The sequence below is a fragment of the Neofelis nebulosa genome, chromosome 7 (assembly GCF_028018385.1).
Source record: "Neofelis nebulosa isolate mNeoNeb1 chromosome 7, mNeoNeb1.pri, whole genome shotgun sequence".
Taxonomy (NCBI): domain Eukaryota; kingdom Metazoa; phylum Chordata; class Mammalia; order Carnivora; family Felidae; genus Neofelis; species Neofelis nebulosa.
In genome coordinates this window covers 31,583,006-31,722,140 of record NC_080788.1, presented here as the reverse complement: position 1 = coordinate 31,722,140, position 139,135 = coordinate 31,583,006, and the positions used below count along the sequence as shown (strand labels likewise).

The following is a 139,135-nucleotide window of genomic DNA, read 5'->3' as shown; positions in this document are numbered from 1 at the left end:
TGGGTGGCCTATGTCCTATCCCACTGTGTCCCTTGCCCCTGGAGAGGAGTCTGGCTCCAGTCCTGGCCTGGACATCGGATACCTTTGGGTTGGAGGCCACATCTGGCAGGTTCCAGTACAGCCTGCCATGGCCAGGGCAGGTACCATGTCTGAAGCCCCAGGCTTGCCTGCCAGGGCTCCCATGCTCTTCTCCACTTCCGTGCACATCATCTATGCACCACTCCTGATGAATCCAGGCTTTGTCTGTGTTCACCAGCTCAGCTGGGAAGTTGCATTGACAGTAAGGAGAATAGTACCATCTGAGTTGTTGACCAAGAAGGGAGAAGCCTGGTTTGGAGATGGGTGGAAGAGGGGCTGTGGCACAATGTCTGTGAGCTCCTCTCTGCTTAGCTTCCTTTTTCCTTGGCCCTCAAAGAAAGCAGTTTTCTCCATGTCTCCTACCCTGCCCCAAGCACACAACACTGCCCCTGGTCTTTCTTTCCCTAGAATGTCTCCTCCACCTCCCTGTGGGACTGACAGCTTTGTTTTGCCCTGGGATCCTTGTGAGATGGGGTTATCCCTGCTTTCCTCAACAAAGAGGGCCAACTGAGGCAGAGAGGTGGAAGCGCCCCCCCCCCCCCAACCATGGCCCCAGCCCTTCTCTGGGTGGTCATGCCTAGTGGGTGCTAAGCTTAGAGGCCTCCCTCTTACCAGCCTTCTCGTAGCTCAGGCACATGCTGTCCTCACACCCAGCTTCCTAAAAGAGTCTGTTTCTAGTAAGTCTTCTTGGCTCCATGAGGCTGGATGAGGCTCTAAGCCTGGGGTTAGGGCCCTGCCCTGTCTGCCTCTCAAGCTCCAGGCTAGGGAGAGACCTGGGCCTCCATTGCTACTGATACCCACTAGCTGTGCCCTCTTCATGTCCACTCCCTGCAGCGGGAGGTCAGTCTGGGTGCAGAGTCGGGTGGAGGCCTAGGGGTACTTTGTGCCCACTAGCTCATGTCCGTGCCCTGTGGTAGCCAACACGTGCCAGCTCATGGGCCTGGCCTCACTCAGCCCCAGTGGTGAATGGAAGGATGTTCACTATCTTCTAGAACATGCCCACCACACCTTTGTGCCTCCTGGGTTCCTTGGCAGACCTGTTACCTATCCCTCTGACTGCCCTGAGGCCCAGCTCAAACCTTCCCTGCCCACAAAAACTTTTACCTGAAAGGACATCCCCACCCCTACACCCCCTCACTTCAGAGCTTTTGGTAGGAGTTCATGTTAGGGGTTGGATATTAGGGGGTAACATTTAAGAGTGGAGAGTAGGACCCAGATAGCTGTAATTCCCACAGGGTCAGGCTCTCATCTGCCGTGGCCTCTCCTTCCAGGACAGCTCAATGCCCTGCTTCCTTTGGTCTGGGGCTGGCTGGGAGCTTTTGGTTACCCTTGCTCAATTTGACTTCCAAGGCAGTACTGACATCCCTGTGAGACAGAGGGGAAGGCTGGCCTAGCAGGGGTTGTCAGGGGCACCACAGCCAAACAGGCCTTGGGTCTTGGCACAAGGTGGCCTAACACCCTTCTAGTTTTGTGCCCTGTAGGGTGTACCTGGAGCACCTGGAGCCCAAGAAGCTGCCCATCACCTTGGTGGTCCTGACATCAACGCTCTGCCCATGATGAAGGCTGAACCTGCTGAGCAACCCAAAAGCAGGTGCTGTCCCTGCACCTTCCACAGCCCTGGTGTTGGGAGGGTGTTGTTCCTAGAGGCTTAGGGGATGGGAGCAGATCACAGATTGAGAGGACAGGGTATCTCCATAAGCTGTCATCTGGGCTCCTGGGTGGGACCTCTGAACCTGACCCTTCCCCTGTGAATCACATGGCTCCAAAAAAAAAAAAAAAAAAAAAAAAAAAAAAAAAAAAAAAAAAAAAAAAAAAAAGAGGAATTGTCCAAGGTTTACCCCGCAGTGAGGGGCAGAGTGGGACCCTGGCTCTTCCTTACTCAGATACAGCTTTCTCACCCCTCTGCAGCCAACAGAGAAGATGGGTGGGCATGTCCAGCGAAGACTTCACCTTCATTTATATCTGGAAAGGGTAGGAGGGAATAGGGGGCTTGGGCTCTGCCTTCACTGCCACCTCTTCTTCCATTTGAGCACAGATGGCATCTGGGCAGTAGCTTGAGTGGCTTAGACCAGACAAGGCATCCCCCAGGTCCACAACCTGGCCTTGGGCAGAGTGCTTTTTTCTGTGTCTTGATCCAGGAGCCCAGGACTTTGAGTCTGTCTCACTAAAGGTCCTCAGGCCCCCAGACCCTGGGCATTCTCCTCTCCCAGCCCTGGAGGATCCCGGGGCATTGCCACCCCCATGGCTGCCACACCAAGACAGGCTTTGGCCACTGAAGTTTCCCCCTGGAGCCTCAAGCATTGCCCTGCCATTTTCCAGCCCCTGGAGGGACACTCAGCCTGTAGCTCCTAGGCCCTGGACCAGACCTGCGGCTACTTCTGTCTTGTATGACTCATCTTGGCAGATTCAACACAGCATTGCCAGATGTGCTAGGCTGGGCTTGGCCCCTTCCCCACTGCAGTGGCATCTATTTGTAGAGGTTCAAGCAGGCTGTATTCTGAGGGTGGGGGTAGGGTCTGACTTAAATGGACAAGATGTCCCAGGACATCTGCTTAAGTTCTTGGCCCCTGTGGCCTCTTTTGGGCATGACGCCTTGTCATGCGTGGGTTCCTGCATATGGCCACAGGAGCCTCCCCTACCACCCTCCCTACCTCAGGCCAGTGTCAGGGCCCCTGTGGTTCCAGGCAGAAGTCCAAGTGCAGAGCCAGGCCTGGTGAATGGTCCCCAGGTGCTGACGGTGCTGACCAACCAGCCATGGGCCTGAGCTCTCTCACTGTGGGTGGTGAGTGACACCCCCTCTTTCCCCACCCTGCTGTTCCTCCAAGGCCAGGTGTGGGCCCACCTGGCCTTTGTCTGCTTCTGGCCTCTCCTTTGCCTACCAGGCTCTCAGCTGAATGCAACAGTCTTGCCTATTCCCTTGACTGTCCTCAATAGGAAACTTATAGAGCTACTCGGACATTATGTCTGTTGTCTGCCAGGCCCTTACAAGAGACATGGCCACCCTGGTAGGCCTAGGGCCAGCTTGAGGTGCCCAGAGGTCATGCTCTCCTTCTGGGACCTAGCTCCAGTGGCTCCCAGAGACCCTTCCCCATCTGAGCAATGGCCTAGTGGGCAGCTACCACTTCTCCCATGCAGGGCACCTTGCAGGAGCAGGAGACAGGAGAGGAAGGTCAGGCAAGAGCTCTGTCCCTGCTTCCACCACTTAAGGTTCATTGGAGGTGAGGTGTCCATTCCCGCCTGCCTCCCGGCTCCCTGAGCTACAGGTTTCATCTTGAGGTTCCCAGTGAATGTCAGGGGTGGGAGGGAGGTGAGCCTCAGCACTCCTCCCTGATCTTCAGGGCCTGGGCAACCACTGGCCCAAGAGAGCCTTGGTCAGCTGGTTTCCCTACGGCCATCTCCCAATACCTGGGGCTGCATGCTCTGTCCTCTGGGTGGGCAGAAGGAAGAAGCAGTGTTCCTACCTTCCACATTCAGGTCCTAGTAAAGCCCCTGTCATGGGGATGTGGTGGTCAAGAATGCAGGCTCTGGAGTCATTCGCACACCTGGGGTTTGAGCCCGGCCCTGTTACTTTGTGACTTTAATTTTTTTTTTTTAACGTTTCTTCATTTTTTGATAGAGACAGAGCGTGAGTGGAGGAGGGACAGAGAGAGAGGGAGACACAGAATCTGAAGCAGGCTCCAGGCTCTGAGCTCTGAGCTGTCAGCACAGAGCCCGACGCGGGGCTCGAACTCATGGACCGTGAGATCATGACCTGAGCTGAAGTTGGACGCCTTAACCGACTGAGCCACCCAGGCACCCCACACTTTGTGACTTTAGACAAGTCACTTAACTCGTAAGCCTCCCTTTCTTCAGATGTTATATGGGGACAATAATGCCTGTTTCACAGGTACTTGATGAGCACCCAGTTGTTGGCAGGAATGGAGTCCAGAGGTGGTGACAGGCGGAGTGATTGAGACCAGATTGCATGTCCGTCTCTCTGAGCCTCTTATTCATCTGGAGTAAGATGCGCGGCGCTAGGGTTGCTGCGAGAATGGTCTGTGTGCTGCTGGTCACAGGCCCCGGGAAGTGATCCTGAAGCCCCATCCTGCCCACAGGAAAGACCTGCTTAGGAAAGACTCACTCATCTGCATGGGGGAGCGGGTATTCCCGGCCCAGGCCAGACCCCTCCACCCTCCTGCTGACCCTGGTGGTGACTGTCCAGCCTGACGGCCATCTGGCTGACTCACCTCCCCGGGTAGACCCTTTCTCCTTCCATGTTGCAGGTTTATCTATCACCTCCAAAGAGGTCATGCCAGGCATGAGGGTTCTCCTCTTGTGCCCCCACCGAGGGTGTGTACTGTCTGAACTATATCTTCACGCAAGGCCTCACATGAGGCTTGACACAGCCTGTTTTGTAGAGGGCCAGAAAACAAAGCCCAAATAGGGGAGGGGCTCAGCTCACCCTCAGGCTCTGTCCCTGTCCATCCCACTGCTTTGCTCCCAGGTCGCCTACAAGGACTCCTATGGTAATGGAAGTGACTCAAGAGAACAGGGCTGCATAATCCTCCCTCCCTAGGACAAACCCTGATGGGGAAGTTTTAGATATCCTAACAGTCGGGGGAGTATCTCCCAGGGAACCCTCTTATACCCTGGCCTGCCCCGGCCCTTTTAGTCAGAAGTTGTGGGTACATGGAGAGTGAAGACTGACTGAGGGTATGTGCATATATCAGGCTGGTCTTTGAGGGGCTGGGGTAGAACCTTGGGGGGCAGGGGCCCCTCAGGGGTATGAATGAAGGACAGAAGAACATGTCACCGACTGTAGTCAACCCGTATATGGTGACCTTCTTGCTGACCCTCTCTGGCATCTTGGTGTTGGCTGCCATCTTTGTCTAGGTCCTGGGCTCTTGGGGCACCTCATGGGGCCTGTTGGCTCTTCTGTAGGTGGGGAGCCTAAAGTAGGACTACATCTGAGTCTCCATTTCCTTCCAGGTCACAAGTTCCAAGACCATCCCCCCTCTGCTGCCAAATCTCTCTCGTGTCCCAGTGGGCCCAGGAGCTGTTGGAGTTTTGTGAATCAAGGCCTTTTCCCACCTGGATGTCACCCAGGAGGTCACCAAACCTGCCTGCAGAGGGCATGATGCTATACATAGGAAACCCTAAAGACTCCATCAAAAAACTATTAGGATAAATGCATTCAGTAAAGTTGTAGGATACAAAATTAATATGCAGACATCTGTTGCATTTCTATACGCCAATAGTGAAGTAGCAGAAAGAGAAATTAAGAAAATAATTTATGATTACACCAAAAAGAATAAAAGACCTGGGAATGAACTTAACCCAGGAGAGGAAAGACCCATACTCTGAAAACCGTAAAACACTGATGAAAGAAATGGAGGATGACACAAGTAGGAAATGGTCCATGCTCAAGTATTGGAAAGCCATTGGTCAAATACAGTTAAAGTGTCCATACTACCCAAAGCAATCTACAGATTCAGTGTAATCCCTAGAAAAATACCAATAGCACTTTTCACAGAGCTAGAACAAATAATTCTAACATTTGTATAGAACCACAAAAGACCTTGAATAGCCAACGCAGTCCTGAGAAAGAACAAAGTCAGAGGTATCACAATTCCAGATTGTAAGATATACTACAAAGCTATAATAATCAAAGTAGTATGGTGTTGGCACAAAAATGGACACAAAGATCAATGAAACAGAATAAAGAGCCCAGAAAGAAACCCACAATTCTATGGCCAGTTAATCTCTTACAAAGATGGTAAGAATATACAACAGAGATGGGGCGCCTGGGTGGCGCAGTCGGTTAAGCGTCCGACTTCAGCCAGGTCACGATCTCGCGGTCCGTGAGTTCGAGCCCCGCGTCGGGCTCTGGGCTGATGGCTCGGAGCCTGGAGCCTGTTTCCGATTCTGTGTCTCCCTCTCTCTCTGCCCCTCCCCCGTTCATGCTCTGTCTCTCTCTGTCCCAAAAATAAATAAAAAACGTTGAAAAAAAAAAGTAAAAAAAAAAAGAATATACAACAGAGAAAGGACAGTTTCTTTAATAAGAGGTGCTGGGAAAACTGGACCGCTTTCTCACACCATACACAAAAATAAAATAAGTACCTAAACGTGAGACCTAAAACCATAAAACTCTCGGAAGAGTGTTGGTCTTAGCAACAAAACATTGGTCTTAGCAACATTTTTCTAGATGTGTTTCCTCAGGCAAGGGAAACAAAAGCAGAAATAAACTATTGGGACTAAAATGAAAACCTTGCACAGTGAAGGAAACCATTAACAAAACAAAAAGGCAAGTTACTGAACGGGAGAAGATATTTGTCAATGATATATCTAAAAAGGAGTTAATGTCTAAAATATATACAAACCTTCTACAACTTAAAACCAAAAAGACACAAACAAAAACAAGCAAAACCAGTTAAATTTTTAAAAACAGGGAGGTGGGGCACCTGGGTGGCTCAGTTGGTTGGGCCACCGACTTCAGCTCAGGTCATGATCTCACAGTTTGTGACTTCGAGCCCCGCATCGGGCTCTGTGCTGACAGCTCGGAGACTGGGGCCTGTTTCAGATTCTGTGTCTCTCCCTCTCTCTACCCCTCTCCTGCTCATGCTCTGTGTCTCTCTGTCTCTCAGTAATAAATAAACGTTAAAAAATTAAAAAAAAAAAAAAACAGGGAGGGGACCTGAATAAACATTTTTCCAAAGAAGACATACAGATAAACAGACCCATGAAAAGATATTCAGGTCTCAGTCAGTTGAGCACCCCACTCTTGATTTCAGCTCAGGTCATGGATCCTGGGGTCTTGGGATTGAGTCCCATGTCAGGATCTGTGCTGAACGTACAGCCTGTTTACAATTCTTTCTCTCCCTCTCTCTCTTGCTGCCCCTCTCCCCCACTTGTGTGCTCTTTTTCTCTAAAATAAAAAAAATTAAAGATATTTAACATCATGAATCATTGGGGAAGTGTAAATCAAAACCACAATGAGATATCACCTCACAACAGAATGGCTAGTATCAAAAAGCAAGAGATAACAAGGGTTGGTGAGGATGTGGAGAAAAAGGAACACTCATGCACCACCATTCTTGGGAATGTAAATTGGTGCAGCCACTGTGGAGTGGAAGTTCCTCAAAGATTTAAAAATAGAGATATCATATGATCCCCTTATTCCACTACTGGTTATTTACCCAAAGAAAATGGAAACACTAATTTGAAAAGATATATGCACCCATGTGTTTATTGCAGCACTATTTACAATAGCCAAGGGGCACCTGGGTGGCTCCGTCGGTTAAGTGTCTGACTTCAGCTCAGGTCATGATCTCATGATCCGTGAGTTCGAGCCCTGCGTCGGGGTCTGTGCTGACAGCTCAGAGCCTGGAGCCTGCTTCGGAGTCTGTGTCTCCCTCTCTCTCTGATCCTGCCCCCATTCATGCTCTGTCTTTCTCTGTCTCAAAAATAAATATTTAAAAAAATTAAAAAATAATAAATAAAACACAATCTTACAATAGCTAAGATATGGAAGCAACGTAAGTGTACATTGATAGATGAATGGATAAATATACATGATTATGTGTGATATAAATGTGATATATATGCATACATACACACAATGGAATATTAGCCATAAGAAGGATGAGATAATCCCATTTGTAACAACATGGATGGACCTAGAAGGCATTATAATAAGCAAAATAAGTCAGAGGAAGACAAAACTATATGACTTCACTTGTGTGTGGAATGTGAAAAACCAAACAAAGAAAGCAGAAACAGGCCCGGAAATACAGAAAACAGCTGGCAGTTGCCAGATGGGATGGGTTGGGGGCATGAGCAAAATGGGCACAGGAGAGTGGGAGATACAAGCTTCTGGTTGGGGAATGTGAAAGTCATGGGGAGGAAAGGTACAGCATAACGAATGCAGTCAATGACACTGTGATCATGTTGTATGGTGACGTGTGGCAGCTACACTTGCCAGGGGGCATAGCATAATATACAGTTGTGGATTTACTACGTTGTACACCTGAATCTAATGTAACATTGTGTGTCAACTGTAATTTTTAAAAAGTTTCTGTGAATGTGGTCTCCCTGTCTCTCAGAATAGCCTGTTGTACTATACTCACCCTTCTTGTGATGATATGAAATGACAAAATGCCTACATAATGACATGAAGTGAGGTGATTGACGTAGGCACTGCGACGTAGCATTAGGCTGCTTGTGACCTTCTGACATATGGCAGGATCATCTGCTTCCAGACTATGACTGACGACAGGTAACTAAAACCACAGGAAGTGAAACCACAGATGGGGGTGGAAAACCGCTGTATACATATATAAACCCACGCACATCCATCTAAATGAGTATTTTTACCTCCTTTTTATGGAAAGTTTCTATCTATATGGAGGTAAAGAAAAAAACAACCCCATCACTCACTTTCAATAATTACCAAATACAGATCATCTTGCTTCCTCTATGCTCTCCATACTCTGCTTACACTGGGTTAGCTGAAGCAAATCCCAAACTTCATATAACATCATCTATAAATTCTTCAGTATGTATATCTTCAAGATAATGATTCTGTACTTTGGGGACACCTGGGTGGCTCAGTCGGTTAAGCGTTCGACTTCAGCTCAGGTCATGATCTTACAGTTCATGAGTTCGAGCCCCATGTCGGGCTCTGTGCTGACAGCTCAGGGCCTGGAGCCTGCTTTGGATGCTGTGTCTCCCTCTCTGCCCCTCCCCTCCTAGCGCTCTGTCTCTGTCTCTGTCTCTCAAAAATAAACAAACATTTAAAAAATGTAAGTAAAATAGTATAGTGGACCTAATGGGAGATAGGGTAGGTAAAAGGGCTCTGTCCTCTGTATACTGGGGATCTGTGCTTTGATTGCTGATGGCTGCTTTTGACTACAGAGGTGCAGAAAGAGAGGAGGGTAGCCTTTGTTGTGGCACCTTCCCCACTGTGGCAAGGCCCTTCCCTTTGACTGAAGTGACTTCCAGGAAATTTAGAGTGCTGGAGCTGTTTGCTTGTTTTTCATTTTTGGCTTTTCCCTTTCCAGAACCAGACATTCAAAAGCAGCTAGAAGATAGGGACGCCTGGGTGGCTCAGTCAGTTAAGCTTCCGACTCTTGATTTCAGTTCAGGTCATGATCTCACAGGCATGAGATCAAGCCCTGATCTCTCGAGCTCTGAGCTGAGCATGGAGCCTGCTTAAGATTCTCTCTCTCTGTGGCACAAAAACAGGCAGATCAAAGGAGATCCCAGAAATGGACCCACAAACGTATGGCCAACTAATCTTTGACAAAGCAGGAAAGAATACCCAGTGGAATTGAGACAGTCTCTTCAGCAAGTGGTGCTGGGAAAACTGGACAGCAACATGCAGAAAAAAATGAACCCGGACCATTTTCTTACACCGTACACAAAAATAAACTCAAAATGGATGAAAGACCTAAATGTAAGACAGGAAGCCATCAAAATCCTCGAGGAGAAAGCAGGCAAAAACCTCTTTGATCTTGTCCGCGGCAACTTCTTACTCAACACGTCTCTGGAGGCAAGGGAAACAAAACCAAAAATGAACTCTTGGGACCTCATCAAAATAAAAAGCTTCTGCACAGCCAAGGAAACAATCAGCAAAACTAAAAGGCAACCGATGGAATGGGAGAAGATATTTGCAAACGACACATCAGATAAAGGGTTAGTATCCAAAATCTATAAAAAACTTATCAAACTCAACACCCAAAAAACAAATAATCCAGTGAAGAAATGGGCAGAAGACATGAACAGACACTTCTCCAAAGAAGACATCCAGATGGCCAACCGACACATGAAGAAAATGCTCCACATCACTCATCATCAGGGAAATACAAATCAAAACCACAATGAGATACCACCTCACCCCTGTCAGAATGGCTAACGTTAACAACTCGGGCAACAACAGATGTTGGCAAGGATGTGGAGAAAGAGGATCTCTTTTGCATTGTTGGTGGGAATGCAAACTGGTGCAGCCACTCTGGAAAACAGTATGGAGGTTCCTCAAAAAATTGAAACAAGAACTACCCTACGACCCAGCAATTGCACTACTAGGTATTTATCCAAGGGATACAGGTGTGCTGTTTCAAAGGGACACATGCACCCCATGTTTATAGCAGCACTATTGACAATAGCCAAGGTATGGAAAGAGCCCAAATGTCCATCGATGGATGAATGGATAAAGAAGACGTGGTATATATATATACACAATGGAGTATCACTCAGCAATCAAAAAGAATGAAATCTTGCCATTTGCAACTACATGGATGGAACTAGAGGGTATTATGCTGAGCAAAATTAGTCAGAGAAAGACAAATATCATGTGACTTCACTCATATGAGGACTTTAAGATACAAAACAGGTGAACATAAGGGAAGGGAAGCAAAAATAATATAAAAACAGGGAGGGGGACAAAAACCTAAGATTCTCTTAAATATGGAGAACAAACTGCGGGTTACTGGAGGGGTTGTGGGGGGGGGAGGGGATAAACGGGTAAGGGGCATTAAGGAATCTACTCCTGAAATCATTTGTTGTGCTATATGCTAACTTGGATGTAAATTTTTAAAAAATACATTAAACAAAAATTTTTTAAAAATTTACAAGGTATACAAAGAGACAGGAACGCATAACCCATTCAAAAGAAAAGATAAATGGAGAACCTGGGTGGCTCACTTGGTTGGGCATCTGACTCTTGACTTTTAGCTTAAGTCATGGTCCCCTAATGCAGGGCTCAAATTCATGACAGGATTAAAGTTGGCACTGGCACCACGAGACTCACAATGCCATCATGGCCCTCCATTGAGAGTGGACCTGTAGAGGGCTGGTAATAAGTGAAGCCCTGGGCGAGGTCAATCTCATAGTGGATCTAAGGGGATCATAGCTCCACCTTGTTGTCACCTCTCTTCTTTCTAAACAATTGAGATAAGTATGCCTAGAACTAAGAGTGCTCTCTTTTATTCTCTGACCTGTGGGTGGGAGCCATTATAGTAGGATGGGCCAAGTTAAAGTCTGGGAAACTGTCCCCTCCCCACTGCCAAGAGCAAGACGGTATTCCAGGTGGGACTGCAGAGATTACTGCCACCCTCAGCAGTAATCCCTACTTTACGAAGCATACTTCCATTTCCCTGCTCCTGTCCTTTATACTATCCTTGCCACTGCTTTACTTCTATGCTTGTTACGTAAATGTAAAACCCACAGCATATCGTTATTACTTTTGCTTTAAACTTTCAATGTTTTTTAGAGATCAAAAATGAGAAAATGTTATCTTTTACATTCTTCCATATATTTGTAATTTCAGTGCCCTTCATTCCTTTGTGTAGATTTCCATCTGGTATCATTGTACTTGTGACTGAAGAACATTCCTTATATGCAGGTCTGCTGGTGATTATCTCTGCTTTTGTGTGAAAAACTTTGTTTTGCTTTCATCGTTATTTTTTATTTATTTTTAAACTATTTTTTAATGATGATTTATTGATTTTTTTTTTGAGAGAGAGAAAGAGATAAAGAATGAGTGGGGGAGGGGTAGAGAGAGAAGGAGAGAGAGAATCCCAAACAGGTGCACACTCAGCATAGAGCCCAATATGACCTGAGCCGATCAAGAGTCAGGTGCTTAACTGACTGAGCCACCCAGGCGCCCCTTGCCTTCATCTTTATGTTTTTTAATTTTTTTTAAAAAGAGAGAGTGTGCTAGTAGGGGAGAGAGGCAGAGGGAGGGGAAAAGAGAAAGAGAACATTCTCTCTGAATGTTAAGCAGGCTCCACACTCAGCGCAGAGCCCGACATAGGGCTCAATCCCACAACCTGAGCTGAAACCAAGAGTCAGACACTTAATCAACTGAGCCACCCAGGCACCCCTTGCCTTCATCTTTAAAACATTTTTTTTTCTGGAGGTGCTTGAGTGGCTCAGCTGGTTAAGCGTCCAGCTTCAGCTCAGGTCACGATCTCTCAGTTTGTGAGTTCAAGCCCCATGTCAGGCTCCATGCTGACAGCTCAGAGCCTGCAGCCTGCTTCAGATTCTGTGTCTTCCCCTCTCTCTGCCTCTCCCCTGCTCGTGCTCCATCTCTCTCTCTCTCTCTCACTCACAAAAAAAAAAAAAAAACACTGAAAAAAATTTTTTAACATTTTTTTCTGACTATAGAATTCTAAGATTTTTTTTTTCAGCACATTAAAGATAACATTAAACTATCTTTTAGCTTACGTAGTTTCTGAGGGGAAGTTTAATGTCATTTTCATTCATCTGTGCATTATAGGCCTTTACTCTCTACCTTGTATAACGAGATTTATTACTTTTTTTCTAAGCAATTTTACCATAATATGCCTTGGTATGTTTCTCTTCTCCTTGGAGTTTATTGAGGATCTTGGATCCGTGTGATTACAGTTTTCATCAATTTGGGGAAATTTTGGCTATTTCTTTAAATACTTTTCTCTGCACTCCCTCTTTCTTTCTTGGATTCCAATTCAATGTATGTTAGTCCACTTGATATTGTCTCACAAACCACTGGTGTTGTCTTCATCATTTTCAGTCTTTTTTTTTTTTCTATCTTTCATTTTGGAAAGCTTCTATTCAAGTTCACTGTCTTCAGGTTCATTGACTTTTTTTTTTCTGCAGTATGAATCCATTAATCCCATGTACTGTTGGGGCACCTGGGTGACTCAGCCGGTTAAGTGTCCAACTTCGGCTCAGGTCATGATCTCGCTGTTCGTGAGTTCGAGCCCCACATCACGCTCTGTGCTGACATCTCAGAGCCTGGAGCCTGCTTTCGACTCTGTGTCTCCCTCTCTCTCTGCCCCTCCCCTACCTTCAGTCTGTTTCTCACTCTTTCTCAAAAATAAATAAACATTAAAACATTTTTTTTTAATCCTGTGCACTGTTGACTTTTTTGTCTCTAGAAAACCCTTTTTTAAAATTTATTTTTATTTTTATTTGAGAGAGAGAAAGTGCAATCAGGGGAGATGGTACAGAGGGAGGGAGGGAGAAAGAGAGAGAGGAGAATCCCAAGCAGACTCCATGCCACAGCCTAATGCAGGGCTCGATCTCACAACCCCTGGGATCATTACCTGAGCTGAAATCAAGAGTTGGACGTCTGCTCACCTGACTGAGCCACTCAGGAGCCCTAGAAATTCCTTTTTAAAATATCTTCCATTTATCTCTTCTCATCATGTGTAGGTTTTTCTCTACCTTCTTGAACACATGGCATATATTTATAACCACTACTAAAATTTTTTTAATGTTTATTTATTTTTAAGAGACAGAGTGCGAGTGAGGGAGGGGCAGAGAGAGGGAGACACAGAATCCAAAGCAGTCTCCAGGCTCTGGGCTGTCAGCACAGAGCCAGACACGGGACTCAAACTCACGACCGTTGAGATCATGACCTGAGCCGAAGTCAGACGCTTAACCGACTGAGCCACCCACGCGCCCCAATATAACCGCTATTTTTGAATGTCCTGTTAATTACATCTCAAACATTTCAGGGCCTATTTCCATGGACAGATTTTTCTCCTGGTTGTAGGTCGTATTTTATTCCTTCTTTGCATTCCTGGTAATTTTTGACTAGATGATAGATGTGATTTTGATGTTGTGGATGCTGAATTTAGTAATTTTCTTTTAAATAGTTTTGGACTTTGTTCCCACATCATTGAAGTTACTTAACATTAGGTCTATTCAAAGCTTACTTTCAAGCTTTGTTAGGACGGTTTCAGAGCAGCCTTTATCCTCTTGTAACCTAAAGTTAATTAAAGTTCTCCTTTATCCTCCAAGCATTCCTGTTAAGATAAAACTTCTGTTCAGTGTCCTATGTATTAGGAGGTGTTTCTATTCTGGTTAGTGAGAATAGGAATTATTTCTAGTCTCTTGTAAGCTCTGGGAATTGCTTGGGCTTCTGCTTTCTAGTTTTTTATCTTACACTTGTTTCCTCTCACATGTGTATATGTCAGTACTGAGCCAAATACTTCAAGAATCTTTGTAATTTTCCAGAATATACTCACTCATGCTCTCTTTCTGAAGCACTGTTCTCTCTGGTATTCTGCCTCACAAATTCTATATTTGTTGACCTTCCTAACCTCTAGTCTCCCATCTCAACTCAGCAAGAGAGTTGGGCATTACTTGGATTCCCTCTCCCTGGGTGGGAGCCTGTTAGTTGCTTTCAGCAATAAACTGAGGAAGCTGTAAGTTTCACCTTCTTTTAGAAATCATGATTCTGATCTATCTATTGTCTAATGTCTAAAAGTTGTTGTTTTATACATTTTTTCCAGTTTTTCTCATTGCTCAAGGAGGGAGGGAGTCCTAGTACCTGTTACACCATTAATGGCCATAAGTAGAAGTTTCTCCATTTAGTTTTTTTTTCAATTTTTTATTTTTTAATTTTATTTTTAAATTTTACATCCAAGTTAGCATATAGCGCAACAATGATTTCAGGAGTAGATTCCTTAATTCCCCTTACCCGTTTTGCCCCCCCCCCCACAACCCCTCCAGTAACCCGCAGTTTGTTCTCCATATTTAAGAGTCTCTTAGGTTTTTGTCCCCCTCCCTGTTTTTATATTATTTTTGCTTCCCTTCCCTTATGTTCACCTGTTTTGTATCTTAAAGTCCTCATATGAGTGAAGTCACATGATATTTGTCTTTCTCTGACTAATTTTGCTCAGCATAATACCCTCTAGTTCCATCCATGTAGTTGCAAATGGCAAGATTTCATTCTTTTTGGTTGCTGAGTGGTACTCCATTGTGTATATATACACTACGTCTTCTTTATCCATTCATCCATCGATGGACATTTGGGCTCTTTCCATACCTTGGCTATTGTCAATAGTGCTGCTATAAACATGGGGTGCATGTGTCCCTTCGAAACAGCACACCTGTATCCCTTGGATAAATGCCTAGTAGTGCAATTGCTGGGTTGTAGGGTAGTTCTTGTTTCAATTTTTTGAGGAACCTCCATACTGTTTTCCAGAGTGGCTGCACCAGTTTGCATTCCCACCAACAATGCAAAAGAGATCCTTTTTCTCCACATCCTTGCCAACATCTGTTGTTGCCCGAGTTGTTAACGTTAGCCATTCTGACAGGCGTGAGGTGGTATCTCATTGTGGTTTTGATTTGTATTTCCCTGATGATGAGTGATGTGGAGCATTTTCTTTTTTTTTTTTTTTTAATTTTTTTTTCAACGTTTTTTATTCATTTTTGGGACAGAGAGAGACAGAGCATGAAGGGGGGAGGGGCAGAGAGAGAGGGAGACACAGAATCGGAAACAGGCTCCAGGCTCCGAGCCATCGGCCCAGAGCCCGACGCGGGGCTCGAACTCACGGACCGTGAGATCGTGACCTGGCTGAAGTCGGACGCTTAACCGACTGCGCCACCCAGGCGCCCCAATGGAGCATTTTCTTCATGTGTCGGTTGGCCATCTGGATGTCTTCTTTGGAGAAGTGTCTGTTCATGTCTTCTGCCCATTTCTTCACTGGATTATTTGTTTTTTGGGTGTTGAGTTTGATAAGTTTTTTATAGATTTTGGATACTAACCCTTTATCTGATGTGTCGTTTGCAAATATCTTCTCCCATTCCATCGGTTGCCTTTTAGTTTTGCTGATTGTTTCCTTGGCTGTGCAGAAGCTTTTTATTTTGATGAGGTCCCAAGAGTTCATTTTTGGTTTTGTTTCCCTTGCCTCCAGAGACGTGTTGAGTAAGAAGTTGCCGCGGACAAGATCAAAGAGGTTTTTGCCTGCTTTCTCCTCGAGGATTTTGATGGCTTCCTGTCTTACATTTAGGTCTTTCATCCATTTTGAGTTTATTTTTGTGTACGGTGTAAGAAAATGGTCCGGGTTCATTTTTTTCTGCATGTTGCTGTCCAGTTTTCCCAGCACCACTTGCTGAAGAGACTGTCCCAATTCCACTGGGTATTCTTACCTGCTTTGTCAAAGATTAGTTGGCCATACGTTTGTGGGTCCACTTCTGGGTTCTCTATTCTGTTCTATTCATCTGAGTGTCTGTTTTTTGTGCCAGTACCATACTGTCTCGATGATTACACCTTTGTAGTATAGCTTGAAGTACAGGATTACGATGCCTCCTGCTTTGGTTTTCTTTTTCAAGATTGCTTTGGCTATTCGGGGTCTTTTCTGGTTCCATACAAATTTTAGGATTATTTTTTTCTAGCTCTGTGAAGAATGCTGGTGTTATTTTGATAGGGATTGCATTGAATATGTAGATTGCTTTGGATAGTATCAACATTTTAACAATATTTGTTCTTCCTATCCAGGAGCGTGGAATCTTTTCCCTTTTTGTGTGTGTGTGTGTGTCTTCTTCAATTTCTTTCATAAGCTGTCTATAGTTTTCAGTGTATAGATTTTTCACTTCTTTGGTTAGATTTATTCCTAGGTATTTTATGGGTTTTGGTGCAATTGTAAACGGGATCGATTCCTTGATTTCTCTTTCTGTTGCTTCATTGTTGGTGTATAGGAATGCAACCAATTTCTGTGTGTTGATTTTATATCCTGCAACTTTGCTGAATTCATGAATCAGTTCTAGAAGTTTTTTGGTGGAATCTTTTGCGTTTCCCATATAGAGTATCATGTCATCTGCGAAGAGTGAAAGTTTGACCTCCTCCTGGCTGATTTGAATGCCTTTTATTTCTTTGTGTTGTCTTATTGCAGAGGCTAAGATTTCCAATACTATGTTGAATAACAGTGGCGAGAGTGGACATCCCTGTCTTGTTCCTGACCTTAGGGGGAAAGCTCTCAGTTTTCCCCATTGAGGATGATATTGGGTCTTTCATATGTGGCTTTTATGATCTTGAGGTATGATCCTTCCATCCCTACTTTCATGAGGATTTTTATCAAGAAAGAATGCTGTATTTTGTCAAATATTTTTCTCTACATCTATTGAGAGGATCATATGGTTCTTGTCCTTTCTTTTATTGAGGTGATGAATCACGTTGATTGTTTTGCGGATACTGAACCAGCCCAGCATCCCAGGTATAAATCCCACTTGGTCGTGGTGAATAATTTTTTTAATGTATTGTTGAATCCAGTTGACTAATATCTTGTTGAGGATTTTTGCATCCATGTTCATCATGGAAACTGGTCTGTAGTTCTCCTTTTTAGTGGGGTCTCTGTCTGGTTTTGGAATCAAGGTAATTCTGGCTTCATAGGAAGGGTTTGGAAGTTTTCCTTCCATTTCTATTTTTTGGAACAGCTTCAAGAGAATAGGTGTTAACTCTTCCTTAAGTGTTTGGTAGAATTCCCCTGGAAAGCCATCTGGCCCTGGACTCTGGTTTTGGGGGAGATTTTTGATTATTAATTCAATTTCTTTACTGGGTCTGTTCAAATTTTCTATTTCTTCCTGTTTTAGTTTTGATAGTGTATATGTTTCTAGGAATTTTTCCATTTCTTCCAGATTGCCCATTTTATTTGCATATAATTGCTCATAATATTCTCTTATTATTGTTTTTATTTCTGCTGTGTTGGTTGTGATCTCTCCTCTTTTATTCTTGATTTTATTTATTTGGGTCCTTTCCTTTTTCTTTTTGATCAAACTGGCTAGTGGTTTATCAATTTTGTTAATTCTTTCAAAGAACCAGCTTCTGGTTTCATCGATCTGTTCTACTGGGTTTTTTGGGGTTTGATAGCATTAATTTCTGCTCTAATCTTTATTATTTCCTGTCTTCTGCTCGTTTTGTTTTGTTTGCTGTTCTTTTTCCAGCTATTAAGGCGTAAGGTTAGGTTGTATATCTGAGATCTTTCTTCCTTCTTTAGGAAGACCTGGATTGCTATATACTTTCCTCTTATGACCACCTTTCCTGCATCCCAGAGGTTTTGGGTTGTGGTATTATCATTATCATTGGCTTCCATGAACTTTTTAACTTCCCCTTTAACTTCTTGGTTAGCCAATTCATTCTTTAGTAGGATGTTCTTTAGCCTCCAAGTATTTGTTACCTTTCCAAAATTTTTCTTGTGGTTGATTTTGAGTTTCATAGCATTATAGTCTGAAAATATGCACGGTATGATCTCTATCTTTTTGTACTTGTTGAGGGCTGATTTGTGTCCCAGTATGTGGTCTATTCTGGAGAACGTTCCATGTGCACTGGAGAAGAATGTATAGTCCACTGCTTTAGGATGAAATGTTCTGAATATATCTGTTAAGTCCACCTGGTCTAGTGTGTCATTCAAAGCCATTGTTTCCTTGTTGACTTTTGACTAGATGATCTGTCCATTACTGTGAGTGGGGTGTTGAAGTCCCCTACTATTATGGTATTACTATCAATGAGTTTCTTTATGTTTGTGATTAATTGATTTATATATTTGAGTGCTTTCACATTTGGTGCATAAATGTTCACAATTGTTAGGTCTTCTTGGTGGATAGACCCCTTAATTATGATATAATGCCCTTCTTTTTAATTTTTTTTTCAACGTTTTTTATTTATTTTTGGGACAGACAGAGACAGAGCATGAATGGGGGAGGGGCAGAGAGAGAGGGAGACACAGAATCGGAAACAGGCTCCAGGCTCCAAGCCACCAGCCCAGAGCCTGCCGCGGGGCTCGAACTCACGGACCGCAAGATCGTGACCTGGCTGAAGTCGGACGCTTAACCGACTGCGCCACCCAGGCGCCCCTATAATGCCCTTCTTCATCTCTTGATACAGTCTTTAAAGTATAGATTGTCTGATATAAGTATGGCTACTCTAACTTCTTTTGTTGACCATTAGCATGATAGATGGTTCTCCCTCCCTTTATTTTCAATCTGTAGGTGTCTTTAGGTCTAAAGTGGGTCTCTTGTAAACAGCATATAGATGGATCTTGTTTTCTTATCCATTCCATTACCCTGTTTTTTTGATTGGAGCATTGAGTCCATTGACGTTTAGAGTAAGTACTGAAAGATATGAATTTATTACCATTATGTTGCTTGTAGAGTTGGAGTTTCTGGTGGTGTTCTCTGGTCCTTTCTAGTCTTTGTTGCTTTTGGTCTTTATTTGTTTGTTTGTTTGTTTGTTTGTTTGTTTTTTCATCTTTTCTCCCCTCAAAGAGTCCCCTTAAAATTTCTGGCAGGGCTGGTTTAGTGGTCACAAACTCCTTTAATTTTTGTTTGTCTGGGAAACTTTTTATCTCTCCTTCTATTTTGAATGACAGCCTTGCTGGATAAAGAATTCTTGGCTGCAGGGGCGCCTGGGTGGCTCAGTCAGTTAAGCATCCGACTTCAGCTCAGGTCATGATCTCGCGGTCCGTGAGTTCAAGCCCCGCGTCGGGCTCTGTGCTGACAGCTCAGAGCCTGGAGCCTGTTTCAGATTCTGTGTCTCCCTCTCTCTCTGCCCCTCCCCCGTTCATGCTCTGTCTCTCTCTGTCTCAAAAATAAATAAACGTTAAAAAAAATTTAAAAAAAAAGAATTATTCGCTGCATATTTTTCTGATTCAGCACATTGAATATATCCTGCCACTCCTTTCTGGCCTGCCAAGTTTCTGTGGATAGGTCTGTTGCAAACCTGATCTGTTTTCCCTCGTAGGTTAAGGACTTTTTTTCCCTTGCTGCTTTCATGATTCTCTCCTTGCCTGACTATTTTGTGAACTTGACTATGATATGCCTTGTTGATGGTCAGTTTTTGTTGAATCTAATGGGACTCCTCTGTGCTTCCTGGATTTTGATGTCTGTGTCTTTCCCCAGGTTAGGACTTTTCTGCTATGATTTGCTCATATAACCCTTCTACCCCTATTTCTCTCTCTTCCTCTTCTGGGACCCCTATGATTCTGATGTTCCTTTTTAATGAGTCACTGATTTCTCTAAGTCTTAAATCGTGCCTTTTTGCCTTAATTGCCCTCTTTTTTTTTTCTGCTTCATTATTCTCCATAAGTTTGTCCTCTATGTCACTGATTCTCTGTTCTGCCTCATCCATTCTTGCTGCCGTGGCATCCATTAGAGATTGCAGCTCAGTTATAGCATTTTTAAATTTCATCCTGACTAGCTTTTACTTCTTTTATCTCCGCAGAAAGGGATTCTAATCTATGTTCGACCCCAGCTGGTATTCTTACTGTTGTGATTCAGTTCAGACATCTTGCTTGTATCTGTGTTGGTTAAGTCCTTGGCTGTCATTTCTTCCAACTCTTTCATTTGGGGTGAATTCCTTTGTTTTATCATTTTGAGGGGAGAAAAGGAATTTTGAGGTAAAAAAATTAAAATTAAAAAAATATTAAAATTAAAAATTAAACACACACACACAAAATAGAATAAATGAGGCTAGATTGTAGGTATGTTTTGGTCTGGGTGTTGAAGGGGGCTTGATAGATTAGAGAAAAAAGGGGAAGAAAAAAAGGAAATCATTTGAAATTTTGAAAAAATGAATACACTGAAGTAGACTAAAATGAAATGATGGAAGTAAAATAAAATTTGAAAAAGTTTACACAAAAGTAAAAAATATAGTAGAAAAAAATTAAAGAAAATATTTTTTAATGTTTTTTATTTATTTTTTTGAGACAGAGAGAGACAGATAATGAGCAGGGGAGAGGCAGAGAGAAAGGGAGGCACAGAAGCAGGCTCCAGGCTCTGAGCTGTCAGCACAGAGCCCAATGTGGGGCTCGAACTCATGGACTGTGAGATCATGACCTGAACCGAAGTCAGATGCTTAACCGACTGAGCCACCCAGGCACCCCTAAAGAAAATATTTTTAATAAAAATTGAAAATGAAAATGAATTTTTTCTCTTTCTGTATTCAAGAAAAAGAAAAGAAACAAAAAAGAAAAAAGAAAGAAAAAAATTGAATAGATCGACTGGTGAACAGACTGAAATACGACTGAAATTACTTCCTTTTCCCCTAGAAGTCTAACTATGAAGCACTTTATAGTCCATAAACTAAGCAGGCAGAGGAACTTGTGTTTTTGAAGAGTGGGGTTGGCCCACTTGGGTGGGGCTTAGTGTAATGGCTCCATTTTCCACTAGATGGTGCTGCTTAGCTTACTGGGGTGGATTGTTGTGACACTTGTAGGTGCATATGCGCATGTGCAGCAGCGGTGAAAATGGCCATCACCCAGCTACCCAGTCTCTAGTATTGGAACTCTGTTCTCCCCGATCAGCAATTGTGCACCCGTCCTTTGTCTTTGGCTTCCTTCTATTCCCTGCTTTTACACAGTCCATGACCAAGCCCCAGGCAGCACCTCCCTACTGAGTTTTATCTCAGATGCAGCTGTTTTTCTGACCCCTTACTTCTGAGGGACTGTGGCTTTGACCCGTTATTCCCCTCTGCAGGCGGGTCTCAGCAAGCAATGGCCAGGTGCCAGCCACACCCAAGAACGTTTGCAGGACTGTGCTGCTGCTGATGCCCAGAGACTGTGGCCGGGTGCCAGCCCACCCCAGGAAAATTTCGTGAGATAGTGTAGCAACAGCATTTCAGGGATTATGGAAAATCAGAACACACATCTGGCACCAGGCTTCACCCTTAATGACCTTGTTTCAGCACCAGTGAATGTGGTTGTTCTCCCAGGTCCACTGGGGCCTTGCCTTTGGGGGGCCCACACAGCCTCTACCAGGTGTCCTCCCAGCAGGGGAGCTGCCTCTCCCTGTGTGGCCTGAAGAACACTGGACTCCACTCTGCTCCTGGGAATTCTCCCTTCCCACCAGAGCACCAGCAGGTATCGAGCTGCAGAGTTGCAGACTCTGTGCTCCCCCTGTTTATAGTCTTTTTTTTTTTAATTTTTTTAATGTTTATTTATTTTTGAGACAGAGAGAGACAGAGCATGAACAGGGGAGGGGCAGAGAGAGAGGGAGACACAGAATCTGAAACAGGCTCCAGGCTCTGAGCTGTCAGCACAGAGCCCGATGCAGGGTCGAACTCACAGACTGTGAGACCATGACCTGGGCCGAAGTCGGACGCTTAACTGACCAAGCCACCCAAGCGTCCCCCCCCCCACCCGTTTATAGTCTTAATGGAATTTAAACCCTCTTCTTTCTCCTTTCTCCTTTCTCACTTTTTAGTTCAGTCCCTGTGGCTGCTTCCACTTTTCCACTTTCTCTCCAGCTGTTTTGGGGGGGGGATGACTTTTCCTGTATTCTCCCCCCACACCCATACCCCTGTTGCTGTCCTCTTTCCACCTGCAAAAGTGGCTCCCTGCCCTCTAAAGCTTCTCTCTCCCCCAGTTCACCCTTCTGCACCGTGTACCTGCTGAATTCTGTGGTTCAGGTTGTGCAGATTGTTGTATTAATCCTCTGATCAGTTTTCTAGGTGTGCAGGATGGTTTAGTGTTGGTCGGGCTGTATTTCATGGATGCAAGACACACAAAAAACTTCCATGATGTTCCGCCATCTTGGTTTCTCCCTCCATTTAGTTTTAATCTGTGTCTTTCTTGTCAGTGAGTTTGAACATTTTTTTTTATGTGTCAGGAGAATTTGCATTTCTTTTTCTTTGAAGTTTTATATGTCTTTCCAGTTTTTCTTAGAATTGTTGGTCTTTCTTTTCCTTTTTTAGCATGGAATGAATAATAGCACTCCTACTGTGACCAAGATGGAATATTGATTATAGCCTCCCATCATAAAACTAAAAAGCTGAACAAAATATATACAGAAATTATCTTCAGGCACTGGGCAACAGACAGTGCAAGTTTACAATCTCTGAGAGAAGGGAATAATATGAAGCGAATTTTACATCTTTCTGCCTGGAAGACATTTGCAAGCCCCAAATGGTGGCACAGGGAAGTGGAGTTCAGGTAGAGAGCATCGGAGCTCAGGGCTGCTAAAATGCGTATGGTAGAGTAGCAGAAAGGAGTTACAGAGAAGGGGCCCCAGAAATCTTACAGAGCTTCTCCTCAGGTCCTTGGTCAAATCCTAAACTCTGAGTGTGTGGACTCAGACTCTGCAAGGGCTAGCAGAAAACAGCTGCCAGGGCACTGAGGGCAAAACATATACTTCCGAGGTCACAGGATACTAGAGACACAATGGAGCTCTGACCCAACCAGAGTGGAGAGGTCTTCATAACCATCCCAGACAGTCACATGAGGGCCTAGAAGGCTATGCTTTTGGGGTAAGGAAACTTCTCTAGGAATCAAGGAAAAATGGGAAAAGATGCACCATAACAAAACCTAAGACCAAGCCTTGACATATATGATCAAGTTAATCCATCAGTAATTTAATTGCCTCCCGGAACAAAATTCAACACTATTTAGAGTGAGATAATATAATCCAAATTTTGGGGCACCTGGGTGGCTCAGTCAGTTAAGCATCCGACTTTGGCTCAGGTCATGATCTCACGGTCTGTGAGTTCAAGCCCCGTGTCGGGCTCTGTGCTGACAGCTCAGAGTCTGGAGCCTGTTTCAGATTCTGTGTCTCCTTTTCTCTCTGATCCTCCCCCATTCATGCTCTGTCTCTCCCTGTCTCAAAAGGGAATAAACGTTAATATAATCCAAATTTCTACAGTGTACATTCACAATGTTCAGCATATCAAAAAATATTTACTAGACATATGAAGAAGAAAGGATATTCAAAAATTAAGAGAAAAACCAGCCAACACATGCAGACCTGTAAATGGCTCAGATATTAGAATTAGCAGACAAGGGCTTAAAAAGACAACTATTTAAGTACATTAAAGAATTTTCAGGGGCGCCTGGGTGGCTCAGTCGGTTAAGCGTCCGACTTCGGCTCAGGTCACGATCTCACTGTCCGTGGGTTCAAGCCCCGCATCAGGCTCTGTGCTGACTGCTCAGAGCCTGGAGCCTGTTTCAGATTCTGTGTCTCCCTCTCTCTCTGACCCTCCCCCGTTCATGCTCTGTCTCTCTCTGTCTCAAAAATAAATAAATGTTAAAAAAAATTTTAAAAAAATTTTTCAGGAATAATATTTTAGTGTAAGTATATCCCATTAATTATTTGGGATATACTTACACTAAAAATTATTCCTTGTTTATCAGAAATTTAAATATCACTGGGCATCCTGTATTTTACTTGGCAACCCTACCCCAAATGCCAAGCGGAAAGAAGAATCCAAAATCCCAGCCTCCTGCAAGTGGTCTGGCCTAGAGCATGGCCTCATGGGGACAATTGTGCATTGGATGGATTAGTGATACTCAGTCATGGGGGCGCCTGGGTGGCTCAGTAGATTGGGCGTCTGACTCTTGGTTTTGGCTCAGGTCATGATCTCATGACTTGTGAGGCTGAGCCCTGCATCCGGCTCTGCAAGCCTGCTTGGAATTTCTCTCTCCCCACTTCTCTCTGCCACTGCCAGACTTGCTCTGTCTCTCTCTCTCTCTCTCTCAGTAAATAAACAAATATAAAAAATTATTTTAAAAAAGAGATGCTCAGTCATTTACTATGTCAAAATTGCCAGACCTTCATACTGCCAAGTACTATTTTTTACTAAATCAATTCTTTTTCATCTTGAAATCACTATAGATTCAGGAGAGGTTTCAAAGATAGTGCAGGGAGGTTTCATGTATTCTTCATTCCATTTCTTCCAATGGTTACATTCGACAGAAATATAGCTCAATATGAAAACAATATCAAATGTATAGTTCTACATCATTTTATCCCATGTTTAGGTTCATGTGACCACCTGTAATCAGGATACAGAACTGTTCCACCACCACAAAGAGTTCCCTCTGCTACTCCTTTGTAATCACACCTCCCTCCTCCCTCCCACCACCCTTTCCCCAGCAACCACTGCTCTGCTTCCCGTGTCTATGATTTTGTCATTCCAACACTGTTATATAAATGGACTTATATCCTATGTGACCTTTTGAGATTGGCCTTTCTCCCCTCACTCTGCATAATACCCTGGAGATCTATCCAAGTTGTTGCATATATCTATAGTTTGTCCCTTTTTATTGCTGAGTAGTATTTCATAGAATGGATGTCAAACAGTTTGCTTGACTGTTCACTATTTGAGGGATATTTGGTTGTTTCCAGTTTGAGATTATTACAAATAAATCTGCCATGAACAACTGCATATAGGTTTTTGTGTAGACATAATTTGTCTTTTTTTCCCTTGGGATAATTGCCCAAGAATGTAATTGCTAGGTCATATAGGAGGTATATATTTATTTTTTTATTTTTTTAATGTTTATTTATTTTTGAGAGTGAGAGAGAGACAGAGTGTGAGAGGGGGAAGGGCAGAGAGATGGGGAGACACAGAATCTGAAGCAGGATCCAGGCTCTGAGCTGTCAGCACAGAGCCTGACACAGGGCTTGAACTCACAGACCAAGAGATCATGACCTGAGCTGAAGACAGATGACCAACTGACAGAGCCACCCAGGCACCCCAAGGAGGTATATATTTACCCTTTTTTTTAAAGTTTATTTATTTATTTTGAGAGACAGCGAGCAAGCACAAGCAGGGTAGGGGCAGAGAGAGAGGGAGAGAGAGAGAAAAACCCAAGCAGGCTCTGCACCATCAGCACAGAGCCCTACTCGAGGTTGGAACCCTTGAAGTGCAAGATCATGACCTGAGCCAGTCAAGAGTCAGTCGCTCAACCAACTGAGCCACCCAGGCGATCCCAGGTACATATTTAAAGAAACTGCCAAACTATTTCCTAGAGTATCTGCACCATTTTACATTTCCAACAGAGATCCATTTTTTAAGTTTATTTATTTATTTATTTTGAGACAGAGAGAGAGAGAGAGAGAGAGAGAGCATGAGCAGGAGAGGGGCATAAAGAGAGAGCGAGAATACAAAGCAGGCTCCCTGTTGCCAGCACAGAGCCCGAGGTGCGGCTTGAACTCAGGAACTGTGAGATCTTGACCTGAGCCAAAATCAAGAGTTGGCTCCTTAACCAACTGAACCACCTGGGTGCCCCCAGAGATCCAGTTTTAATGGCATCTGCACCAGGATTTGGTATTATCACGACTTTTTAGTTCAGCTGTTCTGATAGGTATGTAGTAATATCTTACCATGGTCTTAATTTGTATTTCCCTAAAAGCTAGTGATGTTGGACATCTTTTTGTGTACTTTAAATCAACTCATTTCTAACACCTAAACCAATGTATTTAAAAGGCAACCAAATTTGTGGTTCTCCATGTGTGATCTCTGAGCTGCCAGCATGGCAGTTTGCTTGACTATCATTTACTATATATAGAAGGTATCATTTACTATATATAGAAGGTAACTGTAAATATCAATTATTTATGGTATATCACCTGAAACCATCTTGCGTACCTACAGGTTCACACACCACATTCAGGGCAGGGCACATTCATTGCCCAGTTCTGGGGGTTCCATGCCCACAGATTATGGTGTGAATTCCCCTGCCCCTGGAATTGTGCAGTACACAGCCTATACAGCTTTATGTGACAATTCTGACTCACAGACACTGATCTAGTCCTACTCACACCTCTTCCTGCCCTTAATTTGACACACACACACACACACACACACACACACGGTAAGACTCCTCTTCCAGTGCTCTCACCCCTGCTAGGACTCAGGGCAGGGCTAGCACAATTCCTAGCGTGTTCAAAGCCTGCCCCTAGTCATTGCTGAGTGAAAAATCACGTTCCAAAACAGAATACAGGGTAAGATACCATTATGAAATTTATATTAATAGTTGATAAAACAGACAATACACTGACATCAAAGGTGTTCCTCCCCAGTCAATTCTCCAACGCTGGCTGAATGCCCTACAATTCAATTCAGTTCAATTCTGACAGTGTCTACCTAGAGTTAGCATCAGAGCCCACAGGTTAAGGGCTCAGTCCCACAAGACTGCCCGCACTTCAGACAGCAATTGAAAGTAGTGGGTTCTCTGGTTACCCCCGCTTCTGTCTGGTTTGGCAACAAATCAGGGTTTTCACAACCCTCTCAAGTTAATTTGCAGAAATTAGGGAAACACGCCCACCAGTTTACTGTATAATAAAGGGTACAAATGAACCGTCCGATGAAGAGATACTCGAGGCAAGACCTGAAAGGGTCCCGAGTGCAGGACTTCTGTCTCCATTGAGTTGAGACATGCTACTTCCCAGCACATGGATGTGATCACAACCCGGAAGCTCTCTGCAGTTCAGAGGTTTTTATGGAAGCTTCATCATGTAGACATGATCAGTCATTAACTCAGTCTGTGGCTCTTCTCCAAGCTTCCAATCATGGCTTGGTCTTCCTGGTGACCAGCCCCATCCTGAAGCTATCCAGGAGCCCACCAAGAGTCAAGGGACTCCTATTACCTAGGAAACTCCAAGGGATTTAGGAGCTCTGTGTCAGGAACTGAGGGCAGAGACCAAATATATATTTCTTATTAGGTCACAGTTGTGTACGTATGGAAAAAAGCCAGAAAGGGCTGTTAGAGAAGTTACCTGGGGAGAGAAGGGCTTTGCTAATTTTTTGTTGCTTTAACTTTTCTGTATTTTGTGATTTATTTACATGCCTTTTTGTGTTTATTTCAAAATGAATTACTATTTTAGGTTTTTATGTTAATCACCCAGTGCTCATCATGACAAGTGCACTCTTTAATCCCCATCACCTGTTTTACCCATTGTCCACCCACCCACCTCCCCTCTGGTAACCATAAGTTTGTTCTCTATAGTTAAGAGTCTGTTTCTTGGTTTGTCTTTCTTTTTTTTTCCTTTGCTCATTTGTTTTGTTTCTTAAATTCCACATGAGTGAAATCATATGGTATTTGTCTTCCTCTGACTGACTTATTTCACTTAGCATTATACTCTCTAGCTCCATCCATTGTACATTGCAAATGACAAAATTTCGTTATTGTTTATAGCTGAGTAATATTCCACTGTGTATGTGTGTACACACATTTATACACACAAACACACACACGCATCCCACATCTTCTTTATCTGTTCATCAATCGATGGACACTTGACACTTGGGCTGCTTGCATTTGGATGCTTACAATTTGGCTATTGTAAATAATGCTGCTATAAACATAGGGGTGCATGTATCCCTTCGAATTAGTGTTTTTGTATTCTTTGGGTAAATACCTAGTAACGTGGTAAATTGTAAAGCTAGTTCAAGTAACATTTTGAGGAAAAGTATTTCTAATGTGTGTTGAATTAGAGAGAAACCCTGTCAATGTTTGACAGGGTGATAAAACTGTAATCTTTGGGGTTATTTTTTCTACTAGACAGAAATCTGTAAGTTAACATATAACCTTTCAGGTACATTTTCCTACATTAGTGGTTTTCAAAGTATAGTCCCCAAAGGGGAAGCATCAGTATCACTTGGGAACTTGGTGGGAATTGCACATTTTCGGGTCCCATCCCAGACCTGTTTAATTAGAAACTCCGAGGGTGGGAACCACCTCTGTTTGCCCAAGCCCTGCCAGTGATCCTGATGCACTGTAAAGTTTGAGAACCACTGCTCTAAATAGTCAAATAACCTTTACTTGTGAAAAAAATCCGAGACAGTGCTCCAGTATGACATTAAAAGGACACACCACCCACCTTTTTGCCTTGTTTCCAGATTTAAATAATTTGTCTGTCTGATGCTAAGTTTCATATTTGCTCTTTCGTTTTTCAAATACCCTATCAACTCAAGGCAGTTTCCACCTATTCCCAAATTTTCTTTTAATTTTTTTTTCAACGTTTTTTATTTATTTTTGGGACAGAGAGAGACAGAGCATGAACAGGGGAGGGTCAGAGAGAGAGGGAGACACAGAATCGGAAACAGGCTCCAGGCTCCGAGCCATCAGCCCAGAGCCTGACGCGGGGCTCGAACTCACGGACCGCGAGATCGTGACCTGGCTGAAGTTGGACGCTTAACCGACTGCGCCACCCAGGCGCCCCCCAAATTTTCTTTTAAATCAAAACTGGTTTTGATTAAACAGTCTATCAACTGTTTTCTTCTGTAACCTACTGATATGCTGAAATTGAAATTGAGCCAGTCTTATAATGCTTAAAATGTAAGTTTTCTTTGACATCGTGTAGTATTTTAAAACTGTTGACTTAAACATGCTGACGTTTATGATTTTCAAAAAGCTCTTTATAAATGAGATCCATTTTAGCATGAATTGGGAAAGCTTTCCATCTTTTTGTATTTATGGAGAGTTTAATTGCGATGGGTTGTCCTTTGAAAGCTTGAAAGGCTGCAACAATAAAACCAGCTGGGCCTGGCTTATGGGGGCGGGATATGTCATTGAAGAGAGCTCTCAAATTGTTCAATTTCTCCTTTGGTTATTAGTCTATTCTCTAGGGTATTTTCGGTTCTGTTGCTGTTTTGTTTTTTGCTTTTACCTCTTTAAGTGAATGTTGGAAACTGTTCCTAGTTCACCCCTTGCTCAAACTCACCAGTAAGCGGACTAATGCAACTTCAAACAACTTATTCTCTTCCCATTAGAAAAACTAAGGTATAACATCTAACGTTGGCGAAGCCACAGGGTAAGTTCTGAGCATGTCAATTGTTACAGCCAATTGTAACGAAGGCAACTAAAGGGAATTCATCAAAATGAAATAAAATACGCAGGCACTCAAGGGAGCTGGGCGGGTGCTGGTGACGTGGGCTGTACAGTTTATGAAAATTCATTAAGCTTTATACTTACAGAGTGTACAATTTTCTTTATGTGTATCTTATTTCAGTAAAGTTTTTAAACTGTCTTTTGCCGCAGCCCACAGCTACCTATAACGGCACGGCTTACTGGCGGCCTACACGGAACGACCTGAACGCCCCCCCCCCACCCCTTCTCAAGAGTATCATCGCAAGTGCCAAAAAGGGCTCCCGGACTCCTGCTCTCTTAAGTTGAACACATTCAATGGCTCCCTGTCCCTCTCTTCTAGTTAAACTGGGGGCCGGCGCCGGGCAGTTCCGGGAAGAGGTTCCGGGGAGACACGGAACTCGTCGCCAGCCCCCTGCAGCTCCGGACGCGCAGACGCGCGCCCGTCCCCGCCCCCGCCCCCGCCCGCAGAGGCCCCGCCCCGCGTCACGTGAGCGCCGCGTCAGCTGACCAGAAGCGCCGGGAGGAGAAAGGCCGGGCGGCTTTCTGGCGCGATGGTGAGGGCCGCGGGGTGTCGGGAGGCGGGGCCCCGGGGCGGGCGTGCGGGCAGGCGGGCCCCCGAGTCTCGTGGCTGCGGCCGCGGGCGGACGTCAGGACGGGCAGGTGGAGACGGCCCCGGCCCCTCGGCAGACACCTGGGTGCGGTCGTGAGGGCCGAGCGTCCGGCTGGCAGGGCGGGCTGGCTGGGCGGGCGGGCGGGCGCCCTGCGGACTTGGTGTCCCGGGTGCTTCCTCGGCGGAAAGGAAGGGCCCGCACCCCCCGGACAGGAACTGGGCTTGCCTGCGGCGGGAGGTGCCCGCTTCCCGGCCCTCCTGTGAGACCTGGAGAATAATTTGCTTGGAATTAGGCTGAGTCTTCCGCACTGTTAGGAAGCCCCTTCGCCCTTCCCAGAACCAGACAGGACTAGACGTGGGATTGAGGCTTCTCAACTCCTCCATCCATTCATTCCTTCGACAGACTTCGAGTGCCTACTCTGTACCAGGCAGGGTGCCAGGCGCTGGGACTTCAGCTGCAGGGGGCCTGAATTGGCGGTCATAGGACTTGAGGGGACGGGACCTAACGTGTGTAGTGTTAGGAAGGCTTCCTGAGCCTGACAGCAACCTGAGGAGGCGGGGGCAGGGAAGAAAGCTGGCTGGCTGCAGTGCAGTTTGTGTACCAGAGGTTAGGAAGCTTTGCGGGTGGGGGCTGTATCTTCAGACAGAGAACAGCATGTTTAAAGACTTCAGGGGAGAGAGAGCAGGGCTCCCTAGGTAGACGCACTTCACCTATCTGGAAGGGGACCAACTGGAGGTTAGTGATACATGAAGCTCAACAGGTAAGCAAAGACCATATCTTGCTGGGTCTTGAGAGCTGGGAAAGGAGTTTACTTTAAGAAGAGAGCACTGAGAAGCTAGGAAGATCCTTTCCAGCAGAAATTAGAGATACTTTCCTATTTTCGGCTGACTTGTGGTGGGAGCAGGAGGGGAGCAGAGGGCCCCAGTTAGGGCAGCAGACCCCCCAGGAAATGGTGGTGACCTGAGTTAGGGCGGAGAGAGTGGAGAAATCATCAGGCCTAAGGACCAGAGGCTTGAGGGAAAAGGGAGAGGCAGGTGTCGGCTTGGTTCCCAGGTGGCCGTGCTCAGTGGGATGGGAAACCCAGGAAGGGGAGCAGGCTTCAGTGGGAAGAGCACAAGTTATTTTGCCAGGCGCTGTGGGAGGTGTCTGTGGGCCACCAGGTGCAGCTGGGAGAAGACCATCTAGATTTCAGGGGCTAAAGCTCAGAAGAGAATCTACAGTGCAGTTATAAATTTAGGAGTCATCGGCACCAAGATGATCACGGTAACCCTAAAAACAAGTAACCTGAGTGATGTGAGTTGGGAAGAGAGGACCTAGAGCAGAACCTTGAGAAATGCCAGCATTTTAAGAAACGAACGCAAGAAACACGTTCTTGTAGTAAAAAAATGTAAATAATACAGAGATGGTGGAAGACTTCTGCGGGTAAAAGTCAGGGGCCCATGAACTTAGGAGAAATCTCACATCTTAATTTTCACTAACTTCAAACTGAAATTCAGCATTGCCTTCAATCATGAATGTTGGCAATAAACCCCAATATTAGCACCTCTGACTTTGTCACCAATAGAAATGAGAGATATCTGCCTATCACATTACAGTTGTTGACATTGTTCATGTATGTATTTATGTTAATTTGTAAATTACAGTGGATATCAGACTTGAAACATACACTACATCACCAATTTATTTGAAGATTTTGATAACTTAGTTTCCTTTGCAATCCTATGTATTTTATGCATTTAAAAACATTGTTTTGAGGGGCGCCTGGGTGGCTCAGTCGGTTAAGCCTCCAACTTTGGCTCAGGTCATCATCTCACGGTTCATGGGTTCAGGGGTCCAAGCCCCATGTCAGGCTCTGTGCTGACAGCTCAGAGCCTGGAGCCTGCTTTGGATTCAGTGTCTCCCTCTCTCTCTGCCCCTCCCCGCTCATGCTCTGTCTCTCTCTCTCAAAAATTAACAAACATTTTAAAAATTAAAATAAAAATAAAAACATTGTTTTGAGAAAGGCCTGTAGGTTTTGCCAGATGCCAAATGAGTCTATGGCACCCCTGAAATAGAGACTAGTGCAAGCCTGTCACTGTCCTTAACACCCCATCACCTCACCAACTGGTCCAGGCTCCTGCCCCAGAGTAATGACAGCAGGTGATGTGCAGAGATCACTATTTGGGGGCGGGGGGAGGAGGGTGAGCCAGTGAATGAGACCAAGGCCAGGACCAGGAGAAGTCCAGAAGAGTATGCTGTTTCACCAGGAAGGACGGGTTTGTGTCAGATGTCACTGAGGAGTTGAGGAAGAGGAAGACCAGATTTAGTGACAGTCATTTGTGACCATGGCTATGGGACTTCACTGGAGGCCCATATAGAAGCACCAGTGCAGTAGGGTCAGGTGAAGAGGAGCAAGAGGGTTGGAGGTTGAAGGGTCGTGGAGCAGGTCTGAAGTGCCTGAGAAGGTGACTGGGGGGGCCAAGTAGAGGACATGGTGTTTCCAGGCTGCCTGAGGGTCCAGTGGGATCAGGAGAACATGGGTTTGCGGTGTCCTCAATTTATGCGGTTTTGTTCCCAGCAGCAGGAAGCTGCCCACAGGTAAGAGGCATGGAAGGATGGATGTGGATGTTGCTGTGCACTAGAGTCCTGCCAGGCGGACAGGAGCTGGTCTGGGGAATGGAGGGTATGGGCAAGATGTGGTTGACAGGGTGGGTTTGCATTCTAGCAAGAGACAGACCTCAAATAGATAATAAAACCTGTCTGCTGTGATAAATGCTGTGGAGATCAAGAAAGAAGGATAGAGCAATGCCTTGGGTGGCTCAGTTGGTTAAGCGCCTGACTTGATTTTGGCTCAGGTCATGATCTCACAGTTCCTGAGTTTGAGCCCCACGTCGGGCTCCATGCTGAGAGCGCAAAGCCTGCTTGGGATTCTCTGTCTCCCTGTCTGCACCTCCCCCACTCGTGCCCCCCCTTCACAAAAATAAATAAATATTAAAACAAAATAATAAAAAGGATAGGGGCTAGAGTATGATGGAGAAGAGGTATTTTATTTATTTTTTTTTTGTTTTAGGTTTATTTATTTTGAGAGAGAGAGAGAGCATGAGCAGGAAGGGGCAGAGAGAGAGAGGGAGACAGAATTCCAAGCAGGCTCCACAATGCCACAGAGCCTGAGGTGGGGCTCAAACTCAGAAACCATGAGATCATGACCTGAGCCTAAATCAAGAGTCAGACGCTTAGCTGACTGAGCTACCTGGGAGCCCCAACTATTTTATTAACAGCTTAACTGAAGTAAAGTCAATAATATACATCTGTAAATGTACAGTTCAGTAAGTTTCAACACGTATATGTTCCTGAAAACTTTACCACAATCAAGATCACTGGGGCACTGGCCCCCAGAATTTCCTTGTGTAAGGGGCTGTTTTAGAAAGTATGGTCAGAGAATGCCCATTTGAGCAGAGACCTGAATGAAAGATGAGAGAGCAGGGTGTGCAGAGGGGGTGGCAAGGACACGGGAGAGTGCCCGTTGTAACAGGAGTAGCAGGGAGGCCAGCGTGGCTGGAGCTGGAGAAGGGAAGGAGGAGGAAGTGAGAGGTCATGACGCCCTGACAAGGACTTTGTTCTATGCTGTACCCCCGGCACTTAGAGCAGGATCTGCCACAGAGAAGTTTGCCACAGTCACTGCTGAGCACATAAACACCAGGACAGGGATCAGAACTAGGCTTGGTGGTGGGTGGGGTCAGTGAGAGGGTTCCCTAAATGGCCTGGTAATCGGAGAGAACAAGTGGCCAGACGGCATCCATCTTGGACAGGGAGCAGGGGTCCCTAAAGAACAGAATGTGGGAGACACCTGGCCACACCTCGGCACCCCTCCACCCCCCGCCCCAGCCTGACCACCTGCCTCACTCTTGTGCAGAGGTTCCGGTTCTGCGGTGATCTGGACTGTCCTGACTGGGTCCTGGCGGAGATCAGCACGCTGGCCAAGATTGTTGAGTGCATGGGATCTTTTGAGGGTGGGAGGAGCAGGGATGGGGGATGGGGGCTTTGGGGATGAAGGGTGGTGAGGTCACTCGGAGATTGGGGCCTCGGTGCCCTCAGCTTGTCCTAGCCTGCTATATGACTCTGATCATGTGGCCAGCCCTCTCTGAGCCCGCCCCCACAGCATGGAGGGGTGAGGTGGGACACTTTGACTAATGCAAGGCCTTCCCCTCCAGTCCTCCGTGAAGCTGAGGCTGCTGTGTAGCCAGGTGCTGAAGGAACTCCTGGGACAGGGGATTGACGTGAGTGCCGGGCCCAGCACCCCACTGTCCCATGAGCCTTGACCTCTACTGCCCTGAAAGTGCACCAGACCCAGGGAGGTGGGTGATCAGGACCCTGGCTGGGGTGCAAGAGGCTGGTGAGCTGGGGTCTGGCACTCCCTGAGGGCCTCCTTTCCCCCTAGTATGAGAAGATCCTGAAGCTCACCGCCGATGCCAGGTTTGGTGAGTACCCCACTGTGTCCACAGATGTTTGGGCCACTCTAGGTACTCGGCCTGGGGGTTAGCACAGAGGCCCCTCCTCCCAGCAGTCTGCCCTGATGCACTTGCCTCAGCAGAGGCGCATGGAGGAAAGGTGTTGACATCCCCCCCGCTTGCCAGTGTCCTCTTCCACTTCCTGGTGAAGCAGTAACAGTGCTCATGGGCTCAAGCAGGCCCAGGGGCTCTGAGCTGAAGATAGTAGGGCAACAAGGAGCTGGCCGAGGCCACAGTGACACCCCCTACCCCACCCATGGGTCCTCCCAGAGTCGGGCGATGTCAAGGCCACGGTGGCAGTGCTGAGTTTCATCCTCTCCAGTGCAGCCAAGCACAGCGTAGATGGCGAGTCCTTGTCCAGCGAACTGCAGCAGCTGGGGCTGCCCAAAGGTATGGGTGTGCAGGCGGCGGGCAGGTAACCTGTGTGCCAGGGGCTGCTGGGCAGCAGGCGGGGCCGGGTGGCCCTGAGAGGTGCCCTGTGAGCAGTCTGAGCCCCTACCTGCTACTTCAGGGGACCTCTATTCTGCCCCCAGAGCACGCGGCCAGCCTCTGTCGCTGTTATGAGGAGAAGCAGAGTCCCCTACAAGAGCACCTGCGGGCCTGCAGCCTGCGTGGTGAGTGTGGGGGGGTGGGGTCTGGCTTCCATTCTGGAAGGTGCATGCTGCCCGAGAGGTGCTTGACCTCAGGAAGGAGACTTGACCCTGGTCACATGTGGAGGAGTTACAGAGCCCAGGACTCCTGACTCCAGCCCAGATTTCTTTCCTCTGAGATCTGCTGTGGATAATCTAGCTTCTGATTGTGGCGTGTCTGCCCTGGGTCAGAGGGATGAGAGCTTCTCAGAGATCACGCAGCTTTGAAGGGTTGAGAGATGACCCAGGTGCGGGCTAAGGGCTGTGTGGCTCACCAGCCTGTGATCCTGAGAGCCCCACCCCACCCCGCAGTGAATAGGCTGGTGGGTGTGGGCTGGCGTGTGGACTACACCCTGAGCTCCAGCCTGCTTCAGTCCGTGGAAGAGCCCATGGTGCATCTGAGGCTGGAGGTGGCAGCTGCCTCGGGTGCCCCGGCCCAGCCTGTGGCCATGTCCCTCTCAGCAGACAAGTTCCAGGTCCTCCTGGCAGGTGAGACTCAGCTGTACCCGGAGGGGGAAGGGCCCCTCCCAGATCCCACCCCAGTGCTGCCCACCTACCCCCCCACCTTCCTCCCGCAGAACTGAAGCAGGCTCAGACCCTGATGAGCTCCCTAGGCTGAGGAGAATGGTGTTTGGGGCCCCTGTGGAGCCACCTTGCCCATGTCGAGTTGCTGCCCCCCAAACTCTTGAGGGGTGGCTCCAGCTCCAGGACCCTGGAGGCCTGGCCTCCCAGATCTCTGGCTTGCCAGGTTACCACTTGAGAATTCAGCATAAGGATTCTGAGGATTTTTCCAGCATTGCCCTCCCTCCCCCACGAGAGGCACTTGTCAACAGTTTTCACAAGCAGGAAGAATAAACAGAAGTGTAAAGGAGTGTGTGCACAGGTTTCTTTTTGGGTTCAAATGAAGGGTTTTTGTGAGAGAAGCCAAGCAACATACAGATGTCCCCAGCCCGTCACTCTTTTTCTATCTGCTGGTTGAGGCAGGTCAGGGGTGAGGCAGAACAAGGACCAAAATGAAACAGCTTGTCGGTACACCAGAAAATCAGGGTTCTGGTTCCTAGTCCCATGACACTCGCACTGCCCTCTCAGGCTGGCAGCAAGCACGTGGCCATAGTGCCAGATCCCCCAAAGAGAGAAAGGAGAGAGCCCTGCTCTTCCTGCTGTGTCCATTTAGAAGAGAGGAAGACTGCACCCCCTCAAACCACTCATTGTCAAGAGGAGTGGGGTAGGGACTGAATGTATGTGTCCCCCCCCCCCCCCCCAGATGAAGCCTTAACTGCCCAATTAGATGGTTTTAGGAGATGGGGCCTTTGTAGAGTGATTAGGTTTAGATGAGGTCATGAGAGTGGGACCTTCATGATGGGATTAGGAAAGACAGAGGGACTCTCTCCACAAACATGTACTGAGAAAAGGCCACATGAGAACAGCAAAGCAGGAGAAGGCCCACCAAGAACCAAATCTTCTGGCTCCTTGATCTCAGACTTTCCAGCCTCTGGAACATGAGAAATAAATGTGGTTTGAGCCACCCAGTTTGTATTTTATTACAGCACCTTAAGCCTAAAACATCTTAGGGTGCAGGAAAGCCATCAAAGAATAGTCCTGTCAAAAGGAGCCAGCATGTCCCACTGGCCAAAGATGGTTCCATTTAAGCATCAGAAAGTTTAAGGACCGACTCCACTCCTGACTTCTGCTTCTGGGAAAATGGAACATTTTTTCCTCCCACTAAGTAGAGCTGAAAACCTTGGACATTACTTACGAAACAAACCTAAGACTCTAAAAGGTGAAGAGAAGGCAGACTGGCTAGGATCATCAGGAACTGAAGGATCACAGCAGAGTAGATCTTAGATTTGCTTTGTGTGTCCCGCCTGGAGGCGGGAGACTGGCAGCCTGGGACACACCAGCACACCGAAAACCCTGACAAGCATCCTCTCTTGAGCCAAAGGACCAGGAAAGGGGCCAACCAACAAGACGGGAAACTACAGATACTCACTGCTGGCCTCCAGTGACAGCACAGAGAAACTGCAGTCCCTTTTCCACCCCTGTGCCGCTCCCCCCCCCCCCCCCCCCCCCCGCAGAGGCTGAGTGGGTGCCTAGATTCCCACCCCACATGGCAACAAGGAAGTGGCATTCCCTCCTCCTTTCCTCACTGGTGCTGTGTCTGGGGAGCCCTGCTAAAAAAGAGGATCTAAATAATATCCAGAGTCTCAATACCCCAAATGTCCAGGATTAAAAAAAAAAAAGCCAAGAACCAAGAAACTTTCAGTTTGAATGAGAAAAGACAACAGATGCCAACACCAAGAAAATACAGACTTGTATGCCAAAGATTTTATTTTTTTTTAATGTTTTATTTATTTATTTTGAGAGAGCATGTGAACAGAGGGAGGGCCAGAGAGAGAATCCCAAGCAGGCTCCATGCTGGCAGCACAGAGCCCAACACGGGGCTTGATCCCACAAACCATGAGATCATGACCTGAGCCAAAATCAAGAGTCTGACACCCAACCAACTGAGCCACCCAGGTGCCTCTATGCCAAGAACTTAAATTTTTTATTTTTTTGTTTAAAAAATTTTTAACGTATCCATTTTTTTTTGACAGAGACAAGAGTGTGAGTGGGGGAGGGGCAGAGAGTGAGGGAGACACAAAATACGAAGCAGGCTCCAAGCTCTGAGCTGTCAGCACAGAGCCTGACGTGGGTCTCAAATTCACAAACCTGAACCAAAGTCAGCCCCTTAACCAACTGAGCCACCCAGGTGCACCTCTGCCAAGGATTTTAAAGCAGCCAATGTAAAAATGCCTCAAGTCTTAATAGAAGATACAAGGAACCAGATATAAGTTTTAGAACTGAAATCTGTAGTAATCAAAGTGAGAAATCAATAGATGGACTTAGAAGAAAGAATCCATGGATTTGAAGATAAATCCTAGAAATTATCCAATCTGAACAACAGAAGATAATTTGGAAAATAAGCACACAGAAACCAATAAAACAGAGTCTCGGACCTGCAGGACCATAACATAAGCTCTAATATTCATGCCTTCAGAGTCTCAGAACAGGAGAAAGAGGCTAGGACAGAAAAAAAAAATATGCAAAGAAATAATAGCTGAAAATCTCCCCAACGTGGCAAAAGTTCCCTAAACCTACAGAGTCCAGAAGCTGAATGAATCCCATATGGGTTGGACCCAAAGAAATCCATGTTGAGCTACATCATACAATCAAACTTCTGCAAGCTAAAGAAGAGAAAAAAAATCTTGAAAGCAGCAAGAGAGAAATGACACTTTACCTTATGGGGGGAGAAACTGTTCGAATGATTGTGGACTTTTCACCAGAAACCATAGAGGCCAAGTGGAAGAAGCACATTTTTCAGGCCCTGAAAGAAAATTTCAACCGAGAAGTCTATATTCAGCAAAAATCACCTCGAGAGTAAAGGGGGAAATCAAGATATTCTCCGATGAAGGGTAACTAATATAAGTTGTCACCAGCAGACCTAAAAATAAAAAGGCGAAAGGAGGATCTCTAATCAGAAGGGAAATGATGAAGGAATCTTGGAACATCGGGGAGTAAGAGCAATGGAAGGAGTAAAACTATGGATACGGTTAGACTTGAGCATTTTCGGTTCCATTTGACAGTTGAAGCAAAACGTGGAACACTGATGGATGTGGTTTTCAGAGTATGTAGAGGGAATATTTCAGGTTATTATAAACAGGAGAGGGTAAGGGGAGGTAAGGTTTCTACACGGCACTTAGACAAAGCGTCGATACCAGTGAACCATGACAAATACGTGTATCGTATCTAGAACAACTACTTCAGAGGCTGTGCGATGTAATATACTCAAAAGCAACACCAAGTCAAAGTGGAATTCGAAACATTCAAGTGGCCCAAGGGGAGAGAAAGAAGAAGACAAAAATGGAAAAATCGAATAAACAAAAAGTGGCAAAAAGTCGCAAGGAAGTTCAAAGTCTCCTGAAACGTTTAATATAAGCTTGATTTCCCAGGTAGCATTCCATCCTCAGTGGGGTCACAGAATCCCACAGGTACTTCTCTCATGGCCTTATAACATGGATTGTAATTTTGTGTTTAGTCATTTGCCTCTTTTATCATTCTGAGTTTGTTAAGGATGGGAATTGTATTCCCATGTTTGTATAGCCCCAGTGCCTAATAAAGTACTCCTCCAATAGATGGGGGAAAAGATAAAGACTTGAACGGATTTAAAGATGTTGAATGTAAAAAAATCCTTGAGTCTGTAATAGAAGAGTCTATAAAAGACGCAGTCCGTCCCCCCAAAAGCCAAATCAGTCCTGATTTGTCACCATTGGATGTTATTGGACCAATTTTTTAGCCTGAAAATTGATAGTTAAAGGGAAAGAATTCAGATCTCTCCCGTGTTTTTAGCATTTCAGGATAACCAGATAACCCTAGTCAATGAGGTCCAGCTCTTTACAGGAGATTTCTAGCTGAGGTAGAAGGAATGACAGAAAAACACCATTTTGTGATTCCCAATTAAATACTTGATTGAAGCAAGGATCATCAAGGATAATAAAGCCATAAAGTGAAATGTTTATGTGATGTGAAACTGGATATTTTGTGGTGCTAAAGAATCCCCTCCCATAAACAACCCAACCTCCTCAGTTGGCAAATTGTTGAAAACACTGGCCCAGCTACACAGTGGAATACTACTCAGAAAAGAAAAGAAAAGAACTGATAATCATAATGACACAGATGGATCTCAAATGTACTATGCTAAGGGGCACCTTGCTGGCTCAGTTGGTGGACCTTGTGATTCTTGACCTCAGGGTAGTGAGTTCCAGCCCCATGTTGCACGTAGAGCCTACTTAAAAATGAAGTAAAAATATTTTTAAAATGCATTATGCTAAAAAACCAGACTCAAAAGACTACCTACTGAAGATTCCATTTATATGGTGTTATGGAGAAGGCAAAAACTATAGGGACAGAAAACAGATCAGTGGTTGCCAGCAGATGGGGTGGAAGTGTTGACCAATAAGGTGTATAGGCAAATTTGGGGTGATGGAAATGTGTTATCTTTTCACTGTCGTGATGGTTATGTGAGTGTATGTATTTGTCAAAACTCACACTTTAATAGGGTGAATTTTACTATATATAAATTATACCTTAATTTAAACAAAACAACCAACAAATAAATCACCCGTAGATTTCTTAGTGGGCACAAGGTGTGACACATACCTTTACAAAGCAGAGGTCTGGTGACCACCTCACCTGTGATCAATTTCAGCTGCACTAAAATGGGACAACCAGATGTTGGGTGCCTCCTAATGTGAAGCAATTTTGGAGTACAGAGCAACACCTAAGAGAGATCTATCTAAGAAAACGTTCAGACAAATCCAGAATATGATGGGGCATCTCAACTGGCTTAGACTCCAGGAAGATCAAAAAAGAAAAAGAAAAAAGGGTGAGGTGGGTGGAAGAGGGTGGTTCGGTCAAGATCAAAAATGATTAAAGCTGGCCGCCTGGGTGGCTCAGTCAGTTAAGCGTCCAACTCTTGTTTTCCGCTCAGGTCATGATCTCGAAGATCGTGAGTTTGAGTCCTGCCTTGGGCTTTGTGCTGACAGCACAGAGCCTGCTTGGGATTCTCCTTTCCCCCTCCCCCCACCCCCAGCCCTTCCCCCACTCCTCTCTCTCCTTTTCTCTCTCTCAAAATAAATAAACCTTAAAAAATGATTAAAGAGTCATATAATCCTTGATCGGACTCTGCTTTAAACAGACTAGCTATACAAGTCATTTTGGGGACAATTAGGGAAATCTGAATGTGGACTAGGTATTAGATGGTACTAATTTTATTAGGTATAGTAAATGTATTGTGGCTTTGTAGGATATTGCTTTTTAGAGATGCCTGTTGAGGTATTAGGGATGAAATGTCGTATTTTCCCTAGTTTACTTCAAAAGACTTCCACCCAAATAAATGAGTAGATGGAGGAGGAGGAAGCAGAAGTAATAGGCGGGGCAAATCAGGGCTACGGGTCAGGCACCTGTGCCTGCTCCACTGACGATGGAATGCAGGCTCCTTACAGAGGCCTCTTGAGACCAGACCTGACCTGACCTGACCTTGCTGTGTGTCTGTCCTCCCCTCCCAGCCCTCCCCCCAGCCCCACTCCAGCCACACAAGCCTTCTTTCAATGGGCCAATCCCTTTTCTGCCTGCAGGCCTTTGCAATGGCCTTTCCTTCCGTCTGGCGTATCGGTCTGTCCCCCGCCAGCCAGCTGTCTCCTGAGGACTCAGCCTGAGCGTCACCTCAGAGAGTCCCTCCCCCACAGAACCATCTGAAGTGGGTTCTGCTTCTCTGCCCGCATTTTGTTGCTCGGCTGCACTTGCCACCGGGCAGGTGGTGATGATGTTTCTGTTTATGTGTTCTGTCTGTACGTTGGCATTTAGGGGCCACCACCGGGTCCCCAGGGTCTGCGTTTATCACGCACGGGTGCGCGCCCAGCGCCCAGCTGCAGGCGCCTCGGCCTCGGGGCACTGCTGCTGTTTCCTGCTGGCAGTGTCGACCCCGTCCGGGACTAGCCAGGTGACTCTCTCCGCCCCCGCCGGCCACGGAGACAGCTGCAACCCGAGACATCAGACCTGACCCCGCTGCTCGGCGCCGGCGGGAAGCCAGTTTTCCTCCTCCACCTCCCGGCCAGGTGACTGCCCCCAAACCTTTCCCGCACCCGGGACCCCCAGCCCACCCCGCCCAGCCTCTGCCCTGCCCGAGAAACTACACTTCCCAGCAGGCGCGGGAGCGGAGACCTCAGCTCCCAGCGTGCTCTTAGGCGCGGCCCGGCCCCCGCGTTAACCCCTCAGTGGCCGCAGGCTGGCGGGAGCGGCGCGGGGCGCAGGTGTCCGGGGGCGTGGGGAAAAGCGGAGCTGAGGAGGGGATGAGATTGGAGGCCCCTGGGAAGGAAGGGACCTGGGGTTAGCCGAGGACGGGCAGCGAGGAGGAGGGTGAAGGGGAGGCGAACACTGCGGAAATTAGGAATCTGGACATTCACCTTTTCCCGAAAAACGAAACTTTTCTTTTCGGGTGCCAGCCCCCGACGGCGCTGAGGAGGTAAGGGAGTCTGCCCTAGCTAAACGCCCGCCTCTGTCCCACACACAACTTCGCCTTGATCTCGGCACGTCCAGAAAGAGGAGAGTGGCCATCTACACTCCCTCGGCCCGGCAGGAGGGGGCGAGGGTGGGCGGGTGGAGTTTGCGTCCCGCCGCCCCGGGAGCTGACCTGAGCGTTTTCCTGTGACCCTCCTGATCCATGGCCTGGAGCTCGGGAGCCCTTCTTGTCACCCCTGTCCTCCCTCTGAGTCGTGGGGACCTGGTTCCAGCGCAGATGTGCCTGGAGATTCCTGCCTTCCCTCCTCCTTGTGCTCGCTCTGGTCCTGACCAGTAGGTGGTGGCAGGCTGGCCAAGCCCTGCCGAGTGGAGGAGAGGGAGTCTCTGGGCCTCTTTATCCCAGCCCCGGCCTCCCAGGAGAGGTCAGGTTCACTCCCTCAGTAGTTGTGGACCAGATGCAGGCCAGGTCCTAAGAAGCGGAGTCATGGGCGAGTAGAGCTTGCACTCGGGTGGGAGTGGAGGTAGAGCCAGACAACAAGCAAGATAACTTCATATTCTGGGAGTGCCTTGAAGAAAAGAACACTCTTAAGTGTCCCAGACAGAAGGGCCGGCAGAGGCAAAGACATGGGGATGGGAAGACAGTGTGCTTGGAGCAAGCGAGCGAGGGGGAGTCTGGGAGGAAGTGACATGACCGTGTGGGCCCAGGAAAGATCCGGACTTTATTCTAAAAGCAGTGGCAGCTCACGAGAGCCCCCGGGAGAGTGTTCAATCAGGCAGAGTCGCGCTTCCCCAGCCTGAGCTCCACAGCGCCCCGGGTTTCCCCAGCGCTTTCAGGTGGGGCCGCGGGCTTGCGGCCAGGCCAGCCGACTTTTCTGCCAGTCCTAGCTGGCCGACGCCCACACTGACCCTCACGAGTCTCCTTTGCAAAACGGGCTGAGAATTTCCACCTCACAGGGGGACACTTGACCCAACCTGCTGTCATCCTCCCCCACCCACAGGGCCCAGCCACCCCTCCCACAGAATGCCTGAGGGCCCCGAGTTGCATCTGGCCAGCTGCTTCGTGAACGACGCGTGCAGGGGGTTGGTGTTCGGCGGGTGTGTGGAGAAGTCACCCGTCAGCCGCAACCCCGAGGTGCCCTTTGAGAGCAGCGCCTACTGCATCTCATCCTCAGCCCGTGGCAAAGAGCTGCGCCTGACCCTGAGCCCCCTGCCTGGGGCCCAGCCCCCACGGGAGCCACTGGCCCTGGTCTTCCGATTTGGCATGTCCGGCTCCTTCCAGCTGGCGCCCAGCGAGGCGCTGCCCGCCCACGCCCACCTGCGCTTCTACACAGCCCCACCTGGCCCCCGACTCGCCCTCTGCTTCGTGGACATCCGCCGCTTCGGCCACTGGGACATCGGGGGCGAGTGGCAGCCAGGCCGCGGGCCTTGCGTCTTGCTGGAGTATGAGCAGTTCAGGTAGGCCCAGCACCAGGTGTGATGAAGCCTTGGGCTCCGGGCCTGGCTCTCTAATTAGTGCCTCGCTGGCCGTGAGGGGCGAGTGTAGCCCCCTCTGGCCCTCAGGCCCTTCCTGTGTAGACCAAGACGGCGTCCTTTCCTGGGACAGCTCTCTGAGCTAATGGATGTGGAACCCCCAAACTGGCATGGGGGTGGGCAAGAGGATGGCTAGGCATACCCTGCGGACATATGGCCAGTTCGAGTCAGAGCTGGGGATCAGCATCCCACTCTTGTTTCTTGGTGCTCTCAGGAGGCTAAGAAGAAAGGTGAAGGGGCTTTAACAACCTGGTAAGAAGGGAGGCTGAGAAGGAAGGAATGGCTTCAAGGGGGTGGGCAGGGGACTGACTGCCTAATGACATGGTTTCTGCGTCAGGTTTTGTGGTCTCCCACATTCTGCCTGCCCACTGGTCTGTGACAGCCCATGGTCTCCTCCGTGGGAGGGGTAACACCAGGATGTAATGCGTGTCACAGAGGATGGCACGGTGGCAGCCCTTCCCTTCCTCTAAAGGTGAACTGCGTATGGGTTTCTGTTTCATGCCAAGCTCTCTTCTAGGCGTTGGGGGTACAGCAATGATCAAGATGGATGTGGCCCCTGCTCCCGCAGAGCTAAAGTTCAGATGGGCCAGGGGGGACAGGAAACAAAGTAGATGAATTCACATAGGTACACGCCTGAAGAAAAATCCAAGAGGTAGAGAATGACTCTAGGCTGGGTATGCTGGGGGGGGGGGGGGGGGCGGGGGTTGGCCACTCTAGGTGACATTTGAGCTGAGGCCTGCCTGATAAAAAGGAGCCGGGCTTGCAAAGTTCTAGAGGAAGAGCGATATAACGGACAAGCACCACAGACACGAAGGCCCACAGTGGACCTGGCAAGTCCTCCCTTCCTTGGGGACGGCATGCTTTCTGTTGGTCCTCAGACTTGGTTGCCCGTGGGTCAGGGCATCTCTAGCACCACAGAAGCCACTTGACTCCTGGCCTTTCCAGGCATGACCCCCAGTGCTCCCCAGGGAAGTGTCTGTCATGGTCCTGGATTCCTCCCATCTTATCTTTCCTGGGAAGTCATGCCACAAGTTAACTCTTTGCCAGCTGGCTCTGAAGTTCCTGTCACACGAGGAGGCATATTGGCCGTTTCTTTGGTCTCACAGCGGGGGAGCCTGCAGGGATCTGCTCCTCTCAGTGATCCGACCACCTAGGCTAATGTCCACTCTTACCTTCACCCCACACTCTGTCTTCTGGCCCCTACTTCATATGCTCCTCATGCCCATTACTGAGTCAGTCTTGCCATGGTCTTTCCCCACAAAGAAACAAGATGCATTTCCTCTTCGTGGTGGTGAGAAAGGATCCATGACCCCTGGAGGTGGGGTGGGGGCTGCTGGGACACTCACTAGCCAGGACTTGCCTTACACACCTGCTACACAGAACCAGTCCCAGCTTCCTTGGAGATCTTCAGGGTCTTGAGAAAAGTTGACCCCACCAAAGTCAAATCCTCAGAGCTAACCAATCAGAAGTTCTACAGGGAGTTCCAGACTGCAGGCAGAGTCTTGAATCTGAGGACTTTGGTGATATACCCACAACATATACAGACTCGTGTATTTGCTTGAACACATTGCTTTTGATTGGTACTTTTCACCTTTCATTGTGAATTACAGTCTTATTCTGATGTTCCCATTTAACGGATAGGAAAATGGAGGTTCCTGCTGCCAAAATAGCACTGAGGTTGGGAAAAGGGGAACAGGGACTTCCGTGTTTCTTCCTCTTGCATCCAGGAATAGACACTCCCGGCCCCTCTCCCCTATCCTGCAGCAAGGCATTCGGGATGGGGGTAGAGAATGGGTCTCACGGGCCCAGGCTGTGTTCCTCCAGGGAGAATGTGTTACGAAACCTAGCGGACAAGGTCTTTGACAAGCCCATCTGTGAGGCCCTCTTGGACCAGAGGTTCTTCAACGGCATTGGCAACTATCTTCGGGCAGAGATCCTGTACCGGTCAGCAGGCAGGCCACGAGGACTAGGGAGGGCTGGGTGCACCCACATTCTCCACTACTTAGCCTGGCTCCCTCTCCACCCCACTTCAGATTGAAGATACCCCCCTTCGAGAAAGCCCGCGAGGTTCTGGAGGCGCTGCAGCAGCACAGGCCGGTGAGAGTGCAGGAAGGAATGTGCATGTACCTATCAGAGCAGGCCAACAAGTGTATGGCTGGGTCAGGTGTCTCCAGCTTAGCTCAAGTACATCCTTTCTTGGCTTTGGGTCCATTTCCCTTTCCCTGCAGTGTGGGGGGTAGGGGGTTGGGCGGGAGGTTGCTGCTAAGGCATTGTCTCTGAGTCCTGTCAAGCTCAGGGGTTCTGCTCCCCGGGATTCAGCTGCCTTCTCAGTGGTCCTGCATCAAGCTGACAGCCAGGTCCTGCCCTGCCCCTTCTCCAGAGCCCGGAGCTAACCCTGAGCCAGAAGATCAGGGCGAAGCTGCAGAACCCAGACCTGCTGGAACTGTGTCACTCAGTGCCCAAGGAAGTGGTCCAGCTGGGTGAGGCCTGGGAGGCAAAGATGGCTAACTACCTCTGCTTCAGCATGTTGTGTAACCTCAGGGCAATTCCTGCCCCACGTGGGGCATGGATGTTTGTAGATCTAGTTGTTGCTGAATGGACTAGGCCTACTCACTTGTTAGGTATCTGTATCCTCTGAGGTGCCCATGAGGCAGGCAGGACAAGGATTACCAACCCCACTCCAGGTTGGGAAAGCCATGGCCCAGAGTGGGGAAGACACCAGCCCGAGGGCATGCACAGCTGGAGGAGGGAGAGCCTCGGCCCTCTGACTCAGCCCATCAGCTATATAGCTGAGGTCTGGGCCAAGTTGACCAGGCTCCCCCTTCTCTCAGCCCGAGTCAGCCCTCTGACTTCCGCCTGGTTCCTCTGTCCCACAGGGGGCAAAGGTTACGGGCCGGAGAGCGGAGAGGAGGACTTCGCTGCCTTTCGGGCGTGGCTGCGTTGCTATGGCATGCCGGGCATGAGCTCCCTGCAGGACGGGCGTGGCCGCACCATCTGGTTCCAGGTTTGGGCCCTAATCTCACACAAATGGAGATCCCAAGGAAGCTAGTGGGGCAGACAGATCTGGGGTCACAGTGGGGCAGGAGCTGGGGGTCTCCGAAGTGGAGATGCCCAGGGCCTGTCATGACCCCCAAGGATCAGATGGTCTGTGTCTTCCCTCCTCAATCCAAGGGTCCCAGCTAGTACAGCAGCCCAAGGCACGGTGGCCTTGTTGGTGTCCTTCACCTGGGGAAGAGGGGGTGGTCAGAGACGCTTCTCACCTGAGGAGAAGCTCCACCGATCTGGAAGGATGGTATGAGCTCTGCCTCTCCAAGAGAAGGTACCCCTGCCCCAACCAGGTTGATTCCTCAATTCTCCTCATTCCATTTCAGGGGGATCCCGGACCCCTGGCACCCAAAGGTAGGCTACTCCTATTGTAACAAGCTAGGACAGCACAAAGAACTAGATGGCCTGCAAGAACTACCTCACCCTTCTCCACCCCAGTCCCCACTCCACTCCCAGAGTAGGAGAGTCTGCAGAAAGGGGGCTGAGGCCGCAGGTCCCTCCAAGCCCAGTGTCAATGTCCTGCAGGGGGCAAGTCCCGCAAGAAGAAATCCAAGGGAGCACAGCAGGGTCCTGAGCACGGATCAGAGGTATGGCTCTCTCCTCTGCCGTGGTAGCAGCTCCCAGGTGCCCTCCCTTGACAATGGGGGGCAGTGGTGGGTCCTCATCAACCTCTGAACTGCTCACTGAGCCCCTTGAGGACCTGGCTCTCCTCTACTCAGGACCCTCTCCTTCCAAGCACGGCCCCTTCCAGAACACGTGGGGCACAGAGAGGCCTTTCTGAGCAAACTACAGCCTGGCAGCCCGAGGGGACCAGCTTCTCGCAGGACCCAGAAGTCCCCCTAGTCCCTAAGAAAGGAAGAAGGAGGGGGAGACCAACAACCTCAGGTGGGCAACAGGCCTTCCTCAGCATTGTCCTCTGGGGAGAGGAGGGGCATCACCAAATGGGCTGTACAGGAGGCAGGGGCGGGGTGGGAGGGGCGGGGGGAGTCCTCAGCCTGTGGTCTGAGCTGCCATCTCACCTGTCTTCCTCCCAGGCCCCCGCAAACCCCAAAAGGTCAAAGCTGAGAATGGGGGGACCTGAGCCTCTTAGGAGGGTCTCCCTGCTTGCATCCACCCCTTCCCTTTGCCTTGCCCTGGATCGAGGGGCCTGTGTAGCTTGCTGGAAGCAGGCTGGAGCTGAAGGTGCCTGGATGCCCCTGGCCCTGTGGCTGTTCCCTGCACAGCTATGATGTTTTACTGTACCCCACCTTCCCCATTTTTTAAGCCCATGTGAAAGAGACTGTAATTTTTTTTATAAACTAATAAACTTGAGCTTCTTGGCACTTCTTGGGCTGGCTGCAGAAGGTCTGGATAGGCCAAGTTGGGAAGACCTGCTGCCTGACCCTGGAGACAGGAGAGCCACTGGGGCAAGGCAGACTGAGCCCCATCCCCGTCCTCAGGGCCCTGGCCCTCACGCAGTAGTCTGCCTCTGCAGGTACAGCCTGTCAGAGGTTGCGCAGAGATCCCGGCCCTCAGCAGGCCCTCCAGTCCAGAATTCCCAGCACTGACATTGGTCAGTGCTCCTCTCCTAGTGGGTGGCTCATCAGAAGCCCTGGCTTCCTCCCCAGGGGAGGAACTTCTTCTCACAGGTCCCCTAGCCACCCTGTGGTCGCTGAAATCCCAAATCTCTCCCAGGGGCTGCAACCCAGACCCTGTAGATCTTGCCCTTGCCCCCAAATGCCTGGGGCAAAGTCTTCCTCCCTTGGGAGTCTGGGGATAGGCCCTTTGGGAGTGAGCAGGGACTATAGCAGGGTTCCTGAGTCAAGGGTTTATTCTTCAAGAGGTGATGAATCAGGCTGGGGAGGTGGAAGTGAGCACCCCCCCCCAGGCCTTCCACAAACAAAACCCCACCCTCAAGAGGCTCAGTTTGGTGGGGGTTGCAGCACCAGCAACAGGGACTGCACTTGGAAGGGAGAAAAGGTGAGCTTCAGGCGGTCGTCCTGAAGGGGCAGGTGGCCAGCGGGGTCGCGCCGCTCCAGGAGGTCGCAGCTGGAGAACAGGAGGGGTCACGAGGCCCCCGCGAGGGCAGGACTCCCACCCCCACCCCGCGCCCCCACTCACAGGACGGCCTCCTGAACCGGCAGCGACGTACGCAGCCAGCAGTCTACGTGGCTGCCGTGGGCCTCGTACAGCCTGAGGACCAGCGTGCTGCCCTGGGGGCTGGTCTCCGCCTGCGGAGGGAGGCGGGCGGTGGGCGGGGCCGAGGGTGGACCCAGCCGGGGACCCCGCCCCCGGCGCCACGCGGCCCCTTGCCTGTTTGACCGTCTCCAACACTACCGCAGGCGAGGACACCGAGAAGGCGCTCCAGGCGGCAGCGGGCGCCGGGCCCGGGGCAGGCAGCGCCAACAGGGGGAAGTTGAGGCTGTAGGCAGCGGGGATAACGCCAGCGTCCTGGAATGAGCCTGGAGATGGGGGTACGGGCGTGAGTGTGCTGGCGTTTTCCTCACCGGCCGCTGCGAGAAACCGGCTCAGAGAAGGGCAGAGAAGCGCCCGGCAGCAGCCCTCACCCTTGTGCGGCATCAGCGCATAGGTGAACTCGTGGCGTCCCATGTCAGCGGTGGCGTCGGGGGCCTTAGGTGCCCGCAAGCTGGGGTGGGGAGGGTGGGTATGGGCCGGGCTGGAGCTGCGTCAGCTCTGGCCTAGGAAGACCTGCGCCCCCACGCCAGCACCCCGGGCCTGGCGGGCACTCCACTCACAGTGAGAGGCTGAGGACGTTGCCTCGGACTGAGGCGCCATACTTGCAGTCATTGAGCAGGGCCAGCCCGAAGCCGTGCTCCGACAGATCCATCCAGCGGTGGGCCCACACCTGGAGGGCAGACCCCAGACTCACTTGGTGGCCCTGCCTCCTCGTGCTCCAGAGCTCCTGTCACTACCGTGAGGGTCAGCCCTGGGGACCACAGGATTGAATTCCAGCTCTCACTACGGGAGACCCTGGGCACACCACCCAACCTGTCCGGGCCTCAGTTCTTCCTCTGCGAAATGGGCCTAACAGAATTTACCCCACCAAATACGCATGAGTGTCAAACTAAACAAAGCATTTAGCAACAATGCCTAGCACAAGGTAGGAGCCAGCAAATCTTGATCACGGTTTGCTGACTCTACACCACACAACCACGCCCTCCCCAGCCGGGCAGGATCCAAACCCCCACCCCACCCCATGTCAGACCTCAAATCGAGCCCAGTCCCAGGAGGTGTTGTGGTGGGTGGGCCGCTGCAGATGCCCGAACTGGACCTCATAGGTGGCCTGGGGGCTCCGCACACGGGCAGGGAACTCCACCTTCAGGAACTTGTGGGCCTCGTGCCAGTGCACCTGGAGTGGGAGGCCAGACGCACACAGGCCTGGGCGGCTCCCCCCTCACCAGCCACACTGGGGGAGGACGCCCACCACGCTGCCCTCTGCTACCTCGGTGTGGAAGCGGACGTAGGGGCAGCCAACATCCAGCACAACCTCCTGGCTGAGCCGACTGTTGGCGCCGATCTGCAGCAGGAACCAGGCACTGCCCCGCATGCCACCCTCGATGCCCACTGCCAAGGTCCCTGCCTGGCCCCGCACTGGCTTCCTGTGGGGCGGGGTGGCAGACCTGAGCCAGGGCAGGCTGATGGAGGGGGCCCACCACCGCCCGGGTCCTGCCCATGGCGTACCGTGTCTCCAAATGGTAGTCCATGACATCCCACGCATCCCAGTACAGGGGGACATCATCGAACAGCACAAACTGATTCCCCACTGTGCCCTCAGCAATGGCTTCCCTAGAAGGACACGGGGTTGGTGCTTTCGAACTTTATGACCTTGGTCTCTCCAGCTGCTTAAGGTGGGGTGGGGGCAGGGAGAGTAGGCCCAAAGGACAAGGGGATTCCTAGCCCAGTCTGCCCTGCTTCATGTGTGGGTTGCAGTCCAGACCCACTGAAGGGCTGCCGTGGGTAGTGCTGTGGCCAGGAGACAGAGGGAACAGGGTCTGGGGTCTACTTGTCAGGCACCGGAAGAGGGCAATGAGGAGTTGGCACCTGCCAGAGGCCACCAGCACCAGGGACGTCAGGCAGCCGGTTGGGTCCAGCCTCACCCGGATGATGCCGTTGTCCAGAGTCACAGAACCGTCAGCCTTGGTGGGAGGGGTCCTTGAAGCTGAGTCTGCAGGGGCTTCCCACAACCAACAGCACCCCCAGCCCAGCCCCACCTCACCACTTGCTCCGGGCTGGGGAGCTCAGCATCCCCATGTTGTTAGGGATGGCCCAGGACGGGCCCTGCCCACCAGGACGTGCCTACACTTACCTCTTGCACTACAAACACGGGCTGCTGGGGCGGCAGGGGCTGCAATGAGGTGGGGGCAGGAGCATAGCCCATGCTGGGCACTGTCACCAGGGCTGGGGATGAGGCGTAGGTATCAGTGCAGCCTCCCTGCCCTTCTAGGAGCCTTGCTCAGGGGGGCGGGAGGAGGGGCAGATACTTCCACTACTATTCTCCAGCCTGGGGCACCCCAGGGCAGCGTCCCCAACTCTGGGTCGGGCCTCGGTCCCTCCTACTGCAGTGGCAGCTTTTCTCTCCAGCTCATACCTAGGCTGTGGGCCCCACCAGGCCTGGGCAGGGCCAACACTTCAGTGCGCTTCCAAGGCAGCGTGTTGACAATGAGGAGGCCCTCAGGACCTGGCTCCCCAGCACACAGGGCTGCGGCTGCAGCACTGAGCAGTGTGTTGCCATGGGCACGGATGTCTGAGGAGAGACTGGCTGGTCACGGGTGGGCAGTGGGTCTGGGACGACCCCTGAGTATCCCATAGGACACCCTCAGGGCTCCACCCTTGGCATCGGGGACAGCGGTGGGAATGTCATCAGCCTCACCTTCATAGTGGCACATGGCTTCCTCTGCCACCAGCTCAATGCAGCTGCCGGTCACCACATCATGGAACTGGTTCAGGAGCAGGAGCCTGCAGGAGCCAAGGACAGGGATGGGGAAGGCCGGGAAGGGTGGCCACAGAGGTGTCGGGGAGGAGGTCAGGTTGGTGGCAGGGGCCAGAAGCCAGGCTGACCTCCAGAGGTCCTGCAGCTGGGCCGCCGGGTACAGGAACTGGGCGCTGCGGGCCACGGCCAGGCTGCTGAGCAGCTCCACGTCATGCAGGATCCGCTCACACTCCCGGTTTCCCTTCTTGATCTGAGCAGGGTTGGGGGGGGGGGGGATCTGTCCCAGGACACCTTCCAAGCCCTCCCCTGCTCAGAACCTGAGGCTCCCCGGGGCCTTCCGGATAAAGCCTCTTGTGGCTGACCTGCCCCGCATGCCTTCATCCTCTCCCCTCAGCCCACACCCACCCTTCTTCAGGGACACCCAGCCCTGTCTCTCCTCCAGGCCCCTGACCCACTCAGCTCCGGTACTTTTCTCCCCTCAGTGCCTCCCTGGAACACAAACCTCTTCCCCCAGGTCTAGACTAGACTCTATCCCCCACTTCCTCCTCTAACCCTCTGCAGACCCTCCCCGCTGGGCTCAATGACCAGCTCCTGACCTGGGCATGGGTGGTGTAGGTGCCATTATGTAACTCCAGAAAGAGCTCCCCAACCCATGTGCACAGCTGCCCTGAGTCGGTCTCCAGTGCCGAGAAGAGTCGCCCCGGAGAAGACAGCTGCACCCTAAGGGGGACCACAGCCTGGGTCTCCCAGTCTTGGGGCTACTACGTGGCTCACCCTTCCTCCACGCCAGAGTGGACAAGAGATCCAGCCCCAACAGAAAGGAGCCACCCCCAGAAAGTTCCCTGTCCACACAAAGCCAGTTCTGGACACGCCAGGAGAGTTCTCTCTCTGATAGATTTAAGCTCCTTCCCACCATCAGCTTTTTCCCCACCCCTCCCCCAGGGTGGGAGCTGGGAAGGGCCAGTGGTCTGGGATTGGAGCAGGATCAGGTTCAGTGGAGGAGTTGGACCCGATGTTTGAGCAGAAAGCAGGGCTGCGCAAGGGCAAAGTGAACAGTGAGGGCTGCCGGAGGGCCAGGTCCAACCTGGGCAGCCCATCTGTGTTGTGCAGCCGCTTCAAGCGGTCCACCATCGTCTGGGTGGGGCCACCACCCCCATCCCCAAAGCCGAAGAGAAAGGCACTGTGGTTGGTCCGCCCCTTGTCCCTGTTTTTGACCACGGTCTTCAGCACCTGGACAGGCGGGGATAGGTCAACATGGGTCAGCTGAGAACAGGACACCCAGCCCTCTCCGGCCTGCCGCCCCCGCCCCCCCCCCCCCCACCTCAGCCACTAGGTGCCCCCTCACCTCCTCCACACTGCCCTGCATCCCATATGAGTCGCCAGGTGGGAAGTGGGCCAGCACACGGGAGCCATCCAGCCCCTCCCAGAAAAAAGTATGGTGCTGCGGGTAGGGAGATAGGAGAGCGGCCAGAGTCAGGGCATTCCTGTCCTACCTTTGTGTAACCCTGGGGAGGCACGGCCTCTCTGGGTGGGGGTTGGGTGGTCTGTCCAGGACCCCTTAATGAGGGGGAGATGAACGTTCCACGTGGGGCCCCTGGTCCCCTGAGGTCTGCTCACCGGGAAGGAGTTCACCAAGTTCCAGCTCAGTTTTTGGGTCAGGAAGTGCCGGATGCCACAGCTGCGCATGATCTGGGGGAGCTGTGCCGAGTAGCCAAACGTGTCTGGCAGCCAGAACTGCGGGGAAGAGGGCCTCTGGGACAGGGGAACCAGGGCTCTTGGTGGAACAGCCCCACCCTCAGCCTCTCAAGGTCAAGCTCCAACCCCATCTGCCCGCAGGTACAGCAGCTCCCAGCCTACCTCAGAGCACATTTTCCCAAACTCCTGCAGAAAGAAGTTCTGGCCCTGTAGGAACTGTCTCACCATGGCCTCTCCACTGGGAAGGTTCCCATCCTGGCAGTGAGTGAAGACGGAGGTAACCGGCGTCAGCATAGATGGGGAATAGGCAGGAGATCTGGCCACCCCCACCTCACGTGTAAGAGAAACTGTGGCTGACATAGGGGTTACAGCCAGTGCCCAGAGGGGTCCATCTCCTCCCATCAGGCCCAACTGTCTGCCTGCTGGAAGGGGAGGTATCCAGGGTGGGGTCACAAAGACAGCCTGCCACAGTACTTGAGGCCCTCCTCCCCCTTGGGGTCCCAGGCCTTGGGATTCCGTGGACTAGTAAGTGCTGCCACAGAGGGGGTATGAAGGGCATGCAGAAAGCCACCTACCGGCAAGGCCGAGTGGGGAAGGCTATTTTGACAGTGTGGCCTGAGGTGGAGGGGGTGCAGATAGTACTTACCATCTCCACCCAGGTGCCCCCCACAGGCACAAACTGCCCGCGGCAGGCGAACTCCTGGAGTCGAGCATGCAGGCCAGGGTAGTGGCTCTTTACCCACTCGAGCTGCTGCGCCTGTGGGCAGATGGGGCCCGAGCCGGTCAGAAGTGATCAGGACACCACCCAGGCCTGAGCGTCTGGAGCCAGTGGGCAGCTGAAGGTGGGGAAGAGTCCTCCTCCTCAGAAGCCCTCAGAACCTCACCCTTGGACCTACTGGGCTCCAGGTGCCCCCACACGGCTGTCCCTCTGACCTGGGAGCAGGCAAAGATGAATTCAGGGTTCTGCTCCATGAGCTGCACAGCTGACACCCAGCTCCGGGCACATTTTCGCACAGTCTCCTTGAAGGGCCAAAGCCAGGCTGGACAGGAGGGGCGCAGAGGTGGAGGGAGAGCAGCAAGGTCCACAACTCCTCACAGATCTCCAGCCTCATCCCTGGCTCCCAGCACCAGACCAGGCCCAGCCTGGGCCTCCAGAGGGCTGTCCCCCTACCACCCCAGGCCACTTTCCCTGCAAGGCCCTGTGGCACCCCTCCTGAGCTCTCAGTTCAAAACACGCCGGCAAGGTGCAAGTAGGGGGTGGGGAAAGGAGGCTGTCAGCTTTATAGGTCAGGAAATGGAGGCCCCACACCCTGAAATAGCCTCACTCTGAGGCTGAGACCCCACCCCACCCCACCCCTGAAAGGATTCTATAAAAGGTGGCAGGGTGTTAACACATTGAGGGATATCCCAGAACAGGGGGGCACAGCATCCCGAGATGGACCTGCTGGGACAAGCTATCCTGCATGAAGCCCTCCAGCCTCCTGGCCTCTAGGCCTCAGACCCTTCCTTACCAGCCCAGAATCCCCACACTCCACTGCAAACCTTGGCACAGCAGAGAAAGCCCTTGTTCTGTGGTTCAGAAATATTAGCTGCATCGGAATCAGTACCTTGGGGAGCTTGTAAAAATGTAGATTTCCCATAAGCCTCACAGATGCTGCAAACTCATCAAGTCCAAAGCTAGAAGCCTGCCCCTGCGCTTGAGCCCCTATCTTAATTACTCCTAGGCCAGTCCTGTCTGAGGACTTGGACACTCTTGTCAAACTTACTCATTCTCACTCAGTTCCAAGATCACCTCCTACAGGGAGCCTCTCTTGAGTTCTCCTGACCTTCCTCCGTTATGGCCCCAACTCTGTCTGCCTATTTTACAGTCACCAGTCTCTATAATCCTACCTCCCACTATCTGGCAGGGGGCCACATGGGGCATCAGATTTTGTCGAAAGAATAAATGAAGCGACACAGTCCAGGCCCCTGACCCCATTTTACAAATGGGGAAAACTGAGGTCCAATAGGGGAATTTGCTGGGGATGACACAGTGCTTCCAGGGCACATCCAGGGCTTCAAGGGCATTCCTGCACCAACCTGGCCAGCTGCTGCCCTACCTGTATCAATGTGGCAGTGCCCCACGGCATGGATGGTATGTTGACTTTCTCCTCCACGTTGGCCAAAGAACCTGGAGGCCAGGGCCTGCGCCACTGGGAAGGTCTCAGGCTGGGCAGGGTCACACACGTTCACCATCTGGTTGGCTGTGTACAGGGCCTGGAAGCTGCGCTGGTTGTCCTCCCCAAGGCCCTGCAGCAGGGTTCTGTCCCTTAATCCCAGTCTCAACCAAGTTGAGTCTCCAGAATTAGGCCCTGGTTGACCTCTCAATGGCTCTCAGCAAAGCTCCTCCCTACCTCTGACCCTTTGCTCCTTCTGGTTTCCCCTGCTTAGCACTGTCTCCCTCCTCCCCTTTACATAGGGAAATCCTTTCAGTACTCAAGCAGGCAGAAACACTCTCCCTAATCTGGATTCCCAGACTCCCAACTATCTGACACAAGAAATAGCCTGCTCCTGGGGGCCAGGAAGGGCTCTAGAGTGACTAGGTGGGTGGGATAGGGGTGTCGAGTACCTTGGCTATGCCCAGTAGCAGCTCTAGATCCACCAGGAGCCTGTGGACATCCCGGCGGAACACAGCCAGCTCAGCCCGGCTCACCTGGAACATCTTCTCTGGGTCAGGGGCTGCGATCATGCTTCCCTTCCCGGCCCCCAGGAGCCCATTGCAGGCTACTTCCACGTAGAGGGTCAGGCTACGAATGTGGACAGGCAACCTCAGGCCAAGGGACTAGCAGAAGATCCTGGGGGCTTGGGGAGCCAGAACCAAGGGAGCATCCATCTGGCCTCTCCCTGTTCGCCTCCAGGATCCACTACCCAGATCCCACAGTATCTGAGGTGTGTGGACAAGAAGGTCATGTTCTGCTGATGAGGGTCCTGCTTTGGGCAGGGTCAATGAGTAGCCAAGTTCGGAACTGTGTGAATTATGCTGCTGCTTAGCCTTTTGTTTCCATTTCCACAGCTGTCTTTACAATACACTCCCTTGGTCTCAGAACCCTCTTTGCCAATTAAAAACGTGTTTGGATCCTCCAGGTCCAATCCTTCAGAGCAAAGAGCCAGCAGCCAATATGGGGCAGGGCCATTCTTTGGAGTGGCACAGTAGTCTGTGTTGTGGTTCTACTTAGACTTCAGTGAACAAACACGACTTCCTTGGGGAAGCCTTCCCTAATCCACCTCCCACCCCTCTCCTAAATCTGGAACAGCTTTCCCATATTGAGCTCCCAGTATTTGCATTCAGAGCCGCCATTGGTTTTGTAATTTTGTAAGTATCTGTGAGTCCCCCTTGCTGTCAAGGACCAGATTACTCGCTAACCCTGTCCTAGTATCTGGAAGCATCAGATACAGTGTTCAGTAAATATTAGAGGGGCACCTGGGTGGCTCAGTTAGTTAAGCATCCAACTCTTAATTTTGGCTCAGGCCATGATCTCATGGTTCGTGAGTTCAAGTCCTGTGTCAGGCTCTGCTCTGACAGCACCCTGCTTGGGATTCTCTCTCCCTCTCTCTCTGCCCCTTCCTCATCAGACGCATGTGTGTGCGCACGCTCTCTCTCTCTCAAAATAAATGAACATATAAAAAAATAAAAAACATAAAATAAATAAAAATAGGGGCACCTGGGTGGCTCAGCCAGTTAAGCATCCAACTTTGGCTCAGGTCATGATCTCCTGGTTCGTGGGTTAGAGCCCTGTGTCAGGCTCTGTGCTTATAGCTCAGAGCCTGGAGCCTGCTTGGGATTCTGTCTCCCTTTCCCTCTGCCCCTCCCCACTCACCCTCAGTCTCTCTCTTTCTCTAAAAAATAAATAAAAATAAAACAATAAAAATAAATATTAGAGGGGCGCCTGGATGGCGCAGTCGGTTAAGCGTCCGACTTCAGCCAGGTCACGATCTCGCGGTCCGTGAGTTCGAGCCCCGCATCAGGCTCTGGGCTGATGGCTCGGAGCCTGGAGCCTGTTTCCGACTCTGTGTCTCCCTCTCTCTCTGCCCCTCCCCCGTTCATGCTCTGTCTCTCTCTGTCCCAGAAATAAATAAAAAACGTTGAAAAAAAAAAATTTTTTTTAAAAAAAAAAATAAAAAAAAAAAATATTAGAAAATATAATAATATTATGTTGGAGTTTTTAATGGTGACATACAATGCCCATGTTATAATATGGGACGGAAAAAATCAGAATGCAAAATATCAAAGAAATACAACCTTAACTAGTAAGAACTATGCCTGAATGAGTTCCTGTGGTGAAGGCTGAAATGTTAATAACGGTCATCTCTAGGTGATGGGATAATGGGAGTCATTTACTTCTTTGTGCTTTCCTGTATTTACCACAAGAAGGCAGATATTATCTTTCTAGGCAGGAAAAAAAAATCCTATTCTTTTAAAAATTGTGAGATTTGAGGATGCTTGTGTTGGAGGTTGGCGTTTCTGGGTCACGCTGGACTTCAGCTCTTCCTCAACTACTGGTGGTCAACTAGAGCACAGGAACTCACTCACCTCCGGGGGTCTCCTTCTTCCAGCCTGTCAGTCAGGACATAGCTGGTCTTCTCCCCCTCTTTGGTCAAACCCTTATGAGGAATGAAGTGAGAGACAGGGCCTGAGGCTTTTGAACAGTTCAGGTGAAGTTTAAGCTGAGGGAGGCCAGGCCTCTCTGCCTAGTCCTCAGCCCTGGCTCCTCTCTCCCATGCAAGGCCAGGATTGACAAATTGGGGACCCCTGGTAGCCAGTGCCTAACCCCTACAGAAGCTGGAGTGCCATGAGCACAAATGGCACCCATTTACCAGCAGAAAAGCCCCTGGTCTTATGGGAAGGGTCCTGGGCAGGTATTAGGATGTCTGGGTATGGCTTCTGGTGGCCTCTGTACCACTGAATAAGTATCTGAAGGGGAACTCTATGAAGTCAGATGCAGGGTTGCCTCATTCCTTGCTAAATCCCCAGTGCTTAGTACAGGGCCTGGCCCAGAGAGGGCACTCAGGAGACATCTGCTGAGCCAATGGAAGGAGAGAGAGAGGGAGGGAGGGGTTTGCCATCTTTCCATACAAAAAGAACAAGAGTCCTAACCTGAGACAGGAAGTTAGTCTAATTGGAATGGAGGCTGAGCAAGTGAACTGACCGCTAGATCTCAGTTTCTTCATCTGTAAATGCGCATAAAGACCCACCACATAGGACTGTAAAGATTAAACCTGATATGGGTGGATGCATAAACAAGACAGTCAATAGTTATATCTGGGGAACTGGGAATGGTGTGGCAGGGAGAGAGCCATTACTTCAGGGGAAGAGGACTTGCATTTATACTTTATACCATCGAGAACCATTTGAAAGTCTCCCCTCGTAAGTATATGCTACATATAATAAGAACTAGTTTATGAAAAACTTAAAAGTGTTATGGTCTGCAAAGCCAACAGTCTTGGCACCTGACACCTAGTAGAGGGTTAATAAATGGATCTGCTGTATTTATTATTATTGTACTTGATTAGCAACTATATTCAGCCCAGAATGGGAAGGTGGCCAGTCAGTGGCAGCTGTTGGTTTAGCACTAATTATGTTAGGACCTAAAACCATCCACTGAACTTCCCACTATGAGAGGGACCAATTACACTGGGGCCCAAGTGGCAACTTCCCCAATCCTGATATCCTGATACCACCCTGCAGGCAGAGCCACTAAGCTGTGGCTTCTTCACAGACAAGGGCTGAAATGGGGCCCTACCTATCCCTAGGGCAGGGCTCCTCACCTGGACAGGCTCTCCATCTCTCCACACCAGGCCTTCTCCATCACTTTCCCAGCGAAGGTGAACTTCCTGACCCACCCATGCCTCCGGAATGGTCAGCTCCACCCGAAACCAACAGGTCCACCATCTGCAAGACAGCCATTGAGATGGGCCTAGGGGGTCGAAGCCCTGTCCTTTTGCCATACTTCCTCGGATTAAGGGTCAGCAGGGACTGGAGACTGTCTCCAAGCATCTGCAGCGTCACAAGGTAGTCAGCTTTGATCCACAAGAAAGGAGCAACAAGGTGTGCAGCAAGGTGAGGGGAAAAGGCAGAGAAGTCAGGGGTCTGTAATCCGTGCTAGAGTGCCTTTCCTAACGGGTGTCTAGGTACTGGGAGGAGGGAGGGGCGGGGGATGAAAACTCTCCCACGGAAACCGAGAGACCAGGGAGCTGTTTCCAGCAGAGGGCGCTGCTCCTCCCCAAGCGGCTGTCTAGGACCTAGGGCCGCAATGGAGGTGTGGCCCTTAGAGGGGGTGAGCGAGAGGGGAGGGGCGCTGCCCGCTGGCCCCACCCTGCCCCCGGGCGTTACCCACGTGGGTCCAAAGCTGTCGCCGATCTGCGCGGGGCGGAACTCCTGCCGGACCGCCTCCTGGTACGGTAGCCTCTCGGGCGTCTGGAAGCTGGAGAGCGCGGCCACCGGGCAGCTGTCCCCGAAGAGCCTGGGCGGGAGGGACGGGTGGGCGCGGGCTCGAGGCCGCCCCTTGCCGCCCGTGGGCCAGTCGGCGGATGGGGACGCCCTTGACCCGCCGCCGGGAAGGCTGCCCCACAGCACAGCGTCTCCCGACCCCTCCTCCCGGGGCCTTGCCCAGTCGGCGGCGGGCACTTCATCCCTCGGCCCCGGTGGCCGCAGCTTGAGTTCCCCCCCCGGAAGGGAAGGCTGAGGCGCGCGGCCGCGGCCGGCCGGCGCCCTGGGCGGGAGGAACCCCACCTGCCGTGGAGGTTACAGTCGGTAAAGTAGAGCGGCGACACGAATTTCTCCACCCGCTCCAGCGTAGTGCGCCAGTGCTTCAGGGCCGGCGCCGCCATCGTCGCACGCCCACTCCTCTCCCCGGAAGGCCCCTGTCGTTGCCGGCGCGGCCCACGGTCGGGAACCAAAGGTTCCGGGGCCGAAGGGCGCCTTCCAGCCCCGGGCAGCTTTTCTTGGAACACTGGCGGCTCTCGGAAGTCCCGCTACACTGAATCTTGAACGTGCAGCTGAAAGCCAAGAGCCGGCTTCCGAGGCTCTCTATCTCGTCTGAACTGGCAGGCCACTGGGCAAATCCCTCAAAACGGCAAGTTTGACGCCGCTTAGATTCTCCGAAAGAATCGAGACAGAGACCGGGGATTTTAGGCACGACGGTTGGGAGCCTCGGCCAGGAGGCTTAGACGCAGGTCACCAGGGCTTAGAAGCAGCGAGTGGGAACTGGCTAGTTCTCCACGCCTAGCCCGACTTCTGGCTCTTGTCTTCGAAAACCTGTTGTCTGTTTAACGTGTGAAGAGCCAGGAGCCAGGGCTGGTGCTTTGACGCTAATTGGCAGACATCTGTTTAAATAGGGAGGGCTTTGTACCCGCAGTAACCTGAGCTTCCTCTCCTACATGTTTTGTGTATATAGCTGTCAGTTATCACCAGAAACCCTGGGAGTATTTTGATGTGAGATGGCAGATCAGTCATAGCATTCAAAATCCTAATTGAGTAACGTATTTCACCACACAGGACTGGAGAGTTCAGAAAAGCCTGATCCAAGAAACACCTCCAGTTTCATCCTTACCTTAGCAGCCCACTGGTATTTTTTTTCCTTCTAGAATTGCCAGGCAGTGCTTGTCTATAATATCATTACTAAGAAAAATTACATACACACTAGCCCTGATTATTTTTTAATGGAGATACTGACCAAGTTCACATTTCAAGTGTAGGTCACAGGAAAAAGTGACTAAGTGCAGAGTACCAAACGTGATTTAAAATAAAGATAACTCACTGCTACAATACAGGCTGGGTTTAGAGCTTGGAGCTCAATTTTCAGAAGGCAGGAGGGATAAAGATGGGGCTTGTGAAAACCCTGGGTGTAGGTGAGGCTCCCTCCTTTTTTGGTTGCACTGGTGGATTGGGTTTTCTCCTGAACTGACCCTGAAACCCTATCCTGACCTGAAGCAGTGCAGGGACAGCAACAGCTGGGGCTACCCCTGGTCAGACCCCATCAATTTCCTCCACAATTCCAGGTTAACACAATCTTTCTTGAGTGAGCAGAGGGTGACAGGTGAGCTATTGCTGGAAAAAGCTGGAAGAGCCTTCCCCTCAGTCAATAATGTATGTGCCTCCAGGTCTGGCACTGGCCCAGCTTCATCCTAGAATCTGCCGCCACAAGGCTCTTTGACCACCCCCTACACTTCTGGGTTCAGAGTCTCCTGTTACCTCTGCAACAAAAAAGTCTAAAAGCAGAGAAATCTATACCATGTGTTTTTAAAGTTCAGAATCCAAAAAATTTGTAGTTTGTGGTGGTGGTGGTTTTAATTAAGCAAACAAGTCCACACAAAACATGTTGGTTACTTTATAACTAAGACTAGGGTAATGGTTGATGGAGAAAAATCTACCAGACTACTGGGAGGGGTTCAGTATGTCTTTGTTCATAAACTCCAGGCTGAAGACAGAAAAATCCTAATCAGTTTATCTGGTTTGCTAGTCTAAATTTATGCAATTATATATATATATAATATAAAAGTCCATTTGCAGTTGCTAATAATGTAACAAATTTTTTCTCTCCCAACCCTATTTAGGCCATACACCTTGTACATATTTCTTTTAAATACTGGTTTTGTGTTTAATTGTTCATCCCCATTTCCAATTAAGGATTATATATATATATATATATATATATATATATATACACACACACACACGCACACACACACACAGAGAAATGCAAATAGCTGGACAACTTGCCAAAATACAAAATATTTCCAAACAGTTGAAATAAGGGGAAAAACATGTACTAAAAGAATTAAGTATTCTATTTGAAAGTTTTGGAATATTTTGATTTGGGACAAGTGCAATGAATCGCTATTTAAAGCAAATTCTTGTTTGTGCTGAAGATAAGGAACTGAAGCCCAAATCCCTACTCCACAATAGTTCTCTGGTGAGGACAAGGGACTTGGGTTGAGAGTTCATTCCTTAAGTAAGAACCAAGCTTTATTTATTTACAAAAAAAACCAAAAAAACAAAAAACCCAAGAAAGAAAAAAAGAAAGAAAAAGAAAAAAGAAAGAAAAAAAAAAGTTGGGGCAAGAGGGAAGACAAGTTTTACACAAAAGTACTACAACGGTAACTCCCTTTGGTAAAAAGTGTAATAAATGTCTTGTACATCTGTTCATAGGTACTAAATCTGAAGCCACATAGAACTATGGTACACAAGAAGCTAGAGCAGTTATGCTAGCACATCAAAGCATATTTCTTTTAATAAAAAATCGACAGTATGTACATTATTTACAAAAAAAAAAAAGAAAAACCAAGTTAAAATTGTGTGTGTGTGTGTGTGTGTGTGTGTGTGTGTCAGAGAGTAAAGCTGGTGGATGGCACTAGGGTAGACTAGTAAAGAAGCAGGTACAAAACAGTTCCACGGGAGCTAAAAAGGACGACGGATTTGAACTTGCTGAGGTTGAGAACCAGAGGAGAGAGTAAAGGGTGGGCAGCGAGGGATTCGTCAGGAAAAACCCACAAGATGATCAATCCCAAAGCCAAACTGCAGGTCCCAGATAAAATCTAACAGGTGATCTAGATGTGCTGAGTGACCAGGAAAAAAAAAAAAAAAAAAAAAAAAAAATCAAATCCAGTTTTTTTTTTCCTTTTGGGGGGAGGGGAGAGGAGCAGTGACCATCAGAGTTACAATCCATCTGAGCGGTGAGTCCTTCCCCAGTCTGTCAGTGCATGCCCATCCAGTCAAGGTGTGAACAGCATCTGGCTCCTTCGTCGAAGGTCAGGCCCCAGGAGACTCCAGTCTTAGCTCTGCTGGTGTGTGCAAGCAAGCTGCATGTCTCTGTGCTTGCATGGATTTCCTTCCCCTCCAGAGCAGGGTAATACCCCAAACCCCTTGGGAAAAGTTCCAGCTCCGGCTTTGTAAGGTATCCACGTTCCTTATATGTAGCCCACTTGGTGCCAGGTTGCACCAGCCACACACTGATCAGGTGGCCATGTCCCAGAGAGGCCCAGTGAGGCTTGAAAGGCATCTTCCTTGTTTCTTCAGTGTGTGTGAGTGCAAGTGCTCCCCACACACACCCCCCTCAAGTTATCTGCTCTGGCTTTGCAGTTATGGGGCTTTGAACACTGTGCCATATTTGACACGGTACTTGTTAATGCTCACAAAGTGCAGGGTCTCTGTGTCACAGGTGGTGGTACAGGGCACCAGGCCCTCCAGCCCCTCACCCATGAGCCACTTGCTGGTCTCTGCTGCCATTTCACGGGGCACATGCTCCTTGGTCCATTTATCTACCCAGGCCTGGAACCTCTGATGTAGCCGCTTGCTTACACGCTCATGGGACTGCAAAACAGAACAACGAAAAAAAACCATGAACTAAGACAAACAAAACAAAACAAAACACCTCTTCGAATACAAAGCCTAATTTTTTTCTAAAGTAGCAGAGGAAAAGGTGTGGGGTCAAGCCTTGAAACCTCTGGTTAGTGAGAAGTCCCTGTTTAAAGAAGAAAATTGAAAGAGATTAAGAACATGGAGTATATAAAGAGGTGGAATCCATAAAGCCCCTAAAGAAATGCCAACATGGGGTCTGAGCAGAACTAGCTCAGCACTTCTCATTTTTAGCATTCATCAGGATCAACTAGGGAACCTGATAAAAACACAGATTTCCTTGTTTCCATCAATCTGCATTAAAAAAAAAAAAAAAAAAAAAACTGAGAGGGCACGTAAACAGGGGAGGGGTAGAGAGGGAAAGCGAGAATCCCAAACAAGGTCTGTGCTGTCAGTGCAGAGCCTGACACAGGGTTCGATCTCACGATCAAGAGTTAGATGCCTGGGGCGCCTGGATGGCTCAGTTGGTTAAGCGTCTGACTCTTGGTTTCAGCTTAGGTCATGATCTTGCAGTTTCGTGGGTTTGAGCTCCACATTGGGCTCTGTGCTGACAGTTGCAAAGCCTGCTTGGCATTCATTCTCATTCTCTCTCTCTCTCTCTCTCTCTCTCCCCTCTCTGTCCCTCCCCCCACTTGCACTGTCTCTCTCTCAAACTTTTAAAAAGGAGGGGCGCCTGAGTGGCCCAGTCAGTTAAGCGTCCAAATTTGGCTTTGGTTAGGGTGTTATGGTTCACAAGTTTGAGCCCTGCATCGGGCTCTGGGATAGTTCAGAGCCTGAAGCCTGCTTCAGATTCTGTGTGTCCCTCTCTCTCTGTCCCTCCCCCACTTGTGCTCTCTCTCTCAAAAAGAAACAAAGATGCTTAACTGACTGAGCCACCCAGGCGCCCCCCGCCCCTCATTTTGAAACTAGCATCACCGGTGCTTCTAGCATACCCTGAATGAGACCCTATGAGTTGCAGCTGTTAGGTCACCCTGGCAGTGTGACCATCCACTTCTAAGTAAAACAGTGCAAAGGCAAAGGGCTTAAAACCCACTTTCTCTTCACAGTATTACCCCACCCTGCCCAGCAGAGCATGAGGACACAGCAGATCTTCAGGGGAGGTTTATGCTTTCACCTACCCATCTAGTAAATATTTATTGGGGCCTATGTGCAAGGCAGAGGAGGGGATACAAAGATGAATTAGGTGTTACTTAGCCCCCCAAATAATCTGGCATCAAACATACAACACACAGCATCATGAGAGAAGTCCATCAAAACACCCATCCAACATTCTCCTGCTTGAACTGTAGTCCTTTCAAAAAAAAATTTTTTTTTAACATTTATCTTTGAGAGACAGAGAGTGACAGGGCACAAGCAGGGGAGGGGCAGAGAGAGAGAGGGAGACACAGAATCCGAAGCAGGCTCTAGGCTCTGAGCTGTCAGCACAGGGCCTGACACGGGGGCAAACCCACGAACCATGACATCATGACCTGAGCTGAAGTTGGATGCTTAACTGACTGAGCCACCCAGGCGCCCCTGTAGTCCTTTCAAACATAACCAGTTCAGGGGCGCTTGGGTGGCTCAGTCGGTTGGTTAAGCATCAGACTCTTGGTTTCAGCTCAAGTCATGGTCTTGGCAGTTAGTGAGACTGAGCCCCACGTTGGGGTTGACCGCACGGACCCTGCTTGGGATTCTCTCTCTCCCTCTCTCTCTGCCCCTCCCCTGCTCTCTCTTTCAAAATAAATAAATAAACATTAAAAAAAAAAAAAAACCAAACAAAAACAGTTCAAAACACAGTGCCTTGTATGCCCCCTAACCCACCTCCGTATTAACAGATTGTATCCCTAAACTTCTGATTTACTCAAGCAAGAACAAAAACCAAAAAAACAAAAACCACCAGGCATCATCCTTGATGTTCTCTTTTCTCTTACCTTCTCACATCCGATCATGACCACATCCTGACAATTACATCTCCAAACTGATCTACTTCTTACAATTCCACTGCCACCCTGATAGCCCAGGTACCATCACATCTCATTTGGACAAGAGCAGTCTTTCAAGCAGTCTCTGCCTTTCCAGCGTCATGCCTCAAGTCACCCCACTGTCCTCACAGCAGTTCGAGCCATCTTTGTCAACGATGTCCCAATGTACCACAAACAAAATCCCAACCATGGTCTATGAGACTAGCAATGATGTCTTCCCCCACCCTTCGACCTCAAACATGCCACTCTCCCTATGGCTCAAGGCACACTGATGCTTCTGGTTTCTCAAACATGCCGAGTCCTTTCCTCCCTTCCAGCGTTGCATTTGCCTGTTTCCTTTGCCTGGAAAGTACCAAACTCTGACTCTTCCCCAGGCTATATCCTTGTCATTGTTCAGGCCTCAAGCGTTTCCTCTTTACAGATGTCTCCCCCAACAAAAACAGGGCCTGTGTGCCAGTTACCCATGATCACTTCACCCAGTTTCTTTCTCTCATAGTGCATATATGCTCTACTCCTTGGTTGTGTCCCAGGGCCTAGCACAATACCCGGTATGTAACTGCATCAGGAAGCTTCACAATTGAGACAGCATGTGAAAACAGATAGAATTCAAACAAGCAATACCACTTGAAATATAAATGCTGGGAGTAGCTTCATTCCACTGAGGTGCCACCAGCTGTTATGGGGTGAACTGTGTTCCCTGCAAGTCACTGTGTTAAAGTCTTCACCCCAGTACCTGAGAATGTGACCTTACTGAGAAATAAGGTTGTTGCAGATGTAATTAGTTAGGGTAGGTCACACTATAGCAGGGTGAACCCATATGTCCAGTATGACTGGCACCCTTTAAATTGGGTTCGTGGGTTCGAGCCCCGCGTCGGGCTCTGTGCTGACAGCTCAGAGCCAAGAGCCTGCTTCAGATTCTGTGTCTCCCTCTCTCTCTCTGCCCCTTCCCCACTCATGCTGTATCTCTCAAAAATGAATGAACGTTAACAAAAAAAAAATTTTTTTTAAGGGTAAATTGGAGACACCAGGGTGGCTCAGTCAGTTGAGTGTCTGACTCTTGATTTCTGCTCAAGTCACAATCCCAGAGTTGCGGGATCAAGCCTGATGTCCACGCTCAGCGTGGAGCCTACTTGGGATTCTCTCTCTCTCTCTCTCTCTCTCTCTCTCTGCCCCTCTCCCCAGCTTGCACTCTAAACATAAAAATTTAAATAAGTAAATAAATAAATAAATAGGGTGAATTGGACACAGGCACATAGGAAAAACACCATGTGAAGATGAAGGCAGAGACCTGAAAGCCAGGAAGGCCAAAGACTGCCAGCAAAACACCAGGGGCTAGGAGAGGAGGCAGGGAGCAAATTCTCCTTCACAGCCCTGGTTCAGAGGAACTCTGCCAAACGCTTCAATTTTTGACTTCTAGCCTCCAGAACTGTAGGACAAAAAATTTCTGTTGTTTAAGGCGCAGTCTGTGGTTCTTTGGACACTTTTTTTAAAAAATTTATTTATTTACTTTTAAGAGAGCAAGCAAGTCAGCAAGTGGGGGTGGGGGGGTGGGGCAGAGAGAGAAGGAAAGAGAGAATCACAAGCAGGGTCTGTGCTGTCAGCATAGAGTCCAAAGTGGAGCTAGACCTCAGGAACTGTGAGAACATGACTTGAGCCAATTACCAAGAGTTAGACACTTAACTGACTGAGCTACCCAGGTGCCCCCTGACATCTTTAATAGACTAATACACCTGCTTACTCAACAATTCTCAAATCTGCGAGGTGGTTTTCATAAAGGGAGAGAAGCAATCAGAAGCCTCTGGGGTAGGTCTGGGCCTGGCTGGGAAGGAGGGGTGTGGAGAAATTCAGTTACTCGTTCTTACCTGATGAGCCCGGAGCAAGGCAGTTCTCCGATACATGTAGTCCTCTGACTTGATCACATACACCATCTTGTAGGAATTCAACTTGAATCTACACTCCAGTTTATCCAGGCTATCCACATTCTCCATGGTCTTCTTGCTGTTTCCTTCCTTCCCTTCCTTTTCCTGCTGTTCTCGACCGCGCTGACATTTCCGGATCCGCCTCAGATTCCTACAATGCAGAGAAGCCATGCCGGATGAGAGCTCATCCAGACGCAGATTCCCAGAAGTCCCCTCAGAGGGGTTTTCCTTATCATATATATGTCTTCATAGCACTTACCAGGATTTTACATATAATGCCCAATGGTTTCATTGTAAAATAAAAAAAAAAAAAAAAAAAAAAGTTCAGATGCAGAGATACATAGAATAAAAACTAGGAATCTGTAACCATCTCCTACACCTGATTTTCCAAATCCCACGTACCTTGGCAGAGATAGCCATGGATAGCAGTTTTTGATTTAAAAACTTCTAGGTCTCTCTGAATCAGTAACATATGTAATCACTTGCTATAGTTCTGTTTTGGGATTTGTTTTTTAAGACAAAACATGATCATACTATAAATATTATTCTCAACTTTTCACTTAATGTGAAGATATTGTCAATTCATCACACAAAGATTTGTCACATTTTCTTGAACTGCTGCAGAGAACATGCCTTAACCATTCCTTAACAAAAATCAATTAGGGCTCCTCACCTGAACCACAGACCAAAGAAAATTATTTGAATGCCTATTTTTTCAATTCCCCCAAAGAGAGTACTTAATTCCTGCTATTCTACACGCATAGTTAAGAAGACAATTCATATCAGTGGATGTCTTGGCAGGTATTTAGTGCTGAATCCTCTCCGCCAGTAAGCAGAAAGACTATCACCTAGACAATTCTATTGTTTCCAATACTATGCTATGAAAAACACTGCTTCAGTGAGTATCTTTGTATACATGTATTTCTGCAGGATGGCAGTTCTTTGGTCCAAGGACCTCTGCGGGTTCCAAGACACTTTTTAGGAGGTCTAGGAGATCAAAACTATTTTCATAATAATACTAAAATGTACTAATATGGAAACATGTATAAAAAAACCTTTTTTTCCCTAGGGCACGTGGGTGGCTCAATCATTTAAGTGTCCAACTTTTGATTTCAGCTCAGGTTGTGATCTCACAGGTGTGAGATGGAGCCCCGCTTTGGGCTCCACCCTTGCAATGGAGCCTGCTTAAGATTCTCTCTATCCCTCTCCCTCTCTCAAAAAAACGAAACTTTTTTTCCCTGTGTTAACATTTGCACTGGCAGTGCAAAAAGTAATGGTGAATAAAAATGCTGGTGGCACCAAACTGTCTTTAGGAATCTTTGTGTTCTCACTGGCCATGCTCTGGCAGTTGAAAGATTCCCATCTTTTTCATACGCTGTGCAATAAAATGGGAACTACACATAACGCACCCTAGTGTGCCAAAACACAATGGGATTCTTACAGAAAAGCACTTGAGCACTGCTTGAGTCGCAAATGGATCACTATTTTTACCTGAAAGAACAATGGGCTAGCCAGCCTGGAGTACCTGGTAGCTATTTTCTCAAAAAATGTACAATGAAGTCTGGCACTTCCAAGAAAACAACTGAAAATGTTTGCTGCCAATGAGAAGGTTTAACCTTTCAAGTAAAACTTTAAAATTTGGTAAATTAGCATTGACTACCACAAGCTGACAGCTTCCTACTACTTACAAATGTGTTTGATGAGGTCAAGGGTGATATTAATAAACATGAGGTTTTTATGGGGGGAGGAGGAGATGGTAAAATGAACATGTGTCAACATCTGGTAGGTCTGCATAACTTAGTGAATTAATATTTTCCAAATAGCCAACCGCATGAACTTACAAAAAATCATGCATGAAAAAAAGATTCATTCAAAGTACAAGGTAAACCCACAGATTCTGACCTAACTGTATGAAAAACTCATTGATATTTTCACTGATACTGCAACTAACCTTTAAGAAACTACCACTTGGAAGAGTTTTGATGTCATGTCAAAGAATATCCACAATTACCTGAAAGCCTATGAAAATACTTTTTTCCAGCTACATATCTGAGTAAGGCCACATTTTCTTCACATATTTCAACCTAACAACATAGTGCAACAGATTGAATATAAAAGCAGAGATGAGAAACCAGTTGTTTTTTTATTAAATCTGACATGAAACAGATTTGGAAAAATGGAAAGCAATGCCACTATTTGTACTAATTTTTGTTTTAAAAAAATTAGTTTTTTACTAAAATATATTTTTATATATATTTTTCATTATATATATTCATTATATATATATAAATATATAGATATTTTTTTCATTAAAATATATTTTTTTAATTTTTAAAAATTATTTATTTCTGAGAGAGAACGAATTATTTCAGCTCGTGCACGAGCTGGGGAGGGGCAGAGAGAGAGAGAGAGAACACACAGAATCTGAAGCAGGCTCCAGGTTCTGAGCTGTCAGCACAGAGCCCGACACTAAACCCACAAACTGTGAGATCATGACCTGAGCCTAAGTTGGACATTCAACCGACTGAGCCACCCAGGTGCCCCATCATTAAAATATTATTTATGATAATATATAATGAATTTAATATTTTTCAAATAACATTTTAAATATTTCTGTTCTAATTTTGAACATAAATATTACTAAATATAATCCACATAAAAGATTTTTGGGATATTCCTTTTCTAAGAATATAGGTCTCACTGAAAACCTTAGCTAGAATAGCTGTAAGGCAAATTATTAGAAACCAAAGTTATAGGGTAAAGGTCCCGTACAATTTATCTGCCCTGACCCCAGAATGATTCTATCAATTCATATTCCGCCCCCCACCCCGCCCACAGTATATGAAAGTGCTTTCCTTCCACATACCCTCTACAATACAGGTTACAAATATTTAAAAAATTTGGCTGACCTGTGAGAAATACATGATATGTTTATTGTACTATTTCATAAACATGGAGACTAAGTCTGTTTTGTTGAAGAGTGGCCTGGCACAGAACAGCTGCTCGAAGTCTGCTGAATGAATCAAGGAATGGAAGAGCCTGGCGGGGCCCTTCTGCTCACACCCCTTTCCATGTTTTATTTAGGACTAAGTCTAATAACACACATCTTCCTGGACTTAGGGGCTACATCCTGATAAGTAGTTGAAAATACTGTATGTCAAAAATGCATTTTATAAGCCTAAACCTACTAAACACCATAATTTGGCCTAGCCCACTTTAAAGTGCTCAGAACACTTACTTTAGCCTACATTTGGGCAAGATCATCTAACACAAAGCCTATTTTATAATGAAGTGTTACATAACTCATGTAATTTATTGACTACTGTAAAGAAAATGAAAACGGGGGCGCCTGGGTGGCTCAGTTGGTCGAGTGTCCGACTTCGGCTCAGGTCACGATCTCATGATTCTTGAGTTTGAGCCCCGCACTGGGCTCTCTGCTGTCAGCACAGAGTCTCCTTCACATCCTCTGTCTCCCTCTCTCTCTCTCTCTCTGCCCCTCCCCCACTCACGGTCTCTCTTTCAAAAATGAACAAACATTAAAAAGAAAGAAAGAAAATGAAAACAAAGTGATTGTATGGGTACAGAAAGGTTGTATCAATTCTTGACCCTCCTCCCAGTCATCATGAGGCTGACTGGGAGCTGCAGCCCCTGCCCAGCATCTTGAGAGGGTCGTACCACAGATCACTAGCCTGGGAAAAGACCCAAATTCAAAATTTGAAGTATGGTTTCTCTTCAGTGTGTATCGCTTTCACATCATTGTAAAGTCCTATCATTTAAGACAAACTATCATAAGTCGGGGATCGTCTGTATTGGGATAATACATTTCTGGAAATGTAAGATGTGAGATTTCAATTCCAAGCTCTTGGGAAGGAAGAGAGTCACTCTACTACAGCAAAACCTCTTTTCTACTTCTGAAACTCCACTTTCATCCTCAGAAAGAAGACCAACAATATGCTTTGCCCATAAATAGGGAGATTTTTAAAAATTCTGGAGTGAATGCAGCAGGCCTAAGACTTCTATCTTTGAGTTTTTTCCTATCATCATAAGAGAGCTCTACTTTCTTACTATTTTTCAACCTTAATTCTGGTATAGGTAACATACAGGGTTGTATTAGCTGCAGGTGTACTGCAACTAATAGTTCACTATCAGTGAACTAATCACTAACAGCGCATCACTAACAGTGACTCAACAATTCCATATAACACTCTGTGCGCATCATGACAAGTGTACTCCTTAATCCCTATCACCTGTTTCACCCAATCCACCCACCCCTCCCCACTCACATAACCATCAGTTTGTTCTCTATATTTGAGAGTTTATTTCTTGGTTTGTCTTTTTTTTTCCTTTGGTCCTTAAATTTCCTTAAATTCCACATGAGTGAAATCCTATGGTATCTGTCTTTCTCTGAATGACGTCCTTCACTTAGCATAATACTTTCTAGCTCCATCCATGTCATTGAAAATGGCAGGATTTCACTCTTTCTTGTGGCTAAATAATAATCTGTTGTACATTTATACCACATCTTTTCTTTATCCACTCATTTATCAATGGGCAATTGGGCTGCTTCCAGATCTTGGCTCTTGTAAATAATGCTGCAATAAACATAGGGCTGCATGTACTCCTTTGATTGTTTTTGCATTCTTTGGGTAAATACCTAGTAGCATAATTACTGGATTGTAAGGTAGTTCTATTTTTAACTTTTAGAGGTACCTTCATACTGTTTTCCATAGTGGCTGCACCAGTTTGCATTCCTATCAACACTGCATGAGAGTTCTTTTTTCTCCACATCCTCACCAATACCTGTTGTTTCTTGTGGGGTTGGTTTTAGCCATTCTGACAGATGTGAGGTGATATGTCATTGTAATTTTAATGTGCATTTCCCTGATGATCAGTGATGTTGAGCATCTTTTCATGTGTCTGTTGGCCTTCTGTATGTCTTCTCTGGAGAAATGTCTATTCATGTCTTCTGCTCATTTTTTTTTTTTTCAACTTTTTAAATTTATTTTTGGGACAGAGAGAGACAGAGCATGAACGGGGGAGGGGCAGAGAGAGAGGGAGACACAGAATCGGAAACAGGCTCCAGGCTCTGAGCCATCAGTCCAGAGCCTGACGCGGGGCTCGAACTCACGGACCGTGAGATCGTGACCTGGCTGAAGTCGGACGCTTAACCGACTGCGCCACCCAGGCACCCCTCTTCTGCTCATTTTTAACTGGATTATTTGTAGGTTTATTTTAAGTTTATTTATTTTGAGTGAGTGAGTGAGAGAGAGAGAGAGAGAGAGAGAGAGCGAGTGCGCGGCGTGCAAGCAGAAGAGAAGCAGAGAGAGAATCCCAAGCAGGCTCCACGCTATCAGTGCAGAGACCGACACGGGCCTCGATCTCACAAACTGTGAGATCATGATCTGAGTCCATATCAAGAGTTGGATGCTTAACCAACTGAGTCACTCAGGCACCCCTGAATTATTTGTTTTTTAGGTGCTGAGTTATGCAAGTTCCTAATATACTCTCGATACTAATCCTTTATCAGATAGGTCCTTTGCAAATATCTTCTCCCATTCTGTAGGTTGCCTTTGAGTTTTGTGGATTACTTCCTTCACTGTGCAGAAGCTTTTTATTTTGGTATAGTCCCAATAGTTTTTCTTTTTATTTCCCTTGCCTCATGAGACATATCTAGAAAAATGTTGCTATGGTCCATGCCAGAGAATTTACTGCCTGTGTTCTCTTATAGGATTTTTATGGTTTCAGGTCTCAGGGTTAGGTCTGAAATCCATTTCAAATTTGCTTTTGTATATAGTGTACGAAAGTGGTCCAGTTTCATTCTTTGTCATGTTGCTGTCCAATTTTCAACACCACTTGTTGAAGAGACTTTTTCCCATTGTGCATTCTTTCTTTGTCGAAGATTAATTGACCATATAATCATGGATTTATTACTGGGTTTTCTATTTTGTCCCACTGATCTATTTGTCTATTTTTGTGCCAGTACCACACTATTTTGATGCCTATAGCTTTGTAATAGAACTTGAAGTCTGGAATTATGAGGCCTCTAGCTTTGCTTTTCTTTTTCAAAACTGCTTTGGCTACTTGGGTCTTTTGTGATTCTGTACAAATTCAAGGATTTTTTTTTGTTCTAGTTCTGTGAAAAATGCTGGTAGTAGTTTGACAGAGGTTGCATTAAATCTGTAGACTGCTGCAGTATAGACACTTTAACAATATTTGTCCTTCCAATCTGTGAGCATGGAATATCTTTCCATTTCTTTGTGTCTTCTTCAATTTCTTTCATCAGTTTTATAGTTTTCAGAATACAGCTCTTTCACCTATTTAGTTACATTTATTCCTAGGTATTTTACTATTTTTGGTAAGACTGCTATCTTTTGAAAGCCCCACTTTCAAGGTTGTCCCTTGCTTGGGTTCTGGAATCTTGAATCTGGGGAGAGCTTCCGCTATTCCCTAAACAATAAAAGTGGTTCACTGTACCCCAGCTGTTTCGTTTATGCTGAAAACCTGCTTTCTTTCTGGGAGTCTGGCCTATATGACTAGCACCCAATAAAAAACCTTGGCACTGAGTCTCCTAATGAGCCTCCGCTGGTAGACAGCGTTTCAAACATATCGTCATAATTTGCTGCTGGAGGAATTAAGAGCGTCCCGTGTGGCTACAATGGAAGAGGACTCCTGGAAGCTTGCGCCTGGCTTCCTTGAATTTTGTCACAGACGCCTTTCCCCCTTGCTGATTTAGCTCTGCATGCTTTTGCCATAATAAATCATCACTGGGAATATGACTACACGTGGAGTCCTTGAGTCTTTCTAGTGAATCATCAAAACTTGGAGACTCCGACACACAGTCCTATCCGACATAGGCAAATTACTGCTACATCTCTAAAACTCTCACTTCTCTGATGCTTCTTTGGCACATGCTCCAGGTAAGCTCATGGTGTAACAGCCAGAGAAACCTTGAATTAGTGTCCTCAGTGTCCCCGCTGTCCAGCAGACAGAGCAATGAAGTGAGTGAAAACCAAGGATCTGAAAGCCATTTCACTCTCCGTTCCTCAGCCGTGTACCAGTACATATTGCCAACCTGTGACTTCGTTCACTCACCTCGGGAGAAATACTGGTTTCCGTGCCAGATGCTCACGCAGCTCAGGAGAGGTAGTATCAGAGTTCATGTATCGCTCCACGTAGTCTGACCAACGCTAGGATTATAAACACAAAATGGGGGTGGAGAGAGAGCACAAAAACTGGACTCCACCCTCCTCAGGTATTCTAGCAAATTCTATGACTAACATGTCAGAAATCCTTAAGTTTTAAGATCAAAAAAATCTTGCCATAGTGACATGCTGGTATGTATTGACACACAGCTTCAAAATTCTGGTACATAACAAACCCAAAGTTTGTCTGAGATACTTAAAAGTTACCAGAAGTCATAAATGGGTAGAAACTGGCTCACTGACAAGTTTTATTTCACCACAGAGGGTTTTGTTAAAGAACAAAATATACAGTGGCAAATGTTTGAAAATCGGGATCTTTCACATTACAATCTGGCCTTCTGGCATCTCAAATTTTTTTTTTCCCCAAAGATTTGGCACCCAGGAACCAATACTCCCACAGAACAACAATCTCCCTTCCCTATCTCAACATCATCGCATGGCTTGCATCTCTCATTAACATTACCTGCCAGGCCCAGCTAGGATAACCAACTCACTCTACCCACTCTGCAGGCTTGAGAGCTCCTGGCTTCACCTAGCCCAATAAAAAGTAAACATGACACAGAGTCAGGATGATACCAGGCAGATGGCACCTCATTTGTTGTTTCTTATACTTTAAAAGAAAAACAGGAAAGCTGCCAAACAGGACATTTCCTGAGAGACGGATTTACTGAGAGCTAGATGAGACTGCCATCAACCCTAAGTGTCTACCACCAGGCAGCCCCCTTCTCTTCTGCTGAACTGGCCTATACTTCAGACATCAGGTTCTGACCCTTAACAGGTCTGAGGCTGTCTTGGCCTTCTAGAAGATCATCCCTAGGCAGAGCCTCAGGACGTGACGGCCCTCTAAGCACACGGTTTCTGTAATATACTTGTCCATACCTCTGCTTCTACAGGGTCATCCGAGTTCTCCTCTTCTGTGTCCAGGAGCTCAATGGTCAGCTGAACCTGGCCTTGGCTCTGAATAAACATAAGCTGCAAATAAGAAACCAGGGTGTAAACAAAAGACCACCTCCAAAGCTGTAATAATCTAGCTGCTCAAGGGTTGGGAGGTAGGGAGGCAATAAACTTATAAAACTTTGCTCTGATTGAAGAGATGAGGCAGACACTCCAAAGCTTAGGAGGCAGATGATAAAAAAGGCAAAGTTCAATCTTGCTACCAGCAGAATGAAAGGTTAGAGCAAAAAGTATCATTCCACATTTCATACCTCTTATATTGGCTAGAACAATAGTCAATGTCAAGAATGCTTTAAAATTATTTTGTTCGTTAGAAAGAAATATAGCATAAAGCCAGATCCGTAAAACATCAATGCCATTTCACCTGATAATCCCATTTCTGGAACACAATACAAAGATGTTAATGACCCTCTAGCATTAAAGAAAGAGAAGAAAAGAAAAATGAAACAGAAAGGAAGGAAGGGAGGGAGGGAAACTTCTAACAGAAAGTGAAGTGGAAAACATCAAACCCAACAGAGAGCAGCGATCACATTTTTACAGCAATAAAGACTCCCCAAGGAGGTGCCTGGCTGGCTCAGTCAGTGGAGCATGTGACTCTGATCTTGGGATTGTGAGTTTGAGCCCCACATTGGGTGTAGAGATTACTTAAAAATAAAATCTAAGAAAAAAATAAAAAGACCATCCAAAGCATCACAAACTCTGTGGTGTAAGGAACACAAAACATCAACATATTAATAAGTGATCTGCTGTAATGGTATCAATCATATTTGAGGCTCTTAATATTCTGAGTTCTGCGAACTTTATTTCTGAGAGAGAGAACACATGAGCATGAATCTGGGAAAGGCAGAGAGAGAGAGACAGAATCTGAAGCAGGCTCCACACTGTCAGCATAGAGCCTGCTGCAGGACTCAAACTCACAAACCATGAGATCATGATCTGAGCCAAAGTCATGGACGCTTAACCGACAGAGTCACCCAGGTGCCCCTTAAAAATTCATATTTAAAAGCAATACACTGATAGGGGCAAAAAAAAAGTCATATTTTGCACAAAAGAACTATGAAATGGTGGCGGCACATGGGATCTCCCCGTCAGAATCCCAAGACTCTCAATGCCTTTACCCTAAAGGCTTGCTGCAGACAAGCTCACTGTCCAAATCACAAGGAGAAGAGCAGAGCATATAAGGAAGCTTGAGAATCATTTATTTCAACCTTCTTCATTTTACACAGGGAAAAACCTAAAGTTCAGAGTTCTGACTTCTCAAGGCCACACAGCCAGTAAACAAACAGGACCAGAAGCCAGTTCTGATTCCCAGTGCTCTTCCAAAGCACCTTTAAAAACTCCTATCTGTGGAGCACCCAGGGGGGCTCAGTTGGTTAAGTGTCTGACTTTTTTTTTTCTTTTTTAAAGTCTATTTTGAGAGAGAGAGCGAGAGAGCGTGTGTGTGCACGCAAGAGAGAGAGAAGAGAGAGCACAGGTGAGCACTCTCTCTCTCAAAATAGATTAAAAAAAAAAAAAAATCCCTATCAGGGGCACCTGCGTGGCTCAGTCAGTTAAGCCCCTGACTTCGGCTCAGGTCATGGCCTCATGGGTCGTGAGTTCGAACCCCACGTAGGGCTCTGTGCTAACAGCTCAGAGCCTGGAGCCTGCTTCAGACTCTGTCCCTCTCTCTCTGCCCCTCCCCTGCTCATGCTCTCTCTCTCTCTCAAGAATAAATAAACATTAAAAAAAAAAAATTAAAAATTCCTATCCACTAGTAAAATTTAGAACATGACAGGAACATAATACATGCAACATAAATATAAAACCACAGTTATCTCTAAAACATTTCAAAAACACTGCCCCTAGGAGTTTGCTCCCCACCAACACCCCAATCTAGGATGACCTAGAGTATCAAGATTTGTTCTACTTCTTAACGAACTCACCCTTTGAAACAATACTAAGACCATCTCCTCTCTACTTGAAACTGAACTTCATTTCACCTCAACAGGGTCCTCCACCTGCCACCTGTCTTCTTAGGCCCTTTACCAGGTGTTTACCGTGGCTCTCTGCACTCTGCAACCACTCCCCAGTTCTTGACTAGCTTCATTATCTGACTGCCCACATCCATAACCCAAACGGTAACTACCTACAGTTGTAAACATACCTCTGGTTTCTCCACTCCTCCTTTCTCAGGGCTACCATACTGATCTGCCTGAAAGCTCAAATCCAGTGGGACATTTAGTCCCTAAAAATGCTTTACCGCTTACCAACCACAAGAAACTTCACACCTTTTACTTAGTATGGCTGAGGATCCTCATTTGGACCCTCGTTCTACACACCTCCTTCACCAATATTCTATACTTCAGTCACTCAACATGTGGTCACTTAATGTGTATCCTCAGGCACCTATAGAAGAGAACACAGTTTCTAGCTTGGAGGAGCCCAATTTAGTAAAGGAAACAGGAATATAAAGAGCTATATTTATGGGGCACCTGGGTGGCTCAGCTGGTTAAGCATCTAACCGGCTCAGGTCACAATCTCATGGTTTGTGGGTTTGAGCCTGGCATCAGGCTCTGTGCTGACAGCTCGAAGCCTGGAGCCTGTTTCAGATTCTGTGTCTCCCTCCTCTCTCCCTCTCCGTGGATCTCTCTCTCTCAAAAATAAACATTGGGGCGCCTGGGTGGCGCAGTCGGTTAAGCGTCCGACTTCAGCCAGGTCACGATCTCGCGGTCCGTGAGTTCGAGCCCCGCGTCAGGCTCTGGGCTGATGGCTCGGAGCCTGGAGCCTGTTTCCGATTCTGTGTCTCCCTCTCTCTCTGCCCCTCCCCCGTTCATGCTCTGTCTCTCTCTGTCCCCCCAAAAAATAAATAAAAAACCGTTGAAAAAAAATAAACATTAAAAAAATATTAAAAAAAAAAATAAAAGAGCTATTATTTACATTAAAACTAAGGTAACTACTGGGGCACCTGGGTGGCTCAGTCGGTTAGGCATATGACTTCGGCTCAGGTTATCATCTCATCTCATGGTTTGTAGATTCGAGCCCCTCATTGGGCTCTGTGATTACAGGACGGAGCCTGCTTCAGATCCTCTGTCTCCCCCCTCTCTCTCAAAAGTAACATTAAAAAAAAAAAAAGAAAGGAAAAAAAAAAACTAAGGTAACTACCAAGGTACTATTCTAGAGACATGGGCAATACCCCGTGAGAATAAACAATTTCTCCTCAGTGAGCTGAAAAAGATTTCACTTCACTGAAATGGCACTCAGATGGTCACTGAAGGATATAGGGGAATACCATTCCATTTCAGAAAAACTACAACAGAGAAAACCCTATTTTTAAAAGTACATAAAAAGAGGGGAGGGCTGCCATGTTTGGCTCAGTCAGTTAAACGGCCAACTCTTGATTTTGGCTCAGATCATGATCTCATGGTTCATGAGTTCGAGCCCCGAGTAGGGCTCTGCACTGAGTGTGTGGAGCCTGCTTGGGATTCTCTCTCTCTGCCCCTCCCTCATGTTCTCCCTCTTTCTCTCTCTCCCTCTCAAAATAAATAAAACTTAAATAACTTTAAACCCCTTCCAAAACCAGGGTGAAGGATATGAACAGGCAATACACAGAAAAAGAAATGGGCAATGGCAGAAAACAGGAAAATATGAATTAAAATAATTTTCTGGGGCTCCTGGGTGGCTCAGTTGGTTAAGCATCTGACTCCTGATTTTGGCTCAGGTCGTGATCTCACGGTTTGTGAACTTGAGCCCCTTGTCAGGCTCGGTGCTAACAGCACGGAGCCTGCTTGGATATTCTCTGTCTCCCTCTTTCTCTGTCCCTCCTCTGCTCATGTTCTCTCCCTCCCTCTGTCTCTCTCTCTTTCTCTGCCTCTCAAAAATAACATTAAAAAAAAAAAAAAAAAAAAAAAAATATATATATATATATATATATATATATATATATATATATATATATATATATAAATTTCTAACCATCCAAATGGCCAAAATAAAGTAGTTTGATAATGCCCAGAGTTGACTAAGGATGGGAAAATAAATGCTCTTATGAAACTGTACCCTAGTATATATAGCTTGTTGCTGTGGAGAATAAAATGGTGATATCCATTAAAATTTAACATTTAGGGGTGCCTGGCTTGTTCAGCTGGTAGAGCATGAGACTCTTGATCTCAGGTTCGTGAGTTCAGGCCCCATGTTGGGTGTAGAGCCTACTTAAAATAAAATACGTATAATATATGTACATTTTGAATTTTTTAAAATATGCACATCCTTTGACCCAGTAATTTCATTTCTTTGTCCCTACCTTAGACAAAGACTAACACATGCACACTAGGATATAAGCACTAGGATGCAGCACTATTTGAGACAGTAAAAAATGGAAATAGTTTAAATGTTCGCCCTGAAGGGAATATCTTTTAAAACTATGATACATTTTTACTCTTAGGTATGACAAAGCAGTTGTAAAATTGAGCTGGACTTCTATAAACCAAAACAGAGAAATTCTAAGCCAGACTAAGTAAAAAAAGCATGATGCAGAATACGCAGTGTAATATGTATTTCCACATATACACACACATATGCATGTAAAGGCACAGAAGACGGTCTGAACAGGTACACAGAGAGCTACACATGGCTGAGTTTTTGAAAAGCAGTGTACAGAGGCAGCTGGATGGCTCAGTCGGTTAAGTGTCTGACTCTTGAGTTTGGCTCACGTTATGATCTCACAGTCGTGAGACCAAGCCCCGAGTCAGGCTCCATGCTCAGTGTGGAGCCTGCCTGAGATTCTCTCTCTTCCTCTTTGTCCCTCCTCTGCTCACACGTCCAAGTGCGTGCTCTCTCTCTCTCTCTCTCTCAAAATAAACTTAAATAAATAAACAAACAAACAAATAAATAAATAAAAGCAGTGTACAATGCACACAGAAACAAAATGGAGAGGAGGCTGGGGGTCAGAGGTGGGCAGGAGATCTGAAGGGCTGCTTGTGCTTAGCTTAATGTTAATACTATCCAATTTTATTTTCCGTGTGAACATTTTAAAGGATCACTGTCATGGCATAATCTTTCTGGTTACGAAGCCTTCGTTCCCACTGTTCCCTCTGCCACTCTGACAACTGTTCTTATCCCGTAGGGTGACTCTACCTATTCCTTCGTAGGCCTTCACCACACAATTTAATCCATTGTTAACTCACTGTGGGTGGGGATGGCAATTCTGTTCACCAGGAAACAACACACACTAAACTCCTACTAAACATTTATAGATTTAAAACGTTGGAAAACAAACAAACCAATCCTGAAAAGCTTAGGAAATTTCTTCTGTACTGCAAACAGTACAGGTGACAAGATTAGAAACTAAAGAAATAGCTGAAAGTAGAAGCAGACAACTAGGTGGAAGATTTGGGGTCAGATCCTAAAAGTACATGGAATATATCCATGGGGCGCCCGGGTGGCTCAGTGGGTTGTGTCTGACTCTTGGTTTCGGCTCAGGTCACAATCTGATGCTTCATGAGTTCAAGCCCCATGTAGGGCTCTGTGCTGCCAGTGTGGAGCCTGCTTTGGATTCTCATTCTCTCTCTGCCCCTCCCCCACTCACATGGGCTTCCTCTCTCTCGAACTAAATAGATAAACTTCAAAACAATAAATGGCTGGGGGGGGGGGGGCGGTGGTGGCAGGGAGCGCCTGGGTGGCTCAGTCTAAGTGTCCAACTTTGGCTCAGGTCATGATCTCACAGTTCATGAGTTCGAGCCCCTCCTCGGGCTCTGTGCTGACAGCTCAGAGCCTGGAGCCTTCTTTCGATTCTGTGTCTCCCTCTCTCTCTGCCCCTCCCCTGCTTGTTCTCTCTCTCAAAAATAAATAAATAAACTTTAAATAAATAAGTAAAATAAAAGCACATGTAACACATCCAACAAGGATATGTTAGCTCTCTCTGCTCAGCCAACTACAAACCTTATTCTGGGCCACCAAAACCATCCTTCTTATGTAAATACATACAAGTTTTGTTCAGCCATACTATATTCATTACATAGCTGCAATCATAATACACATACTTTTGTCTCCTTTTATTTGCTTCGGTATTTTTATAATTTATAATTAACTTTTAAGGGCTGCAAAATGTGCCACCCAGCATTCACAAAGTAGGCTGCCATTACCCATTCCCACAGTGGGTTGGACATCAAGGCTGTTTCCAACTATTTGCTTTCTTAACTAGCAACAACAGTGGATAACGGAAAAATAGGAACCACCTAAATGCCCGACGAGGCAGGCATAATTCTCTGTAAGATGAAATATCAACGTCATGAAAAGATGCTAAAGACCCAAGTGTTGCTAACTGAGCAAAATAAGTTAGATTATTTTGCCCAGTATACTCTCTGTTAAATCCAAGCATAGAGTCTAGAAATGTCATCAGTAATTATTTCTGGGAAGCACTACAGGTGACAACTTTTTTCTTTTCTCTACATTTCCTATCTTTTCTATAATGATCATAGATTACATGTATTAACATATTTATTTATTAAATTTATTTTCTTTTTAGTAATCTCTACCCCCAACATGGGGCTACAACTCACGACCCTGAGATCAAGAGTTGTGTGCTCTGAGGAGCCTGGGTGGCTCAGCTGGTTAAGTTTCCAACTTCGGCTCAGGTCATGATCTTGTGATTCTTGAGTTCAAAGCCCTGAGTCCAGCTCTGTGCAGAAAGCTCAGAGCCTGGAGCCTACTTCAGATTCTGTGTCTTCCTCTCTCTCTGCCCTCCCCTGTTCGCACACTCTCTATAAAAAATAAACAAATATTAAGAGCTACATGGTTTTCAGACTGAGCCAGCCAGGCGCCCCTTTGTATTAACATTTTTATTTTTTATTTATTTTTTTAAAAGTTTATTTATTTATTTTGAGAGAGACAGAGATAGCACGAGCTGGGGACGGGCAGAGAGAAGGGAGACAGAGAATCCCAACCAGGCTCTGCACCATCAGCACAGAGCCCAATGCAGGGCTCAAACTCACAAAACTGTGAGATCATGACCTGAGACGAAATGAATAGTCAGATGGTTAAACCAACTAAACCAGCCAGGCGCCACTGTGTTAACATTTTTAAACAAAATATTATAATATTTACAAAGCATTATACTATGAAAAAATATTCACAAGAGAAAAACGCAGAATACAAAACTGTAAAAATCACACACAACAACTAATGTTTTTGTTTTGTTTTGTTTTTGAGTAGGCTTCACTCCCAGGTTGGAGCCCAATGTGGGGTTTGAACTCATGACCCTGAGATCAAGACCTGAGCTGAAATCAAGAGTTGGATGGGGCGCCGGGGTGGTTCAGTTGATTAAGCGCCCAACTTCGGCTCAGGTCATCATCTCGTGGTTTCTGAGTTTGAGACCCGGATTGGGCTCTGGGCTGACAGCTCAGAGCCTGGAGCCTGTTTGGATTTTGCGTCTCCCTCTCTCTCTCAAAAAATAAACAAACATTAAAAAAAAAAATTAGAGTTGGATGCTTAACTGACTGGGCCACCCAGGCACCCCCAACTAATTTTTTTTTTTAAAGGTAGGGAAGTAACAGACTATCCAAGGGAGACTTTACCTTCATTTTTTTTTTTTTTTTTTTTTTAATTCCCTCCAGTGGGCTCATAGGAACTCTAAGGAGTTCTAGGAGTAGAATCACTGGATCAAAGTACCCTGGCATGGCTTTTATTTCTGGTGGAGACAGTTCCAACAATGTCTGCTGTCACCAGCATGGTCCTTGACTCCATGAGTAACTCTCACCTTAAAGCAATTCTCATCTGACATGAGTTGCTCAGCCTTCCGCTGATACGTTGACTCCAGGAGACTCCTGGAGGTCTGTGTGTTCAGCTGGCCTCCTGTGGCCCCATTATTGTTTTCTGCCAGGTAAAGGTCAGTCACCTGTACACAGATCTCGTCACTCACAATGTGCTGCAGCTGAAATCAAGCAAAGGCAAGCTGTCAGTGAACCAAGAAAACATTTCTCCTTGTCATACAGTCAACCTTCCTCTGATGGTTCCAGTCAGTCAGCTTAAAAAGACTTCTGGTTGGTAATTTTAGAAAATTAATCACACAGAACCAGTATTTTATATTCTTGGAGAATAACTAAGCCTAAACCTCCAAGAGTAACACTGGGCCACGAAAAGAGCTTTTCTATGTATTTAAAAGCAAAAGCATAGGCAGTTCATGTTAGTATGCTGCTTATTTAAAGTTCTAAGGAAATGTAAAAATAAAAAAAAAATTGTTACATGAAAAGAGAAATCTCATGGCTTTCTGTTTTTATGGTGCTTCTTTACGGTTTACAACTTGGTTTCACGCACATTCTCATTTGCTCTATGCAACCAGCCCGGGGAGCAGGCTGAAGAGGGACACCCAGTTACAGTGGAGACAAATGTCCATTTTAGATGAGAAAACTCACTGTGTGCCAAGGTGAGGTCAGGGGCCTTGGTAAACCATGAAAGCTAGACCCCTGTCTATATGTTCCCAGCCCTAGCACAAAGTTGGAAACTCATTAGGTATTTGAGAATTGGTTGCTGAATCAATTACCCAAGGGCACTCAGTTGAAGGAGCACAGTTAGGACTAATATTCAAGCTTCCTGACCCTTATGCTGATATTCTAATACGTTACTTCTGTTTCTACATCTGATAAAAAATACAGTCCTTAAATTGTCAACACTATTAATTAACTCAATTTCAACACAGGTCAATCATGAGTGATTACTGGTAATTATTGTGATTACATTCTTGAACTATCTAATGACTAGAAAGTTGAACCTTTCAGAGTTTCCATTCTCATAGGTCATGATGATCTTTCTATTGTGAAATAAAAATTCCCCTCAAATGAAACTTTACCCATAAAAATGCCAGAGAATGTGAAAAACCTACAAGCAGAGAAAAGCAAGATGTTAACTGCACTATCATTTTGTCTATTTTACTTTAAAATTCTCAAAAACCACTAAGCCATTCTATTTTTAGGAAGATACATCCTTTTTGAAGCACTAGTAACTATGACAACTACTTATTTTTAACATTTAAAAAAGTCTTAAGTGACAAGTATGTGTATTTGTAGATAAATGGACACAGCACAAGGTCAGAAGGGTGACTGATTTGACAGTGGTTGAAAGGCCAGCAACTGGAGATGGCTGAATTACAATTAGCCCAGACAATGGATTCTAATGTGACCATTAAAATAATGTCTATGATAACCTGATAACAGAGAGAGCAGCTTAAGATACAGTGTTTAAGGGAGCGGGCGGAGGGGGAAAGCAGTGTAATAAAAGTGTATCTAAAGCATGGTGCATACCACGTAGACACTTCCGCTTAAGACCTTCTTACTAAAGTAAACTCACTGACTCCCTATTCACACCCTCTTCTTGGATATTCGGCCCTTCCTAGAGTTTTTGGAAAGGGCAGACCTATAATATCAGGGACAACTGGACAGCTTACACTCCCAAGCTAGGTTGCTCAGATTCTCTCTCCTGCTAATTTGAAATGACACAATGAACACGTTTGGTAGACATTTTACAGAGGAACATCTACATGGAAAGGTCAATGCTAGGGCCAGAGGCACTGGCAGAGCAAGCCAAAGCTCCAGGGGAGCTGGAGAAGCCTTGAGTATGTGGCCAAACATCTATTTGCAGAGAAAAGCATGAGAATGAAGTAGATGTTCAGAAAGAAGGCATGCAGGAGAGAAAAAAAAAAAAAAAAAAAAAAAAAAGATTCCCAGCCCAATCCCTACATTGGCCATTTTCTGAGTTCTCTACTAGCTATCTGTGAGACCACCTGTTGTGTTAAGACAAATCCCTACTAAACCACAGTAGATCCTTGAACAATGTGAGGGTTAGGGGCACCAACCCTCCATGCAGTGGAAAATCCACATATAACTTCTGACTCCCCCCAAACCTAACTACTAATAGTCTACTAGTGCCCAATAAGCCTTACCAATAACCTAAATAGTCAATAAACGAGTATTTTTTGTTAGATGTATTATACACTATACATCTTTACAAAAAAGTAAGTTAGAGAAAAAGTATTATTAAGAAAATCATAAGGAAGAGAAAATGCATTTACAGTATTATGCTGTGTTTATTGAAAACAATCTGCATGGAAGTGGACCAGCGCAGTTCAAATTCAAAGCCCTGTTGTTCAAGCATCAACTGTAGTCTGGAAAAGATAAATGTATGGCCTGACCTTGAAATATATGTTCTGCCTCCAGTCAGGAATAATCTCTGGGAGAACATCAAACAAGATGGGGAGAATGAGAGAAGATATGCCTCCAACTGAGGAGTTAAGATGAGAAGCATGAACATATGTTTTAAAAACACTGGATTTGGGTATCTGGACAAAACCTGTTTCTTAAAAAGATTAGACATTATGTGTTACTGACTCAAAATTGCAACCAGGTGCTTCTAATGTATGGATTAATTATATCTATTGTTTCAAAAACCAAGCTCGGGTTTATAAAAAGTTAATTTTCCTGGATTTCTAAAATTGCTGTGCTGGCAGTGTGGGAGACCTTACTTCCAGCCGTAGCAGCAATACGCAGCAGCAGAAGCACATGACAACTGGAGGCTTTATTTTACATACGTTCAGAAGGTGTTAACAAAGATCAGTTTCTCAAAATTAGGACCAGAGCTGTTGGCACCCATGTAATGATTTCGCTCAGTCACCATACAGACTCCTTATGGGAAGGCCTATTAACATCTTTGACTTTCAGGAAAAAACCTGTATACCTGACAACCTTCCTGAAGATGCCAAGATTCAGTTATGTGAAGCGTTCTTCCTTGACCCCGAGCAGATCCTGCGAAAGGGTGCAGAACCTTTCCAACATGCCCTCCCAACATCAAGGCAAAGGCATGGGTACTGTGCAAAGGATTCCACATTTCACTCCAAGAAAGTACCAAGCAACACAAGCTTTCCACCCCGCCCTCCCCATAGTGGCAGTGAGGACTCCCGAATGTTCTTTGTACAAGTTTTCACTTTAAAGAAAGGAGTGCACCAACAACAGATTCTAAGCCCTTCACAATGCAGACCTTAAGCCAAAAGAGTGGAAACCTGACTACCCAATTGCTATAAAATTATCACTGCTGTGAAGAACAACATATTTACAAAGTTCCAGGGTGCCACAGGAACAAACCACAAAACCAACCACAAGTTCAACTCAAATGGAACCTCAGATAGTGAGGTGGGCAGAGTATTATAGAAGATGTTGTATGAAACCCTTCCCACAAAAGGAACTTTAAATCTTAAAAGGAGGAAAGTACACAGAATTAAACCAACACCTACAGAAGAGGAAGAGTTACCCACTGAGAGCCCCCCACTGGGAGCCAAGGTAAGAGCCGGGCCAGTACCAACACTCACTCTATAGGCAGGCAGTGAGAACAGGGCAAAACATCGGGTCTGCTGTAGACTCATTCAACTGTGAGGGCATACTGAGCAAAGCGAAGGAGTCAATTTAGCGGCTGAAGTACTCCCACTCTGTTAACACGAGAGATCCGTAATCACATTAACCTCCCCCTTTCCTCTAGAGAACCAGACATTTGTAAACATCATTACATGCGCAAACTGCCCTTTTAATTCCAACCGAAATCTTGCCTTTCCTCTTTGCCTCATCCATCTTTAGGTAAGGACTTCTTCCCTCACCAAACCTAGCCTCCACCGTGCCCTCACCTGTCTGACAATGCTCTGGATTAGTTTGTCCATGGTGAAGGCAATGTAGGCGTGAATGGTGAACATCTCTCTCAGCGAATCTTCGTACTGTGACGAGTCTATGTTGCCATCTAGCAGGCTCCGCACCATGTCCAGGAAAGCTGGGTAATAATCTTCTACATCAACATCCACTGTGGGAGAGATGGGAGAGGTGAGGCCTTACCCTGCTACGAAAAGACTGGGAGAGAGGGCAAGGCAAATCCCACAGCTGGCCTAAAGAGCATTTGAAAGAACGAACCCTAGGTATTCAGACATACCCACTCAATCTGCTGCAGGCAGAGATGAGATCTGACAGGTGGCTACAATGGCCAGCGCTGGCTATCAGAGGACAGTGACCCTGCAACTTTAACAGGGGCTCTGACACTCTGTCCATGCTAGAAAGACACTAAATTACAGTACGACTGGGCTCTGCCTCAGGACAGCAGAATATCCCAGGGAAGAAGTTTCTTCAACAGTTGTTGGCTCTCCTTCTGAGAGAGAAACCTACTCTCCCGGCCTGCACAGAGCATTCCTCACACGGGTCACTTGCTCATAAAGCTATTTCAATGAAGCATCAAGTGCAGATGAGAAAAGGCAGACAGCGCCACACTCAAGTCCTGGGAAACCTCTCGGGAACAGAAAAATAGGAGTGCAAATTAAATCCCCTATGAATAATGAAGTAATCTGCATTTGTCAAAGTCCTTTTGTTTAAAAATGGATTCCCAACGTTGTACTTCACAAATTGCATTAAATGATCTGTACTTGCTGCACATGAATCACTTCAACCAGCAGCTGGAATCTTATCAGTTGTCACAGAGACATTTGGCAACTTGCAGAGTACAAAAGGAAGCATGAAAGTAGCTTTTAGCTTGTTTAAGACCCATTTACTGATCTCCAGTGCTAGCAATCAAGACAGTGGCATGAGGGGGCCACTGGGGTATCGGTTATGTTGTTTCCTGACCCAGGTGCTGGTTACACAGGTGTGTTTCACTTTGTAAAAATTCGCTATTCAATTTGGATTTGTAGATTTTCCTGTACATATGTTGCACTTCAACAAAAAGTTCACTAAAATGAAAAAAAATTCACAAGAACTCTTTGTCACTGACATCTGGTTACCCATTTGTAAAGTTTATACAGAGAAAACAGGTGCAGAGCAAAAAACTAAATCCTTCCCCATTTATCTGAAGTGTGATGGCTCACTGAAGACCATGCAAAACAGAACAATTAACTGTTGAAAAGAAGCAACTGGCTAGACTTTCATCACAGAATATCACCTTGTTCAGACCCACAGCACAGGCACAGGCTGTGCTACTGCTGTGCAGGTGCTTTTATGCCAGAATAAAGCTAGGGGCACAGGCGAGACGTGCCCACAAGCTATGATCAGTGTGAGGCTTGGCGTTACCACTCAAGACACAATGTAAGCTTCAAACCAGGTTAAGTCAGTGGTCAAGCCAGGATTAGGCCATTTGCTCTCTCATTTCTACCCAAGCAGATGGAATTCACCACACTGGGGTCCAAAAGCGATCTCTCTCAAGCTAGGATTAATCCAGACAAAGGCTTTTAAAATTAATATCTCTATGAGCTCTTCAACAGAAAGTTAGGGCCACACATGGGCTACTTACATCAGCAACAGCTAAAAAAAATTTAAAATAATTCACTCCATTAAAAAAAAAAAAAGTCTTAAAAAAAAAAAAAAAGAGCCTGTGTGGCTCAGTCGGTTAAGCGTCGGACTTCGGCTCAAATCACGATCTCACGGTTCGTGAATTCAAGCCCCACAACAGGCTCTCTGCTGTCAGCACGGAGCCCACTCTGGATCCTCTGTCCCCCTCTCTCCCTGCCTCTCCCCAACTTGTGCACTCTTCTCTCTCTCAAAAATAAACATTAAAAAAAGTCTTAAAGATAATTCATTCCACAAACTGGCTATTTCTTTAAGGGCACAGAAGAAAAGCTCCACGGAAAAGTTTTTGGCTTACAGCTCAAGAACCTAATTACGAACGGGACAGTTATCTAGAAGCAGGCAACAGAGAATTCCGTAAAGCACACGGAGGCTTCCTTAGCCCATGTTTATTTTCCTTTTCCTGTGATCTCTAACTGCACTCCTGTTCTTCATGGTCTGCTGCCTCACACCATCTCTTGACTTCCAATCTCCTTTCCATAAACTATTTCTGTTCATTAGGAATGAGCCATGAACCCTATTGGCTAAAGAGAAGTCTAGCCCAAACATATCTGAGAAAATTCATATCTGGCTCAGGCATGAACAACTAGGAATTTATGTTCCATCATGCAGCAGAACCGACTGTGATGTTTTAGTCCCACCCTGTCCTTTAAAACATTCTGCAATACCCCAGAGAGCTGCCATTTGGGAAACTGATGGCAACTGACACTCCCTGTCCAGGTGTCCACAGTAGGAACCACTGAGAGCATCCGTGATCCAAGCCCTGCAGAGGGTGCTTTGCATATTCTCCCCGATTCTCCCAATAACTCCACAAGGTATTAAGGAGTGCCTCCATTTTACAGGTAAACAGGTAAGGGGAGTTGAAGTAAGGTCACACGACCAGTAAATTGCAGACCTAGGATCTGAACCCTGGTCAGGCTCTGAGGCTGTATGTATAAAAGAAAGCAGTCCCAAATCTAATTTGGCTCTGAGGCCCCCAACCCCTCACACCATCCAGAAACCAACAGTCTAAGCACTCACTAGGTTCTTTGAGGCGCAACTGGATAGCAGGACTGTCACTCTTGTCTCGCTTTATGCCCAACACTTCCCGTTCCCACTCTCTCTCTCGGTTTTCTTCTTCAATTTGTCTTTCAGCTTGGGAACAAATCCGTAGCAGCCGCAAGCAGAGAATCTGATGCAGTCGCATAAAGATATACCAGTTGTTATTAACATAGAAGAGGTTGTATACTTCATCCATCCCTCTTAACTTCTGAGCTGCTGTGTTACTAAACAGTAGCTTAGACTTAGGGGGACTGCCCCCAACACCATTGTGCTTCTTAGCTGCCCCTGTGGCTTCATCTACATCCATCTCTTCTTCTTCCTCTTCCTCCACATCCGAGAGATCACCTCTCTGAGCAAAGAGCAGATCTGGAATGAAATGATGCATGATTTGCTTGATTTTATACTTGTCCTCCTTTTGAATGCCCGTCTGCCTCTTCACATGGTGGATAATCAAAGCAGCTGCATCTTCCAGGATCTGTTTGTCTTCATAGGCAAGCGAGAGGTGTGGGCCAACAGGTACACCGGCATTTTCTTCTGTAGCCTGCTCCTGCCTCTGACAGGAGAGAGATGCAAAGTATTACCACAACAACAGTCAACAGAGCTGTGCGACTGTGCCAGCAGTACATGCCGTTATCAACCACAGTGTCTATTATTTTCCAACCGGACACTTCCAGAAACAGAAAGATAAGGTGAGAGATGTGGTCTGACACCAAGGTATTGGTATCTTCTAGACTGCGAAGACTTACTGGGACAATGGGACAAAACTGGGACCATCTTTTAAAATTCTGTAGTAGTGTTTATGGATATGGAGGATACAACATGAGGTCTAGGACTAGAGGTCTACAATCTGGGGTGGGAGTGTGGAAGGTGACAGATGTGATAAAACTGGCAAAACAGGGATGCTTTTTTTTTTTTTTTTAATTTTTTAAAATGCTTATTTATTTTTAAGAGACAGAGAGAGACAGAATGTGAGTGGGGGAGGGCAGAAAGAGAGGAGACCCAGAATCCGAAGCAGGCTCCAGGCTCGGAGCTGTCAGCACAGAGCCTGACGTGGGGCTTTAGCTCACCAGCTGTGAGATCATGACCCAAACCAAAGTCAGACGCTCAACTGACTGAGCCACCCAGGCACCCAACAGGGGTGCTTATTTAAGAGCTCGTTTTACCACTCTTTCCCCCTTTTCATGTAGTTTAACATGTTCATAATAAAACTTTTTTTTAAATTCAAGATCATACAACTTTTAGGAATGCTCAATTACACTGTATTTATGTTTCTATCCATCCCCCATGACTGTAAGCTCCAAGAAAGCAGGATTAATTTCTTAATCATCTCTGTATGCTGGCTCCCAGTACTATATACACTCCTGGTAAGTATGCTGAGTAAACACGGATTAGAAAGCGTCTGGGGATTAAGGCTCAGTGTTTCACCGGTGGAAAGTTGAGAAGGGTTACATGAATGAAGACAAGGTATCATTTGGAGGGAGAGAGACAGGAAGACAAGTGGAAGAGGGAGGTGGCAGGCACAGACTGAAGTCAGGATGTTAAACTGGGAAACCAGTAAAGCCACTTAGTCATAAAGGTGAGGCTTAGATTTAAAATGACAGAATCAAGGGGCACCTGGGTGGCTCAGTCACTTAAGCGTCTTGGCTCTCGACCTTGGCTCAGGTCATGATCTCAACAGTTGTGAGACTGAGCCCCACACTGGGCTCCGCTGGACATGGAACCTGCTTAAGATTCTCTCTCTTCTCCTTCTGCCCCTTCCCGCTCTCACTCATTCTCAAAAATGAACAAATGAATTAATTAATTAAATGGCAAAATCAGGAATAGAGAAGTCTGTGACAGTTACGAAGCAAGAATCAACATGTCTTGGAGGGTCTCACTTTCACGTAACAAATGTAATTTCCAGGAATCAAAGCCATGCTCTCACAGATGTAGAAACCTCCAGCTCACCTCATCATAGATACTCTCAATCTCGTTGAGTAAACTCTTAGACCTCAGGACCTTGGTGTCATTCTGTTTAAAGTTGATGCCCTGGTGGTCCAGAGACTTCAAGTAGTACTTCTCATTCTGCTCTCTCCACACCTTGTTAAAGCCTCTCTGAGCTTCCCGCCATTCTTCCTCTTTCATCTTCAACCTGGGGGGGAGGGGGGAGAAACAACCAGACATGGGAATTATAAGGGAGAGACTTAAACTCTGGCTTTGAATCCTGGCTCTGCTCTACTAGATTCTGTTTTCTTACCGGTAAAACAGAGATAACAAGACCTACTCTCTAAGGGTTTAGAGGTGAGAAATATGCCAGACTTACTTTATTTCAAAAGTCAGAAGATACAATAGGTCTGTCATAATTATTGGTAGCTTGGGATATTGTTATTCAAATTGTTATATTGTTATTCAAACCAGGCTTGAACTGTTACACGAGAAAATTAGTCATCCAGGACTTATTTTGAAGAAGTAATTTGTTCCAAACTCAGAAATCTTACCTAGAATTTATTTCTCAACAGCATTCCATAGAATACCCTTGAAAGGGGGGGTGCTCTTCCTTGGCCAGCTAAAATAAGCTATAGGACTTCTGCAAACATTTGCTATACTAACATAAATGCAGAAGTGCAGAGCAGAGAACTTGCATTTGCACTGGAAGGCTCCTCTGCACATGGTCTGGGAATTTCTGATGGCAACGACTGATCCGAGCACTCCAGTAGAGAGGAGAAGAAAACCAAAACCAGCATTAGAGCTGAAGAATACCCTACATCTCAAAGCCAAAAGTTAAATGCTATGGGCATGGCAAGAAGAGGAACACCTAGGCCGGCTCCTGAGGAGAGGGCTAGGGAGGCACAATAAAATCTGGGCATTTGCACACTGTGCAGCAGACAAGAATCCCTTCCCACCGTTTCAGGTGATACTAAGGGAGGACCCGTCTGTTAGCTGGGATTCACACTGTGGTCCAGAGTGCCATGGACTTGAAGGAGCCCGGGCTCAGCCCTAGCCCTGGCCTCCTCCTTGATGCCTGGTCTAGGTGAGTACAATAGCCCTCAACACTCGAGGCTGAAGGCTTTTCAGGAGAAAAAAAGTAAGACATTCTTGGTAAAAGTGGTGAGCTAGTGGGGCGCCTGGGTGGCTCAGGTGGTTGAGCGTCCGACTTCAGTTAGGGACATGATCTCACGGTTCGTGAGTTCGAGCCCCGCGTCAGGCTCTGTGCTGACAGCTCAGAGCCTGGAGCCTGCTCCGGATTTTGTGTCTCCCTCTCTCTCTGCCCCTCCCTAGCTTGCACTCTGTCTCTCCCTCTCTCAAAAGTAAATAAACATTTAAAAAAAAAAAAAAAAAAAAAGTGGTGAGCTAGTACGTCTTTTTAAATAAAATATAAATTTTACAAAAAGCGATTTTCCTTACTAAAAACAAAGGTGTTAACAAATGGTTAGTACTGAGTGGCAGGAATGTGGGTGGTTGTTTTCTTTGCCCTTTTCTGTATTTTAAAATATTCCCTTAAACACACAGAGCATTCCACTATGGGAAAGTCCACTATGGACTTTCAAGGTCTGTTCTCTACTGCTGGTCACACAGAAGTTCCACTATCCCAAGCTGCACCTGACTTCCAACAACCAGGGTTGGGGAGATATGGAGGTCTCACGGGATAATACCAAGGTCGAAAATGAGGGCCTTATTTAATGGGGCACTAAATCTGTCATCAAGCACACTAAAGCACAAAGGGCACATTCAGTCAGTTACCTTTTAAGGACAATTGGGACAGCGATGGAGGGGTTCTTCCTCAGACCGTCAATGATGTCAGCTGCTTTATCAGCATATATCCTCTGGAGTGCTTTTCGATGAATAACTTCTGACGTGCCCCCAAGGGTGTTGTCCAAGCGAAATTTGGCTTGTTCCTCAGCAGACAAGCGAGAGAGCTTCTTCTGAATTGCTTCCAGAACCCGGATCGTTGCCAGATTGGTCTCTAAAACTACATCAAGCTAAAGCAAAAGACAAAGTGTGCTCAGGACCCAAACCAGAACAGAATAGCAGTCAGGAGTGTGAAGTAACGAGTCAAGTTCCTTGGATGTGAATCCTAAGCTCTGCTGTAACAGCCACACAAAAGTCTATTTCCTTACCAATAAAATAGGGATAACACCACCTACTCTCATAAGGTGGTTTTCTAGATTAAACAATACAATCCACATAAAGGATTTAGTGCAAGGTCTGGCACATAACATGCAACAAATGATAGATAAGTGGTAGTTGTTACTTCTAACACCATCAGTGCACTTTCCTTAGGACTACTGACCCCAGACCAGAGGAATCACACAGGGGGGCAACCTTACCGACACTTCCATCCCTCTGAACTTACCTGGATTGCTAAGATCGGTTACAAATGATAAAACAAAACAAAACAAACAAAATACAACAATCCCCAGAAGACCATTCAAGACGATAAATCAGTCTTAGGTGTAAGGTTTTTCAGGGTAACTTGAAATATTTAAATGTTTAATAGCTTTGCTCTACATCCAGTAAGAGCAGTGACTATCATTCCTTAAGGACTTCGATGTTGGGGCACCTGGGTGGCTCAGTCAGTTGAGCATCTGACTTTGGCTCAGGTCATGATCTCGTGGTTGTGACTTTGAGCCCCGCACTGGGCTCTGTGCTAACTGCTCAGAGCCTGAAGCCTGCTTCGGATTCTGTCTCCGTCTCTCTCTCCCCTCCCTCACTTGTGCTCTGTCTCTCTCTTTCTCTCAAAGATAAGTCAACATTAAAAAAGGGGGAGGGGAAGGGTGGCGCGTGGGTGGCTCAGTTGGGTGAAGCTTCCAGCTTTGGCTCAGGTCTCATGGTTTGTGTGTTTGCGCCCTGCATCGGGCCCTAGGCTGACAGCTCGGAGCCTGAAGCTTTCTTCAGATTCTGTGTCTCCCTCTCTCTCTGCCCTGCCCCACTTGTGCTCTGTCTCTGTCTCTCAAAAATAAATGTTACACAAAAAAAATTTTTTTAAAAAGGACTTCAATGTTGTATCTGTAGGTAACCATCTAAATTCTAACGGAATTCCTGGAACTTACTTTGTGGCAAGGGCCTAGCCAGACCTGGTTAAGGATAGGACTGGCAACCTTTGAGCTAACTTTTTTCCTAGGCTTAACACAAGATTCTCTAAATGAGAAATAGAAAATGAAGTAAACGAGCAATCTTAGGGCCCTATGACCAAATGTCTATAGAAGTACTCCCTAAATTTTCTAGTTTAGGGACTGTGGTAGTAATTTTGTACAAAATTTCTGGTCCCTCTTCTGATTATGGACAAATGATGAACTGAACCTCCCGGCTCCCTTGTGAAAAGACAGGGCCATCTAACTAGTTCTGGCAAATGAGTATGGGCAGGTAAATTGAAGCAGTGTTTGCTACTTCTGAGCAAGACCCTCCTGAGCTCTTTTCCCTCTAGTGATTGGCAATATTCAAGATGGTAGCACTTGGTCAGCCTAGTTCCCTGAAGTAATTCTGATGAGCAGGATCCCCTACTAAACATTAATGCAATGTAGCATGATCAAGAAATAAATCTGTTTTTTCAAGCCACTGAACTTTGGGGGTTGTCTACACTACAGGATCACTAACGTATCCTGAGGTATAAAGGAATGCTCCATCAAACTAGCCCCCAATCCTTCATCATCATGCCTATAATCAGAAATGGGAAATGAGGATGTTGCCTTTTTCAGGCATACCATTTGAGAATAGGAACACCCTGTCAGAAGAAGATGCCAATCTCTGCTTTCTAACTCATCATGTACCCTTACTCAACACAGGTAACAAAGAAATGCTTTCTTCAGCCTGATAAAACTTTCCATGGCATCTGTCATGATTTCGCTTTATGCAAAAGGTTGAAACTCCTCATGAACACTGGGGCCAGTCACCTGCCGGAGGCCAAGCAACATGTGGCTCTTCATTCAAAATATGCCAGAAACAGCTAAATCAAGCATGAAGAGGGATGGCCGGCAGAGTGAAATCATATGGATTTTAAAAAAGAGCAAGCTATCTTCTATCTATATAAATAAGCAGGGACAGTCACTTTTTAAGTAATAAATGCATTAAATAGGATACACATCATTTTACCTCTTTAAACACAATGAACAGTCCCTTTTCTATTGATGAGATCAGCGAACTAGCCATTTTTACACTCTCAGTACTCCTACTTGCTGGTACAGAGGCTCTATCAGCTCACTTACTCACTCGGGCTCTTCCCTTCCCAACTACTTTAAAATGAAGCCCTAATTTGCTTTCTTTCATAAGGAGCCAAATCAATCAGATATAGATAGGAGAGAAGAATTCCAGTTCTCACAGGAGAGCTGCTTTGCTAATAACCGTATCAAGATACCTGCTAAGAATAACAATATACACTTCAAAATAAATAATTCAACCTCTTTACGACAACCCAGACAGCCTTAAACGATACTGTTTTAGATACCCTGTAAAACGCAGTAACTTTTAAAAGGCCGTTAAAAATTCAAGGGATTATTACACAGCCATCAATGGATAACTTTACTCAAAAGGGCAAAGTGGCCTAGATAGCTCACATTCGCCATAAAACATTACTAATATATTTGACGAACTTGTAAAGCATGATAAATACGACAATAAGCATTTACTACCGAAGAATACAAGCCTCTGGCTCTTCCGTCTTAAAAGCCAAGCCTCACAGACATTTAAGATAGCTTAGCATTCAGCACCTCCCATTTCCCCAACCTCCAAATGATAAAGGAGCTTGTACCTCAAAGCGTTCATCTTCACAACGATAGATATGTTCTTCATACTGGGTTTTCTTGGAACTAACAAAGGTGGAGTCCTCAGACCAGGAAGGGAAGGAAACCCACGTATCATTTAAAACCTTGGAGTAAAGGAAGAGAAATTGAAGGCAAGCCTAAAAGCTTTCTGGTGATTAAGCATTCTCAACAAAAAGACACAACTCTAGGGGATGGAAGAAACCATTGCCAATTTTCACCTCTAGTAAGTTTGCTAAAGATGGAAAATATGGATATAAGTATAAAACAATTTCTTCTGAAAAAAGAGAAGGATCTTGATTATCCTTATGGATAAATCCATAAAATTTATATGAATTCTTGATCCCTGGTACCACTCCCTCTGGAGGAAGCTGAGTCTTCAGGACTGATCCTTTCCAGAGAAAGCCTTACCTCTTTACAGAGAGGAGTCCGTCCTGTACACTTGGGCTGCTGGTAACTCTTTGGTAGGGCCCGGTAGCTGGAGCCCAACCGTTTACAAGAGGCATAATCTATCTCCATGGCAATGCCCTCTGTGGCTCGTTCCTTTGGAAAGGTTTCCAGATGTACAGACTCCTTATAGCCCAGAAAGTTTTTAAACCAATTAAACAATTCAGGGAATTTCCTGAAGAATCAAAACCAAAAACTGGTGAGCAATTAGAAGCATGATGTAGTTACCCTGAGGTATGGCTATTTGGTGTTGGGTCAGAACTCTGCTACTAGGGACAAATTCCAATGACAATTATGATTTCCTGCCTAAGAAGCACTGCTTCTGAGCATCTGGCTTCCCCTTTTCTTATCGAGTATTCCAAGACTAGTTAGGGTGCTGATGGAGGAGCTGCACTGAAATTAAGCAATAACCAGCTGTTCTTCTAATCAAGAAGACCACTTTAATGTTCAGATAATTCTTAGGTTGTCAAATACAGTCAAGATTCTAGAACCCTGGAAGAGACTGGTCTCTACAAACATCCAACATTGGTCAGGGGATCAAGAGACCCCCTAGTCTTAGCCGATGCCCTATTTTTCCATCTCTAGAGTTAAACTAGAAGAACTGCCAGAGGATTCTTGTGACTCTGACATTATATGAGTCAACAGACCCATCGTGATCAAATTATTTTTACCTATCATATACCCTCACCTCCATACCACACATCAGGGCTAAGCCCCTCTCTCCACTTACCCCAGGAAAGGAGAGACTAACTGGACAAGCTCAGCCCGAGAGATCACCTCCTGGTTAAAGATAACAAGACAGCGCAGGAAATTTTCATAGGCCTCAGCACTCCGCAGAGCCTTTCGGACCTTATGGAGACACCAGAAGAGAAACAGTTAAATGGGGAATCAGGAGATCCTGGATTGCTTTTAGAAGATTGGGGAGGGGCGCCTGGGTGGCGCAGTCGGTTAAGCGTCCGACTTCAGCCAGGTCACGATCTTGCGGTCCGTGAGTTCGAGCCCCGCGTCAGGCTCTGGGCTGATGGCTCAGAGCCTGGAGCCTGTTTCCGATTCTGTGTCTCCCTCTCTCTCTGCCCCTCCCCCGTTCATGCTCTGTCTCTCTCTGTCCCAAAAATAAATAAAAAATGTTGAAAAAATAAAAAAATAAAAAAAATAAAGTTCTTACTTTAAAAAAAAAAAAAAAAATAGAAGATTGGGGAAATTTGGGGGTGTCTGGGTGACTCGGCTGAGCATCTGACACTTGATCTTGATTCAGGTCATGATACCAGGGTCATGGGATCGAGCCCTGAGTCAGGCTCTGTGGTGACAGCTCAGAGCCAGCTTGAGATTCTCTCTCTCCCTCTCTCTGTTCCCTTCCCCTGTTCACACACTCTTTCTCTCTCAAAAAAAAAAAAAAAAAAAAAAAAATTTAAAAAAGGAAACTTGGTAAAATATTTATGTATGAAATAATATAATATCTGGGATTCGTCTCAAAATAACCCAGGGTAGGTTAGAGTACATATGAAACAAGTACACTGGCTAGGAGGTGGAAACTGCTGAAGCTGGATAATGGGTACATCTTACTCCTCTCCTTAATTTCACACGTTTAAAATTTTCTATAATAAAAACTTTTTAATCAAGATCCTAGAGTATATAGTACATTTATCTACTTATATGCTTGATTCTCCAACCATATCAGAGTTACCCAAGTTTTTGCCGCTGCTCCTAACAGATGTTTATGGCAAGAATCTTTGTCAGTACTGTTTTTAAACTCTGGTAATCTCGAATAATGATTTTCTAAATAAGACACGTCTGTCCTCTGAGCTGATCCTTTCCCTTCCTCCACCTACTATGCTGAACACTTCAACAACCGAAAACCTAAAAACATTCAATGGTATACACACAGTAAAACCAGCCTGACTAGATGAGCAATTTGGAGTTTCAATTCCAAAAGTGAATATTTAGCACTGTGGTACTTTAGTGAGGACTGCAAACAGATCCTCACCAAACCAAGTAGTTTAGCAACAACCTCTTCTTCAGGCTCCTGTATATTTTTATAACGATTTGTCAGTAGACATTATATGGCATATGCATTTTCAAAGCCAAAGATGAAAGAGAACCGTATTTCTTGTACTATACACCAGATTCACTTACTTTTAACTTTTTATTAGCCTTTAAACATGCACAAAAGTAGACAGAATGTCTAATGAACCCCCTGTACTTACCTAGCCTCAATGATCAATATAAAGTAAATTCTATTTCATCAATAACCATTTCCCCCACCAATGAATTTTAAAGCAAATTTTAGGGGTGCCTGGGTGGCTGAGTCGCTTAAGCATCCAACTTCGGCTCAGGTCATGATCTCACAGTTCATGAGTTCGAGCCCCATCAGGCTCTATGCTGAAAGCTCAGAGCCTGAAGCCTGATTCGGATTCTGTGTCTCCCTCTCTCTCTCTCTCTCTCTGCCCCTTCCCAGCTTGCGTGCACACTTTCTCTCTCAAAAATGAACAAACATAAAAAAAAAAAAAAAAAATTAAAGCAAATTTCAGACACTTCATCTGTACAGCTGTCCCTTGAACAACATGGGTTTGAGCTGCACCGGTCCATTTATATGCAGATTTTGATAATACAGTACTGTAAATATATGTTCCCTTTCTTATGATTTTAATAGTAATTTCTCCACCTTATTATTAGCATATCATACATACAGCATAAAAAATATGTATTAACCCATGGTTTACATTATTGGTAAGGCTTTTCTGGTCAAAAGGAAATTTTGGGGGAGTCACAAGTTATACTCAGATTTTCAATCCACAGTGTTTAAGGGTCAACTGTATATCAGTATATATCTCTAAGAAATAAGTGCTCCAAAATTTTTTTTTAAAAATACAAAAAACAAAAACTGACATCACTCATTAAAAAATTAACTTATTCACACCCTACCCTCCACTCTTTCATTGTCATGTAATGGTTGTGACCTGGACTTCCAAATTTCCCTTAGAAGTACCAAGTGCCCAGGCAGCCCTCAGAAATTGCTCAAGTCAGAGCCAGGGACTTGGCTGTCAGACAGGACAGCTCACACAGGCACAGCAGGCTAGAGAGATCAGGAGGCACCAATCATGGGGATGCTAAAACACCTGCCCTTTTGCAAAAACCCAAAGGTGCAAGACAGGGTAAATCTGTACCAGACCAATCCAGGCTGGCTCCTGCCAGTGAGAAGTCTGACAGTTGCCAATTACCTTGATAAAAACAGCCCGCTAATCATCAAGTTGACTCCAAGGAGGAAGTCAGACACAGGAGGAAGTCAAACTAATACACCACACAACACGGTTGACACCAGTAAGCTCAAGCCTGGCAGCTTATCAGGATCACCTGGGGAACTTTGACAACAAATCAGAATTCCCACAAACCCTATATTCGATACTGCAAATAAGTACCACAAGCAATGAGAAGATTGTAAGTCTTCTTAAGTCCTCGACAACTGGTACAGACCTGGAAGTCTACAACAGGGAGCTCCAAACATCTTCCAAGAGTAACATCATGCATTTTTCTTTCTTTCTTTTCTTTCTTTCTTTCTCTCTTTTTTTTAATGCTTATTTATTTTTGAGAGAGAGCGAGCGCGCGCACTAGCAGGGGAGGAGCAGAAAATCTGAAGCGGGCTCTGTGCTGACAGAAGACAGCCTGATGTGAGGCTCGAACTCAGGAACTGCGAGACCATGACCTGAGCTGAAGTTGGACACTTAACCAACTCAGCCACACAGGCGTCCCATGAGTAACCTCATGTATTTTTCAAAAGCATCTTCCACCATGGAAAGTGCTGTAAACTACTTTACAAAAGTAACACAGACAATGCTACTATTTCTCAGCTGTGCTAATGGTTCCAGTAGTCTGAAAGGACCTACAACTTAGAAACTATGTTAATAAGCAGAAAGTCTTCATCAGCTTGATGCAACTCAAAACAAAATCCTCTTGAGGACAGGGTAATTTGCTTGTGGCATTAATAACCAATATTAAATCTAATTCAACAATTACCTTATCAAAAAATAACGACTCGGTTCCTACACCATGTTTACTGGCATCTGCCATAGAAGAATCCTTTAGGCTGAGCAGTTTAGGTTTCTTCTGCAAAAAAGAAAAAATACAAACACGTAAGATTCAGAGTTCTCAGAGTCTGATTTTCATCTGTGTTCAATGGGTCCATCACTGACCACTGCTGATGAATAATTTGCAACAAATGAGAGAATTCAAATCACTCACTCGCTTTATACCCCCAAAAGATTTCCACCCATCTTCTCTATCTCGGTTTGCCTGTCAGGTTTTTTTTTCCCCCCAGAGATTCACAGGTATTCTCTCTACAAATGGTCTCAGCATTACTGTGATAACAGAATATCCTTACTTTTTCCATTAGCCAAAAGTAACTTTATTTGGAATCCAGTGCCACTACCTCATCTCCCTAGCTGTGGAGGCAAAGAGTTAGAGCACAATGCCAGACCTAGATAGAAATCAATCTTTAACCTTTAATTATAGTTCAATTTAAAGATCCCTGAAAAAAAGCACAGTTTATTTCCCTAAGAGAAGGAATGACTATCTTGTCAGCAATATCCACTCAGACCAATTTAACATTGCTTCTTCAAAGGGAATGAACAAGCCATGACATAACTGTCAGCAAGAATTCACTTTTCAAAAGCCATCTCTCAACTACCTGTGAAGAAATGTACAAACTTTGGGAGAAAGTATGCACACTTACCCTGATCACCTCAGAGTATACCCTCTCAAGAGCCAAAGCTGCTTACAATGCCTAAGGAGAAAACAGGTAGGGAATTCTAATCCCTCTTTCTAGTGTTTCCACCTGAGGGTAATCAAGTGTGGGAGGAGACCAACGCAAGAGTGGGGCTTAACTGCCAACCTGATTCTGGTTACCCATATAACCAACACTCTTTCCTCAAGTGAATATAAACTATTACTACATTCAACTTGCCTTCAAAAGGAAAAGCCATTACAAGCACTAAAAAACAGTCCTTCTAAAGTGTGAGCAACACCTAATGTTGCTAGTCCTTGTAGTCATCTGCTTGTTCACCAGTCACTTTCTACTGTTAAAAATTACACTAGAAAAACGTTGAAAAAAAGAAAAAAAAAGAAAAAAAATTACACTAGCTTTTTATTCTTTAGATCCTGCAGACACGGCCATCTCTTCCACATTACATACTGCTTTAGAAATCACTGAAGCAACATCCAGTACATACACCTAACTCTCTCCCCAGCACAGCTGCACTACATCCGAGAGGAAGGGAGCAGGCTTAGCTCTCTGCAGGCAGACCATCAGCATTTACTGTAACAAGAAGCACTGTATGACAGGTCACCAACAGAAGTTTAAGATCTCCCTCTGCTATAGCCCAAAGGTCCTGCCTTAGAGATTAGGATGATACAGATAAGATCTGGCAACCCAACAAAGAATCCTGGGCAGGCTGGGTGTCTCAACCAAAGAGATCTCACAATGTATAGACACTTTACTCACAGGAGGACTTAGAGATCACTGACTTAGTTGTGAAACAATTATCAAGCTTAATAACCATCCTTCTCAGCACAAGGCAGGCTGAAGATCAAATCAGAAGAAGGGAAAAATCAGTGTAAGTCTCAAACTTCTGGCAGCAAACAAAAAGAGACATGACAGCGAATAGCAAAGAAAAGAGAAAATACTAAAAACCCAAAAAGTAATCTGTGCAATTAGTGATACTCTAACATTCTTTTGCAAAGCCAGATAAGAAGCTTTGCATCAAGTTTCTGTGACATATACCAACTCACTGAGTTTCCAGGATCCAACTTTCAACACGCTTAGGATAAGATCAACCCTCGAATAGTTGTCCATGAAAACTTCTCCCAGAAGTGAAAATGCACAGGTGCCACCCTTTCTCACCTTCACCGGAGGGGTGGCTCCCGTTCCAGAGTGCCTTCGGATCTGGCAGCCATTCTGGTTGGGCCTCTGTGGCTTGTTGTTCAGCTGGGGCTTCTTCACAGTGCCTCCATGGTCATTTCTCACAGAATCAACCTTCTCAGCTGTGGTTTTGCTTAAAAGCTAATTAAGACAGATGAGAGAGATTAATTCTCTTACCAAAGCAAGTATATCATTTAGAGGAAGTCCCCTCCTATTTCCAGCTTCCTAACTTATTTAAGATGATAATTCTAAATAGTACAGTTCTTTCTAAATAAAACTTACCACAGAGCTGTTGGCATCTGGTAGGAACTGTCCAAACTCTGACAACAGATCTTCCTGATTTTTAAAAAGACGAGCCACCTGGGCATACACCTCCTGCTCGGTCAATGCTGGAGTGTAGTTTCCTCCAGCTTCCTTGGCATTTCGCTGCTCTTTCTGACAGGAAATTGCAAATAGGAAGATACCATATTAGAGGGCCACTGTTTCGAATGACTCCCCTTTGCACACTTCCTGGGATGTCTGAGAGGAGCTCTGTATGTTATCTACTTGGGCTGTAGTTAAGAAAAAAGTCTATGTTCTTAGCACTGTTTTAACTGCAGGCTTTTAAGTTGAGAAATGAGTAGAAGGTGGTGACTGACAATTTTTTAAAACTACACCAGGGGGCAGGGCACCTGGGTAGCTCAGTCAGTTAAGTGTGTGACTCTTGATTTCAGCTCAGGTCATGATCTCATGGTTCATGGGTTTGAGCCCTGCATGGAGCTCTGTGCTGACAGTGGGGAGGCTGCTTGGGATTCTCTCTCTCTCCCCCCCTCTCTGCCGCTTTCCCCTCCATCTATCTCAAAACAAATAAAAAAATAAACTTAAAAAAAAAACAAAAACAAAATCTAGGACAGGGCACCTGGCTGGCTAGATCAGAAGAGCATGCAACTCTTGATCTCAGGGTCATGAGTTTGATCCCCATGCTGAGTGTAGAGATTACTTAAATACATAAATAAACTTAAAAAAACAAAAAAACTAGGACAGTATATGTGAATGCTCAGGGGACCACTACCAACCAATAAAACACAAAACCTTAGAGAAATGTCTCCTACTGCAGATGAACTACACTACGTAAACCACCCCCTTACTGCCCAGATAATAAGCATCCCTTTCATAGTGCAGTAACTTAAAAATCCTGTCTTGCTGTTACAAGGCAATTAAAGTCAGGCACATCAAATTGGCTTTATAAACACACATCAGTTTCTTTTTTTTTTTTTTTTTCAATATTTTTAATTTATTTTTGGGACAGAGAGAGACAGAGCATGAACGGGGGAGGGGCAGAGAGAGAGGGAGACACAGAATCGGAAACAGGCTCCAGGCTCCGAGCCATCAGCCCAGAGCCTGACGCGGGGCTCGAACTCACGGACCGCGAGATCATGACCTGGCTGAAGTCGGACGCTTAACCGACTGCGCCACCCAGGCGCCCCCACACATCAGTTTCTAACCTGTTGACTTCCAGTAGTAATTAGGGGACATAAGAATGGGTATTCAAGTTCTTCTCAGCCCAGATGCCCTCGGCACGTGACCTGGTTAAGACAGGCTGAAAGGGCAACACTCATACCTGATATGTGTGCAAAATCTCCAGGAACGCTTTGTAGATGTCTGGTTGGCCCTGGAACCTGTTCTTGATTTTATTAACATAGTTGATGGCGTGATTAAACTCCACAGGCTGATTGTTCTGCAAGGATGGGGCCGTTCCCAACGAGATTGTCACTGGTGTATGAGGCTGGACAGGTGGAGAACGCGGGGATGCATATGGTGGGAGAGGGGGAGTCTGCTGACTGGCTGGAGTATGTGCTTGTAGTTGGGAAGGCTAAAAAGAAGAAAGTCATTATTCTCCTCAGGAACACAGATGGTCTGACATAGGAAAGAAAAGGTCAAACTAAAGAGAAACAAAGTGTCTAATCAACATATGTCCTTTATTTACTCTGGCCAGGCCATTTAGCCCAACTGAAATCACACTGGGCAGGGGTGGGGAGAGTAGAGAGTTCACACATTTTAATACAGATATTTCAGTCTCAAATTTTCTAAATGCAACCTTAAAAATGGCGACATCTCCAATTACAGGGGAGAATATTTTCTAACGCAGTGTTTAAGCTCACTCAACAGGTGCAAACAGAATAGAAAAAAAAAAAAAACAACCTCACTCTCCATAAATCTTTAATGTCAAAAGACAATTGTTGCAGAAGCTCCACATAAAAACCTTCTAAACCACCTCTGTCCAGTAGAACTGAGATGATGGAAGCGTTCTTTATTTGCACTGTCCTGTACAATAGCCACCAAGCCGTATGAGACTACTGAGCACTTAAAATGTAGCTGGTACAACTGAGAAACTGAATTTATTTTATATTTTAATTAGTTTAAATTTAAACAGTCATATGTGGCTAGTGGCTACTATATCAGACAATACAGATCCAGACCAAGAACATACCCCCGCCATCATCACTTCCATCAATAGAATCTTCTGCTTAGCCTGATATGACCTAATTTGATAAATGGAGTGACTTTTATAAAAATGAGGACCATAAGGGCAGTAGCATAATCTGATCACAGGATGACCATTTCTGCTTGTGCTGTCAAAGTACTACCGTACAAATCAAGTTGCTATCTGTTGGGATGCTCATGGGTTCACTATGCAGGAGGTGGGGACAAAAAGAATCCTTGTAGGTTGCTAATGTGTTGATTTAAACAGATATCGAAATATGTGGAAGGTAAATGTGAACCATCTTCTAGGGGTGTGACTATAGCATCTTCTCTAATAAAATCACTGCAACTGACGTCTCTGAGACTTAAATAAAGGGGAAATGTCCAAGGAGGGTGCTTTCTAGGGATATATTTTACATGAGGTAAAGTTCCCAAGTGCTCACCTTGCTGACTTTGGCAGGTGGGGGCTGAGGAGCTGGCTGGGCAGGAGCTGGGGCTGACTGGGCTGAAGGCTGGGAAGGATGTTGGGGTGGTGGCTGAGGCTGGGGCTGGATGCCATGGGTAGGGATCTGATGAACCTGGCCAGGAGTTGTCACGTTCACCATGTCATTGGTTTGCACCTCAATCTTGTAGCCAGGGGGCAAGAAGGTATTGAAGCCCATAATCAGGTCGGGGTGGCCTTTGAACAGCTGGGACACACGACTAATCACTCCTGGAGTGTCAATGCTGATTAAAAACAAAACAAAACAAAACAAAGCAAAACAAAACAACAACAACAAAACACATATACACACATGGAAAAAAAAACCCACAAAAATTAAAGTGGCAAGCTTGACCAACACCATAGTAAGAAAAAAATTCACATTCCACTAGGTTCTCTGAACAGTAAGACAGGTAAAAATCAACCTGTGTATTACAAAATCAACAAAACACAAAGAACTCTCAAAGTCCAAAGCCATTTTAGCCTCATATTCAGTGAGACTTGGTCACAATTTTGAACAGAATATACATTCATGATAATGGTCCTATCTAAAGCTGCTATTCCCATACAAGATCCACCCTCTGACACACCAGTATCAATCATTATGTGTCTACATTTTTCATGGGTTACTCTAACAGTGAACCATGCCAGAATATTAGTGCATCCTAAAATGACTCAAAGAGCTGGTAGCCTAATCATTACCAGTCTACTTCCCTAGACTGAGAAAAATTTTAGTTATGAAAAATTTACCAATATGGAGGCTACAAAGGTCTGGAGCCCATCGTTTTCATCAATAAAGCAATCCATAAATAAAAGCATGACTCTGAAAATTAACCCCCCGAAAGGAGGCATCCTTTATCTTTCAGCATATGAGAATAAGCCATATCCTCCCTCCAAAATTAACATTTCAAGTGCAAAGCTTGAATACAACCACATATATCTTTTACCTCTGAGATTTAAATTCCTTCATGATGTCAAGGAAATCATTGTAGACCTGAGGCTGACTACCAAACTGCAGCTTCACCTGGTCAAGATAGGACAGCGCATCCTCCACCTGAGGCAGGGATAAATCTCAAGGTTATGAAAAGAAAATAAGCCAAGAATTTTTAAAAAAACAAATGATTTGTGCCTAAATAAAATTAGCGCAGTAAATGAAAGAAAAATATCTAGTAAATGTACATGAAAATATTAAAAGTTAGCATGGACGCCAATAATAAAACCTGAGCCTAAAATAAAAATCAACTCATAAAGTCTATAGCCTTGTGTTAAATAATTCTGGGGAGGGTGATTAGTGAAAAATCATCACGTTAATATTATTCACTTATTCATTCGTTTATTCATTTCACAAATATCTACTAAGCTAAAAACATACGCCAGGCCCAACATGAGATACTAATGAGTCAATGACAAACAGGCCACAAGTCTCTGCTCTATAGAAGTTCATTCTCATCTAGTTGGGAATCCTAATACACTGGGGTAGGTAGGTGGTCACCGAATGCCCAGAAAGCACATGGGGAGGGCACCTCTGCACTAAGAAAAACCCACGGGGACGGAAGGGAAGGCAGCCCCAAGAAGTGATGCCTAAACTGAGTCCTAAGAATGAGTACAAGCCAGCAAAAGTGAAGACAGTGAAGATCTACAAAGAGAGTCAGAGGAAGCAGCATGAGCAATATCCCAGACAGGACATCATCTGGTACACTGGGAAAACTGAAAACACTTTAGTTTGGCTGAAGGATCTGTGCTGAAGAGGAGCAATGGTGGCAGCAAGAGGTGACAAAAGAGGAGACAAGAGAGGAAGCAGGACCTAGATCCCAAAAGGCCTTGTAAATCTTATTGAAAAGCAGTTTAGATTTTAACATCTGCATGTTAGTGTACTCAATTTGGCTACAGAGTTGACAGTGAATTGGTGTAAAGGGAGGATATATTGAAAGGAGACAGGACAACCAATTGTGTGAACGACAGTGGCTTGAATTATAGTACCAACCAAAGGAATAGAGAGAACAGGACAAACTCAAAAGCTTTTTAGAAGGTAGAAGTGACAGGGTTTGGGGACTGACTGGATATGGGAGATAAGGGAGAGGGAATATTCACTAAATTATAAATTATTTGGCCATTCACAAAGAGGAAAAAAGACCGAAGGTCTTTCTAGTTAGGAGTCTGATTGAGGACAACTTAATTTTTAGTTACTCAGGAGACATCCAAGGAAACTACTTACTAGGTGTTTCCTATATACTCTGTGGATTATTTAAATTGTACAAAATATCGAGTTTGGGGAAGTTTCAGAAATAAACATGATTTGATAAGTCCTACTCTTGTGATATATTGTAAAATAGAACATTTATGTTCAAATAAGCCACTAAATGGTATTTCAAGAGTTGCCCAAACTTCCATTATGGGAAGCTCCATTATGGGTACCCTTATGCCATGGTTAATCAGAGTATTTCAGTGTTGCTAGAGCACAATTTGTATACTTTGTCAATGCCCACTCATTTTATGGTTGGTTTTTCTGTACCTTAGAAATAACACAACAATTTTTGTTGAAATTCAATGCACTATTTAATTCATATTCAGAACGTTCCATATTGAAATGTTACCTTAAGGACCAAACTGATCAACATAAAACTCATTAAGTTTGCAAAAGAAACAAAGACTGTGGGTGGCTCAGTAAACTGAGCGCCCAGCTTCAGCTCAGGTCACGATCTCACAGTTTGTGGGTTCGAGCACCATGTCAGGCTCTGTGCTGACAGCTTAGAGCCTGGAGCCTGCTTTTGATTCTGTGTCTCCCTCTCTGCTCCTCCCCGGCTCATGCTCTGTCTCTGTCTCTCTCTCCTCTAAAAATGAATAAAAACATTTAAAAAAAGAAAAGAAACAAAGACTTTGGAAGATATGTACAAATAGCATTCACAACGACATGACAAAGGAGAAATTATCAAAAATAGCATGACGGGGCACCTGGGTGTCTCAGTCCATCAAACGTCCCAATCTTGATTTAGACTCAGGTCATGATCTCATGGTAGTGAGTTTGAGCCCTGCGTTGGGCTCTGCACTGACAGCGTGGAGCCTGCTTAAGATTCTCTCTCTCCCGGGGCACCTCAGTGGCTCGGTTGGTCAAGCATCCGACTTCGGCTCAGGTCATGATCTCACGGTTTGTGAGTTTGAGCCCCACGTCGGGGTCTGTGCTGACAGGTCAGAGACTGGAGCCTGCTTCGGATTCTGTGTCTCCTCCTCTCTCTGCCTCTCCCATGCTCATGCTCTGTCTCTCTCTGTCTCTCAATAATAAATAAATGTGTTTTGTTTTTTTTTTTTTAACGTTTACTTATTTTTGAGACAGAGAGAGACAGAGCATGAATGGGGGAGGGTCAGAGAGAGGGAGACACAGAATCTGAAACAGGCTCCAGGCTCTGAGCTGTCAGCACAGAGACCGACGCGGGGCTTGACTCACGGACCACGAGATCATGACCTGAGCCGAAGTCGGCTGCCTAACCGACTGAGCCACCCAGGCACCCCAATAAATAAATGTTTAAAAAAAAAAAAAAAAAAAAGATACTCTCTCTCCCTCTGCCCCTCTCCTGCTCACACTCTCTCTCAAAAAATAAAAATACAAAATTTTGAATAAAAAAATAAACAAGCACGCTATGGCATAATAATAATTACTATAGAGAGAGAAAAACTGCAAAAGCCTGAATGAAAGAAATTATATGTGTTGTGTGTATGTCTGGTCACAGTGAACCGGTGTGAACTAATTTACTGTTTAAATTAGTTATAATTCTATGCTTAAAAACATCCAGCAGGATGGGGCACCTGGGTGGCTCAGTCGGTTAAACGTCCAACTCTTGATTTCGGCTCAGGTCACGATCTCACGGTTTGTGAGATCGAATCCTGCACGCTGAGCTCTTTGCTGACAGTGCAGAGCCTGCTTGAGACTCTCTCTCTCCCTCTCTCTTCCCCTTCCCTGGCTCGCATGTGCTCTCTCAAAATAAATAAATGAACATTAAAAAACTGGGGCGCCTGGGTGGCTCAGTCGGTTGAGCGGCCAACTTCGGCTCAGGTCGTGATCTCGCGGTCCGTGAGTTCAAGCCCCGCGTCGGGCTCTGTGCTGACAGCTCAGAGCCTGGAGCCTGTTTCAGACTCTGTGTCTCCCTCTCTCTGACCCTCCCCCATTCATGCTCTGTCTCTGTCTCAAAAATAAATAAACGTTAAAAAAACAAACAAACAAACAAAAAAACATCCAGCATGACAATCACATTATAAACGAACTATTTGCATGTAAGAATAGTGAGGAAATTGTCTCATTGCCTAGAAGTATAGATCAACTCTTTATAATATGCGGCTCTGGGAACCACAACTTAGAAGAAAACAACCTGGAGGTAGCCCTTCAGAAGCTACAGATTTAGGAAAGCACTTAGGGAGGCTTCCAGGCTGTGGATGCATTTTCTTGGCTCACTTCCACAGGCATTTATCATTGAGGTCCCTACCCTCTGGAAGTTCACAATCTTGGGGAAGACAAACACAAACAATTGTAAAGAGAACTTGCTAGAGATGTGCCAAATATCTATGCTGCTAACATTCAACAAGTAGCTAAATCACACCAAATATGCCTCAAATTATTCAAATCCTCCTTGTCATCAACCTGCCAAAGACAGACAAGAAAGTATAGACAATGCTGATGCTTGAAATAACCTAAGTATTTTCACTGAACACTTCCTTATTATAGAATATAAACGGTTTATTGAAGTTGATTCGAATGCTTGTAAAGCATTTTAAGACTTATCCAAAAATGGCAGGCAATGTGGAAATACTGAATGAAGCTACATGGAGGCACAGAAGGCATTTTACCTCTCCTCGTCAGAAGGGAAATTCAACAAGTTATTGCGCACAGGAATTATACCCAAGAGCAAGAAGAGAAAGAGCACAAAGTCCTGCTTCTTGTCTGCCCATGACTCACTCTATCTATAACCCCAACTCCAAAGCCCTTTCTTGCTTTCTTGACAGTTTCTGTAAAACAGACAAAGCACAATCTATATACTTATACCCAAGTGAGGGAGGTGAGTAAAATCAGTGTTGTGCTTTGACAAGATTGGCTTAAAAAGGATATACAAATATATATTTTTGTTAGTTTAATAGCACGTTTGGAAGCTCTTTTGCAACATTAGGATATTAACTGCTGAACACAGTATTAATATGGAATTAAATCATACCAATACAACTTTAAAAAATATTTTCAGGACTTTGTGAAGTGTGAAATTCACAGCAATAATACAGTTTGGTACACAGCCATCACTCTACAAGCAGTCAACCATCAATATATTACACAAATTTTCCCAAAGACAGAGCCGAGAGTGAAGTTTCAGGCCCAAATAATTTCTACTCTCTTTAAAGACTATGCTTAAGTATGGTCAACTCTTCATTACTTAAGCTAATACAGACAAAGTAAATTTTACAAAATCCCTCTATATAGCTTAACTTTGGTATGCTTTATATTTATGTAGCATTTAATTTCCTTAGGCCAATATTAAACAAGTTCCTGAGGACCCAAACAAATGAGGGCAGGAATCAGGGAGAACTAGATAAAGTAGCAAGGAAAACAGAAGGCTGAAATGTTTGCTACACATGGATGTGTTCTTCAAGGGTATAGTGTTCATTCCTACCTGGAAGCTATTTAATTATGCTGATATGACCACATAAAGACCCAACATCTTATCTCTTTATAGTTCTTCAATTCTGTATTTCCTGCACTTGATTTTAAATTTTATGTAAATGTAAAATTAGAAAAATTGAAATCTGGAACATTTGCTGCAACAATCACATACTTTGAAAAGTAACACTCAAGGAAGCACAGAGAGAGGGTTAGCTGGGAACACAAGCTTCACTTCTCCACAGATGCCTCATGAATTTCAAAAGCACTGAAAACCTACAGCACATACTCAGCAGAACAGATGAAAACACTGACACTTCATTCACAATTCTAGTCTTCCCCAATCTTTATAAAGGTTCCCAAAAAAGGAGCATGTGTTTTACTAACGATGGACTTGAAGATGACAGCCCATTCAGCTATTTATAAACAGGGATAAAAAGATTAAATCCTAAGATAATACTGGACCCAGTTACCGTACAGTACGGCAGCCAACCATGTGTATGCTCAATAAAACCTTATGCCATGCTAAGAACTAAGAGTTCAAAAGGAGGTATCTAAAAAATGGACTTTGTTTATTTCATATGAAAACAGTCCTTCAATCCTGGACACATCTGAGTACTACGCATTCATACATTCCAAAAACATTTCTTGAAAATATTCTCTGGATCAGGCACTGATCCTAAGATGGGAAATCTAAGTAGGTCTCAAAACAGAAACAAAGTAAAACTTCTTGTAATTCAATCCCTCATCTAGCATGTTAAAAGTTATAATGTCACTACTAATAGGCTGAAGCCAGTGCTTCCTGCTGACAGAGAAAACTTTTTAATGGAAGAAGAGGAGCTGAATATCACCTTAAGCCTCTGAAACTGCTGCTGTCCCTGCACTGGTGCAACTGGTGGGGCTGGATGAGCATGACTCTGGACCACCTGGCCTCCGTGGGGCTGCACAGCTGTTGGGTGATGATGGCTGCTGTGAACCGCTGCGATGGCGGGCCCGTGACTGCCAGAGCTCTGTGGCACTGCTGAAACCTGGGGTGGACAAAATGCAGACAAGAAACTTCAAGTCTTCTGCATTCTTCCCCAGATGCATCTAAAAGTCATGCATGCATATCTTTGCACACAAAAGATAATTACAGATCTTCCTTGACTAAATCCATTTTAAGTTGAAAATATCCTAAGTTGAAAATGCATTTAATACACCTACCCTATTGAACGTCACAGCGTAGCCTACTACCTTAAATGTGCTCAGAACACTGACGGTAGCCACAGTCGGGCAAAATCATCTCACACAAAGCTTATTTTATAGGAAAGTGTTGAGTATCTCATGTGATATGTTGAATACTATACTAAAAGTGAAAAGAAGAATGCAATGGTCATAAGGGTATAAGCATCTGACTCTTGATTTCAGCTCAGGTCATGATCTCACAGGTTCGTGAGTTTGAGCCCCACATGGGACTCTTGGGCTGACAGCACGGAAGCTGCTTGGGATTCTCTGTCTCCCTCTCTCTCTCTCTGCCCTTCCCCTGCCTGTGTGTGTGCATGTGCTCTCACTCTCAAAATAAACAAACTTTTTTTTAAAAATCCAGATTTAAAATTCCAAGTATGGTTTCTACTGCACATCACTTTTGCACTACCGTAAAGTCAAAAAACTGGAAGTCACGCTATCCTAAATAGTGAACTATCTGTAATTAGAAACCCAAAATTCCCACAAACGGGAACTGGTGAAATAAATTATAGCCCACCCATATTATAACAGAATTCTCTGCCAAAAATTGTATGGCTCAATACTTCTCAAACTATGGTAAAGGACCAGTTTTTTCTTAAATTCCAATCCATCATGGGGCACTACTTTTAATAAAATACTATAAAAATGAATTACTAGAGAAGTAAAATAAAAAAATACATAAGCTCAAAATTGTCATTACATTTTACAGATATATTACAAAATTACTGTGTCCAAATCGCTAAGTTTCTAAACATTCTCAATTTCTATACTTATGTCATTATAGACTAGTAAGAAAGTATACACATCAACCATCTGTGGACCACACTTGGAACAGCACTGATACAGATGCATAGATTTTAACATTATAAAATGTTCACAATCCATAAGTTGAATGTATTCGTGTTGTACACAGTCTTAAACTTAAATATTTCTTAGAAAGCACATTAAAAAGCAGTATCTAAAAATCAATAAAAAGATTTTAAACCTTAGATGATGAACATACAGCAAAACGTTAGCATTTTATCTTGTGGCGGGATTAGAGAAGATTTTTACTTTGTTTTATTTTGCTTATCCTTATTTGCTACTTTTAATCCTTATTTGTTTGTTTATCCTCATTTGCTAAATAAAACTTTCTTCCAAACTGTTAGTGGTTTGGCCTCAAACATAATTATTTTCTATTCTTTCTCTCATCCTCTTGTGAGATCAGAGTGAAATAAAGCCCAAGCCCCTTTCCTTCCATTTCTATTGCAGAAAATGCTACATAAAATTTCCAAAGCTTTTTTCATTTTCCTATTTCAGAACTGTTAATCACCACAGAAGACAACTAAGGACAAGATACCTGATTTGCCATGTCTCCACAATAAGGAGTCTAAACAACCTGAGACTTCGTCTAAACAATGGAAGTTGTATACCACAACTTAAGAGAGGATGTTTCCCCCCTCACCCAGACCCCATAAATTTATAAGGATTCCCCTAGACAGAGGGGAGGGTGGGAGACAGACGACTACTTACAAATCCACACAAACAATACAATACACATTAGGAGTAAAAAGACACTATTTAGACAATTCTAAATGCTCTAATATGTCTCTTGCAAGAAAGGTTATTATTCTGAGCTTCTATATTCCAACATGCATGTTTTGAACAGTTTTTTAAAAGACTATTAATTGGAGCTTATAAACACTTGAGATGACAGGCTTTATGTGAGCACATTATAGTTTCTAGCCTGTGAATATATGTGATCATCCCAAGTGTAGGAAATAGTCCCAAGGAAAACAAGCAGCCTTTCTTTCTTATAAGACCAAACCTAAAGATTCGATTTGTAGCAGTCCTCTGACTGCAGTCCTCAGCCCCTTATGAGGGCACGATACTGCTTCAAGGGGGACTCCTGATAAAGAATGACACCTAAGGACTCACCATCACCTACTTCACCTGGATTTCCATCTTCTTTGTTTTCTTATACGAAATTCTGAGAAATTTATGGAATTATGAATTGTTAGGTCAAAATGGAATTAAAGATTCTGACACAAACTGTCAAATTGCTCTCAAGAAAGATTACACCAATTTATGTCCCCCGTACCAGCCATACTGTTCTAAAAATCACTAACGAGTTAGGCTGAATAACGCCTCTCTCTCCAGACCAGTTAAATAAATTATGGTTCAGACTGACCTAGAATGGAGGAATATAAATGCAGTGATTTTTTAAAAAATTACTTAAGTCTATACAAATGTATTCAAGTGGAAAGTTGTCCGCTATATATTAAGTGAAAAGAGCAAATAGCAGAACAATGTATACTGTATCATACAAATTATGTAAAAAGAAGTGTATCCAGATAGGTAGGCAGGTAAATACAGATACGCTTGTATATGCATACAGTTTTGGACACCCAAGAAATGCACAAATCGGTTAAAGCCTGAAAAGTCAGAGGAAGAAGTCATCTTATATCTTTAAAAAAAATAAATAACCATGGTGATATTTACTTTCATAATTAAAAAGGGCAAAACCCAAATTCCTTCCATTTCCACAAAACAGAGTAAACACAGAAGAGATGAAAGATCATCATCGGCCAGGACATGGACAAAAGGAATATACAATGCTGGTGGAAATATAAATTGGTACAACTCTGAAAAACAATTTGACGTTACCTGCTAAAGGTGAAGTCGCTCACACTCTATGACCCAGCAATCCCTCTCTCTCCTAGATACCCAAGAAAGTCTTCTTCATGTGCCCTCAAACCTACTGAGCGGTCTGCAAGATAAGAAGGAGTTTGCACCAGAATGTAAACCAACTATTTCACTAATAAGTACACTGTTTAATTCAGCTGTCTTTTTTTCCCCCATGGCAAGGGTTTTTTTTAATTAAAAAAAAGTAGCACATTGATTTAAATTCTGATGCAAGCTTATCTTGTCATGGATTGCCACCATGAGCACCACTGCACTAGGAGAAATACCTAAAATCAGCCACACAGCACCTTTAAAACAATAAAAATCTGGAACAGCCTGATTGTGCAGCAACAGAAAAATGGATAAATGGAATATATTCATGTAATTAATAACAGTAAAAATGACTCAATTATTTACACACAGAAATACAGGTAAGTCTTGGGAACCACACTGAGAGAAAAAAAGTGAGTTAATATAGGGGCGCCTGTCTGGCTCAGTGGAAAGGGTATGTGACTCTTGATCTCAGGGTTGTGAGTTCGAATCCCAAGTTGGGTGTGGAGATTACTTAAAAATAAAACCTTAAAAAAAAAAGAAGAAGATTATATATGTTTTCATTTATATAACATTCAAAAATACCAAACTAAACAATTTTATTGTCTAGCAGTATAAACAAAATGATTTAGGGGCACTTGGCTGGCTTAGTCAGTGGTGCATGCAACTCTTGATCTTGGGGTTGTGAGTTTAAGCCCCAGGTAGGGTACAGAGATTACTTAAAAACACTTAAAAAATAAAAATAATTTTAAAAAGTCTGTGAGGTAGGTACACAAGTATACATTATTTTTGTTATTTGTTACATCTTACTTACACATATACCATAAATATAATTTTACATGTAACTGAATGCTTGGTAAACAATTTTTTTAACTGGATGAAATCACCAATGCTCCTCCCTTACACCTAGTCCCTTGGTAGGCTCCAGTTTACCTGATAGCTGGGTGTCACAGAGTACTGAATTCCCGTGGCTGACTGCATGGTCTCAGACACTGCTTCATATACAGGAGGGGCAGGGGCAAGTACCCGGTGCTGGTGAGGAAAAGCCTCTGTGCTACCAGGGATCCGACGCTGCTGGGCCGCATACACCGGTGACTCCTGGTCATCCAAACGTCGCTTCATTCTGTGCTCATGCTCAGTGATGCACTACAAAACCTGCAGAAACCAAAAACATTGACATGCAAACCAAATTCACACTCCAATGTGATGTATACAACTTAGATGGAGAGTCAGATGCTCTTTCGGCTGAGCCACCCAGGTGCCCCTGACGTGTACAACTTAGGACAAGTCGCCCAAATTTATTATAAGCTCAACTCCCAGAACCAACTGTCTATTCCATGCTGGAGATGTGATCACTGGCTAGTTTAAGTGCACGACTGCACACACAGCCCCCACAGTAGATAGTGTTCCATAACCAAAAGACAGAAATGTAAATAATCACATAGTCTGAATTTGGGACTACACAGTTGAAAAATAACCTCCAATTTAAAAAGACAAAAGTATACCTTTCTTTTCTTTATTCTCTAGTTTTCTCCTCAAATGCCATCATTCCTAATATTAATTACATGTTTACATGCTACAAAAACATTCAAGTACTTCTTCGTAACTCCACTCAAAACCTAGTACTATAACTGTGGTCTAATTTTTAAAATATCAATTGTTTAACAATTAAATGGTATCATGAGAGAGCACCAGGCCAGGAGTAAGAAGACAATGGTGCTAGACTTGCTAATTTAAGGGGCTATGTACATTTCAACAACTTCCTCATTCCATGTGAGTTTGTTTCTCCAACTACAAAATGAGAAGGTTGGAAAAGATCATTTCTAAGATTTCTTCTGACTCTAACAATCCTTAACACTGAGATTCCAGAGTCCCTAGTTAATATTCCTCTGTGGAAGGACCCTTTCTTTCCTACAGGATACAAACAGTCTAATAATATTCTGGCTGGGAATCCAGTCTGTTCTTCTCAGGGCTTTCCCAACATCTGTAAGCTTCTTCTAGGTAGGGTCCTTTCAACTTTGTCTGCATTGCCCACAGTCCTCTCACAGACACTCAAATACTGACTATGCAGAGGGAAAGAATAACAATAATAGTTAACATAATAATAGCATATCTGGAGTGCCTGGGTGGCTCAGTCGGTTAAGAGTCCAACTCTTGGCTTCAGTTTGGGTCATGATCTCACAGCCATAGGACTAAGCTCCTCATCAGGCTCTGCACCAACAGCACAGAGCCTGCTTGAGATTCTCTCTCCCCCTCTCTCTGCCCCTGCCCTGCTCATGTTCTCTCTCTCCTAAAGTAAATAAACTTAAAAAAATAGCATATAATGAAACCCAAGGACCATTCTACACAGTTTACAAATATTATCATAATCCCCACAACAACCCTATAAGCAAGGTGCTATTATTCTCTATTTTATGAATGAAGAAACTGAAATACAAAGATTAAGTAAACTGCTCAAGGCTGCACAGCTAACAGGCAAAGCTGGAGTAGCAATTCGCCAAATCTGCCTCCAGAGCCTGAATTCTTACCCACTTCACTATCTCCTATCTCTCACAGAAGAAGAAATAAAGGAGGAAGAGTCCCTTTACTTATTTAAGACACACATGCACTGAGCAACTTCAGCTTTCTTTAACCTCTCCCACACTAGGCTCATTCATCCTTTTTTTCAGCCTCAACCCAATAGAGTAAGAAAGCTTTTGCGGCATTCATTTATTCAATTAGCAAATTCAGGGAGCATATATGAAGGTGTTAGGTGCCCTACAAAAGCTTAGAAACTAGTTGGGAAGACCACATACAGCCTCACTAGTAATCAAAGAAATATAAAGTAAAATGATAACTTACCCCAAAGCAACAGGCAAAAATTAAAAGAAAATGATGATACTGAGTGTGGGTAAGGGTATAGGGAAATACTACTGGTAGAAGTTTTAAAATTGGACTGTTTGGTTGGCAACTTGCGGCATTCACTAAATTTTTAAATTAAATTTAAAATGGGCAGGGGCACATGGGTGGCTCAGTCGGTTAAGTGTCCAACTTTGGCCCAGGTCATGCTCTAACGGTGTGAGTTCAAGCCCCACATTGGGCTCTGTGCTGACAGATCAGAGCCTGGCGCCTGCTTCGGATTCTGTGTCTCCCTCTCTCTCTGCCTGTGTCAGGCTCTGTGTTGACAGCTCAGAGCCTGGAGCTGCTTCGGATTCTGTGTCTCCCTCTCTCTCTGCCCCTCCCCAGCTCACACTCTGTTTCTCTCTCTCTCTCTCTCTCAAAAATAAACATTAAAAAAAACCATTAAATTTAAAATGGGCATACCCTCTCACCCAGCAATTCTACTTCTAAGTATCTTATACATCTGCCAAGTATATCTACTAGAGCAAAGTAAGAAAAATCTAAATATCTATCAATAACTGAATAAACTTGATACATTGATATTAGGAAAACTATGTAGCAATTAGAAAGACTGGGGTTCCTCTATAAAGAAAGCCCTCCAAAACATACTATTAAGTGAAAAGAACAAGCTACAGAATATATACAGTGTGATCTCAACACCCACACACTATGTACTCTGAAGATTTGTGCATTTTATTGCAAATTTCGCATCAGAAGGAAAAAGCTATAAACAAATACTAAACTCTAGATAAGGACACGCATATTCCAGTAATTAGGTAAAAATGTACTAATGTTTGAAACTTACTTTGAAATACATCAAGAAATTAGTTTGGATTAATAGATGGAGGACTGGACAGATGGATATATGGCAAAGTAAGTACTGTAAAAACGGTAATGTAAAATCTAAGCAGTGTGTACATGGGTGTTCCCTATAAAATTCTATCAACTTTGCTGTATATTTGAAATTGTTCTTAATACGATGTTAGGAGAAAAGGCTAACAATACAAACCAACTCATAAGTGCTACAAGTAAGTACTACAAATTTGGAAAGGAGTAGACATGTGTATACTCGGAAAAAAATAAAAAACAACTCTACAGAGAAGGTAAATATTTGGTTATGTCTTGAAAATTAAGGATGAATTGAGGCATAGCAGGTATACAGGATGAGATTAAAATATTACAGTAACTTGGTACTTACAAGTATAAAGAGCTATTTACAGTCTTTGCCAATTCATTTATTCCACAAATAATTCCTGACAATCTACATGTGCCAGACCCTTTGCTTCCTGCTGGGGCACCAGCACTGAATAGGGCAGATTTCCCTGCCCCACAACAACCAAGTCTTCCAAACAGGCCTGGGACAAGTTACTGTGCTCCTCCCCACAGTCCTGTCAGATGGGTATACCCAGAACACGATTTAGACGGAAACTGATATGCAAAGAAATTAAGTGATTTGTTCAAGGTCACACGGCAAGAGGCTAGACTTTCCTTGGAATACGTGACCAATCTGGAGTAGAAATACTGGACAGACAATAGTAACCTGCTTGCAGAGAGGGACAGTGAAATTCCAGACTATAAAGTATTCGAATGCCAATAATGGAGCCACAAGAATCAGACACAAAGCTACTTTCAAGCCCTGCTTCAGCTGACATGATTTTCATCTGCCACTTTGGTCTCCAACTGTTCCAGATTTGGGGCTTACACTGTTATCAGAACTCCAGTCTATGAAGACAGAATTTAAACAAGGAAAAGCACTTTGAGAGATAGAAACTAGTGAAGACAGACTCATGTGAACAAACAATGGCAGCAGAACACTAAAAAGTCATCTGGCCATGTGTTACAATAAAAAGTGGGAATAGCTCCATATCATCACGCAAAGAAATCGTAACACCCAAATAAAGCAAGGAGAGCAGGGTAACTGTGATACTCCAAGGCGGTCTTCTGGGAAAGGGTAGAACAACTGGGGAGAGTGAATGTGTCACATTTTAGACAAATTTAAGAAAGGCAGAGGTAAAAGCTAACCCTTTCTGAATGATAAAAATAAAAAAACATTTTTCCAGTTCTACAACCAAAAATGTCTTCATTCACAGTAAAAAGTTGGCCTCCTAGAAACCCAGACAGTTCTCCATGATTATTTAAATCCAAATGAAAAATCCAACTTTATTTTATTTTTTTATTAAAAAAAAATTTTTTTTAACGTTTATTTATTTTTGAGACAGAGAGAGACAGAGCATGAATGGGGGAGGGTCAGAGAGAGGGAGACACAGAATCGGAAACAGGCTCCAGGCTCTGAGCTGTCAGCACAGAGCCCGATGCGGGGCTCGAACTCACAGACCGTGAGATCATGACCCGAGCAGAAGTCGGCGGCTCAACCGACTGAGCCACCCAGGCGCCCCTGAAAAATCCAACTTTAAAGAATCTTATCTTTTCATTTAGATTAAATTTCACAAATTAGTTTAAAGAGATACAACAGAATTATTCTAGCCAAGATAAGCTCAAAGTAGGAAAGTGTATGCAACAAACCAAACTACCCTATTCCAGAGGCTTTTAAGTATACAAAACTTTCTTTTTGAAATTTTTAAATTTATGGTTGACCCTTTAGTGTCTCTTAATTTTGTATTGTTATCTTGAATTAGACACATTTTTAAGTTCCTTTATTTATGTAATAATGAAAAAAATCCTCTGAAATTATTCTCTTATTGATGGTCAGCATCACGTAAAATCACATTAAAATGTGTTCTGGTCAATTTACATCAATAAATACTGTGGAAAAATGTAAAGTTTCTTTTTAAAAGCAAAGAAATTTGTATCAAAGCATAAAGTGAAATGTAATTACACTCTTCGATCTCCTGCAATTGCCCACCATAGTCTACTTCAAAACCTATCCGAATCCAGTTCTGGATTTAAATCTGCTGGGAAATAAAAAGTATCCCAGAATAAATGAAAAAGGCAACCTATTTAGATTTCCCATTTTACACAGAAATTAACAACCCATCTTTTTTTTTTTAATGTTTATTTATTTTTGACAGAGAGAGAGAGAGAGAGACATAGCATGAGTGGGGAGGGGCAGAGAGAGGGAGACACAGAATCTGAAGCAGGCTTCAGGCTCCGAGCTGTCAGCACAGAGCCCAAGGTGGGGCTTGAACTCACAGACCGCAAGATCATGACCTGAGCCGAAGTCGGACACTCAACTGACTGAGCCACTGAGGCACCCCAACAACCCATTCTTAACACACTACACATCTAATACCCAAGCCTCCCCAAACTCAGTCTTACATTCTTCTTCTAATGATGTGGGCCTCAACCAGGAGAGTTTGCCGCTGGGGCACATTTGGTAATGTCAGAAGACATTTTTGGTTGTCACAGTTAAGGCATCTCATGAATTCCCAAACATGCTACAATGCACAGGATAACCCTCCACAACAAAGAATTATTCGGCCAAAATATTAATAGTGCCAAGTTGAGAAATCTGGATCTAATTAATGACAACATCATTTGGCACATACCTTTTATGAGCTTTGGTGGAATTATGTCATACTGTGGTATGACAATTTTTACCAAGGTAGCTCAGAATAGTCATCTTGGTTGTGCAAAAGATATCGTTGCTTTTCTTTATGACATGTGATTCACCTTGAACCCTCAGGTGTATCAGAAAAAACGTATCATTTACCATTTGAATGAAAAGCAACTTTATTAGAAACCTCAGTAAGAATTTAAATAGCAAATCCAAATATTTATTCCCTATTTTCCTGGTTTTGAAGATATAAATATCTCAACTAGGCAATATCCTTTAAAGTGTAACTGATTAGTCATCAACTATCATGCATGAAGTTGGAACACAGTCATTCTGTAAATCTGTAAATTTTGATTCCAGATACATCTCTAATAAAGTTCTAGCTTATCATCACTAATGCTACAGAATGACATCTTTTTTCTTTCATCACCAAACATAATACTTTGAAAATTAATTTTTAATTTTGTTGAAGAGGGGACAATCATGTTTTTTGTTCCATAACTGCAAGCATTCTCAGTTTTAGGCTACTAAATACCAATTAGAATGATCAATCCGGAGGTGCCTGGGTGGCTCAGTTGGTTACGCACTGGACTCTTGATTTCAGCTCAGGTTTTCACAGTTCATGAGTTCAAGCCCCACGCTGGGCTCTACACTGACAGTGTGGACTCTGCTTGGGATTCCCTTTCTCTCTCTCTCTCTCAAAATAAACAAACATTTAAAAAAAAAAAAAAAAAAGGGCACCTGGGTGGCTCAGTTGGTTAAATGTCTAACTCTCAATTTTGGCTCGGGTCATGATCTCATGGTTCATGAGTCTGAGCCCTGCACTGAGCTCTGCACTGACGGTGCGGAGCCTGCTTGGGATTCTTTTTCCCCTCTCTCTCTCTGCCCCTTCTCCCCACACCTCTCTCTCTTTAAAATAAATTTAAAAAAAATTTTTAATGCTCGATCCAATGATGTGTTTTCATTTCTATATCCTGTTTCCTTCCAATCACCTCTGTACACCTGCCTTTAGCATGTGTCCACTTACAAGTTAGTTTTGGTGCATGAACATCCTAGAAGAATACACTTGTATACCCTTTAAGCAGACTGAAATAGCTTTGATTCATGTTGAAATGCTGTGTTTCAAAGTCCTTCCTGCTGAACTACCTGGATGAGGACATCATTATTTCTTTCCCCCCCCCCTCAAAAATACATTGTACACTCATAAGGTCTTCAGTCTGAGAAAATTCATCATACTGTCATCTAAAGACTACGCAGTTTGCAAACTGGCTCCCAATCAATTTCACCATCATCATCCCAGTCTAGCCTGCTGCTGTCTGCTGGACTGTATCTATCCACTAGCTCCTCCGGTTGCTGCGTAATATCTTCCTCTGTTAGTTTTCCTCTCTTTGCCGTTACAGGGGGGGGGAAAATTCTGGACTACCAAATATATTTACCAAAAGCTTAAAAAAGTTGTAAAATAGTATAAGAAATGGTCGTATATCCTTCACTCAGATTCTCCAAATGCTAACATCTTACAGAATGTTTAAGATGGCATCTCCCAATTCTTGTATACTTTCTTGAAAGATGCTGTAATGCTTCAGGCAGAGCAGTAAGAAAACTGAAGTGTAATAGTGATGATTTATTTTACCACTGCATTATCTTTCTAGGCAATGCTATCAGTCTTCCCTTTTCTTATCATTTTAATCTTTTTTTTTTTTTTTTAACTTTTAAGGTTTATTTATTTTTGAGAGAGAGAGAGAGAACAAGAGGCAGAGAGACACAGAATCCAAAGCAGCCTCCAGGCTCTGAGCTGTTAGCACAGAGCCTGACATGGGGCTCGAACTCAGAGGTCAAGATCATGACCCGAGCTGAAGTCAGAGGCCCAACTGACTGAGCCACCCAGGCGCCCCTTAGTCTTTTTAAGCATAGTTAGGAATATCTGATGAGCAATGATGAAATACTTCCTAAGATGATGTAATACCAAAATGTTTCAAACTATAGAAAAATGAAGATCATTAAGATCCCATAATATAGGTCGGAATTATAAATGGTAATAGCTAAAATGAGTTTATTACATTAAAAAGAAAGTAAGTAAATTCTGTTTGCTTGCTTATGTTGATGTTTATTCACTTTTGGAGAGAGAGACAGAGCATTAACAGGGAGGGGCAGAGAGAGAGGGAGATGCAGAATCTGAAGCAGGTTCCAGGCTCTGAGCTGTCAGCACAAAGCTCAACACAAACCAGGAACCATGAGACCATGACCTGAGCTGAAGCTGGATGCTCAACCAACTGAGCCACCCAGGTGCCCCTCTCTTTCTTCTTTTAAAGACCTATATAATAAAGAATAAAAGTCATGAAATATAAATCTTTACAAGCAGTTAGCACTGCTCAAAAAGAAACTCAAAGGGGCACCTGGGTAGCTACGTTGGTTAAGCATCTGACTTCGGCTCAGGTCATTATCTCATGGTTTGTGAATTCAAGCCCCATGTTGGGCTCTGTGCTGACAGCCCAGAGCCTGGAGCCTGTTTTGGATTCTGTGTCTCCCTCTCTCTCTGCCCTCCCCCCACCCCCACCACTTGCACTCTGTCTCTCTCTCAAATATAAATACATATTTTTAATGTTTTTTTAATGTTTCTTTTATTTTTGAGAGAGAGAGAGACAGACAGATTCTGTAGGCAAAAAATGACCAGGAAACTTTAGTTCAACTCAAAATGTATTAAAAACTGCATCAATGTTAACTTTTTGATCTAGCTCACCGTATTAGTTTTGTAAGATGCATTAGGGAGATCTGGATGAACCCTACATAACAACTTTTTTTTTTTTTTTTTTTTTTTTTAGTGCTTATTTATTTTTGAGAGAGAGAGAGAGAATGAGAATGAGCAGGGGAAGGGCAGAGAGAGATGGAGACAGAATCTGAAGCAGAGTCCAGGAGCTGAGCTGTCAGCACAGAGCCCAACGTGGGGCTCAAACTCAAAAGCTGTGACATCATGACCTGAACCAAAGTTGGATACTTAATGGGCTGAGCCACCAAGGCACCCCTATACGACAATTCTTTGTATTACTTTTGCAACTTCTTTTGAAGTCTAAAATTATTTCAAAATAAAAAGTTTAAAAAAATTTAAGCATTAACAGTAGTAGAATATGAAAGAAGGAAATCATCCTGTGTCTCTGTTCTAAAGGACACATTTAGTTTATGCGACAAGTTTTGTATAAATTAGCTGAGAATGGTATAAAACAACAGACTGAGTTTAACAGAAGGTAACTAGCTAAAGAAAGCATTGCAGGGGCACCTGGGTGGCTCAACTGATTAAGTGTCCAACTGTGGCTCAGATCATATTCTCATGGTTCATGGGTTCGGGCCCCACGTCGGGCTCTGTGCTAATAACAGCTCAGAGCCTGTTTCAGATTCTGTGCCTCCCTCTCTCTCTGCCCCTTGTGCTCTCTCTCCTTCTCAAAAACAAATAAACATTAAAAAAAAAAAAAAAAAAAGGAAGCACTGTAAAGCATAGGACTGGAGACAGTTAAAGGGATAAGTAGGGGTAGGTAGATGTGTCACTTACCTCATCCTTCCTTTATCCTATTAGCTATAGGTGTGCCCCCACAAAAGCACGGGCACATATACACCTTTAACCAGCTTTGTATCCTCCACTGTGCGTAGCATACGGTCTTGTCTATGGCGGAAATCAAATCATTCACTCATTCATTCATGCATGCACCCTCTAATACTGGAGTACATACTATGTGTCAGGTGTTGCTCTAGAGGCTGGGGATATAGCAGTAAACCAAACAAAAATCTCCTCCCTCACAAAATTTATATTTTAGTGGCAGAAAAGACAATATACCAAGTGCTCAGAATACTAGACAGTGGCAAGCACTAAGAAGAAAAAGAAGAGAAGGGTTTTTGAAATTTTACATACAAATGACCAAAGAATACCTCACTGATAAGGTAACTTTTGAATAAAGGAAGTGAAGACCTAGCCATGTAGAAATCAGCGAGGAAGCATTGTATGTGGAAGGAACAGGAAATGCAAAGACCCTGATGCATACATGTGCTTGATAGTTTCCAAGAACAGCAAAAAGGCTGTGTAACTGGAGCAGAATGGAGGAAAGATAGACTGGTAGCAAATGAATCAGAGAGGTAATGGGCGGTGGGGAAGACAGTAGGTACGGAGCATATGTATTTGTTCTCAGAGGTCATAAGGACTCGAGCTTAATAATCAGACTGAACTGGGAAGCCATTGGTGGCTCTGAAGCAGAAAAATGACATGGTCTGAGTTAAAAGAAGTTTTAAAGACTCACTTGGGGAGCACCTGTGTGTCTCAGTTGGTTAAGTGTCCAACTCTTCCACTCAGGTCATGATCTCACGGTTCATTATTTCGAGCCCCCAGTCCGACTCTGAGCTGACAGTACGGAGCCTCCTTGGGATATTCTCTCTCTCTCTCTCTCTCTCTCTCTCTCTCTCTCTCTGTCTCTCTCTCTAACCCCCCCCCCCAGCTTACATTCTCTCTCAAAAAAAAAAATAAAATAAACTTTAAAAAGTAAATAAATAAAAGACTCACTTGGATTGCTGTGCTAAGACCAGACTGAAGAGAGGCAATAACTAAGCAAGAGAGAACAATTAAGGTAACTGAAATAATTCAAGCTAGAGATGTAGTTGCATTCACTGCCATAGTTGGGAGTAGGGTGGTAGTGGTGGTGGCATTACATGATCAATACAGAGCAAATAGGGGGATTTGTTGAAGACCAGATATGAAAAAGACAGAGAAAGAGAAGTCGCGATGCCTATTAAATACCCAAGAGGAAATATGAAGTGGGCCGCTGGTTATGCTTATCTATAGTACAGGGGAGAGGTCCCCAGTTAAAGAAATTTGGGAGGTACCAGCATGGTTTGGATTTTAGGAAGGTAATTCTCCTTAATTAAGTGCATTCAGATTTCTGTACCAAGTACGACACCCTAAAACCAGGTAGTGGCCCTTAATTAGTTGTGGAACCAAGTTTATTTAGTTGTGGAACCAAATTTATCAAAAACCAAAACAAAAATTCTTGCATTTCAGAGCTGCAGATTAGGGATTATGGGCCTGTATATCCTTCAATAGCCCACAAGTCAGCAAGCCTCGCCCTGGAGGACGGAAGAGGTGCCCTCAGCCATGATGCTCTAAGCACAAATAACATGCAGACACACAAGACAGAAAGGCGTGGGTAACAGGAAAGCAAAAGAAGGGAGGGGCAAAAAAGAGAGGTTTGCCTTAGAAACTGCTACTAATAAATGCCTAACTTTGAAGCCAATTGCAACTAAACAGAAGTAGCCTCTAGTTAACAAACTTTAAAATGCAATTAGAGGGGCGCCTGGGTGGCGCAGTCGGTTAAGCGTCCGACTTCAGCCAGGTCACGATCTCGCGGTCCGTGAGTTCGAGCCCCGCGTCAGGCTCTGGGCTGATGGCTCAGAGCCTGGAGCCTGTTTCCGATTCTGTGTCTCCCTCTCTCTCTGCCCCTCCCCCGTTCATGCTCTGTCTCTCTCTGTCCCAAAAATAAATAAAAAACGTTGAAAAAAAAAAATTAAAAAAAAAATAAAATAAAATAAAATGCAATTAGAGTTCAGTTTGTACACTTTTTATCACCTACTGTGTGCCAATCTTATCCTAGGCACTGAGGCCACCACAAAAAGTTAAGTTCCAGTCTAGATGGACTGTTATTGGCGCAGCTCTCGCTGAGGAAAGCCAGTTGCCCCACAGATGTTTAAGAACAAAAACCTCTATGCACTTGGTTATGAATGCCGATGAATCTCACTAGGTACGTCTTTTGGAGAAAAAGGACCAAAAAGAAAATTACAAAATTAAAGGAAGCCAAGGTTTTTTGGTATTTTTAATGTCTTGTTAAAAGACAAGACAGGTACCTGTTGGGGCACCTGGGTGGCACAGTCGGTTAAATGCCAACTCTTGATCTTAGCTCAGGTCATGATCTCACAGTTCATGAGTTTGAGCCCCACATTGGGCTCTGTGGTGACAGCACAGCACCTGCTTGGGATTCTGTCCCCCTCTCTCTGTGCCCCTCCTCCACCTCTCAAAAATAAATAAACATTTAAAAAGAAAAAAAAGGTTAATTTTCTAAAGATAATTAGAATTCATATTTAAAAAGAGGGCCAACTGGGTGGCTCAGTCATTTGAGCATCGACTGGACTCTTGGACCCTTGATTTCGGCTGGGATCATGGTCCCAGGGTCGTGGAACTGAGCTGTGTACACTGGGCTCCATGCTGAGTATGGAGCCTGCTTGGGATTCTCTCTCCTTCCCTCTCTCTCTGCCCCTCTCCTCCACTTATGCACACACACTCTCTCTTAAAGAAAGAAAGAGAAAGGAAGGAAGGAAGGAAGGAAGGAAGGAAGGAAGGAAGGAAGGAAGGAAGGAAGGAAAAAAATATGGCATGAAAACAAAATTCCTTGAAATACTAGAAAAGAATAGACATAATAAATGACAGAATGACAGACTACCCAAGTATGCTGTTGGCTAATCTTATCCTCAACAAAAGACAAACATCCAGAATTATTTACTAAATCTGTAACAAGATAAAAATCCTTAATACATTACTTCTACTACTCACTTATTGAAGTAGAAACAAGAAGACATGTGAAGGAAAAGTATTAGGAAACAACAGTTGACCATATTAATATATCTTGAGCTTGACAGGGTAGCAGTAACATATGTGCCAAGTCCATAATTTCTTCACTATCATTCTTAAATACCTTCCAAAGCAGCAGAAGCAATCAGGTCTGCAAACTGAAGAGAACAGGATTCACAAACTCTGGAAGAGACTACAATTCATGTGCTGATTTCAACATAATGCCACCCCTTCTAACACCCCCAAAGCACTTTCTGGGAGTACTTTGAGATGTCTAAGGCCATTCATTCAACAACCACTTCAACTGGATCTATGATTTCAGACTTCACCCTCGTGTTGCTCATTCAGTGTCCTCTCTTCCTCCACCCCTAAGGCAGGCTCTCCCTCCTCTGAATTCCTTTCAGCTCTTTGTACTTGACTCTTATGGCATTCAACCTAAACTAATATGTACTAAAATTTACCATGTGTATATTTGCCTTTCCTTCTAAGAACATAAACTTTTCCGGGACAAACTCTTCCTGTGTCAGCCCAGAGCTGTTTAAGAAGGTGGTCAATAGGGGCGCCTGGGTGGCGCAGTCGGTTAAGCGTCCGACTTCATTCAGCCAGGTCACGATCTCGCGGTCCGTGAGTTCGAGCCCCGCGTCAGGCTCTGGGCTGATGGCTCGGAGCCTGGAGCCTGTTTCCGATTCTGTGTCTCCCTCTCTCTCTGCCCCTCCCCCGTTCATGCTCTGTCTCTCTCTGTCCCAAAAATAAATAAATAAATAAATAAATAAATAAATAAATAAATAAATAAATAAAAGAAGGTGGTCAATAAACGGGTGTTGACTCTATTTCCCTTTAGAATCTGAGTCCCAATTTTTTCCCTGTTGAGGGAAAAAGCACACTGCTGGTTCCTCAAAAAATTAAACACAGAATTACCATATGATCTAGTAATTCCATTTCTGGGTATATATCCAAAAGAATTCAAAGCAGGTACTTGGAGAGATATTTATACTCCCATGTTCATCGCAGCATTATTCACAATAGCCAGTAGGTGGAAACAACCCAAATGTCCACGGACACATGAATAAAACAAAAGATACATACATGTAATGGAATATTACACACCATTAAAAAGGAAAATAAGTCTGACACATGCTGCAACATGAATGAACCCTGAAGACATCATTCTAAGTTAAATAAGCCAGACACAAAAGGACAAATATGGCATGATTCCACTTACATAAGATACCGAGAGAAGTCAAACACACAGGTTGTTGCTAGGGGCTGGGTAGAGATTTAAAGGGCCTGTTGTTTAATGGGTAGAGTTTCAGTTTGGGAAGATGAAAAAGTTCTGGAGACAGATGGTGGCAATGGCTGCACAACAAAGCGAGTGTACTGAATGCCACTGAATTGTACACTTAAAAATAGTTAAAATGGGGGCACCTGGGTGGCTCAGTTGTTCGAGCGTCCGACTTCGGCTCAGGTCATGTTCTCACAGGTCATCAGTTCGAGCCCCACACAGGGCTCACTGCTGTCAGTGCAGAGCCCACTTCAGATCTTTATCCCTCCCCGCTTCTGCCCCTCTCCCAATTGTGCTCTCTCAAAAATAAATATTTAAAAAAAGTAAAATAAATAAATAATAATGGTTAAAATGGTAAGTTTTGTTATATATATATTTTACCACAATTGTTTTTAAAAGCACACTGCTCCTTCTGTTTACTATCCTTAGATGAGACACAGAGTTAAGAACATGGACTCTGGAACCAGAACACCAGGATTCACACCCTAGTGTAGCTACTTACTCTCTGTGTCACTGTTTCTGGATCTTTAAAACATGGATTTCATAGTACCCACTAGACAGGGTTATGAAGAGTAAGTGGATTAATAAATGAACAGTACCCAACTCCGCACCTGGGACATAATAAGGGCTCAATAAATGAAAGTTATAACTCAAGGAGACAGAAGATATAGTTTTAAAAAGCATGTTAACTTTCATTTTTAGAAGAATCGACAGAAAGTAAAGCTTAACAAACTCTTAATAATGGCATTATTCAGAAGAGTGAGAAAGCCTTTTAAAGCACTTCACTAGATTACTGAACGCCATGGACATAATCTTTTAATTCCGACTAAAATTCACAGCCATTAACATCTGCTTTGCAAAGATCTCCAGTTATCGTTTGCGCTGAAGATGTCAACAGGACTATGTTTTGCCAGGAATCTCATCAAATTACGACATACCTCTTTCCTTAAAAAAAAAGAAAAAAAAATCTTACTCTTTAGGTGAAATCTTCTTAATTACAAAATGCCAACAATCTATCTGGGGTCTTTAACTCTGGCAAACCTATGGGGTGTGGAGATTATACACACACACACACACACACACACACACCTCAGATATTTGAAGAGATAAGCATTTACGAAAACTTTCCTAACATACATAGTATATCCAGGTTCTTACTTGAATCCTTACAGTCATCGTGGGACTTCTGATCCTGGTGCACCAACAGACAACATATTCTTTAAAGGCATGAATTAGGTCTCCCATGTTTCCCAACAGACAACATCACAAATGGTGGAAACAACTATGTTGACCAAACCTTCCTCCATGGTAAATTCTCCACTGCCTTCCATATCTTTGTCAGTTTATACACCAGAAAAAAACACCCAGGTTTTTTTGTCTCCACAGCAATTCTAATACAGTCACCATTACTCAAATGGAAAAGCTACCTTTGCCATTGCCACTGCCTTAACAGAGATTGAGACTCTCTTCACATGCGTATAGCACAGGGCCAAGCTCTCAGTCCCAAATGAGCAAAGCACAAATCCAGAGTTTAACTTCAATTCAGATTATCAGCCAGAGGGCTTGCTCAGATATTAGTCCATAAATACATATTCCTTCCATTTTTATTTTCTCATGAAAAATATAAAAAATACGTGTAATTTCTCTTAAGAAAAGAGAATGTACCAAGTCAGAGCAAAAACTTAATGTAAAATTAAAATAGTTCATTAAAAATGAAATGCCCTAGGGCAACTCCCCAATACAGGTCGGAGAGCACTGCTACCAAAGTCACATACACAAAGCTACACTAGTCCTCGACTACACCCTCTCTGTAATAAAACAGGGCAAGAGCACTGTATTTTATAGAATATAAACAGAAAGTGATCTAGATGTTCTAACAGAATTGCATTAAAACCAGAAGAGATTTTTTAAGAACACCTATAGTTACCTAAATTGCAACTTATTTCTTTGTGAAATTAAGTTTACATAGCAGAACCATCTGTACAATGAAAACATTCAAAAATGCAAGAATCGAAGAAATCAGAGTATTTTATTCAGTCTGAGGGTTTTTTAAGATTACTATCTTTTATAAACAGGTCATTTTAAATAGTAAAATGTAAACCCAACCCTCCCTTTTCTAAATTTCAGCCTTGTTAAGACTTCTGGCTAACTCGGTTTGAAGTCCTAAGGCACCTAAACAGTGGCCAAGTCTAACTACCCACCACCCTATTGGCTCCAAGGAAACCCCGCCCCGTACAGCCACAGTAACTGAACATTCAAGGGAACTCCCAAGAAAGGTTGTCCCCGGCCACATTTCTAGTCTCTGCTAACTCTCCGCCCCTCCCCCCACCATCACCGCTGCGGAAGCATGGTCACAGCAAGAGCAGCCACTCCACCGCAGACTCCAACGAAAGGACCTTGAGCACCGCGCCCCAATAATTACAACCTGGGGGGAGTGGCGGTGACCATGCTCCCACCCTCCAAGGCTGCATGGTGCCATCTATGCTGCATGGAACTAAGCAGAGACAACAGCTCTGGCACAGGCCCTTCTGCCCTAGGCAAAAGGCGTGGCCGAGCCACAAGAGTAAGTCCTGACACCTCCGCAGCTCAGTCGGCGGGAGCCCCTCCCACCCCACGGAGACGTAGGGCGGGGCAAATCTGGGCGCCGCGACTCCCAGCCCGACCGGACAGCGGGCTTTCCCGAACCCCGCCTCATTTGCCAAGGAGGCGGAAACCGGGGGGAGGGGGAGACGGCCAGGAGGAGTGGCATCACGGCTCTGTACGGCCCCTCCGGCCAACCGGATCCCGAGAAGGCGGAGGAAAGCGGACTTCACGCCCCTCCCTGCCGCGCCCCGAAGCCACACGCGGGAGACCCCTTGCCCGTCCCCCAACCCCAGCATGCCAGAGCGCGGCTGCCCAGCCGAGGCCCCGCCCACCTCGGGAGGACAGGCGGGGTGGTCGACCGCAAACAGCACTTAGCCAGGGCCGGCCCCGCCCCTTTCTCCACAATCGCACGCGCGCGCCTGCCCCGCCCCTGAGCGGCGGCGCGAGAGCCCGCCCCCTCCGCGCGCACCGGGACTACGCTCTCCTCCCCCTCCCGCACGAAGATCTACCCCGCTCCGCCCCCCACCCCCCTCACACATCCACACACCTCCCGCCCGCCTGCTCTACGGGAAGCCGAGGAGGTCAGCCCCCCCCTAAAAATACACACCCTCGAGTCCGGTGTTACCCGCCACTAGGCTCCCCGCCCCGACCCCGGCCCGGCGTGCTCTCACCGCAAAGCTGCTTCGGCCGCTCCTCACTGCGTGTCCCTCTCGGCGTGAGCCTTGGGCTCAGCAGGGAGGCCCCGAGAACGGAGCAGGGCACAGGCCCGCCGAAGCGGACTGGCAGCCTCCTCTCCGCTAACGAAACGGTCACAGGCCCCGGTGCCCAGACTGGGAAGGAGGGAGGGAGGGAGGGAGGGAAACTCCGAGGGGGGAAGGGGAGGGGGGGAAAGATGGAGAAACCGTCTCCGCCGCCTCTACCGCCGCGGCCGCTTCTCTGTTACCCGGGAAATCCCGCCCACTCCCCCGGCCCGCCCCGCAGAGGGAAGACTCAACTTCGCTCCACCACAGGCCGCATTATCCGCCCGTCAAAGACTTAACCAATCCCAGCACCCTGCTTGCCGGCTGCCCGCCCCTTCCCCCTCTGCTGGGTGGGGGGGGGAGCCGCTCACCTTCTCCACGCCCCTATTGGCGGGGAGCTTCCCTAACTCAACCCCGCCTATTGGAGACGAATTGCTGAATCCCACCCCCAAGCCTCAACACTATTGGAGGAAGCAGGGGAGCTCTTCACGTCTCATTGGAGGACTCCACACATCCCGCCCCGTGCGGGCTCAGCCACAGGCCCAACAAGTCGGCTCCCGCCCTCGCCGGTCATCGCATTGGAAGGCTACCCCTCGCTCTCTCGCTGCCCCAGGAAGGTAAGTAACCGATGTGGGGTAAAATGTCCGTAAGTGAGACAGGCCCCGCCCCCAACTATCCGATTGGATATCTCGGCGCCGGTAGCAGCCTCCATTGGCCAGGACGTCCGTCTAGGAAGGAGTTGACTCCGCCCCGCGCTAGGAGGCTGAACCTTAGCAGTCCTTTTGTGGAATGTTTACACTAGAGACTGAAGTGCAGAGAGTTCCAGGGCCCGAAACCGGAGGGGGCGCGGAGCTCAGCGGCCGGGATCCCATGCCCTGGGACTTGAAAGGGAGAGGCAGCAGCACTACCACCGTGGAGGACCCCCTTACCAAAAAAAAAAAAAAAAAAAGAGAGAGAGAGAGAAAGAAAGAACCTCATCGTATCGAATTCTTTCTTTACAATTTACATTTCCGCACGCTGCCTCCTGGTAAACACAAATATCCGGAGCAACCGGATCCGTACAGCTTTCAGTTAGTACAGAATTAAGCGCTGGAGACCAAAGCCAAAAAATCGCCCCAGTGGTTGCCAGCCCGCAGTTGGGGTGGCTGCACACTTCTAACACCGACAATCCCTAAACTTCAGTATGCAGTTCTAAGAGGGCGGGGATAATCAAAATGAAGGCAGGGCCCTAACAGCCACCGCCCTGGCAAGCCTCCGGAAGGCGGAGCGTGAGGTGTAAGGCATTTGCGATCTCCGGGGTAGATCTTGTAGGCACATTCGGACTCGAACTGAAGGAGACCAAACAGCCCACGACATAAATGAACCTTCACCCCACACTTCATAGAAAGAATAAAAATTCCAGAGTTAGTGACAAAAGATAAGAACGACTGTTCACCTTACTCCTTTGGCCAACGAGGATTAATGGAAGTTCCTAGGCCGTCTCTGTGTACATTATAATGCTTCAAACACAAGGTGCTTGCAACGTCTAACTTGCTTTTATTTATTTTACCAAAATCGGGCGGAGAACGGTCGCTGGACCTGCTTTGGGGGGCGCTCAAGGAGCGCCAGGAAAGGAGGGGGCGGGACTAGAGTTTTCCCGCTCTCTAGCAAAAAAGGCTACTCCCCCAAGAGAGCCGTGTCAGTCCCCAAGTGGCAGGCCCCTGGGAACCCATTCCCAGGTCCTATCTTGTCCTCCCTCCGCAACCCAGTGGAGATGGCAAAGAAACCATCGCTGGCAACAGGTGGGCCTGACTCCAAGGATGGCTTCGAATCGCAAGGACAAGGCAGTAAACTGGGAACTCCATGAGTAACTAACAGATGAGATCCAAGCCCTGTAGCAGGTCGGAGCTCTAAAAATAAGTCACACCAACTGAAGCGACCCTCGGGCCAAACCTCTAGGAGGTTAGGAAGAAGCGGCACTTTTACAGAACTTTCGAGGGTTACCTTTCACTCGAAGGCCGTCCCCTGCTCCTTGGAACTGGGTGCCACACGACGCTCCCATCTGCACCTCAAGAACCACTTCGAATCTAAGGAGGATTGGGCCACCCCCGACTTCTTTGTCAACAGGAGATGAACCGCCCTGGATCTTGCCTAAAGGCATCCAGGCCAATCTTAGGTTGCTCAGAGTTTTACATAAAGCCAACTAAGGACAGGCTGCCAGTGTCCGCGGCGTTCTCAAGCTTAAGCTCAGAGCGATCTCCGGGAAATCAAGAGGCGCGGGAATAGCCAAGCCGCAGGGTCAGAACTTAGTATTTGGCCAGGAAGGCCAGATCCTACCCCTCTTTCTAGCCTCTGCTGAACCCCTGGAGCCGGGGCCCTCCAAATCCACTCATGCTGTCAAACCAACTTCATCGCAAAGCTACCAGATCTCCAGCTTTAGAGAAATCATTGTGTGCCTTCTCCGCCTTCCTCACCCCCACCCCCCCACCCCCCGCCCCTTGCCAAGGACTCCAAACCCGGGACTTCCGGGCGGGAGGACAGTTCGAAGGAGCAAGGCGGGACTCACACATGTGCCGAGCGCGCACACAGGCTAGGGGAGGGGGCGGAGAACAGAGGGTGGACTTCCCCCCTCTCCTAGCTCACCCTGCCGGAGGGGGCGGGACCATCCGTCTCACCAATCAGGAGTGGGGGTGGGACCTTGCGCCTCACGTAAGCCGCAGGAATCCTCCCTCCGCCCTTCACGGAAAAAAATCCTAGCAACTTAAACTCCAGCCCGGCCTCCGATAGGCGGAGCTCAAGAGAATGTCATCCAGTCGAGAACCGAGAAGGCAAAAAGGGAGTCTCGCCCAGCCAGTGGAAGACAAGAGAAGGCGGGCCCTCTGGAGGAGCCCGAGGTGGGTGGAAGAGAGAGGGAAAGGCCCCGCCCCTCAGCTCCCCTCCAGGCGGGTTGCACAAGCGGCGGCTGGAGTAGATAGTAAACAGGCTAGGCCAAGGAGTGGAGGCAGGGGCAGCCCGGCGCTCCGTGGGCTCGGGCCCCGGCACCTCCTCTCCCGGCTGCGCCCCGCCCGACCCCGGCGGTTAGCGCCGGCGCCCCGCCTTCCAGCCCGCGGCCGCCATCCCGGCTGACAGGCGCGCCCCCCGCGCCCCTCCCCGCCCGCTGATGCATTTCCTTTTCCCGATTCCGAGCGTGGAGACTGTTTTCCCAGTTTCCGACCTTCACTGCCCCTTTCAGGCCACCCCCTCGTGGGCGCGCTCACACGCCCGCGCCCCCGCCCCCGCACCATCCGCGGGCGAGCGGCACGGCCGGGGGAGGGGAAGGGAGCCGCCGCCGCCTTGGGGTGGGCGGGGAAGGAGGCAGCTCCATGTTTGCAAGGGGATCAGCTGGGGCCGCGGGTCGAAGCCGCCGCCGAGTTCCTGGAGGTTTTCCACACCCCCGGGCCGAGTTCCGCGCGGGCTCGCGGCCTGGTGGGTTCCGGCGCCGAATGCTGGCTCTACTGCCACGGCCCGGGAGTTCGGAGAACACAGACCTACACGCGAGGCTAGTGCCCAGGCGCCAGGGGCTCTTTCCGGTGGCCTCCTCCCCCGGCCGCCCCTCCCGCAAGTCCGGCGTTGCCCCCGCCCCCAGAGTCCATAACAACCGCGGCCCACGGCGCCCGCGCCTTTCCGAATCGCGCCCACCGCCCCCTCCTACAAGTTTGCGGACCGAAACAAAACCCTCCCCGCGGCTGCCGCCCTCGCCCAGCATGGTTAGCGGGGAAAGCCGCGGGCTCCGGCTCGCTCGCTAACTCCAGCTCTCGACCAACTCCCGGCGCCGCGGGCTCAGTGGGCCTGGCCCGCCGGGCTCAGGCCGCCGCCCCCTGCCGAGCCCGCGCGCCGCAGCCCGGGCTCAGTTCCCATCGGTGTACGGAATATCCCCTATTTTCTTCTTTACAATATGTTTTTTTAAGGCATTCCAGGAGCGAGGTGGGGGGAAATCTCCCCCTGCCCGCCCCTTTACCCAGTCCGCCGCCGAAACCTACCGAAACCGACTGCTCGGTGAAATAAACTAGGCAGCACGGCCGGCGCACTGGCGACCCCAGGCCTGGCCGACCCCCTCCCCACGAATCCGGCCCGGCTTGGAAACACACACACTGGTGAGCGGGCGGCGCCAAGAGCTCTCCTTCCTGGCCTGCCCCGAGCCTCCCTCGGCCGCCGGACTCCGAACCTCCCCTAGCTCCGTCCCGGGGCCCGCGGCGCCCGCACCGTGGCGGACCGGCCAGAGCGACAGGCCAACGAGCTAGCCCCCCAAACGCCTGAGATTGGGGAGACCAAATTAAAAGCAGCTGTTTAACATACCTTCCGAGCCAGGCGAGGAGTCCTGAATGGGGGGGAACGCCCCCCACGGGCCATTGGCTCCCCAGCACTAGCGTCAGTCAGCCTGGGCACGCCTCCTCCCCTCGCTCCACCTCTTCCCCTTCATTGAACGCTCCCTCCCTCCAAAAACACATAAATAAATAAATTAAACTACCCGCGAGTGCGAAGCGCATCCGTGGCAGAGACCCCTATCTCTCTGGTACCGCCACTTCGAGTTTGAGACCCTAGGACTGGAAGGGGACCTGAGACTCAGAGATCCGCAGGGTGGACTAGGAGGAGGAGCTAGCGGAGCTACCCGGCCCCACTTCCTTCACACTCACACCCCATTTGGAGCTGGGTAGGGGGAGGTTGGTAGGGACACCCTAGCGACTGGCTGGAAGGTCCCCCGACTCCCCTGGCTGTGCAACCTAACCTTGTCCGGCCCATTCTGTTAGGCGGCTGCCTAAAAATGAATGGTGTAAGCAGGAAGTCCGGCGTTCAGGCAACAGGCGCTTCTCTGAGCACCTACCGTGGGCGAGGCAGACACATTCATACCGCATCTGCTTCTGAGTGCAATTACAGAGGCTGGATGAGATGCTCACTCTACACCCTTCAAGAGTAGACCTAGGCTACTAGGTTGATGCTATGGCAAGAGCTATGTAAGGCAAGGCAAGGCAGAAATGTATGTATAAATAGACATTTATAAGAACTCAGAGCAGAGAGATTCATCCAGTTGAGGAAAACTGGGACAGTCTTCATGGAGGAGATGGCACTCACGTAGGGTCTTAGCGCTTTCATCAGGCAGAAGTGAAGGGGCAGGTAATTTTCAGCAAAGGGCAAAAAGGGCATTATTAAGGATCTTCGAGTGTGGCTGTAGTCGTGAAAATCATGGTTGGAAAGATGGAAGCAAACAGCAGAAGACTTTAATACCTGGTTAAAATTCTTAGACTTGCACAACACAATGTCCAAGCAGCACAGTCCCAGACTGTAGGCCCAGAACTATGGTTTAAGATGGTCACCATCCCAGTAGCTAGACAGGGGCTGAGAATAGTTGAGTGAGAGGTGCCTGTAGGCAGTGAAGGCAGAGCACAAAGGCTGTCATTAATACTGGGTTTGGAGACCAGAGGGTACATCTTCTGGTGGGATGCATAGGTGATGGAGCCAAAGGAAAATTGCTTTTCTCTCTCCCAGCCACCCAATGCAGAAAGCTTTGCCTACTTTCAGTAGCCCTCAAGTCAAAAGCTCTGACTCGGATCCTTCCCTGAATCATTTGCAGTGTTTGTCCTAACTTTCAACCAGAAGTTGCTCAACAGAGCTGAGCCTGGGGTCAGAGCACACAGAGTGAGCAAGAAAGACCTGTTGACTGAGGCATCAAGGAAAGGAAGTTAGTGTGGCCGATGTGGGGTGTGCAGAATGTGAAGGGGTTAG

The 139,135-nt window shown here is 45.9% G+C and overlaps 4 protein-coding genes and 1 long non-coding RNA gene across 12 annotated transcripts; 3 read left to right on the top strand and 2 right to left on the bottom strand.

The window, feature by feature from the left end:
- Window positions 1–29,840: 29,840 nt before the first annotated feature.
- COMMD4 (COMM domain containing 4) lies at window positions 29,841–36,006 on the top strand. The gene is made up of 8 exons (XM_058737008.1): window positions 29,841–29,962; window positions 33,912–33,983; window positions 34,210–34,275; window positions 34,437–34,476; window positions 34,777–34,896; window positions 35,040–35,120; window positions 35,448–35,624; window positions 35,714–36,006. The coding sequence occupies exons 1-8, from the start codon at window positions 29,960–29,962 to the stop codon at window positions 35,752–35,754; spliced, it is 600 nt and encodes a 199-aa protein (XP_058592991.1). The 5' UTR covers window positions 29,841–29,959; the 3' UTR covers window positions 35,755–36,006.
- A 5,509-nt stretch (window positions 36,007–41,515) lies between these two features.
- Window positions 41,516–48,088, top strand: NEIL1 (nei like DNA glycosylase 1). Of its 4 annotated transcripts, none has more exons than XM_058737006.1 (10): window positions 41,516–41,788; window positions 43,190–43,646; window positions 45,546–45,665; window positions 45,755–45,818; window positions 46,102–46,201; window positions 46,598–46,725; window positions 47,093–47,120; window positions 47,292–47,353; window positions 47,486–47,651; window positions 47,801–48,088. In XM_058737006.1, the coding sequence occupies exons 2-10, from the start codon at window positions 43,213–43,215 to the stop codon at window positions 47,845–47,847; spliced, it is 1,149 nt and encodes a 382-aa protein (XP_058592989.1). In that variant the 5' UTR covers window positions 41,516–41,788; window positions 43,190–43,212; the 3' UTR covers window positions 47,848–48,088. The 4 variants fall into 4 exon arrangements, with proteins under 4 accessions (XP_058592989.1, XP_058592987.1, XP_058592990.1 ...); XM_058737004.1 differs by lacking the exon at window positions 41,516–41,788 and adding an exon at window positions 41,940–42,195; XM_058737005.1 differs by lacking the exon at window positions 41,516–41,788 and adding an exon at window positions 42,336–42,524.
- A 470-nt stretch (window positions 48,089–48,558) lies between these two features.
- On the bottom strand, window positions 48,559–60,369 carry MAN2C1 (mannosidase alpha class 2C member 1). 4 transcript variants are annotated; one of them, XM_058737001.1, is made up of 26 exons: window positions 60,161–60,360; window positions 59,766–59,891; window positions 59,197–59,320; window positions 57,962–58,032; window positions 56,000–56,177; window positions 55,491–55,680; window positions 54,325–54,431; window positions 54,038–54,148; window positions 53,617–53,646; window positions 53,314–53,430; window positions 53,042–53,137; window positions 52,781–52,926; window positions 52,293–52,416; window positions 51,825–51,946; window positions 51,637–51,722; window positions 51,355–51,510; window positions 51,073–51,164; window positions 50,808–50,902; window positions 50,448–50,552; window positions 50,209–50,365; window positions 49,972–50,115; window positions 49,502–49,611; window positions 49,313–49,392; window positions 49,059–49,207; window positions 48,867–48,976; window positions 48,559–48,794 (listed from the first exon to the last, which is right to left on the bottom strand). In XM_058737001.1, exons 1-26 carry the CDS (start codon window positions 60,256–60,258, stop codon window positions 48,668–48,670), a joined length of 3,051 nt encoding a protein of 1,016 aa, XP_058592984.1. In that variant the 5' UTR covers window positions 60,259–60,360; the 3' UTR covers window positions 48,559–48,667. The 4 variants fall into 4 exon arrangements, with proteins under 4 accessions (XP_058592984.1, XP_058592982.1, XP_058592983.1 ...); XM_058736999.1 differs by having other exon boundaries at window positions 53,554–53,646; window positions 60,161–60,353; XM_058737000.1 differs by lacking the exon at window positions 49,313–49,392 and having other exon boundaries at window positions 53,554–53,646; window positions 60,161–60,369.
- Window positions 60,370–62,377: 2,008 nt separating this feature from the next.
- SIN3A (SIN3 transcription regulator family member A) lies at window positions 62,378–137,733 on the bottom strand. 2 transcript variants are annotated; one of them, XM_058736998.1, is made up of 21 exons: window positions 137,711–137,733; window positions 116,736–116,957; window positions 112,715–112,891; window positions 107,176–107,282; window positions 106,191–106,473; window positions 104,885–105,136; window positions 103,567–103,719; window positions 103,267–103,425; window positions 101,385–101,474; window positions 98,104–98,222; window positions 97,338–97,548; window positions 96,917–97,033; window positions 93,913–94,151; window positions 92,140–92,323; window positions 90,172–90,745; window positions 87,459–87,628; window positions 83,553–83,726; window positions 75,746–75,838; window positions 74,757–74,851; window positions 67,608–67,815; window positions 62,378–63,739 (listed from the first exon to the last, which is right to left on the bottom strand). In XM_058736998.1, the coding sequence occupies exons 2-21, from the start codon at window positions 116,922–116,924 to the stop codon at window positions 63,509–63,511; spliced, it is 3,825 nt and encodes a 1,274-aa protein (XP_058592981.1). In that variant the 5' UTR covers window positions 116,925–116,957; window positions 137,711–137,733; the 3' UTR covers window positions 62,378–63,508. The 2 variants fall into 2 exon arrangements, with proteins under 2 accessions (XP_058592981.1, XP_058592980.1); XM_058736997.1 differs by lacking the exon at window positions 137,711–137,733 and adding an exon at window positions 133,328–133,546.
- Window positions 133,565–134,628, top strand: LOC131516240 (uncharacterized). The gene is made up of 2 exons (XR_009263953.1): window positions 133,565–134,013; window positions 134,199–134,628. It is a non-coding gene; the product is annotated as an uncharacterized LOC131516240 (long non-coding RNA).
- Window positions 137,734–139,135: the final 1,402 nt, after the last annotated feature.

Coding starts and splice junctions, on each gene's coding strand:
- COMMD4 (XM_058737008.1), top strand. Junction 34,477..34,776: donor CACCGCCGATGCCAGGTTTG/GTGAGTACCCCA, acceptor GGGTCCTCCCAG/AGTCGGGCGATGTCAAGGCC. Junction 35,121..35,447: donor GCGGGCCTGCAGCCTGCGTG/GTGAGTGTGGGG, acceptor CCCACCCCGCAG/TGAATAGGCTGGTGGGTGTG.
- NEIL1 (XM_058737006.1), top strand. CDS start 43,213: ATGCCTGAGGGCCCCGAGTTGCATCTGGCCAGCTGCTTCGTGAACGAC. Junction 47,121..47,291: donor CGGACCCCTGGCACCCAAAG/GTAGGCTACTCC, acceptor AATGTCCTGCAG/GGGGCAAGTCCCGCAAGAAG. Junction 47,652..47,800: donor GGGGAGACCAACAACCTCAG/GTGGGCAACAGG, acceptor TCTTCCTCCCAG/GCCCCCGCAAACCCCAAAAG.
- SIN3A (XM_058736998.1), bottom strand. CDS start 116,924: ATGAAGCGACGTTTGGATGACCAGGAGTCACCGGTGTATGCGGCCCAG. Junction 83,727..87,458: donor TCCAGAGCATTGTCAGACAG/GTGAGGGCACGG, acceptor GCTTGATTTCAG/CTGCAGCACATTGTGAGTGA. Junction 67,816..74,756: donor AAACCAGTATTTCTCCCGAG/GTGAGTGAACGA, acceptor TCTGCATTGTAG/GAATCTGAGGCGGATCCGGA.
- MAN2C1 (XM_058736999.1), bottom strand. CDS start 60,258: ATGGCGGCGCCGGCCCTGAAGCACTGGCGCACTACGCTGGAGCGGGTG. Junction 54,432..55,490: donor GCACTGCCACATTGATACAG/GTAGGGCAGCAG, acceptor CCTCCTGTCCAG/CCTGGCTTTGGCCCTTCAAG. Junction 52,927..53,041: donor TGCAGGGCAGTGTGGAGGAG/GTGAGGGGGCAC, acceptor CCGCCTGTCCAG/GTGCTGAAGACCGTGGTCAA.